At 33.6% G+C, this 144,179-nt stretch overlaps 1 protein-coding gene across 1 annotated transcript; it reads right to left on the reverse strand.

Annotated features, from left to right (window-relative positions):
* Positions 1 to 7,977: 7,977 nt before the first annotated feature.
* LOC149774011 (uncharacterized) lies at positions 7,978 to 52,996 on the reverse strand. The gene is made up of 4 exons (XM_089945894.1): positions 52,889 to 52,996; positions 48,851 to 48,942; positions 44,480 to 45,310; positions 7,978 to 8,050 (listed from the first exon to the last, which is right to left on the reverse strand). Exons 1-4 carry the CDS (start codon positions 52,994 to 52,996, stop codon positions 7,978 to 7,980), a joined length of 1,104 nt encoding a protein of 367 aa, XP_089802020.1.
* Between the last annotated feature and the right edge of the window lie 91,183 nt (positions 52,997 to 144,179).

A 144,179-nucleotide genomic window follows, 5' to 3' on the forward strand; every position in this document is an offset into this window, starting at 1 on the left:
GAAAAAAAGGACAACAATATCATTGATTTCAAATGCAATAATTATAAGTTTCTACCGCTGAATGAATGGAAATACCTGAAGTGAAAAAAGAAGATACTACTTGATCCGTACGGGAGAAGACATCATAAAAATGTACACTAAATATGTGGAGAACCTCAATGTGCTACTTGCAAAACTAAATAGAATTTTAACAGAAGACATTGTTGAATACCGCAAGAAACTTATCAGCTGTTAAATGAACTGTAAGGCAGACAGTGATAAATCTAATTCTGTATGTAGGATGGTGATATATTAATAGATACTGCAAGGTTAAATCTGAGTACAAGAATTTATATAATTTACATTGTGACTGCTTGGGTACAAAGCAAATATATTACACAGTCCAGTTCGACAGCATTTGATACTGTTAAAATATGAATAGAGATATTAAGTTTATGATAGTGGTGTTACGAAAAAGATGTAAAAATTTTACCAATTAATTACATATTTAAAAGTGAAATTAGAATATGATATTACCGTGTGGCATTAATTATGCAAATAATGGATAGTGGAGTAGGATTGGACATCAATTTGCAACAATCTAAAACTTCCAACAAGTCACTGTAGAGGACACAAAGAAGGAACCTTGACATTGAAATTGTGCAGTGAAGATGGTTTGTTATTACTAGTGTCAGGCTGGCGGAGGCTACATTGCTCCTGATTGTGCACATGAGACACATTTGTAAGTAAATGTATCATCATCAGCGAGGCCCACACGTCCGTGATTCACATCACAATGGTACATGGCAGTTGAGATACATTAGAAGAAAAAAACATATTTATTATGACATAAACAAACAATCTGTCTATGGTTTCATAATTGGTATGGGTACTCAGCACATGTTCATCATAATTTCACCCATAGTACAAATTACATGGCTATAAGTGAAGCAGGATAATAGTTATATCATGGACAAGGAAGTTAAACACACAGATGGACGAACCACTGTTGTCATGAAAGTATCAAATGAAAAGATGTTAAACAGGATACAACTCTTGAATAATGCCGTTATTCAAATGTCTGCATCTTTAAAAAAAAAAAAAAAAACACCGAAATGAATTGTAGAAGGGCTGATTAAACATACATTTAAAAATAAAATCAGGTAAGTACAAGAGTAAGATGGCTCACCTATTGGGCATGGGGTGACTCATTATGGTCATATGCAACTTAAACTACAAAATAATTGCAAGTTTTGGTTAATCTGGGTTCAGGGCATTCTCTCCTGGTTGCATTAAACTTAGAGACTGGCCATTTAATGTTTCAATGTGTGGGTGGGGTCATGAAATGTTTCAAAACCCATGATTTGAAAATTATAATATTCTTGTTCTGACTTTTCAATAAAAACTTCATATAAGTATTATAGTAATTGGAAAGGTAAATAATCTTCAGGAACAATACAATATCTAATCCAAAACAAAATTGAATATCCCCACCCCCATGTCTCTTATATATGTAAACATAGATTTAAGTTGCAACAGTACTTTTACACATATTGAAATATTTACAGTTATTGACTATAATTGGTCAGATAGAGCATTTTCTTAAACTTTGATGACATTAAACTATGAGATTTAGAAGATGTCAACATTATGTTCCTCACCTGACAGTCATTGAGACCAAGTGATAATGTAATGATACACATTTCCTGCAATTTCTAAAGCCATCATAACGAAACCTGCCTAAAATTATTCCTTGAACAAATACGGCTTTTTATTCAGACGTCAAAATAAAATTGTTCATCTAGTTGTGACAGACGATACAAATACGTAACTCCCTTAGTTCATGCAGGAAAGATGATACATGAATAATATATGATACCGTATGTGATTGTCAAGATAGGTGAGAAATGAAAAATTTATGATAATGTATGTGCCTTGTGTCACTTCCTTTAAAGCCCCTAGTTGTTGTTGTTGTTGTAGGGCTTAACGCCATTTTTCAGCACAAAATAGGCTATACATGGTGGCCAGTATTAATGGTGGAGGAAGAACCCGGAAAACACCCGGAAAGAACCACTGACCCACGAGAAGCTACTGGCAAACTTTCTCACATAACCACATTAACTGAATCCTAGACTCGAACCGACGCAGACAGAGGTGAGATGGCAGTGATCAGTAACGGTGAGCGCTTTAAACCACTCGGCCACTCGGCGCCCCAAAACCCCTAGTAGCTGGAACACTCCTTATATGCTTAGCTTATTTCAAAGATATGCTTACCGGTATGTATTGCTGGGATTGATTCATGTGTAATGGGGCCAGGATATTTCAACTTTGGGTGGGTTGGGGCATATAGGTATAGATGAACAAATGCAACCTGAATGTTGTCCTTTTCGTTATAAGTGTATAACTATTACATTTCTATTTGGTTCAGTATTAGATGATTTAGACCTATATATGATTTATTTAAATACATACAACTTTATCCACAGCAACGTTGTGGCCCATGGCATTTGCCATCTTTTGGGCACAAACTTAATTAGGCAATAATGTAAAGAGTTCTTACTACCAAGGCTTGTGTCATTGTGTAATATTTTAGAAAACCAGCATTTATGCAATGTTACCTTTAGGACACACGGTACTAATTATACGAAAGAACTGTGAACCAGTCTAGAAATGGGTGAAGAAATAATAGAGTATTTACAGGTTTGGTGGTCCATAATTGGTTAATAATGAAAATTAAAATTTTAGAAAAAATATCTTTTGAGAGCTTATCCTATATGTAATGTAAAAAAAATATTGACAAATTTCTACTGATGTAATTTTAGCATTTTTACAGGCTTGACTCAGGAGTACTCAATACTGAAAGTAGCACCTGATTCATTTGGTGCAGAATCAATAACACGTGTTTCATGCACATGTATGTAAACAAAGTGCCGCGGGTCATATGGTATTCTCCACACATAAGCTTGCACCAAGGTTAGATGTGCATGAATAATTATAGGTGTCATTATCAGCACCTATAAATTTTAAGTTATTGAATTTTGAATATGATAGTGTTTCCATATGTTTACCATTGGAGTTGAATTAGTACCGCGAGTCCTATAATGCATTAACGCAGTGTTACCCGTTAATGCTATAGCTACACATGCCTATGTCATTTAAGCAACGTTACCCCTTAATGCTATAGCTATACAGGCCTATGTCAATTAAGCAATGTTACCCGTTAATGCTATAGCTACACAGGCCTATGTCATTTAAGCAATGTTACCTGTTAATGCTATAGCTACACAGGCCTATGTCATTTAAGCAATGTTACCCGTTAATGCTATAGCTATACAGGCCTATGTCATTTAAGCAACGTTACCCCTTAATGCTATATTTACACAGGCCTATGTCATTTAAGCAATGTTACCCCTTAATGCTATATTTACACATACAAAAGGTTTATTAAAATTTCACAAGAAAGGTCACTTAAGATGCATAAACTAAAAATCACAAAACATTTTACATCAGTATCACTTGGGTTAATACAAATACTTGTGGAACAGCCCCCTCAAAGTCAACAACTTTGATTTCCGTGTTGGCACCAAAATAATAAGATGTGCCACAGATATGATTTTTATGTTGGCTCCGAACAATTTATGTGCCACAGCTTTGGTATTGATGTTGGTACCTAACAATGAGATGTGCCACAACTTTAATTTTGATGTTGGCTCAGAACAATTTATGAACCACAGCTTTGGTATTAATTTTGGTTCCTAACAATGAAATGTGCCACAACTTTAATTTTGATGTTGGCTCCCAACAAGTTATGTGCCACAGCTTTGGTATTGATGTTGGTACCTAACAATGAGATGTGCCACAACTTTAATTTTGATGTTGGCTCAGAACAATTTATGAACCACAGCTTTGGTATTAATGTTGGTACCTAACAATGAAATGTGCCACAACATTCATTTTGATGTTGGCTCCCAACAATTTATGTGCCACAGCTTTGGTATTGATGTTGGTACCTAACAATGAGATGTGACACAACTTTGATCTTGATTTTGGCACCAAATAATAAGATGTGTCACACTCTGATTTTGATGTTGGCATCAAAACAATATACTACACAACTGATTTTGATGTTGGCATCAAAACAATATACTGCACAACTGATTTTGATGTCAGCACCAAACAATGCGATTTGTCTTGGCATTAAATAACAAGAGTACCACGGCAAATTATAAAATCATCATGTCCCCTTTTTCACACCCATGACCTTTACCACAAAGATAGAAACCAATCAGTTGCATGATGAGGTGTGAGCTGGGTAAAATTTACTCAAAATATTTGAAGTGGTTAAAAGGAAAACAGGTCAATGACTTTCTTTTTGACATTACCCTTGCGGTCAAGGGGTAAACTATTAATACATGAGATTATCCTTAGTCCAGATATATAGCAGGCTCAAAATTCACTAGAATATCTTCATTAGTTCAAAATGTTTAATCTGCACATAGATAAAGGTCACTGATTTATATCTTCTCTGGCTGTGACCTTAAAATCAAAACTGAAGTCATCGTTATGGTGTATGACTCAGGCTCAGGTTATTATACATGACTGGTTCAAGTTTCATCAAAATATTGTCAGTACCGTATATATATATATATATATATATATATATATATATATATATATATATATATATATTTTTTTTTTTTTTCTCAGTACCACATATACTTTCTTAAACATTGAGTCAAACTTCAGAAGCAATGATCTTGATCAGACATAGCATAATGCATTCTTCAGACCAGGGTATGTGGTGTTTATTCTACTGATTACTCCTAACAAACTGCACAGACCCAGTATTGCTGATACATTATGCAACAACAGATCTGGGTCAGTGCAATTTGCAGTTGGACTCCATTTACAGTGGGAATTACTGTACATCAAAAATTATTCTCCATTTGTGGTGTAGCTAAGAACTGAAATCAATATCACTGTATGCAAATTTAACTGAATATCTGAATAAAGGAAAAAAGAACATAATAAATAGTACAACATAATATAGTCTTTATTTATTTATGATATCATAAGAGCAGCAATTTCTTCTCTCTTCTCTGCACATTTCTACCTTCTGAACTAACGACAATACTAAGCAAACTCAGAATGTGTTATAACTGGAAGAATGCTGAAAAACATTCATACAAATGATCTCAGAAGTTGGATCCAGAAAAATAAAATTAAATAAAAATTTTAGGAAATATCAAGGGTTAAAGTGACTTAGCTGAGTTGACATGCTAGCCTGGCAGTTTAAGCGAAGTAGACAGAAATATAAAAAGCAATTATCTGGAGAATGTTGTAATAGGCACATTTCCCTCCAGTGAAATTAAAAATTAATATTCAAAACTACAACAGAAACGAGAATGAAATTAATGGAAATAATTACACCCTTGTTTGACTTGCAAGAAAAGTTAGACAGAAATCTGAACAAGTTTCCATTTGCTGTTAAAGATAAAATTTTGCCTCTGAGTGAGTAAATGAGTATGCAATTTGAAAATGTATCCCACACATTACATAATATGCAGGATATGACTTAAAAAGTTAAAAGTAACCAATCTAGTTATATAAAAATATGAAAAGAATACTTAATGCAATAGAATCTCAAAGCAAAGTTTCAAGCACAAAGCCCAACATAATGGTGGAACAAACACCATCACTAAAATAACACCTGTTATTTTATGGAAATGTAGGTCTTGATGAATATCTCACTCAGTTTAATGTTGTGACCAATGGATGGAGTAATCATACAAACAAAACACTTTACCTGGCAAGCAGTTTGTCTAGTGTTATTTTTCACTGCCTTGAGAACATGAGAATGAACTGAGAACCAACTATGATACATTGTTTCAAGCACTCATTAACAGATTTTCTTCCATACAAAGAGCAGAGATATTTAACTCAATGTTAGAACCGAGATATAGAGAGAAAGGGGAGACAATTCCTGAACTAGCTCTGAATGTGAGAAAACTGGCCAGGTTAGCATAGCCTTCTGCAAGTAGTAATGTAATGGAAATCATAGAAATAGATCAGTTCACTGGAGTCATGTGTTACTTATATAAGTCTGAGAATTATAAAACAAGGGCCATAGTAGATTCTGTTCAAAAGAATGTAGCTAAATGGTGTCACAATATGAAACAAAACATATGGTGTCATGAACTCAAACAAAACTTGATAAAGCTCAATCATAAGTGAACTCGCTCAACAAATGAAATTCACCCAGCAAAATTTCCAAGGGCCAAGAAATCTGAACAAAGAGAGATATGATGCAAATCTGAACAAAGAGAGATATGATGCAAATCTGAACAAAGAGAGATATGATGCATAGGGACAATCTAGTGGTTTAACAATCAGCATAAACAAAGAATCAAATGAAATTACTTAATGACATAGGAGTAACTGTGTCTGTTTAAAGGAAGTGTGTCGTAGAATAATGGTAAAATCCACCAGAAATCAACATAGTAAATAGCAGATTACTAACAGTAACATTGTAAAGCAAATGTGGACATAAACTTGGGTATAAAAGATCTAAACATGAGATGTTTATTGTAGTAATTTAAAGGAGGAATCCTGGGAGTGGACTTCATAGTGGCAAACACATGTGACCTAATGATAATAATGATAAGCATTGGATGTTTAAATGTAAGTGGAGAAAACATTACCAGTTTCTTTAATGATGTAAATGGACCAGTCTGTTTTTGGGTAGCTATCTCTCAACACGATGAAATCCATATTCTTTTTTTTTCATTTCATGTGGTGACTACAATTATCTCTCTTGCTGCAAGACATTCTCAAAACAAATGATGTCCAATACAATTAATTGTTGCACTTCCTGCTTTTTCCAGAATAATCTAAATTATTGTTTTTATTCTTAAAACATTCAAAACTTTTAAGATGTGTATTATCTGATTCGTCTTGAAAATGTATCTGTGTTGGCTGCATTTTTTTTAGAAAATTATTGAACCAACAGCTTGATCATGCAGATGTTTTGTATAACAAACAATGTGCAGTTTAAAACATCTGACATAGTCCAGTAAAGTTAGTATGGTTTCCTGACCAACTCCACTGAATCTAATATGAAACCCATTTAAAGGTCTTTTATTCTATTTATTTTATCATCTATTAATGCAATGCATCTGTCATTCTAAAACCTTCCAAATCATAGTCATTAACATTGTTTTTTCTATCAATTGAATACATTTATAAAATATATTGTTCATTTTGATTACAAAATTTGTTATGGCAATGGTAAGGACATAGTTATATGGCTTCATGTCAATAATGCTAATCTTTGTGATTCTACAAAATATTATGAGGGATCACTGGTGTAATGTTCATTATTTCATCAATTTGGTTCATTTTCCTAAATTAGTTGTACCATTTTGTTGAAAACTTCCCACCTAGTAATGTAAAATCATTGTCTCTTCAATTTATTTAACAAAACTGATCCTCACTTCCAACTTAACTTCCAAGCCAAATACTGAAGTTCAGAACTGTTAAAATGGTAAGATAAAAGATTAACAGGATCAAGGGGAGATTTCAAGGTTTACTTTTCACACACTGGGTAAAAAACGTTGACATTTATATCACCCTATGACTTTCAAACTGGATATAAACATAGAACAATTCATAAGAATGCTGATGTATTATCAAGAAGACCGCTTCATTATATCCTCTGTAAATACTGTGATAAGTTTGAAGAACATTACAAAAACAGTAAAAACTTACAATAAGAGCAATGAAGTCTGCAAAGTATTCCTATTCTATCCTGTAATGTAGAAGGAAATAAAACGGATGAATTAGACTTTATTACTGATGTTTCAGAGCAAAGTAACATAGAGAAAATGTGTACAAATTAATTACACTTTTGGTATTGATGTGACTGTGCAAAGTACTATAGATAAAATGTCTACAAAGAAATTACTTTAATAAGGTGATCCTGTGTATGCTCTTACTGCTTCAGGTTGACTCAGATATGAATGCAACAATTCCTGTCCTTTTCTTTGGCTTGACTCCAAGCTTGGTAGAACACCTGTGGAAGGAACATAAAGTGACAGGAATGATTGGAAAAATCTAGTCTAAAATGTACCCCCAAAACAGAATAGCACAGCAAAATCAAAACACAGCACTGATGAATTAAAGTAAAAACAAATTCTGTAATATGTCTAAAGAGATTAGTACTGAATCATAGGAGACAAATAAGAGATTTAAACATAATAAATGTGATCATATTTATCAAATGCTAATTTTGTACAAAAATGAATCAAACGGATGTATGGAGTCTCAATAAATGATGCTGATAATTCTGAAACTAGTTAATGATACAGACATTGACCTAAGGAATTTAGATACAGAAACTTTGGACCTCAATATTCTAGCAAAGTTCCAATTACAGGATCCAATTTGGTTGAAAATATGAGTGAACCTGTTTGTGCTGCTGCTACTAAATATGGCACAGAGATTAACTACCTCTGGTAGAGGTGGAAATATATGTCTCAACAACAATGTTTTACAAAGAAAATGTGGAAAAGATATATGTAATGGGAAAGGAATCATCTTTCAGATTGTGTCACCCAAAAGCCAGAAAACATTTATATTAACTCAGATGCATAATAGCGTTAGCAATACACATCTTGCTATAACCAAAACCCTACACAGAATAAAGCAAAGATTCTTCTGGTATGCATTTTGAAGAGATGTAGGGAATTTGTGCCAGAAGTGTACAATGTGTGGCTCTAGAAAATGATAAAAAACAAAGCAAAGGTCCCCATTAACCAATTTAATCTGGAAGTACATGTGGAAAATTGTGATCATTTCTATATATCCTTTACCAAAAACAAAGCAGGGTATAAAGTGTGTAATTGTTGTTGCAGATTATTTTACAAAAATGGGCCAAAGTCATTCCTACCGGTATATCAAATATTGAAGCACAGACTGTACTAAAACATTGATTTAAAACTTCAGATCAGATTTGGGTTTATGTTGCTCATATACACTGATATGACTCTATGGTTTTAAATTGTGTAACAGAATGAAGTGAAAATCAACAAATAATTTATTTCTCTAAGTTGCAATTGAAAATTTAAAGGAAGTTACAGAACTGGGGACAAAATGCCAGATAATCCTAAAAGTCCTAGGACAAGTCCAAAAGACTCAAATGTTCTGAATGAGTTTCCAATAGTCTTGAATGTCCTGATGTATAATGCAACAGAATGTCCTGGGAAACTAATCATTTCAAGTGGAAAAATACACTAACTGCTAAAACAAGATCAATAGCATGACTAAAAGAACTACCTCTACTACAAGAACCTAATCAAACAGCATGACTAAAAGAACTGCCAATACAAGACCCTAATCAAACAGCATGACTAAAATAACTACTACTACAAGAACCTAATCGAATAGCATGACTAAAAGTACTACCACTACAAGACCCTAATCAAACAGCATGACTAAAATAACTACTACTACAAGAACCTAATCAAATAGCATGACTAAAAGAACTACCACTACAAGAACCTAATCAAACAGCATGACTAAAAGAACTAGCACTATAGGACCCTAATCAGACAGCATGACTAAAAGAACTGCCAATACAAGACCCTAATCAAATAGCATGCTTAAAAGAACTACACCTACAAGTCTGGCAGCATGGCTGAAAGAACTACCACAACAAGACCCTAATCAGACAGCATGACTGAAGGAGCTACCACTGCAATATCCTAATCAAACAGCATGACTAAAAGAACTGCCAATACAAGACCCTAATCAAACAGCATGACTAAAAGTACAAACTGCAAATATTGAATATGCTTTGAGCTTTTGTGTCTGATCCAGAGCTCTCTGATCCAGAGCTCTCTGATTCTGAATTTTCACTTATGGAGCTCAATAGTCCCTTTTCTATATATGTGAGTCCCTGGCATATATTTGGAAGCCCCTTACCTTCTAAAGGATAGTAAGGAAAATGAAAAGTACATATTTGTTATTTTAATAATATCAGGATTTAATTTCTACCCATTTATAATATTATACTATAAAGAAAACTATTTATACAAGTAAATTTGTATTGAAAAAAAATCACTGTCAACAGTTAGTTTCAATCGCAGGAATGATCACTGGGAATACTGCATACATACACGCCACCCCGAGAGATGTATCAGCATAATTTATGCCAATATAAGTGGCACAAAGTGTAATCTGAGTATTAAAAAGTGTAATCTATATACCGGTAGTACTATTACTGACATTAGTACCCCTAGTTTGTTGAGGTCATAGCTAATATGCCATAATTACAGTACAGTGTATGAAAAATGTAATTTACTTTTGCTACCAAAATGGAATTCCAGGTCAAAATACTTGGTACAAATGTGCAAATCCATGAGGATTAGAACCAGAATACCAACAAAAAACATACTGTACAATTATTTATATTCAAGACTCACTTTAACTAGTCTACATGTCTATAACTTTTGCCAAATGACTGTGAAACCAAAAGATTCTGTCCTCAGTCTGATTGCTGTATTGCACCACTCTCATATTCTTCTTTGCAAATTTCTAAAGGGTTGTTGAACTGTCCATTTTCAGACTGGAAATATTTTGAAGTTTAAAAGGACCCATCTGCTCTTAAAATTTCATCCACAAGTCAACCCGTAAAAGTCCATTTTGCTTAAAATCTGATGCCATTTTCTTTAAAAGAACAATCTGTCTCACAACCTAACTTCATTATCAATAAGATGAATCTATGAGGCAAATGAATGAATTCTGTCTGTTGTCTTGGAAATAGGTCATGCACTTGCTATAAATAGGAAACTAGAAAAGTACACACAGCTATGATGGACAAATTAGCTATACCGCTCTTCCTATGCAACAGTCTTTATTTAGAATATTCTCAATTTTGTTTGATGAGTGGAATTAAAGAGATGATAATATAAATTACAAACAAACCTTTTATTGCTTTATTTTTATTTATTTTTTTATATACCCAAAAAATATAATCCATATGCAGACACACATCAGTCATAATTCTGTGAAAAAAAATGTAATGATTATATGCCCAATGTGTAATGACTGGCATGTATGACTGTAGATTTCTCTTCATGTAAAGCAGCATCTCCATTCCCACAAAAGAAACTTACAGGAGTAAACAGCTGGCATTGCACTGTACCATACATATATATGCAAATTGCATCATTAATAAATTAAATTAAAAAAAGAGTCACAAAATATTCAAAGCAGCATATGTGCAAAAAAACAACTAATTCAGAATAAGCATGTTAATTAGTAAATAGTTTAAAATCCCTTACCAGGTGGCCCAAAGGAAACAAGGTGGGATATAATTTGGACTTGAAAGAAGATATGATTGTCACATATACTTAAATACATGTAGCTTGAGACTGCAAAAAATATGAACTCTTGTCAAGATGAATTCACACACACTTTAGGTATTCATGTTCAAATATCACAAATGAAATGGAACTTTTACCTTTTTGTTGCTTTTTGGGGGGTTCCTTTTCATCACAAATTCATTGACCCCAAAATATGAACAGATTTTGCCAAGTTTTGGAAATCAACATACTTCACTGCACTTTTTAAAAATGTTTCCACTAATACTGTTTTGCCCTGTAGAAGTTATCATGTAATTAAGTGGCAATTATTATTGTTATGGCATATCTATGATCTGGCAATACTGTCCAAATCAGAATCTGAGAACACTTTGATTCCATTCATGATTTATATTCACATCATCACCAATTTAACTAAAACACCCTTATAACAAAAAAGGGCATCATTTATTTGTGAATCAATTGCTGGTTCTAAAACAATACTCATCAGATAACGGTTTCTTTGAAATAAGTGGAGGGGACAGTCATTTACACATGATAATTGCAATGATAAGGATTCAAGGATTCAATGATAAGGATTCAATGTTCATTAGTCACACTTGCCTATTTACTTAAGTCTAGCTTTATATATTATGCTGGTTGTCCACAGCTTACCAGAATATGAAAATAAGGTGCATCCTGGAAGAAAATGACATGCATGACAGAGAAAACTGTGCACCCTTTGAGAACTTCACAAGTATTTGACCAGAAGAGTCCATGAGAGCCATCTAATCATCAAAAAGACTAGGATAAATATGCACCTTTGGTAATGATGGCCTACATGTGTTCAGTCCATAAGACTACAGGAACAAGTAGATATTTAATGTCACTGGGAAGGGAGACAACTTTGCCCATAAACATCTTCTATTGGTCACTATGAGAAATGGCAATCTGAAAATCATAAAATATAAAAAAGATCAAGCAAATGAGCTGACAATTATAATGAATGAAATTCATGAATTTTCCAGAACAAAAATACAACTTTCTGATGAAAACATAAAAGAAAGTCATAATCTGAGAATCGGTCTCAAGAAACGTGATGAAGATGTATGGTGTTTTGATCTCAAAAGATTAAGCAGGTTGAATTCAATATTACAAAGACCCTGGAATGGTCCATTTAAAATCATTTTAAAACTTAGTGATGTGCTATTCAGAACACAAGAACGTCTTAGGAACAAGCCTAAGTTTATACATCATGACAAACTTAAATCACTTCACGGTGAAGTTACTTCCCCTTGGATCAATATTAATAATTACTGTAAAAGCTAAGGTGCATTCAGGCCTACAGTTTCGGAGCTGACAAGGGCAGTTTAAGCTGCTTGTGTTAGATAACGAATTCTTAATTAAAACAAAAATGCTTAATGAAATTTATGGAAGAGAAATTATTTTCTAATTGAATGAATGGAAATTTAGTATTTTGAAGACTGCAGAATTGAGAAATTAGTTGAAATTGGTGAAATGGTTGAATTTGGTTTGAGAAATTGTAAAAGAGTTAACTACACTGACTATGGGACTTGAAAAAGTCTACAGAATATCATACAGAAAAATCTATTCAAATACTCATTAGCAAATGAAAAGAAAAATAAATAAATGATTTTACTGTACATCCTAAACTTTATAAATAAATGTAACTGTAAATTTCAATTATTAATAACTGCATATTTAATGTACAAGAATATTATAAGTTCTTGTTTTTCTAAGGTAACTTTGCTTTCCCATGATTTTTAAAAGTTGTGTAATCCTTGTAAAATAAAATGTACTTAGGATATGTGTGTAATCCCTGTAAACTACAATGATTGTTCAACATATACATACTTTAACAAGGGGCGAATAAAATGGCGAATAAAATGAGTATAGATTTTTGAGTGTGCATACAGGCAAAATTTAAAAGGATACAACTTTATTGTCCATATATATATGCCTTTACAAATATGTGATTTTGTGCTAAGTTGCATTTTGGGTAAGGTAGGAGGCAAATCATTTGGAATTGTGTAAAGGTCAAAAGTCAAGGTCACTGACTGCAACAAGAATAATTTTTTCTCACAATCTTAGTTTCACTTTACAGATCTGGCCCAAACATTGCAGGTGGTTTGCATTTGGGGGAGGAGGAAAACAATCTTGAATTTGTGGTAGAAGGGACAAGGTCACTCAGACTGAAGAAAGGAAAATAGTTTCTTCATATACATTTCAGTTATCAACTTAGACAATAATTAAATATAGACTTGTGTAGAATGTCTCATTTATGATATTCTTTGTAGTTTCCAAATGTCTCTTTTTTTCTTGAATTTTTTATTTCTAAATGTAACTTTTCACATGTAGATGGACCTGGTCTACAAATTTTTGATGTATTTAAGTTCATTGTTGCAATTAATTTTGGGGCCCCGAGTGGCCAAGTGGTCTAAAGCACTCTCCATTACTGATCACTGCCATCTCACCTCTGTCTGAGTGGGTTCGTGTCTCGGATTCAGCCAATGTGGTTATGTGGCTTGCCAGTAGCTTCTCGAGGGTTGGTGGTTCTTTCCGGGGATTTCCCGGGTTCTTCCTCCACCATTAATACTGGCCACTATGTATAGCCTATTGTGTGCTGAAAAATGGTGTTAAACCCTACAACAACAACAACAACAGCAACAATTAATTTTAAACTTATTTTTGTATGATCTGTAAACAAATTCATGTTTCTTATTTCATCTCTAATCTTTCTTTGATGTGATCTTCTCACAGGATCCATCATGAAATGTATGAGTGTGTTCATTTTTTGTCTCACAGAATCTAACACTTATATGTTGTTCTGTGCTTTTTAAATACCTAAATTTCTACTCCAGGCACAACTCTGTTACAGGATAGTTATTGGAATGAATAGGTTACCTCCCCTAGACCATCTGTCTGTAGTTAAAATCAACATGGTACATGTTTGAACCTGGTCTTAATTTAACAAGTTTGAACTTTTTCCCAAAAGTTATTTCATTTGTATTTGAGTATTTTGTCACTTGTTACATACTTGTTATGAGAAACTTTCCTTGCTTAAAATGAAAGTTTATCTTATTAAAGTATGTTATATTTACATACCATTATCCTGCTATTATTACCATACATCCCACTATCCTGCTATTATTACCATACATACCAGTATCCTGCTATTATTACCATGCATACTAGTATCCTGCTATTATTACCATACATACCAGTATCCTGCTATTATTACCATACATACCAGTATCATGCTATTATTACCATACGTACCAGTATCCTGCTATTATTACCATGCATACCAGTATCCTGCTATTATTACCATGCATACCAATATCCTGCTATTATTACCATGCATACCAATATCCTGCTATTATTACCATGCATACCAGTATCCTGTTATTATTACCATAATATCAGTATCCTGTTATTATTACCATACATACCAGTATCCTGCTATTATTATCATACATACCAGTATCCGGCTATTAATATCATACATACTAGTATCTTGCTATCAATTCTGTACATCTCAGTATATTGATATCATATTCATACATCCCAGTGTCCTGCTATTAATTCCATAATCCCAGTATATTGATATTATTACCATACATACCAGTATCCTGCTATTATTACCATGCATAACAGTATCCTGCTATTATTACCATACATATCAGTATCCTGTTATTATTACCATACATACCAGTATCCTGCTATTAATATCATACATACCAGTATCCTGCTATTAATATCATACATACCAGTATCTTGCTATCAATTCTGTACATCCCAGTATATTGATATTATATTCATACATCCCAGAATCCTGCTATTAATTCCATACACACCAGTATATTGATATTATTACCATACATACCAGTATCCTGGTATTAATACCATACGTACCAGTTTCCTGCTATTAATTCCATACATCCCAGTATATGGATATTATTACTATACATACCAGTATCCTGCTATTGTTACCATACATCCCAGTATATTGATATTATTACCATACATTCCACTATCCTGTTATTATTACCATACATACCAGTATCCTGCTATTGTTACCATACATCCCAGTATATTGATATTATTACCATACATACCAGTATCCTGCTATTGTTACCATACATACCAGTATCCTGCTATTAATTCCATACATCCCATTTTATTATTAGTATTACCATATATCCCAGTATACTTCTATTATTACCATACATTCCACTATCATGTTATTATTACCATAATTCCCATTAAAGAGACAGTTAACAAGATGAAGCCATTCAACTCTGCACAGCACTGGAAAAAGTCTCCAGCTTACAAAAAAAAAAAATAAAGCTATATTCAAATCTTTAATCTACATTTAATTCTGTCTGAAAGCAATTATGATTATATTTTCAAATTGCTTTCACAGAATGTAATTGTTGCTAAACCTAATTTGAATAAAAAGTTTTATTGATGTAAAGATAGATGGCCTTTACATGTGGTACACTGTGAAGGGTATTTGAACCACTTTTCCATAGTTTCAAGTGTGCTAAGGTGTCAACAGTCTTGTTGTATCACAATAATATGATACAAAATGTTCTTGAACAATTCACAACAATTCTAAAATATTGTTTTATTTGCAAATTAATGAGCACTTTTTAATTCCAATGAATAATTTAAATAAATAATTCCTCTCAATTACAATAATATTGATTCCTTAACAGACTGATGTTAAAATAGAATGAGTAATTCTAATATAATCAACCTTAATATAAAAACCTAGGGCATAATAACAGAACCATGATGAGGTGATCATTTTTCCCATCAATTTCATAAACGAGATCCCTTCTAGAAATTTCCATGGTCAAAAGGCCACATAAACATGTTACCTCCAAATAATAATGATTTTAATATATGATATAAAATCATAGATAAAAAATAGTGATATAATATGTTGTTTATAAAAAAGACATTATTCAGGTAGGCCCAACTCCAACCCTTAGTTATGAATTAAGATCAATTTCACAATTCAAATTAAATATACCAACAACAGACATAACACTTACATGATGGCATTAAGTCTGACAAACTGATATTAAATTTGACTACCTGGTAAAACATTTTACAACCTGATATTATATTGTACAAAATGGTATTAAACATGACATACTAGTAATATCCCAAATATTACAGAAATAAGATGGCTGCCTGATCACATTGGTGAATGTACAGAAGGGATGGTGCAGCAGCCAAGGCTTCTTTGCAGTCATCAGCATCTGAATATAGGTTTTCTACGGAGACTTCAAATATATTAATTCATATTACATGTCTACTTGGTAAATATGTGGAACAAAAACTGTACAGATAATCTTTAGAATATTAAATCAACATTGGCAAAGGTGACATCCTTCATATGGAACAAATTATATAGATGAGAAGGTATGGTGTCATTTACATATTGGAAACATATGCCTGACCCATGCATGCCTCCTGAAGGGTGAAACTTGACCACAGTGCATATTATCATTCTGTTGTCCACTAACAGTGGAAGACATTTTTGTAAGTGTATCGACTTAGACTCTGTGAGAAATAAATGTTTAGTGAGAACATAAATGTTTCAATTAAGAATGTTTTAAATCTGAAAAAAAAACAGAGAAAATTTTTGACAGTTTTAAAGACTGCAATCTCTATAAAAACAACTTTGATCCATATACTGTAAAACTATATTTAATACCTTTCTTTTTACTTATATACTTTTCAAGGAATCTGATTATCTTTATCTTCTCTGTTAGATTTAGGACCACATGTTTATTTTTATTTGGAAGGGTTTATCTTCCTGAAGACCTTTTCAGGTTTTACCATTTACATTATTATGTCCCTACTGCAATAGCAGAAAGCGGTATACCACTTTACTGCTTTCTGACTATATGTCCACAAAACTCCACAAATAAGCTTTGGAACATTAAGTCGGCATTGGGGAAGTGGCATCCCACATACAGAATAAACTGTAACAATGATGTGGTATTGTGCTGCTCACATATAGGACACACATACCTGGTCTGAAGCAGTATGACACACATTTCTAGCCCATAGCAGTAGGACATATATGTAGTCCATATCAGTAGATCACACATACCTAGTCCATAGCAGTAGGTCATACATACCTGGTCCATAGCAGTAGGTCATACATACCTGGTCCATAGCAGTAGGACACACATAGCTGGTCCAACACAGGAGGACACACATACCTGTTCCATATCAGTAGGAAACAAATACCTGGTCTATAGCAGTAGGACAGATATGCATGGTCCATAGCAGTAGGTCACACATACATGGTCCATAGCAGTAGGACACGTATATAGTCCATATCAGTAGGACACATATATCTAGTCCATAGCAGTATGACATATATTCCTGGTCAAGAGCAGGAGTACACATATACCTGGTCCATATCAGTAGGAAAGAAATACCTGGACCATATCAGTAGGACACACATACCTGGTCCATAACAGCAGGACACATATACCTAGTCCATAAAAGCAGAACAGACATATCTAGTCCATAGCAGTATGACACACATATCTAGTTCATAACAGTAAGACACACATATCTAGTCCATAACAGTAAGACACACATACCTGGTTCATAGCTGTAGAACACACATATCTAGTCCATAGTAGTAGAACACACATATCTAGTCCATAACAGTATGACACACATATCTAGTCCATAACAGTATGACACACATATCTAGTCCATAACAGTATGACACACATATCTAGTCCATAACAGTAAGACACACATACCTGGTCCATAGTGATAGGGCACACAAAACATAGTTTCTGCACAAAGACCCACTTTCTCCACAATCGGCAGTTATTAAATTTTGCGAGTGGATTGCATAGTGGCCTCAAGAAGAATTCTGTTAATTTTGGCATCAACCATCAACGCCACTGTCACTGAACAATGAAAATGGTTTCAGAAACATAACTTGAATATTCCACCATCTATGGTTACTAGACTTTTTAGGTGGTTTGAAAGGAAGAAGTCGTGGTCAAAAGGTCAATAGTCAAGGCCACTTGCTTAAACACTGAAATAGGTTCAACACAATAGTATGAGTTTTCTACCATGTACAGTCATGAAGCTTTGAGAATGGCTTGTACTTGGCATAAGGAAGATTATTTATTAAGATTAGTATTATTTGTAGGTAAAAAGATTTCTTTGATTTTAGTTTTAATATGGGAGGATTTATTTATTTAAAGGATTCATTGGAATTGCAAAGTATTCAATAATTCTTTCAGACTCAGTCACTATTTTTGGATTATTATGAATTCATTTAGAGATGTTTTGGACTATATAATTGTGATTCATCAAGACTATTAGAAAATCAACACTATTTCAGGCTATTTTATCTTCACTTTCAAGATTAGAAATCATTTGGAACACAACTGGGATTTGTTCAGAATAATCTACACTTTTGAAGCTGTAATAGAACATTTAGGATTATTTGTGATTTAATTCACAATACAGTAAGATCCTTTTAAAGTTTCACATTGTATTTTAGGGAAATCATTTTTAAAAAAAGTTTTCTAGATGTGTTGTTTTTGCTCTTTTTTACTTAGTTTAAGATCAAAGAGTTGTAGCAAAATTACCAGGCCTTTGGTATGGCTTGCACTTATTGTCAGGAATAATCAAAAGGCCCTAGGTCATGGTCACTGACTCCAAGAAGGAAAATGGCTTTAACACAATGACTTGAGTTGTCTGCCATGTTTAGTTATAAAACTTTGTGTATGGTTTGTAATTGAAGTAAAGAAGAACCCAAAATAAGCTTAGTTTGTGAATGTTGTTATGGGGTATAATGCCATTTTTCAGAACAAGATAGGCTATGGATAAGTGGCCAGCCAAACTCATGGTGGTAGAACCAGGGATAACAACAGGAAGAACCATCGACCCATGGGAAGTTACTGGCAAGCTTTCTCATGTGCCCATATTAAATGAGCCCGAGACTCAAACCCACAGACAGAGGCAAGATATCAGTGATCCATAATGGTAAGCACTTTAGACCATTTGGCCACTCAGGGCCCCCTAAGACTGAGGTATATGTTTGATAAATTTAGTAAAACTAGTTTGTGGAAAGCATTTGTTGAATGTTGGCCTCTAATTATTGCTGTCATTGTTTTTTTCACTGAGATTGAGTGAAGAAGATGATGCCATTGGTAGCTGAGCCATTTTTGACAGCTCAGTTTTAGAGATTTTTTTAGGCCTTTGACTAAAAAGTGTGAGAGAGACCGTATTGGACAAAATCCTTGTTTTGTATAAGCCTGTGGTGTTACACATGAAGCCAGCTTTCAGCATTGTGAACTATGAATTTCTTTAACAGTTATTTATGAGAATATATTTTACAGTGTTATGTAACAGTGAAATAATTGTTAATTTCTTTAACAGTGAAATGTGTCAATTTCTTTAACAGTGAATCATTGGTATTTGCATAAAAGTGTTGCAGATGAATTTCTTTAAATGTGAGATATGTTAATTTCTTTAACAGTAATATATGCAAGTTTTATTAACAGAGATACATGTGAAAAACAGTGACACATGTGAATTTCTTTAACAGTGATGCATATAAATTTCTTTAACAGTGACATACCTACATAAATTTCTTTAAAAGTGAGATATGTGAATTTCTTTAACAGTAAGATATGCGAGTTTCTTTCACTGTGGTATATGTGAATTTTATTAACAGTTAGATGCTAGCTTAAGTTTAGGCATTGTGCACATATCATATTTCAGCAGCACAGGTTTTTATCACAGAGCTCACTTAACATCACTCTTAACCAGGATGAGTGTGGTGTTGTCCATCCGCTTTGTGTGTATACATTGGGGTACTTCACAGCATACTTTGTGTATATACCATGCGTACTTCATGGCATACTTTGTGTATAAACAGGTACTAATCGGGGCATACATTGTATGTATACCATTGGTACTTCATGGCATGCATTGTATATACACAGGTACTTCAAGGCATAAATTATGCATATACAGTGGGGTACTTCAGGGCAATTACTTTGTGTCTATTAGAACCATGAAATTTGGTGAGATGATACATCCTGATGAGTGCTGCAACCCAATCACAAAGGTTGGTCTTGTTGACCCATATCTAATGTATCTCTGTTATGTCTTTTATGTTTCAAGACTTATAACAAAAGGTCACTGTGACCTACATTTAATATTATGTTGTGATAAATTAAGCTTATATATATATATGCAAATTTAAAGACAAAAAGAAGAAGAATACTTAAAATCCTCTGGTATGTGTCTGTGTATATAATAAAAGAGGGATGCAACACATACCAGATGAGGACAGCATAAACATTCTAGATGAGGCAAACATGTACATTCTGGATGAGGGAAGCAAGCACATACCTGAGGAGGGAAACATACATCCACTACTGAGCGTAGCAACACATGATAGAAATATGCATATACTACAGGGGGAAAACATACACATACTGGATTTTGGGAATATCCACATACTAGATTAGGAAACATGTACATACTGGTTTAGGGGAATATCCACATACTAGATGAGGAAACTTGCACATACTTGATGATGACAGGATGTACATTCTAGATAATAGGCAAACATTCTAGATGAGGGAAACAGGCAAATACCAGATGAGTGAAAAACACATTCTTGATGAGGGGAAAATGTACATACCAGATGAGGAAATATGCATATACTAGATGTGGGAGGCATCACATACCAGACGAGGAAATAAGCACATATTAGATGTGGGAAACATGCACATACCAGATTAGGGAATTATGCGCATACTAGATGAGGGGCTATTGTACATGTATATTGTAAATGAGAGAAATATGCACATTCTAGATGATGAAAACATACACTTACAAAATAGGGAAACATGCACCTTCTAGATGATGGAAACATACACATATTAGATGAGACACTAGATGAAGTAATATGCACATACTTGTCGAGTGAAGCATGCATATACTATATCCAGTATAGAATCTTGGATCTTGGTACACTTCATATTTAGCTGGTACTAAATAAAATGGTGTCCATCTCATATCAAGTATGGCCACTTATGACTGCACTCTTGGAAATCTTGTCATTTCTATGTCTTCTAGATGGACATGTTAACTTGGGGTATTAACCTATAATGTGTATAGTTTCTACTAACTGAATATAGTGCTGATCTGACCTCAGATATGGCAGCCATGGTACTGTTATTTCTACTCGTTCTGGATGGATGGTTATATCACCATGGGGTTTTCACCAAAAGACTTGTGCAACTTGTGCTTTTTAGTTAGTCCTTAACAAAAATGGTTTTGATTAGACATCCATTATAATTTCCAAAGAAGGTGAAATTTTGTAGAATCTTCTAATTGCAACACCTTGTGAGTAACTGGTCATATTGATATGGGGTGTTCACTAACAGGGTTTTTATGATATCAGGTAGATCTATCATAACATTGTGCCAGTTTTACATTCAATATGGCCATTATGGTGTTGAGCTTACAAAAGCAGTCATCCTTAATGCATTTTTTTTTTCATATCACGGAATATACATTTGCTAATTAAAAGAAAAGAATAATCAAATTAAATATGAGACTTATCATTTGTTAACCAGTAGAGTATATTCCCTTCCTGGGACTCTTGTTTGTTTGATATCAAGGTATAGGTATCTGCAAATTTAAAGACAAAACAAAGAAAAAGAATAGCAATAAAGATATCACTTATTAAATGTTAACTACCATAAAGCATTTCTCTCATTTTCTTACAGGGTGTAACAGAAATTCTTTTAGAGAAGAAACAAAACCAAAACAGCTGAAAGATGAGGTTTGCTCTCTAGGAGGCATCACAGTCACTGAGCCATGCGTGTTTTTGAGGTTGTATTCAAGAAGCATTGAAAGATGCAGTAGAAACAGCCACTTCAAAGGTAAGAGACCCAGGATTAAAAGAGTTTAATTTTCCATGAATATTGCTGCAAATGTGAAACATTTTTCTCTCCAGTTACCTGACTAGGATCATCTGTTATGTATGAAAAATGGAACACTTGCATAATATTGAAAAGACCAAATATATATTGCATATTTATTCAATTCATGGGTAGACATATTAAGTATAAGATATTTTTCTGCAACAGTTTTTTCTATCTAAAAATAATTTTTCATATCCACTGAAAAAATGTAACCATGTTACCTGCTGCCTTGTTCATTTTGCATGAATGCTAATATTGACATTAAATCAAGGGAGACAGCTGCAAATATTTAGCAAAATCATTTGGATTTTTAGTTGTAATCAAACAACCAAATTGATAGAGTTCCTGCACTTGCATAATATTGAAAGGACCAAATATATATTGCATGTTTATTTCTTCAGTTCATGGGAAGACCATAAGAATGAGGAATGAGATATTTTTCTATAACACTTTTTCTATTTTAAAATGATCTGTCATATCCATCGAAGAAATGTAACCATGATACCTGCTATCTTGTATATTTAGCATGAGTGCTAATATTGACAAATCAAGGGAGACAACTGCAAGTACTTATCAACATCAATTGGAATTTTATTTGTGATTGAACAGCAAAATGTATAGGGTTCCTGCATTTTGCTTGAAAACCACAAACAATTGGACTCTTGAACTTTGATAGCTCTGCTATTTTAATATGTAAAATAAAATATGAGGTTTTATAATAGATCTTTTATACGAGTACTATTGTAAACTTCCATTTAAACCTATTCTCGTCTGTTGTTTTGAATGCATGTGTATGTACATGCGTCAGTGATTTTGTATGTAAACTGGTTCATTCATTGTGAGTATAGGAAAGTATTTGTGTATATAACATTGATGTATGGGGAATGTTTGAGTACAGAGAGGTATTTGTGCACATATATAACTATGGTGTATGGGGACTGTTTTAGTTTTAGTATGAGGAGGTATTTGTGTGCATTGTGACTGTTTGAGAATAGAGAGATATATATGGTATTATAATATTGTCGATGGGGACTGTTTTAGAATAGGGAGGTATTTGTGGTGTATATAACATCGGTGTATGGGAACTGTTTCTTTTTCTACTACTGAAATGGTTGTTACTCTCTTGAGTCAAGCTAAGTGTTTGGTTTGTTTTCATATTATCTGGTAGACACTATGAGTGTGTGTAAACCAATTATTGTACCAGTTAATGATTACGTACAAAATAATACATGTAGAGGAATGGGCACAAAACTTTGATTTGGAATCTCTCTGATTTTTACATACCTGCCAAAACTAAGGCAGGGCATATATTGTCAATACATCCATCTGTCACCTATTTGATATCGTCACAACAGTTTCAGATGTCTTAAATCTACAGTTATCATTCTTTGTGTATGGCTTTCACTTGAGGCAAGGAAAAGCATTTTTTTAATGGAGGATGAAAAGGTCAAAGGTCAAGGTCCTTAGCTGTAACAGAAACTTGGTTCCTGCATAATAAGTTGAGTTGTTGCCATGGTATCTCACTTGTATGGATATCAGGCTCATAATCCAAGAGTAGCAAGTTTGATACCTGGCCATTCCATCCCAGCTTGGCAGCCTCAGAGTGACTGTCAGACAGGCATTAGGTTAGTATAATCTTAAAGCATCACTAAAAGCAGCAACAGAAAGGATCCGTAATTGCTTACCACACTTTATGGCTCACTTTTGTTTGGTGTAAGGAACAAACCCATTGATTTTAGAGTCAAAAGGTAAAGGTCAATGTCACTTCTCTGAATGAAAGAAAAATGATTTCCACATATTAACATTATTTCAGTCACTTATTGTGAATGTTTTGCACTAGGGATAAAGAAAAAGGCTTTCGGGTTATGGGCCTAAATGTTACGTTCACTGACCGCAACAAAAATATTTTCTGTAGAATGACAGTAGTTTTATATCTCAAGCTTAGGAAAGGGCTTGCACATAGGATGAGAATAAAGTGTGTTGATTTGGGGGACTGCTGTTCATAGATCAAAGTCACTCTAAAAAGAAAGATTATTTCTGCATGGAGTGTGTGTGTGTGATTTGGATTTTTAACGTAGCTTTAACAATTCTTCAGTCATATCGCTATGATGTCTGCAGTTTGGCAGTTTATAGTGATGTCTAGTACTGGGGCATCATGCAACAGCTATGTAGAATGATGTCTCACCCAGTCACATTATCCTGACACCAGACTGACCAGTCCTAACACTAACCTCTTAAAGCTAAGTGCCTAGCAAGGCAGCTGTTAGTACCATTTTTATAAGTCTTTGGTATAATTTGGCTAGGGTTTGAACTCACAACCTCCCACATCCAAGATGAATAGTCTAACCACTAGGCTACCAGAGCAGTCATATTTCTGGAGGGAAATTTCAGTGATCACTATAGATCATTATTACACATGGGGCAGGTGTATAGTATTGATTTTATACTAGTTTGTACTTTTCAAATGTTATTTTCAAATTTTTATTTTCAAATGTAGTTTTTCATTGTAGATAGAGCTAATCTAGAAATTTATAATACATTTAAATCATTATCAATGTACTTTATGTCATATCTTGATTTGATTAATAAATTTTAAATCAGTTATGAAATTTATGTTAGGTCTTGTATGTAAATGAATGATCCAACTTGTCCAATTTTGACTTTCACATACAGTTAATACATTTTGATGCAGATTATTTAGGACATTTCCTTTATATAGTTTTTAAATTAGCATTGATTGTTAGCTACATGGAAACCAGAGTTTCTAAAATTTAAAAGGAAGATTGTGTTTAAATTAAAAGAGGGAAAATTAGGCTTTGCTTATGTCAAAGTTAGATGCGTTACAGCTAGGTAGACCATTGCATTGCATAGATGATTACATTACATTTTGTTGGTTAATTACACTTATCAAAGATACATATTTTATTCATAAATGATTTTGTTGAATACAGCAAAAAATCAGATTTTCATATATCTGACAGATTATCAGTTTTGCTTATGCTATGAAAGAAAAGTAATTTATCCACAAAAAACACAGTAAAATAAAAAATAACTGTGCTCAGCTTTAAATGTAATTTATCTATTTTACCCTTTGGTCATAGCCGGTATGTGCAAGTCAAGCTTCAAATGGAGAAGGCATTAATTCTGCCGCTAGCTAAGCGTGAATAATTATCGTTTTATATTTATGAGTAAGAGAAAATTTCACTTTGAGGGACTCTTGATTATTTGATATTAATTAATATCTGCACTGAGAAGACAAGAAGAAGAATATGAGCACTTATTAGTTGTTAGCTAGTAGAGCATCATACCCTTCTAGGGACTCTTGTTCATTTAATATTGAGGAAAAGGTGTCTGCTAATAAAAGACAAGAGGAAGAATCAGAAGAATCACAATAAATATAGTACTGATTAACCGTCAAACAGTTGAATGTCATTCCCAGCAAGGGACTCTTGTTTATTTTATATTGATCATAAGTACGTGTATCTGTTATTTAAATGACATGAAGAAAATTCACAATAAATAAGACAACATTTAATTCATAACTGTTATAAAACGTTTGTTTTCTCTTTTTTTCATACAGGATGCAGTGAAATGGGTTTTAGAGACAAAAAGAATATCTAGGCCATCTGAAGGATATGTGTGCTCTTCAGAGGCACCCACTGTCATGCATGTTCTGAACAAGAGGAAGGGGCTAAGAGCAGCCACTTTAAAAACAAGTGTACTGGAATCACAGAATTAAATTTCTCAGGGAATATGATAAAAAAAATCAGAAATTATGAGACATTTTTATATCTTCTTAACTGATTATGACCATCTATTGTATATGCAAAATTGGGCACAAGCATATTTTTGAATTGACCAAATTTATATTGGATATTGAATTATTCAGTTCATGAGGAGATAATATAAACATGTATAAAGATACATCTCAGAGAACTTTTTTCTTATCCAGCTACAGCAATCAGTCATATCCATTGGGATAATGGAACTTTTAGGCCTGTAACCTACTGTCTTGTAATGTTTGAATGAATAAGTGTTATGCCTGTTTAGAAGATTCTTTTTATCTACATTACAGTCTACATGAGACATCATTGTCAGGGAAGTCTTCATTACATCAGACATCATTCTCACAAACTTTATATTACAGTCCATATCTGGCACTATATTGACTGATCAAGGGAGACAACAGCAAACATTTAACAGCATCAAACAAACTTTATTATTCAACCAAGGGATATAACTGCTTTAGAAAACCCGTAATTGTTCAACTTTAAGATGAATAGTCTTGATATAGAGGTTTAGTTCCAAACGAAATCATTCTATTCAAACTCTGCTACCATAATATGTATATAAATATGTTAAATATTTTATATTAGTTATTTTTAAATAAGAGGTAATATGATTATAAAATTCCCATTAAAATCTATCCATTTCTGTTATTTTAAATAACTTTATTATTGTATATATTTTTGGACATATAACAAAATTAATTTTTCTACATTTCTTTGTCAGTGCTGACCATTCCACTGTGTGACAATCAATACAAATCATATGTTAATAGAAAATACCTTCAAAGATGACTTCACCATCAAGTTCTTGGGAAAGGTTGACCTACATTTTTTGGAGATGCTGGACTGTAAACAGAGTAGAATGTAAACAGAACACAGATTTAACTTCTGGATCATCATCAAGGCCTTATTACTCACTGTGCACTGTCACCAAACTACACATGGAAAACAACACCCTGAGCTCATATTCTCAAGAATAAACAATTACCTTTAAATCCCTACCCAAAATACATAAATCTAACTCTTCTATCACAACCAAAATGAGAGAGGAACAAATGTTCTAAAAATAGACTAGAACTACATTCGTGGGTACTGAACTGGAAGTACTAATTGTGACCCAATTCCATTTGTGCATTCTGAGTGATTTTAGGGGCTGTTTGTGTTTGTGTGTGATATGTATAATATTGGTATATGTGGATTTTTTTAACAAATGAAATCATGGATATTCTCTTGAGTGTAACTAGCATTGTATTTTTGACAAATAAAATTGTGTAGTTTCTTTTAAGATTTTCTGTTAGATATCTGACAAAGCATATGCCTCCTCCACACCTTCCTTCTATTACCATCTCTTTGTGTGTCTGTGTGTGTGTTTTAAACAGTATGTGTAATGTCAGACTATCAAGGTCAAGTCCAAAACATGATTATGCATAAAATATAATCATGAAGAGCTACAAACATATATATATTTTGGACCTCTGCTTGGGGAATGGAGAGGGATCAAAAGTGAAATATAAAAATAGGAATTACTGTTCCCAAACTGAACACTTGCATGTGGCAATAGGCACATCATCTAATTGAGATTGTTGTCTTTCACTGTTGGGTCATCATTCATAAGAGGAAGGGGATATTAACAGTGATGGGGAAATGTCTTTAATCCCATGGGTATTTGCTACAGGATTCCATAACATTTTCTTATTGTACCATTTCTGTTATAGTCATTCATCCCTAATTATCCTTGAGCATGCATTTGGGTAGTTTACCTGTATTTAATGAGATTAATGGGGGCCACTATAAAATGTGATGTTTTATTTCTTGGATAAATATAAATATATTACAATTACAGAGACATTTGTAATATCTTTTGACCAAACTTTGTTCATAACTTCCTAAGGGAAGGACACATGATAATGTAAATAATGTGTTTTGGGTTAAGGCCCTTGGGTCATATTCCAGTTGGGGTTGAGAGGTCAAGCATGTGGGTTAAGGCCCTTGGGTCATATTCCAGTTGGTGTGGAGAGGTCAAGCATGTGGGTTAAGGCCTTTGGGTCATATTCCAGTTGGGGTTGAGAGGTCAAGCATGTGGGTTAAGGCCCTTGGGTCATATTCCAGTTGGGGTTGAGAGGTCAAGCATGTGGGTTAAGGCCCTTGCGTCATATTCCAGTTGGGGTGGAGAGGTCAAGCATGTAATACCAATATGGAGATTTCTTATTGTGAGTCATGAAAATACATTATTGCTGCTCCTGTTGTGTTCAAAAGCAGAACTCATTACAATAATTTAATAAATTGGGTATTTTGTAAGCATAGGTAAACATAGCACTTGAGTTAATGAACTGCTTATGGGAAGAGCAATACCATGGCAACTTTCACTGAAATGCTGCAATGCTAAAAATTAATTTGTTTTGCATCATCTATTACATGAAGCACTACCAGTATTAATCAAATTTTTGCATAAATTATATGAATCTGTTAATTAGCTAGGGCTCAGGTGGTTGGTGGTATCCCCTGTCCCTAAAATATCCTCTGTGCTTACAAAGCCTTGGTTTGGTAATGTGTTAGCTTGCTGTTTAAGACAGGATATATGTTACCTATGCTTACAAAGCCTTGATTAGGTAATGCTTTAGATTGCTGTTTAAGAGAGGATCTAACAAAGCCTTGGTTTGTTTATGCTTTAGCTTGCTGGTTAAGAGAGGACCTAACAAAGCCTTGATTTGGTTATGCTTTAGCTTGTTGGTTAAGAGAGGGCCTATATTATCTATGCTTACAAATCCTAGACTTGGTGATGATTTAGCTTGCTGGTGAAGAGAGGATCTAGGTTACCTATATTTGTGTAAATAAATGTATGCTGTGCATCAGAATCTTTATTTATACACAAGATGAATGTGAAGTGTTGGCTATGTTACCTCTGCAGTTCTTTCTTCAGTGCCTGGAATAATAGTATAGTTAGTGAATTCTGAATGGATGTACATAATATCATAAAATTGTCTAAAATGCTGTTGGTTTCATTCCTTAGCTATACACATCATGAATTTGAGATGTTCACATGTTACTTCTGCAGTCCTTTGTTCAATACCCAAAGAGTATTTATAGTTTCTTACATAGTTTACTGGTTAATTCAGTCTGCTTGTACAGGACTTCACAACACTCCAGTATAATTCTAATTAATTCAGTCTATATGTACAGGACTTAACAGCACTCCAGTAAAATTCTAATTAATTCAGTCTATAGACCGCTCTGGTGGCCCAGTGGTTAGAGCATCCGCCTCGGATGCAGGAGGTCGTTGGTTCGATCCCAGGCCGAGTCATACCAAAGACTTTAAAAAACGGTACTAACGGCTGCCTCGCTTGGCACTCAGCATTAAGCGGTTAGTGTTAGGACTGGTCGGCCAGGTGTCAGGATAATGTGACTGGGTGGGACATCATGCTAAATGTCTGTGGCATGATGCCCCAGTGCTAGACATCACTATAAGCTGCCACATTGCAGACATCGTAGCGATATGACTGAAAAATTGTTAAAGCTACGTTAAAATCCAAATCACACTCACACACACACACACACACAATTCAGCCTATACATGCAGAACTTAACAGCACTCCAGTACAATTCTAATTAATTCAGTCTGTATGTACAGGACTTAACAGCACTCAAGTACAATTCTAATTAATTCAGTCTGTACATGCAGGACCTAACAGCACTCGAGTACCATTCTAATTAATTCAATCTGTATGTCCAGGACTTAACAGCACTCCAGTACCATTCTAATTAATTCAGCCTGTGTGTCCAGGACTTAACAGCACTCCAGTATAATTCTAATTAATTCAATCTGTATGTCCAGGACTTAACAGCACTCCAGTATAATTCTAATTAATTCAGTCTGTATGTCCAGGACTTAACAGCACTCCAGTATAATTCTAATTAATTCAATCTGTATGTCCAGGACTTAACAGCACTCCAGTGCCATTCTAATTAATTCAGTCTGTGTGTACAGGACTTAACAGCACTCAAGTACAATTCTAATTAATTCAGTCTGTATGTACAGGACTTAACAGCACTCCAGTATAATTCGAATTACTTCAGTCTGTATGTACAGGACTTAGCAGCACTTCAGTACCATTCTAATTAATTCAGTCTGTATGTACAGGACTTAGCAGCACTCCAGTACCATTCTAATTAATTCAGTCTGTGTGTACAGGACTAAACAGCACTCAAGTACAATTCTAATTAATTCAGTCTGTATGTACAGGACTTAACAGCACTCCAGTATAATTCTAATTACTTCAGTCTGTACGTACAGGACTTAACAGCACTCCAGTGCCATTCTAGTTAATTCAATCTGTGTGTACAGGACTTAACAGCACTCAATTACAATTATAATTAATTCAGTCTGTATGTACAGGACTTAACAGCACTCCAGTACCATTCTTATTAATTCAGTCTGTATGTACAGGACTTAACAGCACTCAAGTACAATTCTAATTAACAGCACTCCAGTGCCATTCTAATTAATTCAGTCTGTGTGTACAGGACTTAGCAGCACTTCAGTACCATTCTAATTAATTCAGTCTATATGTTCAGAACTTAACAACACTCAAGAACAATTCTAATTAATTCAGTCTGTAATAGTGTATAGGACTGAACAGCACTCCAGTACCATTCTAATTAATTCAGTCTGTATGTGGAGGACCTAACAGCACTCCAGTACCATTCTAATTAATTCAGTCTGTATGTACAGGACTTAACAGCACTCCAGTAAAATTCTAATTAATTCAGTCTGTATGTACAGGACCTAACAGCACTCCAGTAACATTCTAATTAATTCAGTCTGTAATAGTGTATAGGACCTAACAGCATTCCAGTACCATTCTAATTAATTCAGTCTGTAATAGTGTATAGGACTTAACAGCACTCCAGTACCATTCTAATTAATTCAGTCTGTATGTACGGGACCTAACAACACTCCAGTACCATTCTAATTAATTCAGTCTGTAATAGTGTATAGGACCTAACAGCATTCCAGTACCATTCTAATTAATTCAGTCTGTAATAGTGTATAGGACTTAACAGCACTCCAGTACCATTCTAATTAATTCAGTCTGTATGTACAGGACCTAACAGCACTCCAGTACCATTCTAATTAATTCAGTCTGTAATAGTGTATAGGACCTAACAGCATTCCAGTACCATTCTAATTAATTCAGTCTGTAATAGTGTATAGAACTTAACAGCACTCCAGTACCATTCTAATTAATTCAGTCTGTATGTACAGGACCTAACAACACTCCAGTACCGTTCTAATTAATTCAGTCTGTATGTACATGACCTAACAGCACTCCAGTACCATTCTAATTAATTCAGTCTATATGTTCAGAACTTAACAACACTCAAGAACAATTCTATTTAATTCAGTCTGTAATAGTGTAGGACTGAACAGCACTCCAGTACCATTCTAATTAATTCAGTCTGTATGTGGAGGACCTAACAGCACTCCAGTACCATTCTAATTAATTCAGTCTGTACGTACAGGACTTAACAGCACTCCAGTAAAATTCTAATTAATTCAGTCTGTATGTACAGGACCTAACAGCACTCCAGTACCATTCTAATTAATTCAGTCTGTAATAGTGTATAGGACTTAACAGCACTCCAGTACCATTCTAATTAATTCAGTCTGTAATAGTGTATAGGACTTAACAGCACTCCAGTACCATTCTAATTAATTCAGTCTGTAATAGTGTACACGACTTAACAGCACTCCAGTACCATTCTAATTAATTCAGTCTGTATGTGGAGGACTTAACAGCACTCCAGTACCATTCTAATTAATTCAGTCTGTATGTGGAGGACTTAACAGCACTCCAGTACCATTCTAATTAATTCAGTCTGTAATAGTGTATAGGACTTAACAGCACTCCAGTACCATTCTAATTAATTCAGTCTGTAATAGTGTATAGGACTTAACAGCACTCCAGTACCATTCTAATTAATTCAGTCTGTAATAGTGTACAGGACTTAACAGTACTCCAGTACCATTCTAATTAATTCAGTCTGTAATAGTGTATAGGACTTAACAACACTCCAGAACCATTCTAATTAATTCAGTCTGTATGTGCACTCAGTTTAACAGCACTTCAGTACAATCCTTGTTATATAGCACTGATTCATTTTAATGTTCCAAATATATAAACTTTGTAAAAGATGCATAACTTGAAGAAGAAATGATAACCATGACAACAAGATTAAAACATTGAATATGAAAATTATTAATTGGGTTGTGAAATGCTGACAGTTTTTGTAAATGGAAGAATCACAAATACTTAGACTGTTAATGAAATATAAAACTGTTTCAATCTTTAATTACAGTTATGATTGACAAAGTTAGGGTCTGACAAATTTATAAAGGTTTGATCCATGGCCATGAATTTTGATATATATTATCAGATTATGGTCATGTATATATCATCAGATCACTTTGCTTCTGGAATTTGTATCTTAACCTGCAAGATGGAATAGATATTGACTGGATTGCAGAGCAATTCCTGCTTATGGACAGCATGAACTCTACAATAAGATCATTTCTTAAGACAGTATTGCTCTTAGTCTCACAATTATTGGTTTGTAGATGTGTTAATGCAAGTTTCTGAAAGATCAGTGTCAATGAATAAAAATAAATGAAATGCATTTGTTGTGTGTAATCCAGCCATACCAGCATTGGTGGTGTAATCAATAGTTTCTTATTTTGTAATATGCATTTCTTATTTAAAATATCTTGTATGATGACTTAAAATATGACATAAAGTCACATTCCATTTATCAGTCTGTCATTTGCATATGTCCGTTATCTGTCCATTTTTGCATATGCCAGTTATCAGTCTGTCTTTTGCATATGCCAGTTATCAGTCTGTTTTTTGCATATGTCAGTTATCAGTCTGTTTTTTGCATATGTCAGTTATCAGTCTGTCTTTTGCATATGCCAGTTATCAGTCTGTTTTTTGCATATGTCAGTTATCAGTCTGTCTTTTGCATATGCCAGTTATCAGTCTGTCTTTTGCATATGTCAGTTATCAGTCTGTCTTTTGCATATGCCAGTTATCAGTCTGTTTTTTGCATATGTCAGTTATCAGTCTGTCTTTTGCATATGCCAGTTATCAGTCTGTCTTTTGCATATGCCAGTTATCAGTCTGTCTTTTGCATATGGCAGTTATCAGTCTGTCTTTTACACATGTCAATTAACAATCCCTCTTTTACATATGTCAAATAAATTAAGTCTGGTGTTTACACATGTAAAATTCAGTCTCTTTGTCATAATGTCAGTTGTTAGTCTTAGGCTTTGCGATAGAGTATTCACTGTAATAGATGATTTCTGAGATTAAAGTTTCATGAAAATAGTTTTATCTGGTACAGCTACAGTCAGAAGACATATTGTTCAAAGTCATAACTGGGTCTTTTTATTATCCACCATCACAGGAAGGAGAATATAGTGATGTCCTTGTCTCATAGAGTGTTAAGAGATACACCCATAATGTACTGATATTGCATATGAGTGATTGAGTTTCCTAGCACTTTGGAAAATACATTTCTAGTCCAGTTTGGAATATATACTTTTTTGTCATGAAGATCTCAGCTGGGTTTCATAATGAGTGAGATCCAAGCATGTTGATGAGACAATATTGCATTTTATTACCTGTGCATACTAATGCATCTGGCCGTTAGTCAGTTTATGTTATTTTTCTGCTGTTTGTTACCCATCCATTGACTGTCCCATTTGGTGCACTAGGTGGACAAGACATCTATGTTGCTCACCCTTACTGATCACTCACTTATATTGGCATAAGTCGTCTTTAAGCTAATGTGGATATGTAAGAAAGCTTGCTAGTAGCTTTCTGTGGGTTAGTGGTTACGGTTCTTTCCAAGGCCTTCCCCGGTTCTTCTGCCATCAAATATACCAGCTGCCATGTGTAGGCTATGATGTGCTGAAAAATGGCATTAAACTCCCCCAAAACATCAACACTTGCTTATTACCACTATGGTGGCCATGTCTTTTAATCAGATTTAATTATATTGGAATATAGATTAATTTGTATTATTAGTATCTCAGAAGATTACAAATATGAGTGAGATCTATGTAGGAACCACTGACTGAGTTTATTACCAGTCTGGCTTTAAATTTTCTTATCAGATTTTTTACCAGTCATGGAAGATATACCTACATCATCACTTTGGTATTGAGCAAGATCCATGAGTGAGATGCATGCATATGAATTAGATGATCTTGCATCCAATCAGTTGAACTTAATACATGTAGATTCTGGAAGCGATACAGTTTAGTCAATTCGATTTAGATCAAAGTTGGAATATAGGCTGAAATCATCATGATCTGAGCAAGATCTGTGACAATAATGTTATAATGCATTTAAATGACCAGCTTATCAATTTGGAGGCCATATTTCTTATTTTAGTTTGATTAAGCTTGGAATATATTATCCTGATGTTGAACATTGGTAATCATGCTAGTGAAATGGGTCAATTGTTAAGTTGTGTTAGCAGTTAAATGATATCAGGCCCACTTGAGTTTTTTATTATCACTATAGAAGCCACATTTTTTTATGAGTTTGATCAGTGTTGGAATTAATCTTACATATGATAATTAGAAGCATGACACACACACAGTGAGGTAATATTTTATCACGATGTAACAGTGGATTAGTGGTAAGCATGCCAGACTCATGACATAAAGGATGCAGGTTCAAATCCTACTATCAGATCAGTCTGGGTCAGCAAGATACTCTACTCTAGTGCCTTCACACTAAAAAATCTGTCCTGTGGACCACCAAAAATAATCGGTACCACTGACCACCAAAAAACATCTGTACCATGGACCACCAATAAACATCTATACCACGGACCACCAAAAATAATCTGTACCATGGACCACCAAAAAACAACTGTACCATGGACTGCCAAAAATAATCTGTACCATTGACCACAAAAAATAATATGCACCACGAAACAACAAAAACAGTATGTACCATGGACCACCAAACATAATCTTTACTAACGACATCTTACTCATTATGTGGCTGCTGCATTAGCCATCTTGAAAATCCTATCACTCAAATATATCAGAGATGGTGACAACACTCTTGAGTGAAAAAGAAGACATGGTCTTATTTTATATTTCTAAAAAGTCTTAATGGCCAGTAGAGTATCAGAGATTTTTGTTAAGCATTTCAACATGTAGCTATTCTTCCTATCATTGTCTTCAACATTTCAACATGTAGCTATTCTTCCTATCATTGTCTTCAACATTTCAACATGTAGCTATTCTTCCTATCATTGTCTTCAACATTTCAACATGTAGCTATTCTTCCTATCATTGTCTTCAACATTTCAACATGTAGCTATTCTTCTTATCATTGTCTTCAACATTTCAACATGTAGCTATTCTTCCTATCATTGTCTTCAACATTTCAACATGTAGCTATTCTTCCTATCATTGTATTCAACATTTCAACATGTAGCTATTCTTCCTATCATTGTCTTCAACATTTCAACATGTAGCTATTCTTCCTATCATTGTCTTCAACATTTCAACATGTAGCTATTCTTCCTATCATTGTCTTCAACATTTCAACATGTAGCTATTCTTCCTATCATTGTCTTCAACATTTCAACATGTAGCTATTCTTCCTATCATTGTCTTCACCATTTCAACATGTAGCTATTCTTCCTATCATTGTCTTCAACATTTCAACTTGTAGCTATTCTTCCTATCATTGTGTTAAGCATTTCAACATGTACCTATTCTTCCTATCATTGTCTTCAACATTTCAACATGTAGCTATTCTTCCTATCATTGTGTTCACCATTTCAACATGTAGCTATTCTTCCTATCATTGTGTTAAGCATTTCAACATGTACCTATTCTTCCTATCATTGTCTTCAACATTTCAACATGTAGCTATTCTTCCTATCATTGTGTTCAACATTTCAACATGTAGCTATTCTTCCTATCATTGTGTTCAACATTTCAACATGTAGCTATTCTTCCTTTCATTGTTTTTAACATGTCAACATGTAGCTATTCTTCCTATCATTGTCTTCAACATTTCAACATGTAGCTATTCTTCCTATCATTGTCTTCACCATTTCAACATGTAGCTATTCTTCCTATCATTGTCTTCAACATTTCAACTTGTAGCTATTCTTCCTATCATTGTGTTAAGCATTTCAACATGTACCTATTCTTCCTATCATTGTCTTCAACATTTCAACATGTAGCTATTCTTCCTATCATTGTGTTCACCATTTCAACATGTAGCTATTCTTCCTATCATTGTGTTAAGCATTTCAACATGTACCTATTCTTCCTATCATTGTCTTCAACATTTCAACATGTAGCTATTCTTCCTATCATTGTGTTCAACATTTCAACATGTAGCTATTCTTCCTATCATTGTGTTCAACATTTCAACATGTAGCTATTCTTCCTTTCATTGTTTTTAACATTTCAACATGTAGCTATTCTTCCTATCATTGTCTTCAACATTTCAACATGTAGCTATTCTTCCTATCATTGTCTTCAACATTTCAACATGTAGCTATTCTTCCTATCATTGTCTTCAACATTTCAACATGTAGCTATTCTTCCTATCATTGTCTTCAACATTTCAACATGTAGCTATTCTTCCTATCATTGTCTTCAACATTTCAACATGTAGCTATTCTTCCTATCATTGTCTTCAACATTTCAACATGTAGCTATTCTTCCTATCATTGTCTTCAACATTTCAACATGTAGCTATTCTTCCTATCATTGTCTTCAACATTTCAACATGTAGCCATTCTTCCTATCATTGTCTTCAACATTTCAACATGTAGCTATTCTTCCTATCATTGTCTTCAACATTTCAACATGTAGCTATTCTTCCTATCATTGTCTTCAACATTTCAACATGTAGCTATTCTTCCTATCATTGTCTTCAACATTTCAACATGTAGCTATTCTTCCTATCATTGTGTTTAACATTTCAACATGTAGCTATTCTTCCTATCATTGTGTTTAACATTTCAACATGTAGCTATTCTTCCTATCATTGTGTTTAACATTTCAACATGTAGCTATTCTTCCTATCATTGTCTTCAATATTTCAACATGTAGCTATTCTTCCTATCATTGTCTTCAACATTTCAACATGTAGCTATTCTTCCTATCATTGTCTTCAACATTTCAACATGTAGCTATTCTTCCTATCATTGTCTTCAACATTTCAACATGTAGCTATTCTTCCTATCATTGTGTTTAACATTTCAACTTGTAGCTATTCTTCCTATCATTGTCTTCAACATTTCAACATGTAGCTATTCTTCCTATCATAATACAGATGACATTTGTATTGCTTCCTTTACAGAGAAATCCAAGAACGTGTCAGTACAATAGTGTCCAGCAATATTGTGTCTTAACAGTTGGTCTCTTTAGTGCAAACTTTGATTTATTTGGGAATTTGATCTTATTTTTTATACTATCAAAATCATTACTGAGAGGTAACCTGGAAAAGTAAGATAGTGTTGTTACACATTTATGGTGGAAAGATACTTTTGTGAATGCAAGTAAATGTTTGCATTCTCATATACTATTCTTATTAAGAAAAGAAGTTTATGCCAGTAAAGAAAGAAACACTATATGATGGATGTATGGTTTTCTTGCTAATTATATTGCCACTAAAATGAGCTGGGGTATATATAAGTCACTTTTTCCGCATTAGTGAACTAATCATTGCTTAATTTGCATTGACGTCCATGTGCCTGTATGTCCATCCATTAAGAATCTAGGTTAAGAGAAATGTTTTTCAGATACAAGTCAAAGTCCTAACCAATATTACATTTTTATAACTTTGTCAACACAGTGAAATGTATATATAATTAAACAGTCTGCCAGAGACTGGCTGTAGCTCCTATGTAAATATACATATTTACATTAAGCCTACACCATGGCTGTGTCTGGGATCATGGGTTGTTGCACTGCTAAACTTTAACAGTGTGACCTAATTCCAAGGAGAGTTTGTGAGCAGTTTTGATATAGCTTTTGTGTGTGTATGTGTGTGATTTTGATTTTTTGTGTAGCTATAACAATTTGAGTCATATAGCTTTGATGTCTGCAGTGTGACAGTTTATAGTGATGTCTAGCACTGGGGCAACATACATTTTTAAGATTAATTGTTGCTTTACAGGTAATACAGCTGTGCATTAATAAACACCTGAGACTGTCCAATATGGATGGTAACACTTCATCATTACAAATGAACTGTGCAAACATTACATATCATCATGTTTTATTCAATCTATATCACGTCTAAAGACTAAAGTCATTAATAAAAGCAGGGGCCAATTAGTAGTTAGGATCTGGACAAGATTATGGTAACAAATAATAATAAAGATAATAATCTGAATGTATAATTATTAAGCATGTGAATGTTTCATTACAGGTGGTGCTCCAATTTCGATGGAGAGCATACTCCCCAGAACAACTTTTGTCGATATGTTATCTGCAGTATGTGAAAAGAATTAAATGCCACCCCCACCCCCCTGCTGCTATGCTTCCAAAGCAACACTATGTAAACCAGGAATTATGAAATTTGTTTTTGCTAGACACTGCTTGGGTTACTGATAATATTGCTTCCCAAATCACCTTAAAAATAATCACTCTCCAACACTCTTCAAACTAAAATAATCATGCTTTGCATTTTATATAGGGAGTAACATCTGAATTCAAAGGAACATTGCCACAAATTTTCACAAACTCGCCAAAAGTTTTAATACAGATGGCTTAAACAGCCTCATTCAAGTAGTAGTGTGTAATAACTTTTGTTCGTCAACTCATATCACACACAGATGTTTTTCTAAAGCATATAATTTGACAGTTAGGACATCCTTCAGTATTGTAGCATACACAAGTGGTATATTATGTAAATAACCAATACTTAGAAAATCCCCATAAAATTAGTTTGAGAACACTTGATAATATAAGGAAAATAACAGAAAGTTTCCTTAAATGTCTGCATACATACATGAATGAATGAAATGACTGGTAAATGCAGTGTGTATTCATGTATTCATGTATTCACTTTGTCTATTTTTTTAAAAATAAAATGTGTGGTTAAGCTTCATGCCAGCAAGCACTCAGCATGAATTTGATAGTGAACACATTTGTAAGAGTTATTTCCCTTTATGGTTATGTGTCAGTAGTATAGCAGGAAGGACAGCTAAAGTGAGGAGAGAGATAATTGAATTATAGAATAAAACTGCAAGCTGAGGATGTATAGAAATAGGAATTACCAGTAAGGATGCAGAAACAACATACTCCATTATTGTTGTTGTAGGACGATTAAGATGTTGTTGTTGTAGGGTTTAGCGCCATTTTTCAACACACAATAGGCTATACATGGCAGCCAGTATTAATGGTGGAGGAAGAACCTGGGAAATCCCCAGGAAGAACCACTGACCCTCAAGAAACTACTGGCCAGCTTTCTCACATACCCACATTGGCCGAATCCGACACTCAAACCTATGCAGACAAAGGTGAGATGGCAGTGATCGTAATGGAGAGCACTTTAGACCACTCGGCCACCCGGATGATTTAAGTGATTTTCAATAATAATTGGATACAGATATATATATAAAACATAATTCGCTATGCATGCAATGCACAGTAAAGTTACTGCTATTATAGCTTCTCTATGAACACTTCAGTATACATTCTTTAGCATAACATGCTTTTTAATGAAGTTAAAGTGCTTGAAATCTTGGGCTCAGACACGTAAGAAGATGTTTTCTCGATATCCTCCATTTTACATTACAACCTGTAATATCCCAAAGATTATAGAATATCAAACCAAGAAGCACTTTGTCACATTGGTAATGACATAGTAATCTGTAAAATAAAATCCTTGTATTATTACCTAACAGCCCACTATCCTGCTTATCATTACCAGAATCCCAGTATCCTGATATTACCATATATCCCACTATCCAGCTATTATTATCAGAATCCCAGTATCCTGATATTATTACTATACATGCCACAATCCTGTTATTATTACCATAATTGCTGTATCTTGATATTATTACTATACATCCCACTATCCTATTATTACCAGAATCGCAGTATCCTGATATTATTACCATATATCCCAGTATCCTGCTATCATTACCAGAATCCCAGTATCCTGATATTACCATACATCCCACAATCCTGCTATTATTACCATAATCGCAGGATCCTGATATTATTACCTTACATCCCAATATCCTGCTTATATTACCAGAATTACAGTATCCTGCTATTATTACCATACATCCCAGTATACTGCTATTATTACCATACATCCCACTATCCGCTTATAATTACCATACATCCCAGTATACTGATAGTATTACCATACATCCCACTATCATGTTATTATTACCATACATTCCGGGGCCCCGAGTGGCCTAGCGGTCTAAAGCGCTCTCCGTTACGGATCACTGCCATCTCACCTCTGTCTGCATGGGTTCGAGTCTCGGATTCGGCCAATGTGGGTATGTGAGAAAGCTTGCCAGTTGCTTCTCGTGGGTCACTGGTTCTTTCTGGGTTTTTTCCGGGTTCTTCCTCCACCATTAATACTGGCCGCCATGTATAACCTATTGTGTGCTGAAAAATGGCGTTAAACCCTACAACAACAACAACATTACCATACATTCCAGCATCCTGCTATTATTACATACATAACACTATCCTGATATTATTACCATACATTCCAGTATACTGATATTATTACCATACATCCCAGTATCCTGCTATTATTACCACACAGCCCTCTATCCTGATATTATTACCATACGTCCCAGTATATTGCTATTATTAACATACATTCCACTATAAAGAAAGCTATAATACAAGGATGCAGATGCCCTTGAACATTCACATCACTAGAAAAAGCAACCGGTTCAAATCAAACCTCACTAAGGTGCATTGAAAGCTCAGAGAGCAAATTTCAGATTCCCTTCACACAATAAATGCCTTGATAGAACTAATGTAATGAAAATAAGTTTTACTGACATAACGATAGATGACACATGCATGTGACACATTAAATATTGGAAGAGTATTTCAACCACTTTTCAATAAAACAAAAACAGTTGGCAGTTCTAAATAATTATTTTGTTTCACACTAAGACAAAAGTAAAAGCTAAGGAATGAAAGAGTGAATAGGAAAGAAAAGGAAGTGCTTATCACATAGCTACTGTGGTACATTAGCATAACCATATCGTAACTGATATACATTTAACACATGTAATAACATGGAAAGGCATAATGACTGATATATCTGATGTATTGCAAACTCATTCCACTATTTTGGGCTTTGGTTAAATAAGAAAGTCAACAAATTTAAATCTTTTCCTCGCAAAAATAAAAAGTAATTGACTTCTTTCATAAATGTTAGTTTCCATATGAGAACTCATTCCTGAATAGAGTTCATAAATTATTAACTTTTCATCCATTGTACAGTCGCATAATAAACAAATCTTTGTTTTTTGACAGTCTTCACAAAATGCAATACTGTCTCTGCATTTACACCAAACAAGAACAGAGCTTGTTTGAAAAGTTCTGACTCTCTTAAAAAATATATTCGTAGCCAAATTCTGTCTAATATTTTCAGGTACAATCAGTCTTGGATATTTGGACATTTTGTGCACTTGTTAAAGTCTATAAAATCGGAACAAAAATTGCTCCCTGTCTTTGTCTTCTGAATCACCCAAATCAAAATTCTATTTCCTGCTAGAAGTTAGAATTTCAAGTCAGTTTTTCATTAGTATCTCTACTTCATTTTTTGACAGTTTAATAGTATTTATAAAATAATGTTGTAAATTAGAGTCATAACTGAATTTATCTTTTAAATAAATTAGCATTAGAGAAGAATATGTCTTAAAAACTATCAAAACTTATCAAGCAACAATCCTGATTAAAATATATAATGCCTTTTTGAAACTGATCCACACAAATGATCCATCTATTGTATTATAATGATTTTAATTGTATGTATTTGTAATTACCATATTGCAATCAAGAATGAGCAGTTAGAATTAATTGCAATGTAAAGTTTGTGCTGTGCTTATTTGAAGTCATCTTGTCAAATACATGGTTTAATGATAAAAGTGGTATCATATTTTTGACTTTCTTAAATTTCTTGACGTGTTAGAAGCTAAAGAAAAAAACCCAGAAAAACAGAACACTTGCTCAATAACAGTGATTTTATTAAATATTTTTTGACTTCATTGCAATGTAAAGTTTTTTTTTTAATCTTGACTGTGCTGGTGTACCAGCAGCCTGGACTAGTATTGAAGTGCTAACATTCTTGATGCAGTACAATAACAGAACTAGTGAGTTCAAAACAGTGACTTAGTCTGAAAGTATTATTGAGCACTTTGTAATTTCAGTAAATAATTTAAACAAATAAATACTATCAAATTAAAACCTGAATACAACCAAAACACTGATTCCATATAAGATATTAAGATAAGAATACAGAATTTGTTTATGCCTCCTTTATATAAAAACCTAAGTCACAAATTAACTATGTCATATTTTATTCAAGAAAAAGACATTAGTCAAGAAAGACTAAACTCTTACCCTCAATTATGGACAAAGATCATTCACAAAATACAAATTAAATATACACAAAATATAATGATGGACAAAAACCAACACACAAGACAAATTAAATATACACAACATACAATGATGGACAAAAACCAACACACAAGACAAATTAAATATACACAGCATATAATGATGGACAAAAACCAACACACAATACAAATTAAATATACACAACATATAATGATGGACAAAAACCAACACACAATACAAATTAAATATACACAACATATAATGATTGATAAAAACCAACACACAATACAAATTAGATATACACAACATATAATGATGGACAAAAACCAACACACAATACAAATTAAATATACATATAATGATGGACAAAAACCAACACACAATACAAATTAAATATACACAACATATAATGACTGATTAAAACCAACACACAATACAAATTAGATATACACAACATATAATGATGGATGAAAACCAACACACAATACAAATTATATATACATATAATGATGGACAAAAACCAACACACAATACAAATTAAATGTACATAACATATAATGATGGACGAAAACCAACACACAATACAAATTATATATACATATAATGATGGACAAAAACCAACACACGATACAAATTAAATATACACAACATATAATGATGGACGAAAACCAACACACAATACAAATTAAATATACACATAATGATGGACAAAAACCAATACACAAGACAAATTAAATATACACAACATATAATGATGGACAAAAACCAATACACAGTACAAATTAAATATACATATAATGATGGACAAAAACCAACACATAATACAAATTCAATATACACAACATACAATGATGGACAAAAACCAACACACAATACAAATTAAATATACACAACATATAATGATGGACAAAAACCAACACACAATACAAATTAAATATACACAACATATAATGATGGACGAAAACCAACACACAATACAAATTATATATACATATAATGATGGACAAAAACCAACACACAATACAAATTAAATATACACAACATATAATGATGGATGAAAACCAACACACAATACAAATTATATATACACATAATGATGGACAAAAACCAACACACAATATAAATTAAATATACACAACATATAATGATGGACGAAAACCAACACACAATACAAATTATATATATATATATATATATATATATATATATATATATATATATATATATATATATATATATATAATGATGGACAAAAACCAACACACAAGACAAATTAAATATACACAACATATAATGATGGACAAAAACCAATACACAATACAAATTAAATATACATATAATGATGGACAAAAACCAACACATAATACAAATTCAATATACACAACATACAATGATGGACAAAAACTAACACACAATACAAATTAAATATACATATAATGATGGACAAAAACCAACACATAATACAAATTAAACAAGCTTACTTACCATTACATAAATGTGGTAATAAAATGACATTCAATTAAATTTTATTTCAGTTGATGCACATATAGTTTTGTTCTATTTGAAGCATTCGTGATGATTAACACATCCTTACTCTTGTGAATGCAAACTGCCCATTGAAATGTCGGCACTCCTGAAGTTATGACCTGTATAACAGACCCATCTGGTGACAGCTGATGAATGTTTTGAGACGTCCATCCAAGAACATAGATGTTGTCATATCTGTCCACAGCTACTCCAATGGGGCCGCTAAGATTGTCAGGACTGTAGGTAAACTGCTTCTTACCATCCATGTCAAAACAGAGAAGTGAATTCATATTACGCACACTAACATACACTCGTGTTTTCATGTTATTCACAGCTATGTAGTTATAGAGATGGTATGGAGAGTCATAAGGATGAGTACACTTTACATCTCCTCTCGTGTTAATCAGACTCCAGTAACTCGTCTTATTATCACCCCGAACATTCACAGCCATCTCCCCCTTTCTAGCAGCTGCTATTCCATTACATTTATATTTGGTTGGTATCGTTCTGACTGGCCTGATGACATGACCAATCACTGACAGGATCTGGATTTTATTCTGATCATACAGTGACACTGCCACCTCCTGGTCATCCAGTACACAGATGTTCCATGGTTGACCTTTCAATGTATGACTTGTGATGAACTGGTAGGAAGAGCTTAGTAAGATGCATTGTTTACAGCTGTTATCAACCAGCATCACCCTGTCTCCGGGTAGAAATGTGAAACCAGTATACCATGGTGTATCAACAGTAGGACATTTAAGATCAATTACATCAAGTTTCTGAACCTGACAGTCTTTTGCTAGCGACTGAAAACATGCCAGGGGTAGAGTGTTGGAGATCGAGGTAGTTGCAACTTTTCCCAATTCAGACAAAGAGAGGGACAACATGGATTGTATCGGAGGAGCGAATTCTACCTCCAATGTTGTTGTGTTAGGTTTCTCATACTTTTCTCCAACCAGACTGAAATAGGAATATAATTACGTCCTCATCTTTTCCAGCATCAAAAATTTTTGCAAATTGCTCCCATATTTATCTACCATTTCAAAGAGATAGTGAGAATTTCTCACAGCATGAATTAGTGACAAACAATGATGATTCTCTTCCTGTATCCTGGTAACTTCTTCTTTGTAGATTCTGTTTCCCTCTTGTTTCACTCTTTTTTCTAATTCATCAAGAGATGAATTAATTTTCTGTTTAACTTCTCTGATTTGGTCGGTCAGTCTGTTAACTTGGGGCTCAAGATTCTTAACACTGGATTCATTAATCTCTATAAACCTCTTTAAATGAATTTCAATTGTCTTCATATTTGCAATTATTTCATTTGGTTTGCTGTCATGTAGCAAAGCTGGGAGTTCTTTGTTTAAGTCTATAACTTTGGAACACATTTTACCTTTAGTACGCCACTGCTTGCATGCAAAGTTAGAATGTATTTATACTTTAAAATAAACATTGCTCTTGTGGCAATGACAATTTGTTACTTTTGACATGACTTATTATTGTTATTATTATTATTATTATTATTGATATTTTTGATCCAGTTTGGAATATATATGCTTACAACATGCAGACGTTGAATGAATTCACTGAGAAGCAAAATCCAATGCATTGCTAAAGCGATCTTGCATCTGATTACATGTGCTTCCTAGTTTATCTGGCTGGAAATGAAATTATTTTATGCTCATGTGTCCGTCAGTTTGGAATATATATGCTTACAGCTACAATAATTCCTGCTTAGTGAGATATAGTCAACTATCAAGTGATGTAAGCTATGTGAATGCTATCAGGCCCACATGGGCCTCATGCTGCTACTTAGGATGACATTTGTTTTATCCAGCCTTAATTAAACTTGGAATTTAGGGTTATGTATAATTCAGATCACAAACAAGTTTAATGACAGGCAAGATATATACACATAATAATGAGGTAATCTTGCATCTGATTGGCTGAGTATGTTACCACTAAAAAGGTTATTATTCTGATCTGACTTTCATCAGACTTAAAATGATCTTGGCTGGTCTGATAAAGATCAATGCATTTCAATGAGGTAATCTTGCATCTGACTGGCTGAGTATGTTACCACTAAACAGGTTATTTTTTCTGATCTGACTTTCATCAGACTTAGATTATATGGTTATATTATCATGATCTTGCCTGGTCTGATAAAGATCAATGCATGTTAATGATGAGGTGATAATTGGTTGTTATTGTAACCTAACCTGGCAGCTATATTCATGATCCAGTTTTGATCAGACATGTACTAGAGACTTATTTGATCAAGATCTCACTTGAGTTTAGTATTTACCAAAACCCACACATTAATGAATTGATTTTGCATCACATTGTGTCAACTTGTTTTAAGTCTAGATATGGTATTTGTGATAAGATTTATAGCAAAGTCAGTAAAACGATTGAAATAATCAGGATCTAAGATGAGTACAGTCTTGTGCAGGATTAGCACATATTGATGAGGTGATAATGGATCTGATTGGCTGAGGTTGTAAGCACTTTGGTGATTATTTATAATTAGATTTGTATCAAACTTAGTAAATAGGTTTGTATCATCAGGATATCCAATGAGCAACCTGCCAATCAAGTGAATTCAGCATACACTGTATCTAGAATTCAGTTTATTCTGCATAATAATTTGCTTCCTATATTAAATGAATTTTTTATGTCACTAAGGAAAGAAAGGGAAGAAACCCTTGTATATTGCAAATTACAGGCTTATTTACAGTTCTTCCCCTTGCAAGCCATTCATTAAAAGTAGAAGATGAATATCAACATGCTTTTCTCCTGAACACTTCCTTCATTTACCAAGAGTCACATGACTCTTTAGGCTACTAATTAAATCTATGTCTCTCTTTGGAAAACAGTTGGTATCAGACTATAGTAAAAATGGAAAATTAACATACTACAAAAGTCAACTGTTAAGTTTGTTAAGCCAGGTGAATGATATGAGGTTCACTTGGGCCTCTTATCTAACAAATATGCTCATCATATTTTTCCTTATTATTCATTTTATTTGCATTCATTCTGCATTATGCTGCATTCTTTCTTTATTTGCCCTACATTCAAGATATTTCCATGAGGCCTAAGTTTTTCTCTGTGTACATTTTTAATATTTATGTAGATAGTATCGAGCGAATAGTGAGCAGTGAAACTTTTCACAGAGTTTGCCTTAAAACATGTTTACTTCATGTTTGCTTGATTCTTTTTCCAGCTGCATTACACTGAGATATGTCCCATGCTAACTTATTTCACCTTTAATTGTTATCAGATTGTTGGGACTATCCACGTCTTGAGGAGACATTTATTGTCCTGTGTTGGCTTATTTAGCTATGTGCGTAAGATTGTAAGTACCGTAAGTGCAACAATGATGACAGAAAATGATTTGTAGGTGTATAAATGTATGAATATTTACAGCTGAGTGCATGATATCAGTGACTTAATGCATTATAAAATATAAATATTTTTGTTGTTTTTTTGTCAGGTTTTGCAGCCATTGAGTCCTAATTAGACATCTGTATCAGGATGGGACTTTCATGAGATTTGATCATTAAAATCGCTGCCTTGACAATGCTGGTATGTATCAGGGTATGGAGCATAATGTAAATAGCTGTCAGTTACTGGACGATAATAACGTAAATAGCTGTCACTTTCCTGGATGTGGATTTTTATTCTCCACCATGACATTAATAGGATCATGCAGTGTTACCCTTGTCCAGCTATCCAGCTATTACACTTTGGCTGGGTTTTGTATCTAGGTTACTTTTTATACATTATGATGGAACATCCATGTTTTGTGAGCACATTTGTTTCCTTCTTAAGCCCACACTAAAGGAATAGTATATAAAGACATATCAGTCACTTTTCCAAAAGGGTAGTTATGATCAAAGGTTAAATTAAAATCCTTTTATCAATATGGAGTTTATATAACAAGTTCTTGCCATATATTTTTATAATTTTGTATTTTTCTTTTTAACTTATTCTTTGTTTTTATTTACTTGCAAGAAGTTTGGCATTTTATAGTGATGTCTTGCATGGGGTCATCATATCACAGACATTTAGCATCATGTCCCACCCAGATACACTGTCATGACACTAGGCCAACCAGTAATAATACTAACCTCTAAATGGCTCGTAAGGCAGCTCTTAAGTGCCATTTTTATATGTCTTTGGTATGACTCATCTGAGGATCAAACCACATCTTCCTTCATCCAAGGTAAGTGCTCTAACCACTTAGGCCACTGCAGTGGTCATCCATGATGTAGACAAGAGGGCAATGTGTGTTCTTTGTGTTCAAAAGCTCGAAGATCAAGACCACTGAATGAATTATATTTTTCTGCACAATAACACCAGTTTTCCTATGTTTGCCAGCCTTTATACATGGATTGCCTTTGGTGTATGGAAGAACCCATTTGAATTTAGAGTAAAAATGAATGTCAAAGGTTAAGATCACTGACTGAAAGAAGAGGAAAACTTTAGTTCTGCTTGACATACCTCCACCAAACATTGTGGATTGCTTGCATTTTGTGTAAGGTAGGAGGCAAATCATTTGGAATTGTGTAAAGGTCAAAAGTCAAGGTCACTGACTGCAACAAGAATAATTTTTTCTCACAATCTTAGTTTCACTTTACAGACCTGGCCCAAACTTTGCAGATGGTTTGCATTTGGGGGAGGAGGAAAAAAATCTTCCTGAATTTGTGGTAGAAGGGTCAAGGTCTCTCAGACTGAAGAAAGGAAAATAGTTTCTTCATATACATTTCATTTATCAACTCAGACAATTATTAGATATAGACTTGTGTATAATGTCTCATTTATGATACTCTTTGTAGTTTCCAAATGTCTCTTTTTTTTCTTAATTTTTTATTTCTAAATGTAACTTTTCACGTGTAGATGGACCTGGTCTACAAATTTTTAATGTATTTAAGTTCATTGTTGCAATTAATTTTGGGGGCCCGAGTGGCCGAGTGGTCTAAAGCGCTCTCCATTACTGATCACTGCCATCTCACGTCTGTCTGCGTGGGTTCGAGTCTTGGATTCAGCCAATGTGGTTATTTGAGAAAGCTTGCCAGTAGCTTCTCGAGGGTTGGTGGTTCTTTACGGGGATTTCCCGGGTTCTTCCTCCACCATTAATACTGGCCACCATGTATAGCCTATCGTGTGCTGAAAAATGGCGTTAAACCCTACAACAACAACAACAATTAATTTTAAACTTATTTTTGTATGATCTGTAAACAAATTCATGTTTCTTATTTCATCTCTAATCTTTCTTTGATGTGATCTTCTCACAGGATCCATCATGAAATGTAAGAGTGTGTTCATTTTTTGTCTCACAGAATCTAACACTTATATGTTGTTCTGTGCTTTTTAGATACCTAAATTTCTACTCCAGGCACAACTCTGTTACAGGATATTTATTGGAATGAATAGGTTACCTCCCCTAGACCGTCTGTCTGTAGTTAACATCAGCATGGTACATGTTTCAACCTGGTCTTAATTTAACAAGTTTGAACTTTTTCCCAAAAGTTATTTGATTTGTATTTGTGTATTTTGTCACTTGTTACATACTTGTTATGAGAAACTTTCCTGGCTTAAAATGAAAGTTTATCTTATTAAAGTATGTTATATTTACATACCATTATCCTGCTATTAATTCCATACATCCCACTATCCTGCTATTATTACCATACATACCAGTATCCTGCTATTATTACCATACATACCAGTATCCTGCTATTATTACCATACGTACCAGTATCCTGCTATTAATACCAGTATCCTGCTATTATTACCATACATACCAATATCCTGCTATTATTACCATATGTACCAGTATCCTGCTATTAATATCATACATATCAGTATCTTGCTATCAATTCCATACATCCCAGTATATTGATATTATATTCATATATCCCAGTATCCTGCTAATAATTCCATACATCCCAGTAAATAGATATTATTACCATACATACCAGTATCCTGCTATTGTTACCATACATACCAGTATCCTGCTATTAATTCCATACATCCCATTATATTGATATTATTACCATGTATCCCAGTATACTTCTATTATTACCATACATTCCACTATCCTGTTATTATTACTATAATTCCCATTAAAGAGACAGTTAACAAGATGAAGCCATTCAACTCTTCACAGCACTGGATTAAGTCTTCAGCTTACAAAAAAAAATTAAAGCTATATTTAAATCTTTAATCTACATTTAATTCTGTCCAAAAGCAAATATGATTAGATCTTCAAATTGCTTTCACAGAATGTAATTGTTGCTAAACCTAATTTGAATAAAAAGTTTTATTGATGTAAAGATAGATGGCCTTTACATGTGGTACACTGTGGAGGGTATTTGAACCATGTTTCCATAGTTTCAAGTGTGATAAGGTGTCAACAGTCTTGTTGTATCACAATAATATGATACAAAATTTACTTGAACAATTCACAACAATTCTAAAATATTGTTTTATTTGCAAATTAATGAGCACTTTTTAATTCCAATGAATAATTTAAATAAATAATTCCTCTCAATTATTAAATGAAATACAATAATATTGATTCCTTTAAAGACTGATGTTAAAATAGAATGAGTAATTCTAATATAATCAACCTTAATATAAAAACCTAGGGCATAATAACAGAACCATGATGAGGTGATCATTTTTCCCATCAATTGCATAAACAAGATCCCTTCTAGAAATTTCCATGGTCAAAAGGCCACATAAATATGTTACCTCCAAATAATAATGATATTAATATATGATATAAAATCATAGACAAAAAATAGTGATATAATATGTTGTTTATAAAAAAGACATTATTCAGGTAGGCCCAACTCCAACCCTTAGTTATGAATTAAGATCAATTTCACAATTCAAATTAAATATACCAGCAACAGTTATACATAACACTTACATGATGGCATTAAGTCTGACAAACTGATATTAAATTTGACTAACTGATAAAACATTTTACAACCTGACATTATACTGGACAAAATGGTATTAAACGTGACATACTAGTAATATCCCAAATATTACAGAAACAAGATGGCTGCCTGATCACATTGATAAATGTAAAGAAGGGCTGATATAGCAGCCAAGGCTTCTGTGCAGTCATCAGCATCTGAATATAGATTTTCTACAGAGGCTTCAAATATTATATTAATTCATATTACATGTCTACTTGGCAAATATGTGGAACAAAAACTGTACAGATAATCTTTAGAACATTAAATCAACATTTGCGAAGGTGGAATCCTTCATATGGAACAAATTATACAGATGAGAAGGTGTGGTGCCACTTACATTGTATTGGAAACATATGCTTGACCAATGCCTGCCTCCTGAAGGGTGAAACTCGACCACAGTGCATATCATTATATTGTCCACTAACAGTGGAAGACATTTTTGTAAGTGTATCGACTTGGACTCTGTGATAAATAAATGTTTAGTGAGAACATAAGTGTTTAGTGAGAACATAAGTGTTGCAGTTAGGAAGGTTTTAAATCTGAAGAAAGAAAAAGATCAGAGAAAATTTTGGACAGTTTTAAAGACTGCAATCTCTATAATAAACTTTGATCCATATGTTGTAAGACTATATTTTATACCTTTCTCTTTATTTATATACGCTTCAAAGAATCTGAATATCTTTATCTTCTCTGTTATATATAGGACTACATGTCTAATTTTATTTGGAAGGGTTTATCTTCCTGAATATCTTTTCAGTTTTTACCGTTTACATTTTTATGTCCATACTGCAATAGCAGAAAGAGGTATACCACTTCATTGCTTTCTGACCGTATGTCCACAAAACTCCACAAATAAGCTTTGGAACATTAAGTCAGCATTGGGGAAGTGGCATCCCACATACAGAATAAACTGTAACGATGATGTGGTATTGTGCTGCTCACATATATGACACACATACCTGGTCCAAAGCAGTAGGACACACATTTCTAGCCTATAGCAGTAAGACACACCTATCTAGTCCATTATGAGCAGTAGGTCACACATACCTGGTCCATAGCAGTAGGTCACACATATCTAGTCTATAGTAGTAGGTCACACATACCTGGTCCATAGCAGTAGGACATACATACCTGGTCCATATCAGTAGGACACACATACCTGGTCCATAGGAGTAGGTCAGACATATGTAGTTCATAACAGTAGGACACACACACCTGGTCCAAAGCAGTAGGACACAATTTCTAGTCCATAGCAGTAAGACACACATATCTAGTCTATAGTAGTAGGTCACACATACCTGGTCCATAGCAGTAGGATACACATAGCTAGTCTAGCACAGGATCACATACCTGGTCCATAGCAGTAGGACACACATACCTGGTCCATAGCAGTAGGACACACATAGCTGGTCCAGCATGGGAGGACACACATACCTGGTCCATATCAGTAGGAAACAAATACCTGGTCCATAGCAGTAGGACACACATAGCTGGTCCAGCATGGGAGGACACACATACCTGGTCCATATCAGTAGGAAAGAAATACCTGGTCCATAGCAGTAGGAAACAAATACTTGGTATATAGCATTAGGACACATATAAGTGGTCCATAGCAGTAGGACACATATAGCTGGTCCAGAGCAGTAGGACACATATCTAGTCCATAGCTGTAGGACACACATATCTAGTCTATAGCAGTAGGATACACATGTCTAATCCATAGCAGTAGGACACACATATCTGGTCCAGAGCAGTAGGCCACACATATCTAGTCCACAGCAGTAAGACACACATACCTGGTCCATGGCAGTAGGCCACACATACATGGTCTATAGCAGTAGGAAACATATCTAGTTCATAGCAGTAGGACACACATAGCTGGTCTATAGCAGTAGGCCACACATATCTGGCCCATAGCAGTAGGCCACACATAGCTGGTCCAGAACAGTAGGACACACATACCTGGTCCATAGCCGTAGGAAACACAAACCTGGTCCATAGCAGTAGGACACACATACCTGGTCCATAGCAGCAGGACACACATACCTGGTCCATAGCAGTAGGACACACATACCTAGTCCATACCAGTAGGAAACACATACCTGGTCCATAGCAGTAGAACACACATATCTAGTCCATATTAGAAGGACACACATATCTAGTACATAACAGTAGGACCCACATATCTAGTCTATAACAACAGTAGGACATGCATACCTGGTCCATAGCAATAGGACACACAAAGCAGATAGTTTCTGCACAAAGACCCAGCTTCTCTGCAATCTGCAGTTATTAAATTTTGAGAGTAGATTGCATATGGCCTAAATTAGATTTCTGTTCATTTTGGGATCAACCATCAAGGTCACTGTCACTGAACAATGAAAATGGTTTCTGAAATATAACTTGAATGTTCCACCATCTATGGTTACTAGACTTTGTGGGTGGTTTGAAAGGAAGAAGTCTATTGATTTGTGGTCAAGAGGTCAATGGTCAAGGCCACTGGCTCAAACACTGAAATGGGTTCAACACAATAGCATGAGCTTTCTACCATGTACAGTCATGAAGCTTTGAGAATGGCTTGTACTTGGCATAAGGAAGATTATTTAGTAAGATTATTATTATTTGTAGGTAAAAAGTTTTCTTTGATTTCAGTTTTAATGTGAGAGGATTTATTTATTTAAAGGATTCACCGGAATTACAAAGTATTCAATAATTCTTTCAGACTCAATCACTAGTTTAGGATTATTATGAATTAATTTAGAGATGTTTTGGACTATATCATTGTGATTCATCAAGACTATTAGAAAATCAACACTATTTCAGGCTATTTCATCTTCACTTTCAAGATTGGAAATCGTTTGAACACATCTGGGATTCGTTCAGAATAATCTACAGTTTTGAAGATGTAAATTGAACATTCAGGATTATTTGTGATTTAATTCACAGTACAGTAAGATACTTTTAAAGTTTCACATTGTATTTTAGGAAATCAATTTCTTTTTAAATTTTTCTAAATGTGTTGTTTTTGCTCTTTTTTGTTACTTAGTTTAAGATCAAAGAGTTGTAGCAAAATTACGAGGCCTTTGGTATGGCTTGCACTTAGTGTCAGGAAGAATCAAATGGCCCTAGGTCATGGTCACTGACTCCAAGAAGGATAATGGCCTTAACACAATGACTTGAGTTGTCTGCCATGTATAGTTATAAAACTTTGTGTATGGTTTGTAATTGAAGTAAAGAAGAACCCAAAATAAGCTTAGTTTGTGAATGTTGTTATGGGGTATAGTGCCATTTTTCAGAACAAGATAGGCTATGGATAAGTGGCCAGCCTAACTGGTGGTGGTAGAACCAGGGATAACCACTGGAAGATTCCCATCGACCCATGGGAAGTTACTGGCAAGATTTCTCATGTGCCCATATTAACTGAGCCTGAGACTCAAACCCACAGACAGAGGTATTAGATATCAGTGATTCATAATGGTGAGCACTTTAGACCATTTGGCCACTCAGGGCCCCCTAAGACTGAGGAATATGTTTGATCAATTTAGTAAAACTAGTTTTAGGAAAGCATTTGTTGAATGTTGGTTTCTAATTATTGCTGTCATTGTTTTTTTCACTGAGATTGAGTGAAGAAGATGATGCCATTGGTAGCTGAGCCATTTTTGACAGCTCACTTTTAGAGAGTTTGTAGGCTTTGACTAAAAAGTGTGAGAGAGACATTATTGGACAAAATCATTGTTTGTATAAGCCTGTGGTGTTACACATTAAGCCAGCTTTCAGCAGTGGGAACTATGAATTTCTTGAACAGTTATTTATGAGAATTTGATTTACAGTGTTCTATAACAGTGAAATAATTGTTAATTTCTTTAACATTGATACGTGTCAATTTCTTTAATGGTGAGATATGTGATTTTCTTTAACAGTGATGCATGGAGAGTGTTTAACAGTGATGCATATGAATTTCTTTAACAGTGACAAACATGAATTTCTTTAAATGTGAGATATGTGAATTTCTTTAACAGTAATATTTGTAAATTTCTTTAACAGTAATATATGTAAATTTCATTAACAATGATATATGTGAAAAACAGTGACACATGTGAATTTCTTTAACAGTGATATATGTGGGTGTCCTTAACAGTGATGCATATAAATTTCTTTAACAGTGACATACATGAATTTCTTTATAAGTGAGATAATTTTATGTGAATTTCTTTAAAAGTGAGATATGTGAATTTCTTTCACAGTGGTTTATTTCAATTTTATTATCAGTTAGATGTTAGCTTAAGTTTAGGCATTGTTATTGCAGCACAGATCATATTTCAGTAACAAATGTTTTTATCACTGAGCTACACTCAAAATAACTCTTAACCAGGAGGAGTGTGGTGTTGTCCAATCCACTTTGTGTATACATTGGGGTACTTCACATCATACTTTGTGTATATACCATGGGTACTTCATGGCATGCTTTGTGTATACACAGGTACTTCAGGGCATAAATTATGCATATACAGTGGGGTACTTCAGGACATACTTTGTGTATATACCATGGGTACTTCTGGCATGCCTTGTGTATACACAGGTACTTCAGGGCATACATTGTGTATATACCATGGGTACTTCATGGCATGCCTTGTGTATAAATAGGTACTTCAGGGCATACATTGTGCATATACTGTGGGGTACTTCAGGGCATACTTTGTGTGCATATCATGGGTACTTCATGGTATGCTTTGTGTATACAAAGTCAGGTACCTCATATCATAATTTGTGTATATACAGTAGGGTACTTCAGGGCTTTCTTTGTGTGTATACTGAGGGTACTTCATGATATGCTTTGTGCATACATAGTGAGGTACTAAAGGGTATACATTGTACATATACAGTGGGGTAATTCAGGGCATACTTTGTGTGCATATCATGGGTACCTCATGGCATGCTTTGTGCATACACAGTGAAGTACTAAAGGGTGTACATTGTACATATACAGTGGGGTAATTCAGGGCATACTTTGGGTGCATATCATGGGTACTTCACGACATGCTTTGTGTCTACAGAGTGAGATACTTCAGGGCATACATTGTGTATATACAGTGGAGTACTTCAAGGCATACTTTGAGTGTATTCAGTGAAGTACTTCAGGGCATACATTATGCATATTCAGTGGGGTACTTCAGGGTATACTTTGTATGGATAACATGGATACTTCATGGCATGCTATGTGTATACATATGTACTTCAGGGCATACATTGTGTATTTACAGTGGTGTACTTCAAGGCATACTTTGTGTGTATTCAGTGAAGTGCTTCATGGCATACATTGTGTATGTACAGTGGGGTATTTCAAGGCATACTTTGTATGGATAACATGGATACTTCATGGCATGCTATGTGTATACATATGTACTTCAGGGCATACATTGTGTATATACAGTGGGGTACTTCAGGGCATATATTGTGCATATACAGTGGGGTACTTCAAGGCATACTTTGTGTGTATTCAGTGAAGTACTTCATGGCATACATTGTGTATATACAGTGGGGTACTTCGAGGCATACTTTGTGTGTATACTTCAGGGCATACATTATTTACATACAGTGGGGTACTTCAAGGCATACTTTGTATTCAGTGAAGTACTTCAGGACATACATTGTGTATATACAGTGGGGTACTTCAAGGTATACTTTGTGTGTATTCATTTAAGTACTGCATGGCATACATTTGTATATACACAGTGGGGTACTTCAGGGCATACATTTGTGTATACACGTTGAGGTACTTCATGGCATAATTTGTGTATATACATTGGGGTACTTCAAGGCATACTTTGTAATGGACACAGTATTTTGTCACAGTTTTTCACAGTGATTCTCCCACTGTTGAATATTCAGAATAAAACAAAACATTAAGATTCTTTCATCTTTGTCTCGCCTGCTTTAGTTTGGTACTTATGCAAATGGTGCCATCATCATTGGTTAATGTCTTCATTTTTCTATAAGATAACATGTTGCAAGCCATGGAGGGATATATAGCTTTCATATTTAGACTGTAGAATCAGGAAAAAATGCCATGTCATATCCATGTACCACAACATTCTTTTTGACCTCAATGCATCATCAGAGATGTTGCCAGAGCATGTGAATGCAGGATGCATCAAAATTTATATCAATTAGCAGACATCGAGAGCAGTGTTGCATGAGAGCTCCTGCAAATTAGTTTAAATTAATTCAAATTAGTTTAAGCTGCACAAATATATAAAAAAAATTATGCACAGGATACAATTTTTATTATATAGGAAGAAAGAGAGATGGATATTGAAGGACTCACGGTATTAATTCAGTTTCCAAACTTCAGTTCCCATAGTAAACCTATGCAAACACCATATATTAAAAACTCAATACCTTTGAATTTCTGAGTGTCCATGATGAAATTTATATTTATTAGCATAGATGTTTCCTGGATGACAACTCTGTGTAAAGAAATTATATGATCTGAGGCGTTTTCTAGACTTGCATTTGTTTGAAACATGTGCTTTCAATTCTGCACCAAAGAGTCAGGTGATAATTTCAGTAATGAGTGTTACAAACTCAAGACTGTTAAAGGATTGAAATTCCATCAATAAAACAATATCTCTATATTTTTCCAGTTACAACTAGCATGAGCACTCAAAAATACTTTTTACTAAAATTTATCTGTCATTATCAACCATTCCTGACTAGACAAACCCATATATACTCTTTTATCTCCAGACAAACCCATATATACTCTTTTATCTTCACCCATTTCCAGACTGGTTCCCATTTTTCCATACAATTAGTAACATGAATCCTGAAGTGTTATGTAAATATTGTATGATGGCTGTTTCATCCCATCTCCTTTTTTTCCACTACCCCCTTCCTTCTTTCTTTTTTGGACAAGGGGGAGCTACCCACTTTAGATGAAATCTTTGCATCATTAAGCAAAAACCACATGAAGCAGCCAAATTTAATTTCATTGATTTGTTTGCATATATTGATGACTTGAATAAATTTTCAAGTGATTTCAAATTCAAAAGTTAATGTCACTCTGAGAACAAAGCTAGATTTTGCATTAACATTATTTATTCATCATAGACATAAACCAGTCCTTGTGGATGGCTTGCATTTGGGGTAAAGATGAAGCTTTCACTCTTGGAGTCCACTCTACCAGTTCACTGTTATACTGAGACAATTTATAATGATAGACTGCATTATACTGAGACAATTTATAATGATAGACTGTGTTATACTGAGACAATTTATAATGATAGACTGTGTTATACATAGACACTTTATAGTGAGAGAATGTTATAATTAGAGATCATTACACTGAGATACCTTATCATGAGAGACTATTAATTTAGTAAGACACTTTTATTATGTATTTTATATTGTGTGTTTGACCTCTGGCAGTAATTGAGGGTAGAGGTTAGGCCTACCTGGCTTTGGTCTTGTTTTTTATGATATTTACTAAAACTTGAGTTCAAAGCCTAATTTTGTTTATGAATATATGTTCTGGAAGTAAATGTATTAACAATAATTTGGAATTTTCCATTAGTTTTAGAAAATGCTATTGCATCATATATATATATATATATATATATATATATATATATATATATATATATATATATATATATATAATGAGGTATTGGTAATCAGTGTCTTCAGTCCTGTCTTAAGTTCAGTCTGTGGAATCAATTACTGTTGCATTCAAATATAATTCAAAGGGGATTATTTATTGAAATTACTCATTGGAACTTCAAAGTGCTTTTGATGTTTTGGACAAAAACACTACTTTGCAGTTAGGAATAACTCATTCAAAGACATTTTGAATTGTCATTGTGGTACATCAGGACATTCAAGACTTTTAGTTCAAGGCTTAAAGACTCCTGGTACATCAGTACATTTGTGGCTATTGTAATTCATTCATAACATTCTATATTTTGGACTTGGGATAGGAAGATTTAGGATTATTTGGGATTTAATTGTTCCTCTTAAACTTTAACTTTGTAACTTAGAGAAATAAATTGTTTGTTAATTTTACTTAAATTGTTGATTTCACTTGTCTCTGTTATATAGATTAAGACCTCAGTATATTTGTAACAATTTATGGAGAGAGACTTTTATGCTGAGACACTTTATAGTGAGAGACACTTATACTGTTGCATTCTAAAGTGAGAGACTGTTATGCTGAGACAATTTATAGTGAGAGACTTATACTGAGACACTTTATACTGACAGACTCTTATATTGAGCGGAACATAATAGTGAGAGACTTATACTGATACATTTTATAGTGAGATACTGTTATAAAGAGACTATAGTGAGAGACTGTTATAATGATACACTTTGTACTGAGAGAGACTTATACTGAGACACTTCATAGTGAGAGACTGAAATACTGAAACACTTATGGTGAGAGACTGTTGCACTAATACTTCATAGTGAGAGACTGTTATACTTTCTTAGTGAGAGACTATTATACTGAGACATTTTAGTGAGAAACTGTTATACTGAGACACTTTATAGTGAGAGACTGTTATAGTGAGATACTGTTATAGTGATACACTTTATAGTGAGAGACTGTTATACTGTGACACTTTATAGTGAGAGACTGAGACTATATTGGTCAAATTCAGGCAATTGTTGCACATAACACAGCTAGTACTCAATTCATTTATTTCAACTGACCTGAATAAGACCCACAGGGTGAGTTGCTAGATTATTAAAAATGACACCATCTTATAGGCCTAATAGTGGGTTATAATCCAGGATGTCATAGCAGGTTATAATCCAGGGTGCATGCTTCCATGAATCACAAAAGAAACTGACTACAGTGGAGTACTTGCCTGTAATAACCTGTGACAATTGGATGTTGAACACTGTGTATTATGTAGCTTGGTGTCATCTACACCAGCTCAAGAGAAAGATGGTCAGTACACTTTGCACACTTTATGTTCATTTGAAACTGTATATTGTAGAAGCCAGTTCATGATTGTTTCCCCAGCATGATCAGTGATGCAGACTAGGTTGAAGCTTCCTCTTGGATGTGATGAGTGGCAATGAATGGAGGCAGAATAGGCCCAAAGCGCCCTCTTGAATGTCACAAGAGGCAGTTAACAGAGGCAGAATAGGCCCAAAGGACCCTCTTGAATGTCATTTAATGGAAGCAGGAATAGATGTGGCTCAGTAGTTGGAGTGCTGGATATGTCATGAAAAAGGTGCAGGTACAGAGCGATCTATAAGATCAGCCTGTGTTGGATACCATAATATACATATAGGCAAGGCACTTTATTTCAGTTGCATCAGCCCTAAATGACTAACTGGCGGTGTCATGAAACACAGAAACAAACCAAACCATGATTGCATGAACCTGATTTTAATGGATGAATGCTATGGACTGTCATTAATCAATAAAATGACAATTTATTTGACTGAAAGTCAGGAACATCAGTTTGGATATATTCTATTTTTTTTTTCATGATCATTTATGTTCCTCAATAAAATAATTTTATTTTAATGACAATGATAAAGTCCATCATCAGCATAATTTAGCAAGATGTGTATTAGGTTCCAGAGAGAGAGAGAGAGAGAGAGAGAAAGAAAGAGATGTTAATAAATGGTAAGATTATTGAGAAAAATGAATATAATTTATTTACAACTTCATAGCAGTTCTGGGAAATGGACATACTAAAATGCCATTTGCACAAATACAGACTGAATTATCTGCCATAAAAAGGAAATACAATAAAAAATGATCTAGATAATGCAGTGAATTTTATCAGATCTTGCATTGATATATTTTCTGAAGACTGAAAAGAAAACATTTAAAAAAGTTCCAAGCAACAATCTTGACTACAATACTATCTTTATTGGCATCGGCATTTACAATGATTAAGGCATTTACATACGTACAGTTCATTGCATCTCTTTCTTTTCCCAAGGTCCTTGTCAACAGTTGGAATGCATTTAATGGCACCAGCCCACTGGGGGTTGGGCTGTATAATTTTATATGTACATTAGTTATACAGTCTATGTAAGTTTTTTGTTTAGCTCAAGCTAGTTTGCATGCTGCATACATACTGTTATACATAGAACCATGAAACTTGGTGAGAAGTCTTGCATCTTGATGAGTGCTACAACCTAATTACAAAGTGTGATCATATTGACCCATACTGAACATTTCTCTATTATGTTTTTTATGTTTCAAGACTTATAACAAAAGAAGGTCATTGTGACCTACATTTAGTATTTTGTTGGCATACATTAAACTTATATTTTGCATTATATATATATATATATATATATATATGCACACACATACACACATATGGTATTTTACCTTGAATTAATCGTGGAACTTAATGATTGGTGAATATTGATGAATAGTACACATTTGCAGCGGAAATAAGGTCATTGTGACCAATATTTCATACTTCTTTGATTTTGGTTCAATTTTCTGTTTTGATTGTTCATGCTAGAATCAATAAACTAGATGACTGTATGCATTTCTATTAGTACCACATGGGTAATCAAAGTCACATTGAATGCATCTCTATTAGTACCACATGGGTAAGCAAAGTCATATTGAATGCATCTCTATTAGTACCACATGCAAAAGCAAAGTCATATTGAATGCATCTCTATTAGTACCACATGCAAAAGCAAAGTCATATTGAATGCATCTCTATTAGTACTACATAGGTATGCAAAGGCATATTGTATGCATCTCTGTTAGTAAAACATAGGTACGCAAAGGCATATTGTATGCATCTCTATTAGTACATGACATGGGTATGCAAAGGCATATTGTATGCATCTCTATTAGTAAAACATAGGTACGCAAAGGCATATTGTATGCATCTCTATTAGTACATGACATGGGTATGCAAAGGCATATTGTATGCATCTCTGTTAGTAAAACATAGGTACGCAAAGGCATATTGTATGCATCTCTATTAGTACATGACATGGGTATGCAAAGGAATATTGTATGCATCTCTATTACTACATGGGTAAGCAATGGCATTGTGCCCCACATTTCCTATTTTACTGGCTTAGCTGGCTTTACATTCACACTGTGATTAAACAGCTTATTTGCATGCTATTTATATGCAAAATCATATTAAAATCATGCAACTTGGTGAAGGTAGCATCAACGTTCTACATGAGGGAGCATACACATACTATATGAGGGAAATATACATATACTAGATGAGGGGAATATTATGCATACTAAATGTGGGAAACATGCCCATACTAAATGAAGGAAATATGCACTTACTAGATGAGGGAAGCAGCACATATTATTACTAGATGAGAAAAACACATACTAGATGAGGAGAATATCTGCATACTTGTTAAGCAAACATGCATATGCTAGATGAGGACAGCATGTGCATTCTAGATGAGGGAAACAGACACATGCCAGATGAGGGAAACTTGCACCTTCTTGATGAGGGAAACATATACATATTAGATGAGGGAGAACTTACCAGATGAGGGAAATATGCACACACTAGATTAGGGAAATATCCAGACACTAGATGAGGAAACATGCACATATTAGATGAGGGAAACAATCACACACCAGATGAGGGAAAAATACACATACAAGATGAGGGAAACAATTATGTTCTATATGAGAAAAACATGTACATTCTAGATGATGGAAACATAAACATACCAGGTGAGGGAATTATATATATATATATATATATATATATATATATATATATATATATATATATATATATATATACTAGACAAGGGAAGCTACACATACCAGATGAGGGAAATTACCCAAACCAGATGAAGAAGAAAACAATTACATTATATATGAGGAAAACATGCACATTCTACATGAGGGAATCATGCACACACTAGATGAGGAAAACATATCTACTGTATGAGGGAAGCACCACATACCAGATGAGGAAAACATGCACAAGTCATATTGATTGTGGGAAAGATGCACATACTATATAATGTGTGTGTGTGTGTGAGATTTGGATTTTTAATCTAGCTTTAACAATTTTTCAGTCATATCACTGTGATGTCTGCATTGTGACACTTTATAGTGATGTCTAGCACTGGTGTATCATGGCACAGACATGTAGCATGTTGTCCCACCCAGTCACATTATCCTGACACCAGGCCGACCAGTCCTAATACTAACCTGTTAATGCAGAGTGCCAAGCAAGGCAGTTGTTAATACCATTTTATAAGTTTTTGGTATGACTTGGCCAGTAATCAAACCTATGATATCCCACATCTGAGGTGGACACTCCAACCACTAGGCCAAAAGAGTGGTCCCACTATATGATGGCAATATCCTGATACCTGATGAGGAAACATGCATATACAAGATGAGGACAGCATGAACATACTAGATGAGGCACACATACCAGATGAGGTATACATGGGCATTCTAGATGAGGTAAACATGCACATTCTAGATGAGGTAAACATGCATGTTCTAGATGAGGTAAACATGCATATTCTAGATGAGGTAAACATGCATATTATAGATGAGGGAAACATACGCATACCAGATGATGGAAACTTGCACCTTCTAAATGATGGAAACACACACATATTAGATGAGGAAAGGAGTGCATACCAGATGAGGGAAACATGCACATAGTCTAGATGAGGGGAATATCCAGACACTAGATGAGGAACCATGCACTTATTACATGAGGATGGCATAAACATTTTAGATGAGGCAAACATGTACATTCTAGATGAGGGAAACATGTACATTCTAGATTAGAGAAACAGGCACATACCATATGTGGGAAACATGCACATACTAGATGAGGGAAACATAGATACACCAGATGAGGAAAGCAACATATGATAGATGAGGGAAACATACACATACTTGATAAGGGATAGCAATACATGCCAGATGAGGGAAACATGCATATACTACATGTGGAAAACATGCACATACTTGATGATGACATGATGCACATTCTAGATAATAGGCAAACATGCACATTCTAGATGATGGAAACAGGCACATACCAGATGAGTGAAGTGGCACATACTAGATAAGGGACACATGCACATACCAGATGAGGGAAACATGCACATTCTGCATGAGGGAAACATGCACAGACAATATGAAGGAAACATACATATACTAGATGAGGGAAGCAGAACATACCAGATGAGGAAAACACGCACATTGAAGATGCGGGAAACATATACATTCTAGATGAGGGAAGCAGCACATACAAGATGAGAGAAATATGAATATCCTAATTGAGGGAAACATGCACATACTAGAAGAGGGAAATATACATGTACTAGATGCTGAAAGCAATACATTCCAGATGAGGAAAACATGCACATATTAGATTAGGGAATCATTCACATACTAGATAAGGGAATATGCACATTCAAAATGAGGGAAACATGCACATTCTAGAAGAGGGAAACAACACATAAAAGATGAGGGATATAAGCACCTTCTAGATAATGGACACATACACATATTAGATGAGGGAAGGAGTACATACCAGATGAAGGAAACATGCACATGCTGGATGTGGGGGAATACCCAATACCCAGACACAAGATGAAGAAATATGAACATGCTAGATGAGGGAGGCATCACATACCAGATGTGGGAAGCATGCATATACTATATTTTATATAGAATCTTGGATCTTGGTATACTTGATATTTAGCTGGTACTAAATAAAATGGTGCCCATTTCATATCCAGTATGGCCACCATGAATACCCTCTTGGAAATTTTGTCATTTCTATGTCCTCTAGATGGAAATCCATATTACCATGATATCTTCACCAGAAGACTAAAAATGAAATGTTGTTGATCTCCATGGAGGCCAAATAAAAACTTATGTGGTTTTGGTTACTCTATGAACATTTGGTTTTCTTGATGAATCTACATGGGGGGGGGAGTTGGTAAAAAGAAATAAATTAAGGAGAAAATAAATAATAAAAGTATGTAACTGCAATCAAACTTAAATTCAAGGTATGAACGATGCTTATTTTTTAGGTTATTCTTTATTTAAATTTATGGGGTGTTCACTAACAGGGTTTTTATATCAGGTTTTACATCCAATATGGCCATTATGGTGTTGATTTTACAAAAGCAGGCATTTTTAATGCAGATGAATTTTTCTTTCATGTAAAGGAATATGAATCTGCTAATTAAAGGAAAAGGAAAAAATCACAGTAAATATGGCAATTAATAATTGTTAAACAGTGGAGTGTCAGTGCCTTCCTGGGACTCTTGTTTATTTGATATAAAGGTATAAGAATTGTGATAAAAAAACAACACAAATGCCGAAAATTCTGTGCAACTAGTTTCACATTTAATGTTTGCTTTTGAAAGTAACGGATGATGTCTTTTATTTTAAAACAACAATTATGTCTTTACGTAACGTCATAAATGATATGCATCATTATAACAATTTTATAACAATTCTATATGACAGGATCTAAAAGATACACAAGTCTCTAATGAAACTTGAATTAGTAAAATAATAAAAGAAACTAGAGACAAACAGTCATACATATAATTATATTGTTATAAAGGATATACAATATATCAATGTAAATTATACAATTTTATATAGTGCATTAGCATTAAGTCCATTAGGATACAGAGTAGGATCATCTGTTATGTATAAAAAATGGAACACTTGCATAATATTGAAAGGACCTAATATATACTGCATATTTATTCACTTCATGGGGAGACATATTAAGAATCAGATATTTTTCTGCAGCACTTTTTCTATCTTAAAATAATTTTTCATATCCACTGAAAAAATGTAACCATGCTACCTACTGCCTTGTTCATTTTGCATGAATGCTAATATTGACAAATCAAGGGAGACAGCTGCAAATATTTAGCAACATCATCTGGATTTTTAGTTGCAATCAAACAACAGATTTGATAGAGTTCCTGCACTTGCATAATATTGAAAGGACCAAATATATATTGCATGTTTATTTCTTCAGTTCATGGGAAGACCATATAGAATGAGGAATGAGATATTTTTCTATAACACTTTTCTATTCTAAAATGATCTGTCATATCCATTGAAGAAATGTAACCATGCTACCTGTTGTCTTGTATATTTAGCATGAGTGCTAATATTGACAAATCAAGGGAGACAACTGCAAGTACTTATCAACATCATTTGGAATTTTAGTTGTGATTGAACAAAAAATGTATAGGGTTCCTGCACTTTGCTTGAAAACCACAAACAACTGGACTCTTGAACATTGATAGCTCTGCAATTTTAATATGCAAAATAAAATATGAGTTTTTATAATAGATCTTTTATATGAGTAATATTGTAAAATTCCATTTAAACCTATTCTCATCTGTTGTTTTGAATTATGTATGTACATGCATCTGTGATTGTATATGTAAATTGGTTCATTCATTGTGAGTATAGGGAGGTATTTGTGTGTATATAACATTGTTGTTTGTGGACTATTTGAGTATAGGGAGGTACTTGTGTGCATACATAACATTGGTGTATGGGGACTGTTTGAAAATAGAGAGGTATTTGTGGTGTATACAACATTGGTGTATGGGGGCTGTTTGAGAATAGGGTCAGGTATTTGTGGTGTATGATAACATTGGTGTATATGGGGACTGTTTTTTTTTTACTACTGACATGGTGGCTTAACTCTCTCTCGAGTCGAACTTAAGTGTTTGCTTTGTTTTCAGATTATCTGGTAGACACTCAGAATGAGTATGTGTAAACCAACTATTGTACCTGTAGTTAATGATTAGCTACAATATATGGTAGAGGAATGGGCACAAAACTCTGATCTGGAATCTCTATGATTTTTAAATACATGCCAAAAGGCAGAACAATTAATATTGTCATTACATCCATCTGTCACCAATTTGATATCTACACAATAGTTTCAGTTGTCCTAAATCTATAAATCTACATTTATCATTCTGTGTGGATGGCGTTCACTTGAAGCAATGAAAAGGATTACTAATTTTGAGGATGAAAATGACCAAGGTCAAGGTCCTTAACTGTAAAAGAAACTTGGTTCCTGCATAATAAGTTGAGTTGTTGCCATGGTATCTCACTTGTATCGATATCAGGCTCATAATCCAAGAGTTAAGTGAGTTTGAAACCTGACCTTACCATCCCAGGTTGGAAGCCTCAGTGTGACCGTCAGCAAGACATTAGGCCAGTATAATGTTAAAGTGCCATTAAAACCAGAAACAAAAAATATCCGTCATCGCTTACCACACTTTATGGCTCACTTTTGTTTGGTGTAAGGAACAAACCCGTTGATTTTAGAGTCAAAAGGTAAAGGTCAATGTCATTTCTCTGAATGAACGAAAAATGATTTCCACATATTAACATTATTTCAGTCACTTATTGTGAATGTTTTGCACTAGGGATAAAGAAAAAGGCTCTTGGGTTTTGGGCCTAAAAGTTAAAGTCACTGACTGCAACAAAAATATTTTCTGTAGAATGACAATAGTTTTATATCTCAAGCTTTGGAAAGGGCTTACACATAGGGTGAAAATAAAGCCTGTTGATTTGGGGGACTGCTGTTCATAGATCAAAAACCCTAAGAAGAAAGATCATTTCTGCATGAAGTCAGAGTGTGTGATTTGGATTTTTAATGTAGCTTAATAATATTTCAGTCATATTGCTATGATGTCTGCAGTGTGGCAGTTTATAGTGATGTCTAGTGCTGAGGCATCAGGTCGCAGTCATGTAGCACGATGTCTCACCCAGACACATTATTCTGACACCAGGCCGACCTGAGTCCTAACACTAACATCTTAATGCTGACTGCCTAGCGAGGCAGCTGTTAGTACCATTTTTATAAGTCTTTGGTATGAGTTGGCTGGGGTTCAAACCCGTGACCTCCTGCATCTGAAATGGATGCTCTAACCACTAGGCCAATGGAGCAGTCATATTTCTACATGGAAATTTCAGTGATCAATATAGAAAATTATTACACATTAGGCAGGTGTATAGTATTAATGTTACACTAGTTTTTATTTTTCAAATGTTATTTTCAAGTTTTTATTTTCAATTGTAGTTTTTCATTCTAGATAAAGCTGATCTAGAAATTTATAATGCATTTAAATCATTATCATTGTACTTTTATGTCATATTTTGATTTGATTATTAACTTTAATCACTTTTGAAAATTAAGTTAGGTGACTGTATATAAATGTATAATCCACTTTTTGTTGTCAGATTATGCCTGTCACATACAGTTAATACAAAGGACATTTTGATACACATTATTAAAGACATTATATAGCTTGTAAATTAATATTGATTGCTAACTACTTGGAAACCAGAGTTTTTAAAATTTAAAAGGAAAATTTCTATGTGATCATCGTTAATTGAAAGAGAGAAATTTAGGCTTTGCTTATGTCAAAGTTGGATACATTAGAGCTGGGTAGACCATTGCATTGCATAGATAGACCATTGCATTGGATTGTGTTGGTTAATTACACTATTCAGATGTAAGTATTTTATTCATAAATGATTTTGTCACATACAGTACAAAATCTGATTTTCATATCTCTGACGTTATTAAATATCATCAGTTTTGCTTATGATGTGAAAGAAAAGGAATTTATCCACAAAAAGACATCGTAAAAACAAAAAAGTGTGCTCAGCTTTAAATGCAATTTATCTATTTTACCCTTTGGTCATAGCTAGTATGTGCCAGTCAACCAGTAACATATATTCAAATGGAGACTGCATTAATTATGTCACTATGAATTAAAAAACAATTCTATTTATGAGTAAGAGAGAAAGTCACATTGAAGGAATCTTGATTGTTTGATATCAATAGGCATCTGCACTCAGAAGACAAGAATAAAAATATGAGCACTTATTAGTTGTTAGCCAGTAGAGCATCAGACCCTTCTAGGGAGTCTTGTTCATTTGATATTAAGGAATAGGTGTCTGCTAAATAAAAGACAAGAAAAATCAGAAGAATCACAATAAATATAGTACTAATTAACCATCAAACAGTTGAGTGTCAGTCCCATCAAGGGACTCTTGTTTGTTTTATACTCATGATAAGTACATGTATCTGGTGTTTAAATAACATGAAGAATATTCACAATAAATAAGAAACTTTTAATTGATAACTGTTTTAAAACTTTTGTTTTCTCTTTTTTCATACAGGGAGCAGCGAGAATGGTTTTAGAGACAGAACAGAAATCTATGCCATCTGAAGGATATGTTTGGTCTACAAGTGGCACCACTACCACTACCACTACCATGCATGTTCAGGGGAATGGGGGGGGGGACAAAAACAGCAACTTTAAAAACAAGTGACCTGGAATCACAGAAAAAAATTCTTATCCTGCTACACTAGCAATCGGTCATATCCATTGACATATTGGAACTTTAAAGGCCTGTAACCTACTGTCTTGTAATTTCTTGATGAATAATCAGTATGCCTTATTGCAAGCCTGTCAGCACATGTCATATTTGATCAAACTTTGTAAACAGGCTTATATCATCAAGATGCATAATGTGTTTTGTTAGGAGCAAAATCTATTCATGTAATGAGGTGATCTTGTATGTGATTGGCTGAGCTTCCTACCACTTGTAAGACTGTATTTTTGACCTGAGTTTAAGTAGGCTAATATTGTATTTCTGACCCAGTTTTAATTAAACTTAGTTAGTGGGATAATATCATCAAGATGTTGGATTTTTTTTATTATGAGTATGACATCTGCACATTTATGAGGTTATCTTGCGTTTGATTGGCTGAATTTTTTTACTACTTTAGACTATTTTAAAAAAAAAAAAAAACAGATTTTGATCAAATTTGGTAATTTAACTTTTGTCATCTAGCCTTTGATAGAGTATGATGGCTGAGCTTTTCAGCAATCAGGCAGCTTTTCTCTTGATCAGATTTTGATCAGACTTGATAATTGGTCTTTACTATTAAGATATAGGATGAGATTGATTAAGAGCAGGATCTTTAGATTAATGAGATAATTTTTTAATCTAATTGGCTAATCTTGTCACAACTCAGGAGACTTAATTCCAATCAGATCTTTGATTCACCATAAGCTTTTATTAACTTTATCATTGACTGCTTCTCTAATAAGGTAGAGCTGTACATATAAATGAGATACCTTGTTTCTGATTGGCTGAGCTTGTTGCATCTCTGGATATAGAAATTATTTTTCTCATTCACATTTTATAAAACTCAATAAATGGTTTATCTTGGCTGACAGTGCATATTGCTTTTTATCTGTAGGATACATTTTTATCATTTTTTTTAAAAAAAATAGGTACAATCAACATGGTTAAAAGTATGAGAGATATTTTTTTTACATAGGATGTGTTTTTACAATATCACATAAGACTGCTTAGTCAAATGGTCAGCTTTTAGGTTATGTAAGCCTGCAATATATGGCCAACTTGGAGCCCTTGTTATGTAATGAAATTTAAGATGTCCAGTCATTACTGATTATTAAGACGACAGATTGGCCAGTTTTTGAAGCATTGAAATGTTTCTGTTGTCAGCATTCAGGACAATTTGCAGGTGAGACAATAAATGTATGGATATTTCCTTCAATTAGCCTGTGAGTACTGTCCCGGTATCAATTTGAAGGATCATTTGAATTCATTTTAATAATAAATGAAATATACATAACTGCTCCAAGAAGCAGAGGTATTTTAATAAATAATAATAATAATGATAATAATAATAACAATGTTAATTTAGTACAGCACCCATTCTTTAGAATCTCAGTTAGCATGTTGCAATATTGTATAACACAAAAATATGTATATCGATAAGATTACCAAAAGAAACAACATGAAATTACAAAACAAAAACATACTGAAAAACATTTAGGAAGTACCAGTAAACATTATTAAGTCTTAGGTCTAAAGTTAAAAATGATATGTTCAATTTTGTGTTGCTGATATGGCTAGTTATTCTGATTGAATCTGTCAGAAATACATGTTTTGGTTTGGTTTATTTCAGAGAAGGTTCATGCAGAACTGATCTATGCTGGATGTCTTCTTATGAGAGCCTTACTGACATTTGTGCAGGATGAAAACCTCATCAGCTTTGTCAAAAGGGGTCTTAAAATTAGGGAGTGCTACAAAGTGTACAAGTAAGTTATTACTAATCGGAATAGGTCTTGAATAGTGTTATTATGTTTGCAAGTAGCTGAAAATTTATATGCCATAAAAATCTCAAATACGGTAGATATTTGCAGTCTTTCTTCATCAATAAGTCAAAGCTATAATGTTTAAAATTGTCTTAGATCAGGAGGTAGGCCTATCATTGAAATATTACTTCTTACATACAAATTTGCCAAAATTATCAAAAGGTAGTGAGGGATTTATCTTCAAGCATGGAGTTATTAACTAGGGTTAATTAATAAGAAATTTATAACACTTGTGGTTGTTAAGGATGATTGCATAAGTCATGAAGTAGGTGTTAATTTTATAGATGCAAACATCCTTATGTGCGGCATAATCACCTTAAAATACCTTGGATATTCGTATCTTATAATGACAACTATCACTGAAAAAAAACTTGTACAGGTTCCATTATATTTGTGAAAATGTAACTGTTACAGTTGTAAATGCCTTGCCTTGTTAAGAAGATCACTTATAAATATATATTTTGGTTTACAGTATCAGAGCTTAACTGGAAAAGTAAACTGGGTAAAGCTTAAGGAACTCAAACATCAAAATACTCAGTTATATTACATAGCTTGCTAAGAAACAGTCAAGCACTTTATTAGGATCAAACCCCCAGATGTGGAAGCCCTACAGTAATAATGGTTTCTGTCAGTCCATCATTCTCTCTTTCCATGCATCCATTCACACTAGTTGTAAGCACTGCTCTTACACACAATTTTGTGCCATTAGATGCCATATGTACTCGCTTATAAGACAAGCCCAATGCAAACTGCACAGACCTAGGTCTGCCATCATGTAATGTGCCAGCAGATCTGGGTCTGTGGAGTTTGTAAGGAAGTCAGTATAACAAACAACTTAGACCCTGATCTGAAGGCACATTATGCTGGTCAGGATCTATGTTGTTTGCAGTTTGTCTTGACTTAAGTAAATATATGTAGTAGGTGAATGGCCTATGACGTGTTAATGTACCTTTTAAAGTTTGCATCTTTAAAGTCCAGTTTTGATTAAGTTTATTGCCCTTTTATTTATCAATGTTACCTTTCCCATACAGCAGAGCTTTGTAACCAGCAACGGTTCAGGAACCATTCAACATAATTTGATACAGAACCAGATGTGCCCATTATAGGTTTTGTCTTATCAACTCATTTCTTAGCACTGCTAGGATTCTATCAAGCGTCAATATAAAAAAATAGAGAACCACAGAGAGAATATAATTGGCCAAATATGATGGATACAGAGTCAATCAAATAAGCACTTGGTTATAAAATACTACCTTATTTAGTCAAATTATGAATAAAAAGACAATTATTCAATAAGCAAACCTGTTTGAATGAGCACCTTTATCCAGTAGTCACCAGGCCTCAACAGTAATTTTATTTTCTCCCTGGCGAAAATGTCTCTTCTAAATATAATGTGTCTATCGGTCATCAGGTTTAGACAGTCAGTATTTAACAGCCAAATATTGGTTTCTCACTGCTTTATGTGGTGAATGGCAGGGTTACCATGCTAGCAGGAAATTTGAAGAAAGGACAGGTTTGTTCTTAACCTGAAAAAGCCATTCAGTTTTGCAAATCGAAGTTGGGGGAAAGCCAGGAATTTTAATCCACCACTTGATGACAGGAAAATATGTTATTGAGTCATATCTGAATAGATTGTGAGTTAAACGTTTCAAGTTCTTATATAAGTTTTGGAGGATGGGGAACTCTTCAGTCAATTGAGTTAAAATTACTGTATGGATCATTTGCATGCTTGCCCTAAACATATTTTTATTTTCAATGCCAGTTTGCAGACAATCAGATTGGTCATGTTGAATGGTTACCCTTAGTTCACTCCATATTGACATCTTTTCTTTTCTGGATGATTGGATGATGGGGAAAAGCAATCACACTGTACCATTATATTGTCTGTGACATGTGATCTCAGTAAATATAAGCAAAAACTAATAAAGCTTTCCTTCCTCAGTTCTCCTTTTGATATGTAAATTTATTGTGATAAATCTTTTCTCATTCAGAACATAGCGTTAAGCATTATCATCAGTAGTAACGTCCTAAGTTCACCTTTGTGGTGAATTTCACTATTAGACCTAATTATGTAGAAATTTACCAGGTGTTGGGGTAATTTTCAATGCAGAATCCCATGTTCTGGGTGTTCTTGACAATGACAGCATTAAATATACTCGTTCACTGTTAGTCTATATTGAAAGTAGATGTTGGGGCACCAACCAGACATAAGCAGGGCTCAGGAAAATAACTCTTCCTCTGGCCTGAAAACATAATAACTGACTCTGCCAAAGAAAATTTTACTATCCCTGACCGCTCCGGTGGCCTAGTGGTTAGAGTGTCTGCCTCGTATGCAGGAGGTCGTGGGTTTGATTCCCAGTCGAGTCATACCAAAGACTTATAAGAATGGTACTAACAGCTGCCTCGCTTGGCACTCGGCATTAAGAGATTAGTGTTTGGGCTGGTCTGCCTGGTGTCAGGATAATGTGACTGGGTTGGACATCATGCTACATGTCTGCGGCATGATGCCCCCTTGCTAGACATCACCATAAACTTCCACACTGCAGACATCGTAGCGATATGACTGAATTTTTTTTAAAAATTACGTTAAAAATCCAAATCATACACAATGTCTACTTGTCCCTGGTTGAGTGATTGCAGATTTGCACCTTGAGAATATCTCTGTGCATTTTCTACCCATAACAAACTCTGAAGCTCAACATTGCTTAACATGTGTGTCATTATGTCAAATTTGAGAGTGAGGTTATTTTATGATCAGAGGAGAGGGTCAAAACAATTAATTTGCTGGCTGGTGAGAAAAGTAGTCACATTGTCACAACATAAATGTGAGTTGCCATTTGTGCTGATGTGACAGATATCATTTAATATCTTCATTCATTTGATTTGCCTGTGAATTAAACCTGTCTCTGATGGAAAACAGTTAATCTTTGAGAGATTTGAGTCAGATCACTTTTCATCAGGGTCACAGCTCCTTCAGTTTTTACAAAACATGTTGTAAGGCCAGGCAAAGTTTTTAGTATGGTGTTAATAATAGCCACATCAAACTTCTTTTCATTTCATATTCATCACAGGCTTCTCACCTAAGCTGACTGTCTTTTGATCTCAGCATGTTGAACATCTTGTAAATCCAGATATTGCTTTAAGTGTGAACAGTTGTTTCTAAGCCTAATTATAAAAGTTGGCTTAGCAAACAGGCACTGTTACACAGACCTTGCACACATCTCACCTTGAGAACTGACATATTCATAATGATTCTGAACTAAAGGTCAAAGGTCATTGTCAAAAGGGTCAGGTAGAAAACCTGTGAATTTGATTGTCTCCTTTATTTCCTTTATTAAATAGTGATCAAACTTTGTATTCTAGCGTAGAGGGTAAACATCTCATGAATTGAAAGGGGTGTGTCAGGGTTGGAGCAAACGATAACATTTCAGGGTCACAGACAATTTTCAGTAATGGCTTTAAAGTTTAACTAGAGTCAGGAAAATGTTTAACCATGTTGGACAATACCTCAAAGAGTCTTGGATTGTTAAAGTGTGTAAGATTTTGTATATAGTTGTATTATCTGTTATCTTTAGCAAAGATGCATCGGACTTTGCACATACAATTTAACTTGGGACACAGAGAAACATTCAAAAAGGGCAAAAAGTAAACATTGTGGAAAGTCAGCATTTTTTGCAAGTTTTATATTAAGCCAAGATTCTCATATGAGAACATGTTGGAAGAGATGAAAGTCAAAGTCATGGGGGTTGTAAAGAAACTCTTCTTTAGCAGATTTACATTGTTTATTTCCATGAAAGAAAGTTACAGTTTGTACTCTAAAAATTTAGCAGATTTTTAATGTGAAACTTGAAGTATGCAAAGTGAAATGTTCATATCTTTTGCTATGTTCACTTTACATTTTGTATTTTAGTGAATTGGTGTTGTTTATGTGGGCTTTTAATCCAGTTTTGGCCAATTGCAGCATACTGGTCCCCAAGATTTTAGAAAGTTGAGTTTGTTTCTCCAGAATGTTAAGGTTTACATATATTAGGTAATATCTGAAGAACTTTTGAAGAATTGTTACAGTGTGAAAGGCATGAGGAGCAGGTGAGACATCCTAATTTAAAAAAAAAATGTTCCATGGTAACAGTGGGAACCATTGGAGTAACTGTGGGAACCAGTGGTGGAACAGTGGGAACCAGTTGGGTTACAGTAGGAACAAATGTGTTGGAACTTTCTGATTATCTTTGGTTTGTCTAATTCTTAGAGAGTGCAGTAAAATTCTGGCCCAGAAAAAATGGCAGTCAGAGGCTCAGAGAATGCATTTTGAAAGTGGAGTCCGGATTTGTGTTGGCTCCTTTAACTTGGTAATTTGTAGAGTCAGACATTATTGATTCTTAAATATTAAATCACTATACACCAATAAACCTGCATGCTAAAGTGTTGGCAGGTTTAAAAATGCAAATCATTTTTATGTTATTTATTATTGGATTTTACCAAATTTTGTATGTGTGACAGGTTTAGGATCTGATCCATTAGTTACGGTCTTGGGTTTGGTGGTGGATGGGTGAGTAGGTGGATGGCTTTTGAGGGGAGGTAATAAATAGTACAGAGCAATTAGATTTGCCATATGGCAGGCCATGTACGAGTAGTAGCTTTATTGTGGAACCTGCCTTGGCAGAACTTCAACATAATGATCACTTTAGTATCTATGTGCATATCTGTCTTAATGTGCATTTATCAGTCTTTCCATCTGTCCACACTCTGTGCTAAAATTTATTATGTTGTCGGTTTGTCAGTTCCAGTTGGCCATAGAGTCATATTATTTGGTATATGGAAACATCTTGATGCGTACAACACTATTACATAGACCGCTCCGGTGGCCTAGTGGTTAGAGCATCCACCTCGGATGCAGGAGGTTGTGGGTTCGATCCCCGGCCGAGTCATACCAAAGACTTACAAAATGGTACTAACAGCTGCCTCGCTTGGCGCTCAGCATTAAGAGTTTAGTGTTAGGACTGGTCGGCCTGGTGTCAGAATAATGTGACTGGGTGGGACATCATGCTACATGTCTGCGGCATGATGCCCCAGTGCTAGACATCACTATAAACTGCCACATTGCAGACATCGTAGTGATATGACTGAAAAATTGTTAAAGCTACATTAAAAATCCAAATCACACACACACAACACACACACACAACACTATTACACCCAAATCTTGGTGGTTTAATGCTTGACAGGCAGTCCATAGCCAGCTTAATATTTTAATGTGTTAGAAAACTAAATTATAAAAAATTCTGCCAAAATTGCCAGCTAAAAATTACTTAAGTGTTGCTTTTCTTTTAAAGTTGTTGCTGTCAGATTTATATATGATACCCACAACATTATGCATGCATTAAATCTATCAACTTTTATTATCTTTGGTATTTTACCTTAATATTTCAACTTATCACATACAGGATATTTGCTAGAAATGAGCAAATAACATGTATTTCATCAAGTGGGTGAAAAACTGTATTTTCACAAGTGGTGAAGTCACAAGTGAAAACATTTGAATTGTACACCCACAAAGAGAAACGTTTCTATTACTCACCCAGAGCAAGCAAGTTTTATTTATATCTTATGCTTTTAAAGTTTTTGCCATCAAAGTTATTTGTGATACCGAGAACATTATTTTGATAATAAATCTATGAACTTTGCTGTTCTAGTGAAATATTTAATCTTATCAGACTGTTTCTTTTAATTATTATTATTGAACAGTAATTTTCTTGATTCATTACCTAATGTTATGGCAGTCATTAACTTTAGGAGAAAGATGGATCATCACAATTTAAAAACCCCAGATCAATGTAAACCACTCTGATGCATGCATAGGACCAAATATCGTATGTGTTGTATGTAGTTACATTCTCAGGTGGCTGTCCTATATGATAATGTTTAAAAAAAATTGTTTGGATTAAATGATATTTTGTGACATTGCATTTTTTCTCTTTTTAGCTGATTTCTCTTCTACCTGCCAAAATATCAAAGCTGTTAGAATTTGTTGGTTTCTCAGAAAATAAGGTAACAGTTTGTAGAGTTATTGGGATTATTTCAGTACACTGTTGTGATTGTGTATGTAGCTAGTGTTTCATGCATCAAGCAATAGTTCCAGTATTTCACATTCGTGTTGTTCATTGTGTCTATTGTAATTGTGTATATACCTAGTGTTTCATGCATCAAGCAATAGTTCCAGTATTTCACATTTGTGTTGTTCATTGTGATTAGGCATGCATTGACAAAACGAGATATGCTTTCATGAGAATCGATCTGAATAAATATCAAATCTGATTTTCAGTTATTTTTTCTTTTATTTTTGGTAATACTAGTGTTTGAGTGTCTAATATACATTTTTTCTGTCTATGCTTGTGTCACAACATGATGTTTTAATGCAGCGTCTAGACATTACAGCTACCAGATATCATAAGAATATTTTCTTTATAGAGTGTAACTTGTTTAGTCAATGATTATTCTCCCTTTTAATTAGAAAACATAACATACATCATACAAAATATAATAGTAATTACTATTTATGTCAACATATATGTAGTATTATGAATGTGTTTTATAGAAACACATATATATTAATGATATTTCTTCTTTAAGTCTTATATATAAACACCCACATGTGTCTTTGTGTCCGAGCTGCCAAATGAGAAGTTGTGAGTTCAAAACTCATGGCAGAATACCAAAGATATTTTTACTTCTTCTGTATTTTTATCTTCAAACTTTCTTTTAAACTTGCTCATCTGAATTTTTTATATTTTTTAAAATATTTTTTGTTGTTGTTTCTTTTATCATTCACATTCATGGATGGGCAATTTGGCTGCCAAACAAAAGGTCATCAGTTCAGAACTCATGGCAGGATCCCCAATTTATTTTCCTGTTTTTGTATATTTATTTTCAAGCTTTTGTTAAAACTCATTCTTCAAAAAGAGATTAAATTTGTTTCTATTTTTTATTTATAAAAATATTTGTATTCCCTTCCTTGGATGGGCAATTAACATAGTTCTGTAATAGTTTACATGAAGTGGAAGCTTGTTTTATAGAACTGTACCAGAGTATTGGAAGCTTTTCTTAAGCTGCTCTGTTCTTGGTTTTGTTTGATAAAGGTTTCCATATGATTTTAAACTGCCTTATGAAAGTCAATTCTTTGATATTTTGTAAACCATTTCAGTTCTGCAAACAATGCTCTTGATTAATAATCATTTGATTCACCATAAATAATGCATGCTGTCCATTTCTAAAGTTTATAAATCCTGTAAAGCTGAGAGTGGGCCTAGTTTCCTGAAACTGTTGAACAGCAATTTATTTTTGGGAGAATATATATATATATATATATATATATATATATATATATATATATATATATATATATATATATATATATATATATATATATATATATATTATGCAAATTTCTATAGGTAAATAATTCTTGATTCTACTAAGACAATTTCAGATGACACTGGTTTGCAACGCTTGTACAATGCATAATATACAATACAGTTGGTCTCAAGTAAATTAAACAATTTGTTCAAACCAACCATTTTAAGATTAAATAGGCATCCAGTAGATGCATTTACCAATTCGGTGCCATGTTCAGCCATATTACATCAAAGTTGTATAGAGGTATGCCAAAACTCTCCTTTGTACATGTTGCAATGCAAACAACATAACATTACACCTATCACTCTGTCAAAAGTACGTAATATCTGTGGAGCATTCCCATAAAGACCACATAAGTACTACATTTGTACTATCCAGTATTGCTTATATTGCTGGAACATTTAAGTTTCAAGCATGTAAACAGTCCTTATGAATACTTCTTATGCAATTCTTTCACTGAACAACTATTTTCTAGTAGGAAAGTCAATATAGTCAAAAGGTGCAGCCTCCCCGTTGACAAAACATGAGATATATCAAAAATGCACATTGAAGTTTCTCAACATAGCAACTAATGATATGATAAATGACAGGAACATGAAACTTATCACAATTATTCATGAGATGTCACTAATATGTTTTACAATCTCAAAAGGGAAAAAAAAATCAGATTTACATAGTTCAAAGGTTAACAATTTCACTAATTTTTAGCACTAGTATATAGTATATAGCTAATCTTTTCTTTCATCACTTTTACTTTATTTGTCTCCCAAAAAATGAAAAGAAACATTTTTTGAAACAATTGGCCAGTTTGTTAAGACAGTAAATGGTTTTGAGTGTGTATAAACTCCTCTTCCATTTCAAATTGTCATCCCTTGTCCCCTTGCATATTTATTGATTTGAGTGTGTATAAACTCCTCTTCTATTTAAAATTACCGCTCCGGTGGTCTAGTGGTTAGAGCGTCCGCCTCGGATGCGGGAGGTCTGGGTTCGATCCCTGGCCGAGTCATACCAGAGACTTAAAAATGGTACTAACAGCTGCCTCGCTTGGCATTCAGCATTAAGAGGTTAGTGTTAGGACTGGTCGTCCTGGTGTCAGGATAATGTGACTGGGTGGGACATCATGCTACATGTCTGTGGCATGATGCCCCAGTGCTAGACATCACTATAAACTGCCACACTGCAGACATCATAGCGATATGACTGAAAACTTGTTAAAGCTACGTTAAAAATCAAAATCATACATCACTCTATTTAAAATTGCTATCCCCTGTTTTCTTGCATATTTATTGAGATTTTTGTCTGCTTGATATTTACTGATCTTATTAATCTAGCATTTATATCTACAGTAAAGGTCTAAACGAGAATGTATGTTTGCAGTTTAAATGTATATTATGTATAGAAGGGAACAACTTTTTTTTCCATTTCCTTTGTGGATTGACTAAATTATAAAAACTAAATTCATTGTCAGTCTTAGCAGAGCTTTTAAGTACTATTTTAATAAGTTGCAATGTACTTGGAAGATAATTTATAATGATGTACTTGTAAAGCTCCATGTTGGTGCTTCACATCAGTGCACAACATACATGTAATTGCTATATCCATATTTTTGGCACCCAAAGTCTTCCTATATAATTACCATTAAAGAAAAGAAAATGATAAAAAGGAAATAAATTGCCCTTTCTACTCTTTCTAAAACAAGGTTTCACTGTACATCACAGACAAAGAACATTAGATTTACACATAATGACTATGAAATCAATACATTTTGCCACAATGTTTAGGAGGATTGTTGTGAGAGTCTTAGTCAAGGGAGGTAATGCAGTCAGTACTGTAAGACAGTATATGTCTTCCTTTAGTTCAGCTCTATTTTTCAGATCTTTGTGAGATCAAATTTTGCTGGGAAAGTAGATTTTGTTTCATATTTTGATCTACAAACAAGTTTGAAATTTGTATTTACAGATATTATCAATATTTGTCCATAACTATCAAAACCATAAAGAGTATACATATATATATATATATATATATATATATATATATATATATATATATATATATATATATATATATATATCCAGGAGCAAAGAACATCAATACATTTGACCAGAGCTTATTAAATAATTCAAAAGTAGCATTGAAACTTTAGAAAATATAGGCCTTAGGATATGGGTCAGAAAGAGATATTCAAAATAAATGAACACTGAAAAGTTGACTATAAATCTTTTCTTTTCTCCTTTTTTCCTATTAATTTGACACTGATCTAGTAATAAAATTAAATTTGTAAAGTTTATGGCACAACAACCCAGTTAGGTTATTTAGTGCCAATTGGAGTAAAGTACCTTGACCAAAGACACACAACAGTAACTGACCCAGGCTTAGTCTATATATATATATCCAGGAGCAAAGAACATCAATTAATTTGACCAGTGCTTATTAAATAGTTCAAAACTGGCATTGAAAGTTTAGAAAATATACACCTTAGGATATGGGTCAGAGAGAGATATTCAAAATAAATGAACACTGAATAGTTGACTATAAATCTTTCTTTTTTCCTTTTTTCCTAATTATTTGACACTGATCTAGTCATAAAATTAAATTTTTCAAGTTCAGTCAGAGTTTTATGGCACATCAACCCAAGTAGGTTATTTAGCATCAACTGGAGTAAAGTGCCTTGCCCAAGGAGACCCAGGCTTAGTCTATAGGACCGTTTACACATTAATTGTATCCAGCATCATTACAAGCACAGCACACCAGTACTGATTAATTTCTTTAATTTGTTGCTATTTCAATAAATCTTGACACCAGAAAACATTTTTTTTTCTTCTTTCAGAACCTTCCATTGAATGTGACTTCAGTTAGTGTATGATTGCAACCACACCTGTATAGATTTCAATTTCACATAACCACCTTAAGTATAACAACAGGTAAGTGTGTTTTATATTCTTTTATTAAATATTCATTTAACCCAAAATGGTTTATCAGACATTTGATTATTATGTTATTTTCATATCACACACCCTGGTTGGAACTAATCAATTTTATTCTGACATCTAGGCATCAGTATCAACAGATGCACTGAACCAAGTCTTTATATATAGCACACTGATTTTAGAATTTCAGCAAGGGAGGGGAAATAACTAATTTGATATGGTATATGTATTGTTGCAAGGGAGGGGAAATAACTCATTTGATAAGTTACATGTTTTGTTACAGGTGAGGGGAAATAACTCATTTGATATGGTACATGTTTGATGCATTTGGGAGAAATAACTCATCTAATATAATGTATGTACTATTACAAGGTATTTGAAATAACTTATTTGATATGTATATGTTATGGTTCAAGTGATGAGAAAGAACTCATCTGATATGGTATATAGTTTGGTTCAAGTGATGGAAAAGAGTTAATTTGATTTGGTATATATTTTGTTGCATGTGAGGGGAAACAACTCATTTGATATGGTGTATGTTTTGTTGCATGGGAGGGGAATAACTCATTTGATATTGTGTATGATTTGTTGCAATGGAGGGGAAATAACTCATTTGATATGGTATATTGTTTAGTTCAAGCGAGGAGAAAGAACTCATTTCATATGGTACAAGTTTTGTTGTTAGTGAGGGGAATGAACTCATCTGACAAGTTATATGTTTTGTTGCAAGTGACGGGAAGGAAATGATTTGATATGGTATATGAATATGTTGAGGTTTCAGGCTGAGACATATCCCTGTGTCAGATCAACATAAGTCTCACATTCATTCTGCCAAAGCATAAGAAAACCTGTAGTGCTTTGTATTTATTATTTTATTTCTGAAAACAATGGTTATTGTCAAGTTTCCTTGCCAATGAACAAATGAGTCCAAGCAATAGTTCCATTGGAAGATGTAACGGTGAACTGACATGAAAATTTAAATACAGTTTGGCACTCCTTTTTTATCCAGCTATTTCATCAGGACATTCTTCTTCAATGTATCTCTTTTGTTTAGCCTGTACTAGAATAGGGCAAGAAAATAGTGATATAGCAGTGGCAGCATGGGCATTTATAGGAAAAAGGCAATGTGAATGACAGTATAGCCTCATAGCTGGCATCATGCAGGGCAAACTTGTTGGAAACAAGGCAATATAGTTGGCAATAGGAAAATATTGATGGAAACAAGGCCATGTAGTTGACAATAAGAAAATATTAATGGAAACAAGGCCATGTAGTTGGCAATAGGAAAATATTGATGGAAATAAGGCCATATAGTTGGGCAGTAGGAAAATATTGATGGAAAAAGCAGCATTGTAGGCAATATAGCAATGTGTTTGATAACAGAGCAACATAATTTGCAGCAGGGAAACATATTATGCAGCAAAGCTATGTTGTTGACAACATGGCAACATAGTGGCATGGCTGGAAAGAGAATGGAGGAGCCATTAAGGGTACTTTTTTCAAAAGATGTAAAGTCTGAATGTGTACATGTATTTAGAATTGAACTGTGAAATTATGATGTAGACAATGCACATGTTTACATGAACCACACATCTTTTATTAAAAACCTGTTCTCAGTGTGGTGAATAAAAAACTCATTAGTTGCATATGACACTATCTATGTCATATAATTTGGTTGAGTATTGCATATAGCATAGTTATACTAATGCTGTCTTGGGGATAGTGCAATTTCAAAAGGGTGTTTTAAATACTGTATATCACTGTTTGACTGAAGATATTTATAGATTAAGCTTTGATTTTTCTAACAGTCAATGGATTACACATGTGCTGTATTAGTTATTTGGATATACCATAATGGACATATAGGATGTATAACAGTCAATGGATTACACATGTACAGTATTAGTTATTTGGACATACCATAATGGATATATAGGATGTATAATAGTCATTGGATTACACATGTACTGTATTTGTTATTTGGACATACCATAATGGATGTATAGGATATGTAAGTCTCAATAGGATAGGAGTTTCTTTTTTGTCTGGAGAAGAGACAAGGCATTTATTAGAAGGGGTCTTATATTAGAATAACTATGGTATTCATGGGAGTGTGTAGCTTCATCTTTTGTGCTAATGTCATGGTGTGTAAATCAATTCATATCATGTCCAAGTTTTAAGTCATGTAAAAGTATTCATGTTTGATTGTTGTTCTTTTCTACTATTACATTCGTTTTTCAATTTCACTGTTGCATTAGTAATTATGGTGAAGGTTTGTAGAATCTATTACATTTGTTTTTCAATTTCACTGTTGCATTAGTATTTCTGGTGAAGGTTTGTAGAATCTATTACATTTGTTTTTCAATTTCACTGTTGCATTAGTATTTCTGGTGAAGGTTTGTAGAATCTATTACATTTGTTTTTCAATTTCACTGTTGCATTAGTATTTATGGTGAAGGTTTGCAGAATCTATTACATTTGTATTTTAATTTCACTGTTGCATTAGTATTTGTGGTGAAGGTTTGTAGAATCTATTACATTTGTTTTTTAATTTCACTGTTGCATTAGTATTTGTGGTGAAGGTTTGTAGAATCTATTACATTTGTTTTTCAATTTCACTGTTGCATTAGTATTTATGGTGAAGGTTTGTAGAATCTATTACATTTGTTTTTCAATTTCACTGTTGCATTAGTATTTCTGGTGAAGGTTTGTAGAATCTATTATATTTGTTTTTCAATTTCACTGTTGCATTAGTATTTATGGTGAAGGTTTGTAGAATCTATTACATTTCATCATCATAAACATTTAAAGTGCATACATTGTGTTTTAGTATTTTCACTTAATTGATATCCATTCTGTTTCAATCGTGTTATACTGGTAGTCTATTAAAAACAAACAAACAGGGGACATGCTGCCGTATTCATACTTCCATCTATCATTCACTGCACTTATTCATTTAGTGTCCATCCATTTATTTGTCCATCTGTCTAACACACATTTTTCCCACTCTTTACTTGTCCATCTGTCTAACACAATATTTCCCCACTCTGTACTTGTAAATTCAACACACATTTTCCCCAATCTGGTCTTGTTTTTATAACACATTTTCCCCTCTTAGACTCATCCATCTGTCTGAAACATTGTTCCCTGCTCTGTACTTGTCCATCTAACACTTTGACCCCACTCTGTACTTGTTCATCTGTTTGACACACTTTCTTTCTGTATTTGTCCATCTAACACATCTTTCCCCAATCTATATGTGTCCATCTCTCTAACACATTTTTTTCCCATTCTATACTTGCAGATGTAGTCATGGTGGCTTATTTGGTAGAGTGTTACACTTGTAATTCAAAGGTGGTGTGTTTGATATATGCTCATGACTGACCAGCTTGGCTGCCTTGGTGCCCCAATCATGGAAAGGTATGACAAGAAAATTGGCTAAAAGTGTCATTAATCTAAAACATATATTCTGTACCTGCAGATACACAATTATGGACTAAGACTTTGTATGGTAACATTTAGAAATTCCCATTTTAAAAAAATGACTTTGTTTAGTTTTGAGATGTGAACTCAGTTTTAAGAAACCCTACAATGTACCCTCAGATTATTTTGGGACTTTGTAAACATTGAGGTATGTACGAAAATGCTGCCCTTTATTGTTAGGCTTTTATACAAACATTTTAAACATAAAATAATAACATACTGCTACTCATCCTGTAGGCCATCAAGTTTGCATTTATTTGGAAGAATATATTTTCCTAATTTCTTTTTTTGTCTTTTAATCACGGCATTTTTAGAACTTATAAGTGGTAATATATACCCAGTAGTGTGCTGATATGCTGTAAACCACTGTACATACTATTACATTTATTATTACACCTAGTGTAGCCAATCATAATCTTTCATTTATACCATATGTCTATTTTAATTACATTATGTACAGTTTCTTTCATTTATGCCATACAGTCGACTATTTATTGTATTACAAATTGTACAGTTTCTTTCATTTATACCATATGGTTGACTATTATGATTATATATTTAGTTTCTTTCATTTATACCATATGGTTGACTATTATAATTAGATTTTGTACAGTTTCTGAGTTTAAGTCACATGCATTGTCTATAATTGATTAAAATAATCCATATAGAGTGGTGAAAACACATGTACAGAAGGGAGGTAAATGACATTGCTTGATTCATATAATTACTTCCCTTGTTAAAGTCTATTCGCTATTACTACACTTATACCTGGCTAGGTCCAGTAAATATTTTCTTCCTTAATACTCATATTACTGGAATGAGATGGTGTTATTAGAGATGGAAGATATTCCTGAATACAAGTAACCTTGCATGAGTCAAATCATGCAGACCTGATGCTATGAAAAAGGTCAATTGTAGCAAACTAATTAATCGATCAGTGCTGTATTATTATTTGTATTATTACTATTATTATTATTATTATTAGTATTAGTAGTAGTATTAGTAGCAGTATTGTTTGTTTTAAATTATATGTGAGATCTCTAAAAATATTGGCTTGATAACCTTCTGGGATATTATTATTAGTTGAGCACTATCTCGAGCTATATGCAACCCAAAACAATGTCACTGGAACTGCCCTGGACGCCATTCCAGACCTGCCTGTCATGGAGGAGCTAGACTCACAGCCCACCCTGGAAGAGCTCGGAAAAGCCATCGATTGCCTTGCCTGTGGGAAGGCTCCCGGAAGCGACGGCATTCCGCCTGAAGTCCTCAAGAGCGGAAAACCAGCACTGCTCCAGCCCCTACACACACTCCTCTGCCTTTGCTGGGAACAGGGATACATCCCACAGGACATGCGTGATGCCAACATCGTCACTTTGTACAAAAACAAAGGAGACCGTAGCGACTGCAACAACTATCGGGGCATCTCCCTCCTCAGCATCGTCGGAAAGGCCTTCGCCCGTGTTGCCTTGGCACGCTTGCAGATCCTAGCCTCCCGCGTCTACCCAGAATCCCAGTGTGGATTTCGAGCCGGCAGGTCAACTGTAGACATGATCTTCTCACTACGTCAGCTGCAGGAGAAGTGTCACGAGCAGCGGATGCCCCTCTACGTTGCCTTCATAGACCTGACGAAGGCGTTTGACATGGTTAGTCGGAGTGGACTCTTCAGACTTCTGCAGAAGATCGGCTGCCCCCCACGTCTGCTTGCTGTCATTATGTCGTTCCACGAGAACATGCACAGCACAGTGTGCTTCAATGGCGCAACATCTGAAGCATTCCCAGTCGTTAGCGGAGTCAAACAAGGCTGTGTCCTTGCACCGACGCTCTTTGCCATCTTCTTCTCCATGCTTCTCCAGTACGCATTCAAGGACTGCAGCAAGGGAGTGTACATCCATACCAGGGCTGACGGCAAGCTGTTCAACATCGCCCGTCTCCGTGCTAAGACTAAAGTCACAGAGGTACTCATCCGTGAATTGCTCTTTGCCGACGATGCAGCCTTGACATCACACACGGAAGATGGACTTCAGCAGCTGGTATGCTGCCTCTCCCATGCATGTAAGGAATTTGGACTGACCATCAGTTTGAAGAAAACAAATGTCATGGCACAGGACACAGACTCCCCTAACTCTGTCTCCATCGATGGGTACAATTTGGAAGTTGTCGAGAACTTCACATACCTCGGGTCTAACATCTCCAGCTCACTCTCCATTGATTCTGAGACCAGTCATATCAACAGTCTCATTATTAGAATTTATTTGGAACATGAATGGAATTCAATTGGAAATGTACATTTGGGTTTGTTTTTGGGTTTTTGCTCTTTACTGCTATTTAGTCAAAGACCATAAAGTGATAACAATTACTTCAAATGAACATCATAGACCCTTACCTTCCATCACTTAATGCACCAATAGGTCAGTGGTTATTATAACTTCAAATGATTATCATAAATGATGTGCCAGCAGGTCAGTGCTGTATGATTTGGAGCTGGATGTAGTACATGACCGATCTTGCAAACTCCATAAAATCTCATTGTTTGCAGTGGACCACCATGAATACAATGTACATGTAATATTCATCATCAGACGATTCACATATTGACAAATTATGTTTGCTGTCTGAGCTATTGCCATTTAGGTCTTGCCACTCATTGATATGAATGCAATTTGTTGCAGTGTTTTGACAGATTTATGTTATGATCATCATATGAAGATGCTCATATTGTCAAATTATATTTATTTTCATAAATATTGCCATTTTTATCTTGCCACTGAATATTATGAATGCAATTTGTCTCAGTGTTTTGACAGATTGATGTTATGGTCACTATCAGGAGATGTACATACTGACATATCACATGACTTCTGTTATACTTGTACTGACATGTCAAGTGACTTCTGTTATATTTGTACTGACATATCAAATGACTTCTGTTATATTTGTAAGAATGTTTTAACTTGGTACTGTCTGTGTTGTATGATGGAATTTAATGAATGGAAAACATATATAAGTTTTCAGTGGATTTCAATAAAACTATGTGGATAGAAATGAGTAGATATCAAAATGATCAGCATATAATATGTACAATCAATTATTATATTGACACTGTTTTCAGAAGAGTTATATGTATTTTTTTACTATTGATTCATCTCAGTCATGGGGGTAGGGGTGGGAAGCAAGAGAGACAGGGGTATATTTACATGGGCAAATTGCTAACCATTCCTCTTATGTTTGAATAAAGACAATCTCTTTGGTACTTAAATAAATTTGTAAAGGGGTTAAGTGGCCCTTTTGTTTATGCAGAAGCAATATTTGGGTTGTACATTGTGATGTACATATAGTAATCACCTTTCCATCTGTCTATGTTTTAATGCAATTCATACACATTATTGGATGCCATTTGTTAGAGGAATTACCAATTACAGTCAAAGTTGTCTATAGTGACCACCCATGTTAAAGGACCAAATTGACATTTGTACACATGCAGGTCCACCTTTTGAACTTTTTAAAAATAAATACATGTACCATGCACCAACTATAAGCATTATTATTATTATTATTGTTATTATTGTTATTATTATTATTATTATTACATGTATTATTATTATTATCATTATTTCATTATTTCATTATTAACATTTTGTCAAGAAATTTGTATTAGTGCATTGTTTAATAAAATTGTAAATAAAGTATATGTTGTTATGTTACAAAAACTTCACACAATATTATTTGATCCTGTCCATTTAGTCCATCCTATAAAGTAAATCATCACCAACTGTAAAACCCTAATCCAGTGGCCTAGTGGTTAGAGCATCTGACATGGATGCAGGAGGTTGTGGGTTAGAACCCTGGCTAAGTCATACCAAAGGCATAACAATGGTACTTGCAGCTGCTTTGCCTGGTGCTCAGCATTGAAAGGTTATCATTATGACTGCTTGGCCTGGTATCAGAATAATGTGACCGGGTGGAACATTATGCTAGACGTCTGCGGCATGATGCCTCTAGACATCACTATAAACTGTCACACTGCAGACATGGCAGCGATATGACCGAAACATTGCTGATGCTATTTAAAGTTACAAAACTCAACTCTTCCAACTCAAAAACAAATCACTATTCATAGTTTGTGACCCAGGACAAAATGCTAGTTTTTATGTGACTTGACAGCCTACATATCTTTGGTTGGACAACTTCTGTAAATATGCATATCAAAGAATGTTTATGTAAACAATCTTAGCTAGCCAGTAACAATAACAGCCAATCAGCATATCAGGTCAAACTAATTAACCAAAGTAAATGGTCTTCAGAGTGGAGGGGACTGGAATTTCATATTCGCAAATAACTTGATTGTAAAACATGTTATTACTTTGATTTGTGTATGGCAATCACTAAGTATAACTAATATATTGAACAAAAAATAATCTTTTATGATGAGATGGAAGAAAGACAAAGAAAGGCAAATATAACCAGCCCTGACACCCTCTTTGAAATGCAAAAGAATTTGATGGTATTTGTCTCATTAGTAACTCATGAAGAAAAACTATCCCTGACTTTAAATATTTAACCCTAGCCACAATGGAAAACTCTGTTAGTCATTTATGTTCACAAAGATATAATTTTTCATCAATAGCTTTTATTTACTACCAATTATATAAATATTTCAAACTATACCTCACACAATGGCACTAGAAAAAAATGTGACTTGTATTTATTTTGCAACATAATGAATTTGACTTATGACCACCTTTGAGTTACATTGGAGTGACTGGATTACAGTGAGGATAAGTAAATAAGAAATAATCACATCAAAATTCCATGACATGAGTTTCTCTGAATGATACCTTCCTGGTGAAGCAAATGCTTGGTTTTCATACTACAATGACTACTTAAAGCAGCTAGAAAATATATATTCATATATGAAACACCTGGTCACTAATTACAGAATGAAGGTGACTATTTTACTCATTAATTTTATATAAGAAAAAAGAACAGGGATTAGAATTGATAGCACATTAGACACATTTGACCATACATCATGTAGATTTACTTTTTAATGTTTTCATCATTTGATGAAGTATTGATGAAGTTATTGTACTTTGTCCATCAATATTACATCTCCACATTTAGGTTCTTGTAACCGGAATAGCTCAGGAATATTCAACATCCTGATGACTATGGGTTCTGGAAGATAACTTCACAGAAGGTTGTTGACTTTCCACCAAACTTGGCATGTGGCTACATTGTTATGAGAAGATTGACAAGACCTTGAGGATGTTTGATTTGCAGCATTCCACAACATACAGATAATTTAAAAGAGTTATCACCCCTGATTGCCCATTTTCCTGACTTTGGTTTCCACATCATAACTTCAGCAGATTTTTTAAATATATTTCAGCCAGAGTTTGTATACACCTTTATATTGATGAGACATTGATTGTGTTGGATTTCCCACACTCATGTTATAATTTAAAAGAAATATGACCCCTGAATGTAGAGAGTAGGAACTTTGTCATACATGTCAGATATCTAGACCTCATCTTTTTAAGTTAAGAATTACAATCCACTTTATTTTTAACAAATCGCTGATCACACAAACCAAGTTCTTGTCCCAGCTTTGATTTTGATGTCAAAATATTATTCTATTTATCAGCATAAAAGATAAAATGATGCTTATAACCATATCTTTTATTTAAAAAGGAAAGAGATGTGGCCCAAGGATGCTGCCCTGAGGGACACCACTGGTTACAGCCGTGGGTTTGGACATCGTCTCTTTTACATTAACATTTTGGAGAATCTTCAGTAAGTATGATTTAAACCATTTAATTGATTTGTGTGTGTTATTTGGATTCTTAATGTAGGTTTCAACAACTTTGCAGTCATATCACTATGATGTCTGAAGTGTGGCAGTTTATAGTGATATCTAGCACTTGGGCATCATGATGCAGACATGTAGCATGATGTTTCACCCAGTCACATTATCCTGACACCAGACTGACTAGCCCTAACACTATGCTCTTAATGCTGAGCACCTAGCTAGGCAGTTACTAGTACAATTTTCATATGTCTTTGGTATGAATTGGCTGGGGTTTGAATCCATGGCATCTTGCATCTGAGGTGGATTCTCTTACCACTAGGCCAACGGACAGGTTTTTAATTGATTTTACTCCAACAGCAAATAATTTCTAGCACAGAGTGAACTGATCAAATGAGTCAGATACTTTAAACTTTTGTAAATATAAAAGGATCATGAAGTGTATAAAATTTAAGAAATCTCTGTTTATTTCCTGAATATAAAATATTAAAACAAGACTGAAATTAACAAACTACATTGTTTTCATCTAAGTATGTTTCCAATCAAATAATGTATTGATCAGCAAGCATGATACAAGTTACATTATTAATATTTTTGTTTAAATTGCAAACTTTTAAATTAACTAATTATTGAGCAGCCTTCAGTGATTTTTAATCTTCTCCCACCATCATCCCATTGTTTCTGCTTTTGCCATTAAGGACCATATGTTGAAAAGAAAATGTTTTCATGTTTATAATCTTTACTTTTTTCTATGCAAGCCACACAAATGGGAATGTAACTTAATCCTACAAGTAAATATATATATATATATATATATATATATATATATATATATATATATATATATATATATATATATATATATATATATATTTGTGTGTGTGCATGTTTTAAAATCTATTTCTGTGACTGAAAGAATTGATTGATTTGCATGAGAAAAGAGCTGAAATAAAGTACAATCAATCAGGTGGCAATGATAAAAGGAAGTATTCAAATAAATACATGACATATTGGATAGAGCATAAGTGCACATACAGATTGGGGCTATAGTGATGTATCACATGACCATGATATCCATGTTATAATAGAGACAGCAGTACACTAGGTAACAACCTTGGCAGTGATGTATCACATGACCATATCTATATTATAATTGTATTTTTGAAAAGTGCACTCTACACTTCCTGTGGAATGATACACCTTTTATCATCAAGCAAAATAATTTGCCATAAAGCATGTTTGTTGGAATGATGAGTACCACAGAAATAATTATACTTTCATTGTACAGCTGTATTTACAATAAGCAGTCATTATGCTACATTGTACTGACATGCTGTCTATAAATCCTAATACATTCATAATATACCTCAGCATCTTGGTAATGGAGATTCACTATGCATTGAAGGGGGTGGGGGTGGTATGTGAGCTTAGGTAACTGTTAGATGTTTCGTATGTGTGGCTTTCATGTACAAAGGTAATATAAATATAATGCCACACATCCTGCATCTCAGATCATCTTTAGATGAAACAGCAGGATTTATCTCTGTTTCAGCTGCATCTAAATAACTTGAACTATGCATTTTCATTTTACTTTTATGTTCTGATGGGCATACCACTGATTTTTGTTGCTGTTGTGGGGTTTAATACCATTGTTCAGTACATTATGGGCTATACATGGTGGCCATTATGACTAAGAAAAACTTGGAAAAACCAGGTACAAACCAGTGATCTATTGGAAAGCCCTGGCAAGTTTTCTCACATTTCCACATTGAGCTATCCTGAGATTTGAACCCATGTAGACAGAGGTGAGATGGCAGTGATCGATAAAGGCAGGCATCTTATACCACTCAGACAGTGTCTGGCCATCAGTGTACCTGGTGACATCTGTTTTTTGTTGCTGTTGCTGTTGTTGTTCAGGATTTTACATTTTATCACACGATAGGCTATCCAAGGTAGCTAGTATATTTAACTAGTGGAGGCAAAACACAAGAAATCCCAGTGACCCATGGTAAACTACTGGCAGTCTTGATCGCAGGAACACATATTAACCAGTATTAAGACTCAAATCCATGCATATAGAAGTGAGACAGCAATGATTGGTAAAGGCGAGCACATTATACCACTCAATCACCTATCTTTTTTAATGAAGTTACATAGTTCACTAGTTGGATGGGAACTAAAAGCTGGCATGTTTCAATATGAGTTCCTTGAACAAGTTGATTTACCCTAGAAATATAGATAGTAAAGAATGTAAAAAACCATTCACTTAAATACAGGCTACTGTGACCTGTTGTTCTCATTCTGGTAACTTGCATTATCTTTTGTATTAATAATATTAATCTCCAATGTAGTGGTCATTATATAGTAGTTAATTTTCTTGGGGGATGTATGCATATTCACCTTTAGGTTGATCTCGTCCAAAACTGTCCATGTATTATTTCCATTGATTTTGCCACATATTCTACTTACAACATGTAAATAATAACATTCAAAGGATGCATGGGGATTCAAATAAAGTGAATATTTACCATTTACAGGTATGTAGAATAAAATGCTTAAAAACTGACATTCCTTACTTAAATCATCCATGTTGAACGTCTAGTCATGACTCTATGACATGAACTATAGATAAGAAACAAACGTAAACATTTTCAAAACAAAGACACTATCTCTAATATAGTGGTCATTATATAGTAGTCAATTTAATTTTCTTGGGGGATGTGTGCATGTTCACCTTTAGGTTGATCTCGTCCAAAAATGTCCATGTAATTTTTCATTGATTTTAGCACATGTTCTACTTACAGCATGTAAATAATAACATTCAAAGTAACTATCTCAAAAGGCAGTTTTCATTTTAAATACTGAATTACATGCACTCAAATGTATTCTGCTAATGCATTTCTTATTTTACACTTTTGTACTTTAATACTTATTTATTTATGTATGCAACTTTACTGTTTGTTTCCTCATGACTTCTTACAATAGTGTGTTTATCATGAGGATAACATGGAAGAATAGTATAGTATATGAACTGAATTACCCTGTTCAAATAAAGTATTTATACTAATTTTATTCCTGGTACAAATATGGGATGCTCCATTGAAGTACAGGAAATAATCAAGGAAAAAACAACATACTGCTAGACTTTTTTGATAAATTCAGCATTTTCTAATAAAAGATTTTCTATTGTTACAAATATCTCTGTATTTTCTACAATGATTAATGTCAAAAATGTATACATATCTTAGAAGTTTTCAAAATCTGGTGTCACATTTAGTCAATGGATTGTTTGAAAGGTCTGATGGATAGTTTTTTTATTTTGAAACTTAATTTTTAAGGTAGAAAGCATGAACCTAATTATCACAAGCCTAGCATTTATAAATTCACACAGAATCTAATTCTGTAATGTGATAATGATTTACTTTTAGTTAAGCTTAATAATAGGTTGGCTACTTTGGTGACTGCCTGTCACAGACAAGCGCTGGAGATCAAATATGTAACTTGGGCTGCAAATGAACAGCTGACTTGGCTTACATATTTACATATGTCTGCTGCAGAGGTAAATATCTACACATTGACATGGTTAAGGGGTGATGAAATGTATGATTATTTGTTATAGTACTGTTGAACTTTATTTATGCATAAGGCACATTCTGATTATTTTAGCTGCCTTGTCACAGGAAAATATTCAACATAGTTCTTTGCTGTCAAAAATGAAAGTAAAATTGAGGGGTTGGTGGCTGTATTGGTTCAGTATAAAAGCCCCCAGTTGTATCAGGAATGAACCTGATTACTACAGTCAAAATTGCACATGCATGCTTTCTACAAAAATTATAAATTTGTTTTAATTTGTATCTTCAGTGTAAAATTATTCTCATTTTTCAACAATAGTTCCTTGTCTGATGAAAGTTCACCAGATAAACTGTTCAGTGAGACAAAAACTGTTGCTTACAGATGGCCGCCTTAAAGTGTCACAGTTGTTGGAAAGCTTACCAGTTGAAATTATGATGCTTAAAGTGTTCCAGAGATGACAAGTCCATAAACGATAACAAGTACAGGTAAACTGGGATTTCTGGATATACAATGAGATCCTTTGAGGAAAGAGAGTCCTTGTTAATTTTGGCCAGGAAAAGGTTTTAAGAAGTCCTTGCAAATATGTACCAGGAAACTAAAGGTGTTGCTTGGTCAGAACATTATACAAATATTGTATACTGCAAGCAAAAAATGGGATTCTAATTCCCACCGGTCAAACACCAGGCCGAGTATGCATAACATAAGTCATATTAAATTTTATGTATTATAACACTTGAACACATTAAAAATATATTAGTATACAATATGCTAAAGATGTTGTATTGCACACAAATAAATATTTGCATTTTTGAGGTGACCCCATAAGCAACACAGTAAATCTAAGTTTGTATTTTCTCTCATCAACTTGGCAAAGCACCCTTTATTCTTCAAGTTACTACAAAGAAATTTTTTATCTTCACCTGCCTGATGCCACATAACCAGTAGAATGCAGTCCTCAAAGTAAATGACTGGTTAGTTGATGCCCAGTTTTAAGCAATGTAATAAACATTACATGTGTTATGGACTGTTATATGTGTATTATATCTATAATAATTCCAAGGAATTCTGATTCCAGTAAATTTATAAGCACAGCCTTATCAGTTGTGTCATTAATGACTCTCATCATCTCATCTTACATTCTGATATGCTTGTAGAGTTATCTCACATCCTAACAGCCCATGGGAGATGTAGTGAATCTGCAAAAAAGAATGGCAAATTTAAAACCAAATAAAATTCCTGTAAAACTTTATTGGCCAGATACCAAATTATAAATACATATTCATCAAATTATAGTAAAAGTATTTGAAAAATAATATTATGTGATACTTTAATCATGGCAGTATATATATATATATGAAATATGCAGTGTAAACATTGATTTATTTAGAGTCTTTATTTTTGCAAGTTCAACAAAACAGTATTTCCCTTTACCCTCAGTTGTACTTCTAGGACCTCCAAAATTTAAATTTGACCCCCAGTTTTGATACCAATGTTTTTTTATTACACCAAGCGGATTTTTGACTTCCATTATTTCACCCCATAGGACACACTGAACTAAAAGTATGTACCTGCAAGTCCAAACAATATTCATCTGGTAAAGTGACTTTCCATTATTGACCAGGTAATAAACAGCCCTAATCTATGCTGCCTTGGCTTTGTACTTGTCTGCCTTGGCATGGTCCTTGTTTGTCTCATTGGCACTGTCCTCATCTTCCATCCACATTGTAATTGACTGACATGGTATGGCCCTTGTCTGCCTTGGCATGGTCCTTGTCTTCCTATGTTTTTTTCCTTAGCATAGTTATTGTCCACTGAACTTTGTACTTGCTGGTCTTTGCATTGTATTTGCCTGCCTTGGCATTGTGCTTGTCTGCCTTAGTATTGTAATTGTCTTCCTTGGCATGGTCCTTGTCTGCCTTGACATTATACCTGTCTCCTTTGGATAGTTCTTTTCTGCTTCTGCACAGTACTTGTTTACTTTAGTATGGTCCTTATCTTCCTTGGCATGTTACTTATCTGCCTTGGCATGGTCATTGTCTGCATTGGTTTTGTACTTGTTTGCCTTGACGTGGTAGTTGTCTGCTTTGCCATTGTCTTGGTCTGCCTTGGCTTGTTATGTGATGGCACTGGCACAGTACTTGTCTGCCTTGGCATGGTCCTTGCCTGCATTGGCATGTCATCTGTCTGCCTTGACATTGTCCTTTTGTCTAACTTGGAAATGTCCTTGTCTGCATTGACATGTTATTTGTCTGCCTTGGCATGGTTCTTGTCACCCTTGGCTTGGTGCTTGTCTTCCTTGTCATAGTACTTGCAAGCTTTGGCTTTGTGCTTATCTGCTTTGACATATTACTTTTCTGCCTTGGTATTCTCCATGTCTTCCTTGGCATGCTACTTGTCTGCCTTGGCATGATACTTAATGACATTGGTATGTTACGTATCTGCCTTGACATGTTACATTGTCTTCCTTGGCACTGTACTTGTATGCTTTGGCATTATAATTGTCCACCTGAGCATGTCCAGGTCAGTGCCTTCACATTATTCTTATCTGCCTTGGCATGGTCCTTGGATTGATTGGCATGGGTCTTGTCTGTTTTGGCAATGTACCTGCTTGACTTGGCATGGTCCTTGGATTGATTGGCATGGGTCTTGTCTGTTTTGGCAATGTACGTGCTTGACTTGGCATGGTCCTTGACTGTTTTTGCATGATCCCTGTCTGCCTCGGCATGTTACTTACCTGCTTTGGCATACTCCTTGTCTACCTTGGCATTGTACTTGTCTCCCTTGGCATGGTCCTTGTCAGCCTTGGCATGTTACTTGCCTGGCTCTTACTAACTTTTATTTCAAATAAAATGTTTCATCCTTCCATCCAAAACATATGCTGGATTCAGGGTTGTCTCGTTTTCAGTAAATGAAGAAAACTGCAAATTAGTACTTCATTAGCAAAAGAGTTAGTCATAGTGCACTTTGCAGACCAGGAACATAAAACTACTTATATCTCAAAAGTAATTTTCTTTCTGAGCCAAATGAATTTCTGTACCCAGTCTGGCTGACATTGCCATTGCCTTGACCTCTGACTGTCATTTACCATATCAGTTTTGTTCTTATGTTACATTTGAGACAAAAGATAATCTTTGCAAATTAAAGCTTATGAATGGCATCTTTCCACTTTGGATACTCAAAGATAATTGAAGGGAATGTTCATCTAATTAATGGGGAATATATACCACTGTCAATTTCAGCTTAATTGGTGATGATTTGTTAAGCACAAGCAACTAATTCACTTAGGCCTAATGACCACAAGTTTAATTTTTACAATATAAAACAAAACTCATTGAGCATTTTAAATCAAAGGCAAATTTACAATTCACTCAACCATGTAGACAAGAAAGACTTAAGTTAAAAGATGGCAGCATGAACAAAATATTCTATAAAGACAGTGGTAAATTATTTATTACAGTTTCAATAGGAAGCCACATAACTTTCAGTTAGGGTCTTATTTAATGCTTTTGACATGTGTCACATGATATCCTTGTATCATACAGTGCAGCACATCATTCATCTTTATTTGTTTGTGATGAATCAGTTTCTTTCCAATGATCACAAATATTTTTATTACTACCTGATCTTCTCAGCAAGCCAAATATATAAGCCATTTATATAGCTTAATCCATCCAATCAATTGGCAAAGAAAACAACATTGTGTTGTGTAAAATTTATGATGACTTTCTGTATATAATACACAGTTAATCTCAACAACCATGTATTATCAGACTTTATTTCAAATAGCTTCACTGCTGTCTAAGCAGAAATCCTTGGATGCAATTAGGAAACAGACCATTTGATTTTTAGTGGGTAGGGTAGGGAAAGGGCATTGGAATTCATTGAAAAATAGTATTTGACCACTTGGCATTGAAATTCATTGAAAAATAGTATTTGACCTCTTGACATTGAATACAAATCCACATGGAATCGAGTGTGTATCTTCACCATATAGTGTCCTTTTTATTTTTCAAATAAACAATCTCCAATTTGGAACTTTCTCGAATAGTTAACCCTTATTATTTCAATGTAATTCAAACTGGTTGAAAAAAATTGGAGTCCTATTCTGACCTTCAAATCTCAGAGAACCAATCAAATGCTAGAGTATATATGTCACTGATTTCCCATTCTTGTTTCTAAGCAACCTACAATCAATAATCACGTCATTTTGACCTTATTCAGTTGTTGATTTCACCTAGAAACCTACTAACCATTGAATTAAACAATACAAAATAAAACTGTATAGACCCAACAATATCTTATAAGACCAGGGTATGTGTTGTTTATTCTACTGATTACTTCTGACAAACTATACAGACCCAGATCTGATGTCACATTATGCATTGTCAGATCTGGGTCAGTGCAGTTTGCATATGGGCTCCACTTATTCATCTCACAATTTAATATGACATTATTATTACATGGCACCAGAAGTTCTCATGCAGTGATCATCTTGACCTTGAGAAATGACACTGAACATGCCTTGCAATGCACTCTCTGTATTCGAATACGTACACTCTTCCCAAACTCTGCAACAGCTTTAGAGCTACAGTCTGGACAACAGAAATCAAGTACCTTGATCTTCAAGATAGAATCATGAAATATGTATATGAAATACTGTCAGGTCATCCTGGATATGATTATGTTCTATTCTATAAGTTTGTTCTATCTAAATACAGGGTTTTAGTTCAAGACTTGGCAGGAGGAATATGTATATTGGTAATTGACCATAACCCAATGGCTAATTGTGAAAGTCACAAAAGAGTCAGGATGTAAACTTGTAATGTTTTTGATACTGCTCATAATGTATTTAAAGTTGCATCCAAAATCATTTTTTCAAGGAACCTTGAGATGATTGTGACCTTAACTTTACAGATAAGAACTCGATATTTGTGCAAAACAGCATTCAAAAAATATTCATTTTCTTTATTAAACATCTTCTAAAAAACAATTCAAAAATGAAAATGGCTTAGATCTTGAACTGTCAGCCATATTGACATATAACTGTGCCAGCCAAGTATTGATATATAACTGTGTCAGCCATATTGATATATAACTGTGTCAGCCATTTTGATATATAACTGTGCCAGCCATATTGGTATATAACTGTGTCAGCCATATTGATATGTAACTGACACCATTTTCATTTAAGGCCAGTTATAAAACATATGCAGTCTACTGGTGAAAACTGTATGTTCATAGCCATCTATTTAGGAGGAGTAGATAACATTATTTCAGGATAGCTATATGATGGTAGCCATGTCAAAGGTTATTTGTAATCATTTAGGACCAACTAGACACCATAAGAACGTATCAGATGCAACATCAATGTCAAAATGACTTTCTATTTAAAAGTTGTGAAAACAGTTGAACTTAAAAATGGTAAATTACTAGATGTTGGATCAGCACCGTTTTAATTTAAGACCAACACACATACATCTTTTAGCAATAACCCCATGCTGATGTAAGCATTCATTCATGAGAAGTTACATGTTAACAAGATTTTAAATCTGGCCACTGTGACAGCCATATTAGACTTCCAATTGGTGGTTGTGCATTTTCATTAGAATACAATACATGATAAGAAGTCTATGCTCCTTGTGCAAAGGCCATGCCATTATGACTTTCAATTTTATCATAGACATGTTTCAATATAAATATGACTTTCCATTTTATTACAGACGGGTTACAATGTCAAAATGACTTTCCATTTTATCACAGACATGTTCCAATGTCAATATGACTTTCCATTTTATCACAGACAGGTTCCAATGTCAATATGGCTTTCCATTTTATTACAGATGGGCTAAAATGTCAAAATGACTTTCCATTTTATCATGGACAGGTTCCAATGTGAATACATCTTTCCATTTTATCACAGACAGGTTCCAATGTCAATATGACTTTCCATTTTATCACAGATAGGTTCCAATGTCAATATGACTTTCCATTTTATCATAGATAGGTTCCAATGTCAATATGACTTTCCATTTTATCACAGATAGGTTCCAATGTCAATATGACTTTCCATTGTATCACAGACAGGTTCCAATGTCAATATGACTTTCCATTTTATCATAGGTTCCAATGTCAGAACAGATCATAGAAGTAATCTGAGTAACTAAAGACACTTGGTATGACTTATTTCCCTTTAGGCTATTGACTTTTTTCAACATTCAGATTGCATGAGTCACTTGTGATGGCATTCAGTTCAGCAATTGTGCTTATGTCTGTTTTCCATCACTAAGTTGTGAGTAACATTAAGTTATTTCTTATAAAATGATGTTTTTTTATATACTGTCTTGTTTCTGAAAGTGCATTTCTAAATATTACTGCCTCCTGGAAAGTGCTATGTTTGTAAAGACACCATTGTTCCCAACATTCTTTGTCATTGAGCATGAGGTGGTAGCATTCCCATTTATAATACCAGTGACAGTGAATCTTGGTTGTCTCCATTAAGTGTTAGTGTAACATATAAGGTACCCCAAGGATGTGGAGAGTATAAATAGGGTCCAGTCAGTTCAGATAGCAGAGAACAATTACCTCATCAGTCATCTGTTATATTTCACACCATTACTGTAAGTAAGTACTTCTGCTATCTGCTGATTTGCAATCCAAATTATGATATTATATCTACACCACTGAACTCAAAGGTAACATTTTCACGTTAAGTGGAACAAAAAAGTTCCAAACACTTGGTCCTATTACTTTCATCTTATGACTTACTAAGGACATTCTAATTATTATCTTTTCATTGTAATTTAATGTAAGTTCATTTGTCTTGTAAACAAAATGTTTTAATGTGGTTATGCAAAACATAAAAATTGCCAATACTTGTTGGAACACTTCTGTTGTCAAATACTCTGATGTTTTGGTGCATAGTTGTGCACATTGTTAAACTCTTCAGTTCTAGAGGTAAGTCTTGCATGTATCCCTCAATCCCATATAAATGCCTAAATAGATGTTGTCAACTTTGAAGAACATCAAAACATGTGAACTTTGTCATGCATTCCTCTTTAATTATAAATTGTGTATGTAAATCAAAATTTTGAATTTCAACAAAATTTAGAGCTTTACCGTCTGATAATTTGACAACTATGACAAATTTAAATCAAGTAAAATCATTATTGACCTTGTTATTTTCAAGGATATTATATTTATTTTAAATCCAGATTTTTGGTGAGCCCCAATTTTGTAATATTGTCCAGATTTTGAGTCCCCACAAATTCTTACATGGGCACAATTATTTGAAGAAATTATATATATAATTTCTTAGAATATTTTAGTTACATTTCTTTAATATCTTTTATAAATCAGCTTGACAGGAGTTTAATATTTATTATTGTACCAAATTTTACATTCCCAGATTCTTATCTGGTCTTGGAAGTTCTAAAAATCATTACACCTTGATAATATAAACAATATTATTCATTTCACAAGTTTAATTTACAAAATATAAATTTAGTGTGTATTTTGTTAACCTGTTTTTTTATCCCCTCAAAATTTATGATTATATATTATTTTAAGGACACATGAAAATGCATTTTGTTGTATGAAGATTGTGATAATGGTTAAGACTTAGAATCAATATTATTGTGAGTAAATGAAATTGCAAATATCTAAATAAGGAAAAAAAGAAATGACAATGAAAGTCTTTATTATATTTTAAAATCATAATATCATATATTTCTTCTTGCTTCCCTGTGATCCCTATTGTCATTCTGGCATTTATTATACAAAACAATATTAACACCAACACCTCTTGCATATTTCTACCCTCTTTTGAGCTCACTGCCTGGCCCATACCAGGCAAACCCTGAATGTGTTATGACTGGAACAACCTAGTCAAACAGTCATAACAAATGGTATATGATGATGGATCTTGAAGAAAAAAAAATAGAACAAAATTGTGCTAACTAAAAATGGTTAAACTTACTTAGCTGAATTTAGAATTTTTACTTGTAAACCTGATATTGGTTTTTGTGTGAATTTGTGTGTGACATTTATTCATCAACAAGCACAATTCCAATATTACCCCAACCCATTTTCTATGTTCCACTTCTGCCTTTGGCAGGGGACCATGGAATCAGAACTTTTGATGGGGGTACCTTTTTGAGAAGTATTTGTTTGCAGTTGTTTTCTTCACTTATATATCCATTATTGATTTACTTAATGAGTTCTTCTCTTTCTGTGTACAAATTTTGTCCCAGAGTTATGTCCCTCTCCCCTGGGTTAAACCATGTAGTCAAGAAGTTGGATTCTTTTTTTAATAATTATTATTATTATTATTATTATTATTATCACATGCTTTTTCATGAATGGGTGTACATATGTCTGTACTAGTGTAATGTTCTTTAGGCATCCAGCATTGTTAAAATGCTATTCTTAGTCAGTGGTAGCTGTGTGGGTGAAGATTGTGTAAAAGCTTCCAGAAGTTTCACCATTCTCCTGGATATCAAACCAGGGGATAAGAGTTATTCTAGATACATTTAAAATAATTCCATAGAAATTAGTGAGAACCCTGCCCAATAACCATACAATACTATTATTATTATTATTATTATCATTATATTTCAGTACTGCCTTTTACATTTCAGTGAATATTTGTAATACAATACAATTTGCTATAGGCACACAATAAATATGTGTTTCCAGTTGTCTGATCAACCATGTTTGTGAGTGTCGACCCTATGCATTCTGTCCATCCATGGTAAAAAACATAATGTAATTTTTTAAAATTCCCCAAACTGATTTGTTTGTGTAATTGAGCCAGGCTTTTTGCTCATACTTTGAAGCACTTAGCACATTACAATGCATGTGCTTTACAAAAATAATAAACTCTATCTGCACTAAATTTAAAACAAACGTACAATCTTTACTACTGCTCTGGTGGCCTAGTGGCTAGAGTGTCCATCTCGGATGTTGGAAGTTGCATGGTCAAACCTCGGCTGAGTCATACCAAATACTTATAAAAATGGTCCTAGCAGTTGCCTCGCTTGGTGCTCAGCATTAATAAGTTAGTGTTTGTATAGTGCATCCGTATTACATTTGTCCTTTATATGGTGTATCAGTATCACATTTATCCTTTGCATAGTGTATCAGTATTACATTTGTCCTTTATACAGTGTATCACTATTATCATTGTCCTTTATATAGTGTATCAGTATCACATTTGTCCTTTGCATAGTGCGTCAGTATTACATTTGTCATTTATATAGTGCATTAGTATTACATTTGTCCTTTATATAGTGTACCAGTGTTACATTTGTCCTTTATATAGTGTATCAATATTACATTTGTCATTTATATAGTGCATTAGTATTACATTTGTCCTTTATATAGTGTACCAGTATTACTTTTGTCCTTTATATAGTGTATCAATATTACATTTGTCCTTTATATAGTGTCTCATTATCACATTTGTCCTTTATATAGTGTACCAGTGTTAAATTTGTCCTTTATATAGTGTATCAATATTACATTTGTCATTTATATAGTGCATTAGTATTACATTTGTCCTTTATATAGTGTACCAGTATTACTTTTGTCTTTTATATAGTGTATCAATATTGCATTTGTCCTTTATATAGTGTATCAGTATCACATTTGTCCTTTATATAGTGTACCAGTGTTAAATTTGTCCTTTATATAGTGTATCAATATTACATTTGTCATTTATATAGTGCATTAGTATTACATTTGTCCTTTATATAGTGAACCAGTATTACTTTTGTCCTTTATACAGTGTATCAATATTACATTTGTCCTTTATATAGTGTATCAGTATCACATTTTTCCTTTATATAGTGTACCAGTGTTAAATTTGTCCTTTATATAGTGTATCAATATTACATTTGTCATGTATATAGTGCATTAGTATTACATTTGTCCTTTATATAGTGTACCAGTATTACTTTTGTCCTTTATATAGTGTCTCAATATTACATTTGTCCTTTATATAGTATATCAGTATCACATTTGCCCTTTATATAGTGTACCAGTGTTAAATTTGTCCTTTATATAGTGTATTAGTATTACATTTGTCATTTATATAGTGCATTAGTATTACATTTGTCCTTTATATAGTGTACCAGTATTACTTTTGTCCCTTATATAGTGTACCAGTATTACATTTGTCCTTTATATAGTGTATCAGTATCACATTTGTCCTTTATATAGTGTATCAGTATTGCATTTGTCCTTTATAAGTGTATCAGTATCAAATTTGTCCTTTATATAGTGTATCAATATTACATTTGTCATTTATATAGTGCATTAGTATTAAATTTGTCCTTTATATAGTTTATCAGTATCACATTTGTCCTTTACATAGTGTACCAGTGTTAAATTTGTCCTTTATATAGTGTATCAATATTACATTTGTCATTTATATAGTGCATTAGTATTACATTTGTCCTTTATATAGTGTATCAGTATTACATTTGTCCTTTATATAGTGTGCCAGTATTACTTTTGTCCCTTATATAGTGTACCAGTATTACATTTGTCCTTTATATAGTGTATCAATATTACATTTGCCATTTATATAGTTCATTAGTATTACATGTGTCCTTTATATAGTGTATCAGTATTACATTTGTCCTTTATATAGTGTATCAGTATCACTTTTGTGCTTTATATAGTGTATCAGTGTTACATTTGTCCTTTATATAGTGTATCAATACTACATTTGTCATTTATATAGTGCATTAGTATTACATTTGTCCTTTATATAGTGTATCAGTATTACATTTGTCCTTTATATAGTGTATCAGTATCACATTTGTCCTTTATATAGTGTATCAGCGTTAAATTTGTCCTTTATATAGTGTATCAGTATCACATTTGTCCTTTGCATAGTGTATCAGTATTACATTTGTCCTTTATATAGTGTATCAGTATTACATTTGTCCTTTATATAGTGTATCATTATCACATTTGTCCTTTGCTTAGTGCATCAGTCTTACATTTGTCCTTTATATAGTGTATCAATATTATATTTGTCCTTTATAAGTGTATCAGTATTACTTTTGTCCTTTATATAGTGTATCAGTATTTAATTTGTCCTTTATATAGTGTATCAGTATTGCATTTGTCCTTTGCATAGTGTATCAGTATTACATTTGTCCTTTATATAGTGCATTAGTATTACATTTGTCCTTTATATAGTGTACCAGTGTTAAATTTGTCCTTTATATAGTCTATCAGTATCACATTTGTCCTTTGCATAGTGTATCAGTATTACATTTGTCCTTTATATAGTGTATCATTATCACATTTGTCCTTTATATAGTGTATCATTATCACATTTGTCCTTTGCTTAGTGCATCAGTCTTACATTTGTCCTTTATATAGTGTATCAATATTACATTTGTCATTTATATAGTGCATTAGTATTACATTTGTCCTTTATATAGTGTATCAGTATTACATTTGTCCTTTGCATAGTGTATCAGTATTACATTTGTCCTTTATATAGTGCATTAGTATTACATTTGTCCTTTATATAGCATGTCAGTATCACCTTTGTCCTTTATATAGTGTATCAGTATTATATTTGTTCTTTATATAGTGCATCAGTATCACATTTGTCATTTATATAGTGCATTAGTATTACATTTGTCCTTTATATAGTGTACCAGTGTTAAATTTTTCCTTTATATAGTGTATCAATATTACATTTGTCCTTTATATAGTGTATCAGTATTACATTTGTCCTTTACAAAGTGTATCAGTATCACATTTGTCCTTTATATAGTGTATCAGTATTACATATGTCCTTTATATAGTGTATGAGTATTACATTTGTCCTTTATATAGTGTATCAGTATTACATTTGTCCTTTATATAGTGTATCATTATCAAATTTGTCCTTTGCTTAGTGCATCAGTCTTACAATTGTCCTTTATATAGTGTATCAATATTACACTTGTCCTTTATAAGTGTATCAGTATTACTTTTGTCCTTTATATAGTGTATCAGTATTAAATTTGTCCTTTATATAGTGTATCAGTATTGCATTTGTCCTTTGCATAGTGTATCAGTATTACATTTGTCCTTTATATAATGCATTAGTATTACATTTGTCCTTTATATAGTGTATCAGTATTACATTTGTCCCTTATATAGTGTATCAGTATCACATTTGTCCTTTATATAGTGTATCAGTGTTAAATTTGTCCTTTAAATAGTGTATCAGTATCCCATTTGTCCTTTGCATAGTGTATCAGTATTACATTTGTCCTTTATATAGTGTATCAGTATTACATTTGTCCTTTATATAGTGCATTAGTATTACATTTGTCCTTTATATAGTGTACCAGTGTTAAATTTGTCCTTTATATAGTGTATCAGTATCACATTTGTCCTTTGCATAGTGTATCAGTATTACATTTGTCCTTTATATAATGTATCAGCATTACATTTGTCCTTTATATAGTGTATCATTATCACATTTGTCCTTTATATAGTGTATCATTATCACATTTGTCCTTTGCTTAGTGCATCAGTCTTACATTTGTCCTTTATATAGTGTATCAATATTACATTTGTCCTTTATAAGTGTATCAGTATTACATTTGTCCTTTATATAGTGTATCAGTATCAAATTTGTCCTTTATATAGTGTATCAATATTACATTTGTCCTTTATATAGTGCATTAGTATTACATTTGTCCTTTATATAGTGTATCAGTATTACATTTGTCCTTTGCATAGTGTATCAGTATTACATTTGTCCTTTATATCGTGTATCAGTATTACATTTGTCCTTTATATAGTGCATTGGTATTACATTTGTCCTTTATATAGCATGTCAGTATCACATTTGTCCTTTATATAGTGTATCAGTATTATATCTGTCCTTTATATAGTGCATCAGTATCACATTTGTCATTTATATAGTGCATTAGTATTACATTTGTCCTTTATATAGTGTACCAGTGTTAAATTTGTCCTTTATATAGTGTATCAATGTTACATTTGTCCTTTATATAGTGTATCAGTATTACATTTGTCCTTTACAAAGTGTATCAGTATCACATTTGTCCTTTATATAGTGTATCAGTATTACATATGTCCTTTATATAGTGTATCAGTATTACATTTGTCCTTTATATAGTGTATCAGTATTACATTTGTCCTTTATATAGTGTATCATTATCACATTTGTCCTTTGCTTAGTGCATCAGTCTTACATTTGTCCTTTATATAGTGTATCAATATTACATTTGTCCTTTATAAGTGTATCAGTATTACTTTTGTCCTTTATATAGTGTATCAGTATTAAATTTGTCCTTTATATAGTGTATCAGTATTGCATTTGTCCTTTATATAGTGCATTATTATTACATTGGTCCTTTATATAGTGTACCAGTGTTAAATTTGTCCTTTATATAGTGTATCAGTATCACATTTGTCCTTTGCATAGTGTATCAGTATTACATTTGTCCTTTATATAATGTATCAGTATTACATTTGTCTTTTATATAGTGTATCATTATCACATTTGTCCTTTATATAGTGTATCATTATCACATTTGTCCTTTGCTTAGTGCATCAGTCTTACATTTGTCCTTTATATAGTGTATCAATAGTACATTTGTCCTTTATAAGTGTATCAGTATTACTTTTGTCCTTTATATAGTGTATCAGTATCAAATTTGTCCTTTATATAGTGTATCAATATTACATTTGTCATTTATATAGTGCATTAGTATTACATTTGTCCTTTGCATAGTGTATCAGTATTACATTTGTCCTTTATATAGTGTATCAGTATTACATTTGTCCTTTATATAGTGCATTAGTATTACATTTGTCCTTTATATAGCGTGTCAGTATCACATTTGTCCTTTATATAGTGTATCAGTATTACATTTGTCCTTTATATAGTGCATTAGTATTACATTTGTCCTTTATATAGCGTGTCAGTATCACATTTGTCCTTTATATAGTGTATCAGTATTACATTTGTCCTTTATATAGTGCATCAGTATCACATTTTTCATTTATATGGTGCATTAGTATTACATTTGTCCTTTATATAGTGTGCCAGTGTTAAATTTGTCCTTTATATAGTGTATCAATATTACATTTGTCCTTTATATAGTGTATCAGTATTACATTTGTCCTTTACAAAGTGTACCAGTATCACATTTGTTCTTTATATAGTGTATCAGTATTACATATGTCCTTTATATAGTGTATCAGTATTACATTTGTCCTTTATATATTATACCAGTATTAAATTCTCAGTTATATCATACCCTGACTGTAAGGCACTTCATTATTTCATTGCACCTTAATATAGAACCCATCAATATAAAGCACCTTATTAATATACTGCCCTTTGCATAGTGCCCCAGGGGCCTAGAGTGATGGAGCGGACTAAGGCGTTCACCAATAGTGATTACTGCCATCTCACCTCTGTATGCGTGGGTTTGAGTCTCAGACTCAGCCAATGTGGGTATGTGGGAAAGCTTGCTGGTAGCTTCTCATGGGTCGGTGGTTCTTTCCGGGGTTTTCCCAGTTTCTGCCTCCACCATTTATGCTGACCACCATATATAGCCTATCTTGTGCTGATAAATGGCATTCAACCCTATAACAACACCAAAAACACCATCATAGTGCCCCCACTATAAATCACACAAGTATTACATTATCCCTTATATATTTTATGTCCACACTATAAGGGATCTAAGTATTACATTATCCCTTGTATATTTTATGTCCACACTATAAGGGATCTAAGTATTACATTATCCCTTATATATTTTATGTCCACACTATAAGGGATCTAAGTATTACATTATCCCTTATATATTTTATGTCCACACTATAAGGGTTCTAAGTATTGCATTATCCCTTATATATTTTATGTCCACACTTTAAGGGATCTAAGTATTACATTATCTCTTATATATTTTATGTCCACACTATAAGGGATCTAAGTATTACATTATCCCTTATATATTTTATGTCCACACTATAAGGGATCAAAGAATTTTATTTTATCTTATACAGTAAAACCTGTCTTGAGAGACCACTGCTATGAGAGACCGCCTGTCTTGAGAGACCAGGTTCTCCATGTACAGATTTAGAGATTATATAGTGTTATAACCTGTTATGAGAGACCACCTGTCATGAGAGACCATTATGTTTTGGCAGAAGGGGTGGTCTTTCAAGACAGGTTCCACTGTATATGTAATCCACCTTATATACAGTACACTCATCATCAAAAGATAAAAAACAGTGTTTCAATTTCTCTTATGTAGTATCCCTCATTATAAAGGGTATCTTATTACCTTATGATACATACATGCCAATTCTTATGCTGTTGTTACCTATTTATGTTTTATGTTCACCTGTCTGTTGATCATGATTTTTTGGTACATTACAAAAATAAACATAAAGTAACAAAATGTTGTTTTTATCATTTGTTTACCTATTTAGTCCCACACATAATATAAATTTCAGAATAAAAGAAGTTGTCTGCATAAGAATATAACATAAGCATACATTTGCTCATCGCAGACCCACATGTAGTGTCCTTATTTTCTATTCATACAGCTGTTTGGTGGCACTCTACAGTTTTTTATTTTTCTAAGGGTTGAAATTTTAAAGCAAAAGGAATTTCCCACATTTACTTCATTAGTTATAAAAAAGACCTTGTATATGTTAGGTGCTATAAAATAACATTTAATTCCATTTTATTTGGTGTAACATTAATTGTATAATTTGGGTTGTAGATTATCCATCTTGGCCTTACCTCAGATGTGCATTGATCAAAAACTGCTAGCTCCATTTGATCATTTTCACTTTAAGGACTTAATAGGTAAATTAAAAAAAAAAATGAGCTGATAACTTTTGTTACCGTTATATATTTTGTAATTCATTCGTTACTTTTTCAGTAGCTGGCATAATTGCCTACTCAGTAAAAATATTATTTTCCCTAGCAAAATTGGAAACACAAGGTTTTCAAGAGCAGGAAATTATACCTACTGAATATAGTTGATGTTTGATTAATTTCAGGATGAATTGATTGATTGCAATTTGTTTTGAAGATAATTTGCACTGAAATACTTGTGCAGCTCCAGTGTGCTACCTCCAACCAGAACACAGCATAAATTGTAAATTTATATTTTCAGCAACCCTTCTGCCTACATAAATTTGTTCACATATTAAAGATAAATATAACAAAAGAAATGAATTGCCCATTCTTTTGATTTTACCACAGGTTGTAACTATTAAAACAAAAAGGACAATTCAATTTACTTGAAATGACTATTCATTTTACCAACATGGAAGGTTCTCTTCTTGTGGTAGTCTTATTCAAGGGAGGTAATGCAATATGTCCTGTAGGACACTGCAATTCTTTATTAGGTTTAGCCCTTCATTTCTGGACTTTGTTCAAAGCAAATGTTGCAAGGAAAGTGGAATTTTTTGTTTCACACATATTGTTCTTCAAACAAATTGTAAACTTTTATTTACAGATGTTGTCAGTATTTGAACTTTAATATTAGAACCTTAAAGTTAGTCTTTACTTTGTGAATGCAACAGGACAAGCAGAACCTTACTGAAGATTTTGAGTTATTACTAACCATTGAAATTACTCATGCACTCTTATGCCAGACTTGGAGTTATTACTCAGCACTGGAATTACTCATACACTCTTATGCCAGACTTGGAGTTATTACTCAGCACTGGAATTACTCATACACTCTTATGCCAGACTTGGAGTTATTACTCAGCACTGGAATTACTCATACACTCTTATGCCAGACTTGGAGTTATTACTCAGCACTGGAATTACTCATACACTCTTATGCCAGACTTGAAGTTATTACTCAGCACTGGAATTACTCATACACTCTTATGCCAGACTTGGAGTTATTACTCAGCACTGGAATTACTCATACACTCTTATACCAGACTTGGATTTATTAGTTGAAATTGAAACTACTTAAACTCTTACTCCATACTGGGAGGTTTCACTTAACTTTTTAGTGTTATCAATATACAGGTAGTCAAAGCAAGTGGAATGACAACATTGAGTGTTCAGTTAGAATGACAGTATTGAGTATTAAAGTGTAATGACTGTGTTAAGTATTTAAATGGAACCATAGTGTTTACTCAAGTGGAAGGATAATGTTGAGTATTCAAGTGTAATGACTGTGTTAAGTATTTAAATGGAACCATAGTGTTTACTCAAGTGGAAGGATAATGTTGAGTATTCAAGTGGAATGACGGTGTTGATTATTCAAGTGGAATGATGATGTTAAGCATTCAAGTGGAATGACAGTGTTGAATATTCAAGTGGAATAATTGTGTTGACTATTCAAGTGGAATGATTGTGTTGACTATTCAAGTGGAAAGATCGTGTTGACTATTCAATTGGAATGGCATTGTTGAATATTCAGGAACAAGGACTGTGTTGAGCATTCAAGAAGAATTAAAATGTTTAGTACTTAAGTGTAATGACAATGTTGATTATTGATATGTAATGCCATTGTTGAGTATTCAAGAATAATCATACTACAGTACACCCTCACTATAATGTTCATAAGAGGCAAGAACAGTGACCACTTTATAGGTGAAGTTGCCTTTATTTTGAGGTATTTATATATAATATTTATATTGAATAGTGAAATGGAATCCTGCATAAATATACACTATATTATATATCATATTGCTTTTAGATAATGAAATGGAATCCATTATTATTCATAATGTTTTATACAGATAATGTCATTAGATAATGAAATGAAATCCATGATTATTCATAATGGTTTATGCAGATAATTTATTAGATAATGAAATGGAATCCATGATTATTCATAATGTTTTATACAGATAATTTATTAGATAATGAAATGGAATCCATGATTATTTATAATGTTGTATACAGATAATTTATTAGATAATGAAATGGAATCAATTATTATTCATAATGTTTTATACAGATAATGTCATTAGATAATGAAATGACATCAAATGATATTCCTGTCTTACAAAGTGGTCCATTTTATTCTGAGTTGTCTTACAGTGAGGGTATACTGTATTTTGTACTGTTAAACATATTTATAATAATCACTGTGCTAATGTTCAAAAGTGACCTATATAGATAATGGCATTATTGCAATGTCAATAAAGGAAACAATCCGTTTTGTTTATATGCTGCCCTAAAACCAATAAACTCTGAAATTTCTATGTTGAGGACATGAATTAATGTAAACCTAACAAATATATACTTAAATCATACAATGTATATGCTGGCATATAAGTCTGGTACAATTATAAATGACATAGACCTTGACCTACTGTTGTATAATGCACTGGCACATCAGGGTCTATGTTTATCTTACTGATTACACCTAACAATATGCAGAGACACAGATCTACTGGCACATTATGTAATGGCAGATCTGGGTCTGTGCATCGTGCTGTTGGATTTGACATGTGAATATGTATGGTATGTTTAGGACAATTTAGTTTGACTGCTGAGGACCATTTAGTATGACTGTTTAGGGTCATTTTAGGTGAGTGTTAAGGAGCATTTATGATGACTGTTTAAGACCATTTAGGATGACTGTTTAGAACCATTTATTATGACTTTTTAGGACTATTTAGTGCTACTGTTAAGGATAATTTAGGGTGACTGTTAAAGAGCATTTATGTTGAATGTTTAGGATCATTTAGTGTGACTGTTTAGGACCATTTAGTGTGACTGTTTAGGTTCATTTAGTGTGACTGTTTAGGACCATTTAGTGTGTTTATGACCATTTAATATGATAGTTTATGGCAATTTAGGGTAACTGTTAAAAAACAATTAGGTTGGCTATATAGGATCAGTTAGGGTGACTGTTTAGAACCATTTAGTGTGACTATTTAGGCCTATTGAGTGTGACTGTATATGACAATTTAGGGTGACTTTAAAGAGCATTTAGGTTGACTGTTTAGGACCATTTAGTGTGACTGTTTATGACTATTTAGGGTGACTGTTTATGACTATTTAATGTGACTGTTTGGGGTCATTAAGTGTGACTCTTTAGGACCATTTTGTGTGCCTACTTAGGACTATTTAGGTGAATGTTTAGGGTCATTGAGGGTGGAATCATGCTTGGTTATTCATAATATATTATACAATATATTGCTTTATAACAATGAAATGGAATCCTACATGGTTAGTCATAATATATTATACAAGATATTGCTTTATAACAATGAAATGGAATCCTACATGGTTAGTCATAATATATTATACAAGATATTGCTTTATAACAATGAAATGGAATCCTACATGGTTAGTCATAATATATTATACAAGATATTGCTTTATAACAATGAAATGGAATCCTACATGGTTATTCATAATATATTATACAAGATATTGCTTTATAACAATGAAATGGAATCCTACATGGTTATTCATAATATATTATACAAGATATTGCTTTATAACAATGAAATGGAATCCTACATGGTTATTCATAATATATTATACAAGATATTGCTTTATAACAATGAAATGGAATCCTACATGGTTATTCATAATATATTATACAAGATATTGCTTTATAACAATGAAATGGAATCCTACATGGTTATTCATAATATATTATACAAGATATTGCTTTAAAACAATGAAATGGAATCCTACATGGTTAGTCATAATATATTATACAAGATATTGCTTTATAACAATGGAAATGGAATCCTACATGGTTAGTCATAATATATTATACAAGATATTGTTTTATAACAATGGAAATGGAATCCTACATGGGTAGTCATAATATATTATACAAGATATTGCTTTATAACAATGAAATGGAATCCTACATGGTTATTCATAATATATTATACAAGATATTGCTTTATAACAATGGAAATGGAATCCTACATGGTTAGTCATAATATATTATACAAGATATTGCTTTATAACAATGGAAATGGAATCCTACATGGTTAGTCATAATATATTATACAAAATATTGCTTTATAACAATGAAATGGAATCCTACATGGTTAGTCATAATATATTATACAAGATATTGCTTTATAACAATGGAAATGGAATCCTACATGGTTATTCATAATATATTATACAAGATATTGCTTTATAACAATGAAATGGAATCCTACATGGTTAGTCATAACATATTATACAATATATTGCTTTATAACAATGAAATGGAATCCTACATGGTTAGTCATAACATATTATACAAGATATTGCTTTATAACAATGGAAATGGAATCCTACATGGTTATTCATAATATTTTATACAAGATATTGCTTTATAACAATGGAAATGGAATCCTATGTGGTTAGTCATAATATATTATACAAGATATTGCTTTATAACAATGAAATGGAATCCTACATGGTTAGTCATAATATATTATACAAGATATTGCTTTATAACAATGGAAATGGAATCCTACATGGTTATTCATAATATTTTATACAAGATATTGCTTTATAACAATGGAAATGGAATCCTATGTGGTTAGTCATAATATATTATACAATATATTGCTTTATAACAATGAAATGGAATCCTACATGGTTAGTCATAATATATTATACAAGATATTGCTTTATAACAATGGAAATGGAATCCTACATGGTTATTCATAATATTTTATACAAGATATTGCTTTATAACAATGGAAATGGAATCCTATGTGGTTAGTCATAATATATTATACAAGATATTGCTTTATAACAATGGAAATGGAATCCTACATGGTTATTCATACTATTTTATACAAGATATTGCTTTATAACAATGGAAATGGAATCCTATGTGGTTAGTCATAATATATTATACAAGATATTGCTTTATAACAATGGAAATGGAATCCTACATGGTTATTCATAATATTTTATACAAGATATTGCTTTATAACAATGGAAATGGAATCCTATGTGGTTAGTCATAATATATTTTACAAGACATGTGAGTATATATGGTATATTTGGGACCATTTATGATGACTATTAATGAGAATTTAGGGTGAATGTTAAGGACCATATATGGTGACTGTTAAGGACCATTTAGGTGATTCTTAAGGAGAATTTAGGGTGACTGTTTATGACCATTTAGGGTGACTGTTTTGGACCATTTAGGGTGAATGTGAATGACCATTAATGTGTCTGTTTAAGACCAGTTAAGTGACCAAAGGCAAAATTGTGCATGGGGCAACAAAACATTTATAAAGCAAAATGATATATGACTTACTTTATTTGCCTTCTATGAATAGTATATAAGCACAAAAGAGGAACCATGTACTACATCTACCAGAATATCAACAACCTGAACAGGTAGTACTTACATGCCAGATTTTACTACCACAGTAATACATAGACCGTAATACTGTACTACTACTGGTACTACTACTACCACTTCTACTACTAGTAATAATCACTTTAATAACAATAATATTAATCACACTAATACTACTACTACTAATAATAATAATAACAATAATAATAATATATAGTAAAACATACAAATAAATATATTTATAAAAAACAATGCAATAACTTACATGACATGTGACACAGCATGCATAGGACAACCATACTACAGCCATCAAACACATGTGACACAGCATGCATGTGACAACTATAATGTACATAAAACACATATGGCATACACACACAACTATAATACAGTTATACGATACAACATCTGACACATCACACACACAACTATAATGCAGTTATCAAATACAACATGTGATGCAGCACACATACATAGAACTATAATACAGTTATATAGTACAACATGTGATGCAGCACACATATGCAGTACACACACAATTATAATACAGTCATAAAATACAATGTGTGATGCATAACACACACACACACACACACAACTATAATACAGTTATAAAGTACAACATGTGATGCAGCACACATACACACACAACTATAATACAGTTATAAAGTACAACATGTGATGCAGCACACATACACACACAACATTAATAGTTATAAAGTACAACATGTGATGCAGCACACATACACACACAAATATAATACAGTTAGAAAGTACAACATGTGATGCAGCACACACATGCACACACACAACTATAATACAGTTATAAAGTACATGTGACACGGCTCACACATGCACATGCACAACTATAATGCAGTTATAAAGTACAACATGTGACACGGCTCACACATGCACACACACCATTATAATACAGTTATAAAGTACAACATGTGATGCAGCTCACACATGCACACACACAACTATAATGCAGTTATAAAGTACAACATGTGACACAGCTCACACATGCACACACACAATTATAATACAGTAATAAAGTACAACTTGTGACACAGCACACACATGCACACACATAACTATAATACAGTTATTAAGAACAACATGTGCACAGCACACACATACACACACACACACAACTATAATACAGTTATAAAGTACAACATGTGATGCAGCACACACACACAGATATGACTACACCACAGGCAGACAAAACATGTGAAACAACTATTATACATACAGACCTAAAACACAACAGTTCACACACACACACACACACACACACATGTACACACAAGAACTATAATACAAACTACATGCCAAGCTAAAGCAGAGCATTACCTAAAACCAAAATATATGGCACCTATATCTACAGGTGACATTTATAAAGAGGTTACTGCTAATACAGGCTTGACATTTTCAGGCTATAAAAATGCAAGCACAACAGAAGTGCCCTCTACCAAAATAACAACAGCTTTGACAGAAAATAATTACTGGCCAATTGTTACCACCAAAGCTATGCCTACACCTAGACAAGGTAAGGTATGACATATTACTACTACCACCAAAGCTACACCTAGACAAGGTAAGGTATGACATCATACTACTACTATTACCACAGCAAAACCTACACAAGTACACAATGTAATGTATGTCATAATGTATGTCATATTACTACTAGTACTACTACCATAGCTACACCTAGACAATGTAATGTATGTCATATTATTACTAGTACTACTACCATAGCAGCACCTAGACAATGCAATATATGTCATATTACTACTAGTACTACTACCATAGCTACACTAGACAATGTAAGTTATGTCATATTACTAATAGTACTAATACCATAGCTACACCTAGACAATGTAATGTATGTCAAATTATTACTAGTACTACTACCATAGCTACACCAAGACAATGTAATGTATGTCATATAAATACTAGTACTACTACCATAACTACACTAGACAATGTAATGCATGTCATATTACTACTAGTACTACTACCATAGCTACACCTAGACAATGTAATGTATGTCATATTACTACTAGTACTATTACCACAGCTACACTAGACAATGTAATGTATGTCATATTACTACTAGTACTACTACCATAGCTACACAAAACAATGTAATGTATGTCATATAAATACTAGTACTACTACCATAACTACACTAGACAATGTAATGCATGTCATATTACTACTAGTACTACTACCATAGCTACACCTAGACAATGTAATGTATGTCATATTACTACTAGTACTATTACCACAGCTACACTAGACAATGTAATGTATGTCATATTACTACTAGTACTACTACCATAGCTACACAAAACAATGTAATGTATGTCATATAAATACTAGTACTACTACCATAGCTACACTAGACAATGTAATGTATGTCATATCACTGCTAGTACTACTACCATAGCTACACCTAGACAATGTAAAGTATGTCATATTACTACTAGTACTACTACCATAGCTACACCTAGACAATGTAATGTATGTCATATTACTACTAGTACTACTACCATAGCTACACCTAGACAATGTAAAGTATGTCATATTACTACTAGTACTACTACCATAGCTACACCTAGACAATGTAAAGTATGTCATATTACTACTAGTACTACTACCATAGCTACACCTAGACAATGTAATGTATGTCATATTACTACTAGTACTACTACCATAGCTACACCTAGACAATGTAAAGTATGTCATATTACTACTAGTACTACTACCATAGCTACACAAAACAATGTAATGTATGTCATATAAATACTAGTACTACTACCATAACTACACTAGACAATGTAATGCATGTCATATTACTACTAGTACTACTACCATAGCTACACCTAGACAATGTAATGTATGTCATATAAATACTAGTAATACTACCATAACTACACTAGACAATGTAATGCATGTCATATTTCTAATAGTACTACTACCATAGCTACACCTAGACAATGTAATGTATGTCATATTACTGCTAGTACTATTACCACAGCTACACTATACCATGTAATGTATGTCATATTACTACTAGTACTACTACCATAGCTACACTAGACAATGTAATGTATGTCATATTAACACTAGTACTACTACCATAACAACACTAGACAATGTAATGCATGTCATATTGCTACTAGTGCTACTACCATAGCTACACCAGACAATGTAATATATGTCATATTACTACTAGTATTACTACCTTACACCTAGACAATGTAATGTATGTCATATTACTACTCGTACTACTACCAAAGCTACACCTAGACAATGTAATGTATGTCATATTACTACTAGTACAACTACCATAGCTACACTAGACAATGTGATGTATGTCATATTACTACTAGTACTACTACCAAAGCAACACCTAGACAATGTAATGTATGTCATATTACTACTAGTACTACTACCACAGCTACACCTAGGCAATGTAATGTTTGTCATATTGTTACTAGTACAACTACCAAAGCTACACCTAGATAGTGTATTGTATATCATATTACTACTAGTACTACTACCACACTACACCTAGACAATGTAATGTATGTCATATTACTACTAGTACTACTACCATAGCTACACTAGACAATGTGATGTATGTCATATTACTACTAGTACTACTACCATAGCTACACTAGACAATGTAATGTATGTCATATTACTACTAGTACTACTACCACAGCTACACCTAGGCAATGTAATGTTTGTCATATTGTTACTAGTACAACTACCAAAGCTACACCTAGATAGTGTATTGTATATCATATTACTACTAGTACTACTACCACACTACACCTAGACAATGTAATGTATGTCATATTACTACTAGTACTACTACCATAGCTACACAAAACAATGTAATGTATGTCATATAAATACTAGTACTACTACCATAAATATACTAGACAATGTAATGCATGTCATATTACTACTAGTACTACCATAGCTACACTAGACAATGTATGGTATGTCATATTACTACTAGTACTACTACCATAGCTACACTAGACAATGTAATGTATGTCATATTATTATGTCATATTATTACTAGTACTAATACCATAGCTACACCTAGACAATGTAATGTATGTCATATAAATACTAGTAATACTACCATAACTACACTAGACAATGTAATGCATTTCATATTACTACTAGTACTACTACCATAGCTACACCTAGACAATGTAATGCATGTCATATTTCTAATAGTACTACTACCATAGCTACACCTAGACAATGTAATGTATGTCATATTACTGCTAGTACTATTACCACAGCTACACTATACCATGTAATGTATGTCATATTACTACTAGTACTACTACCATAGCTACACTAGACAATGTAATGTATGTCATATTAACACTAGTACTACTACCATAACAACACTAGACAATGTAATGCATGTCATATTGCTACTAGTGCTACTACCATAGCTACACCAGACAATGTAATATATGTCATATTACTACTAGTACTACTACCTTACACCTAGACAATGTAATGTATGTCATATTACTACTCGTACTACTACCAAAGCTACACCTAGACAATGTAATGTATGTCATATTACTACTAGTACAACTACCATAGCTACACTAGACAATGTGATGTATGTCATATTACTACTAGTACTACTACCAAAGCAACACCTAGACAATGTAATGTATGTCATATTACTACTAGTACTACTACCACAGCTACACCTAGGCAATGTAATGTTTGTCATATTGTTACTAGTACAACTACCAAAGCTACACCTAGATAGTGTATTGTATATCATATTACTACTAGTACTACTACCACACTACACCTAGACAATGTAATGTATGTCATATTACTACTAGTACTACTACCATAGCTACACAAAACAATGTAATGTATGTCATATAAATACTAGTACTACTACCATAAATATACTAGACAATGTAATGCATGTCATATTACTACTAGTACTACCATAGCTACACTAGACAATGTATGGTATGTCATATTACTACTAGTACTACTACCATAGCTACACTAGACAATGTAATGTATGTCATATTATTATGTCATATTATTACTAGTACTAATACCATAGCTACACCTAGACAATGTAATGTATGTCATATAAATACTAGTAATACTACCATAACTACACTAGACAATGTAATGCATTTCATATTACTACTAGTACTACTACCATAGCTACACCTAGACAATGTAATGCATGTCATATTTCTAATAGTACTACTACCATAGCTACACCTAGACAATGTAATGTATGTCATATTACTGCTAGTACTATTACCACAGCTACACTATACCATGTAATGTATGTTTATATTACTACTAGTACTACTACCATAGCTACACTAGACAATGTAATGTATGTCATATTAACACTAGTACTACTACCATAACAACACTAGACAATGTAATGCATGTCATATTGCTACTAGTGCTACTACCATAGCTACACCAGACAATGTAATATATGTCATATTACTACTAGTACTACTACCATACACCTAGACAATGTAATGTATGTCATATTACTACTCGTACTACTACCAAAGCTACACCTAGACAATGTAATGTATGTCATATTACTACTAGTACAACTACCATAGCTACACTAGACAATGTGATGTATGTCATATTACTACTAGTACTACTACCAAAGCTACACCTAGACAATGTAATGTATGTCATATTACTACTAGTACTACTACCACAGCTACACCTAGGCAATGTAATGTTTGTCATATTGTTACTAGTACAACTACCAAAGCTACACCTAGATAGTGTATTGTATATCATATTACTACTAGTACTACTACCACACTACACCTAGACAATGTAATGTATGTCATATTACTACTAGTACTAATACCACAATACACCTAGACAATGTAATGTATGTCATATTGCTACTAGTACTACAGCCAAAGCTACACCTAGATAATGTAATGTATATCATATTACTACTAGTACTACTACCATAGCTACACCTAGACAATGTAATGTATGTCATATTGCTACTAGTACTACTACCATAGCTACACCTAGACAAGGTATGGTATGTCAAATTACTACTAGTACTAATACCACACTACACCTAGACAATGTAATTTATGTCATATTGCTACTAGTACTACAGCCAAAGCTACACCTAGACAATGTAATGTATGTCACATTACTACTAGTACTAATATCACAGCTACACCTAGACAATGTAATGTATGTCATATTGCTACTGGTACTAATATCACACTACACATAGACAATGTAATGCATGTCATATTGCTACCAGTACTACAGCCAAAGCTACACCTAGACAATGTAATGTATGTCATATTGCTACTAGTACTACTACCACAGCTACACCTAGACAAGGTATGGTATGTCATATTACTACTAGTACTAATACCACACTACACCTAGACAATGTAATTTATGTCATATTGCTACTAGTACTACTACCACAGCTACACCTAGACAATGTAATGTATGTCATATTGCTACCAGTACTAATACCAATGCTACACCTAGATAATGTAATGTATATCATATTACTACTAGTACTACTATCAATGCTGTACCTAGACAATGCAATGTATGTCATATTACTACTAGTACTAATACCACACTACAGCTAGACAATGTAATGTATGTCATATTACTACTAGTACTACTACCATAGCAACACCTAGACAATGTAATGTACGTCATATTACTACTAGTACTACAGACAAAGCTACACCTAGATAATGTAATGTATATCATATTACTACTAGTACTAATATCACACTACACCTAGACAATGTAATGCATGTCATATTGCTACTAGTAGTACATCCAAAGCTACACCTAGACAATGTAATGTATGTCATATTACTACTAGTACTAATATCACAGCTACACATAGACAATGTAATGTATGTCATATTGCTACTAGTACTAATACCAAAGCGACACCTAGATAATGTAATGTATATCATATTACTACTAGTACTACTACCAAAGCTGTACCTAGACAATGCAATGTATGTCATATTACTACTAGTACTACTACCAAAGCTACAGCAAGACAATGTAATGCATGTCGTATTACTACTAGTACTACTAACATAGCTAGACTAGACAATGTAAGGTATGTCATATTGCTACTAGTACTACTACCAAAGCTACACCTAGACAATGTAATGTATGTCATATTGCTACTAGTATTAATACCAAAGCTACACCTAGATAATGTAATGTATATCATATTACTACTAGTACTACTACCAAAGTTGTACCTTGACAATGCAATGTATGTCATATTACTATTAGTACTACTACCAAAGCTACACCAAGACAATGTAATGCATGTCATATTACTACTAGTACTACTAACATAGCTAGACTAGACAATGTAATGTATGTCATATTGCTACTAGTAGTACTACCAAAGCTACACCAAGACAATGTAACGCATGTCGTATTACTACTAGTACTACTAACATAGCTAGACTAGACAATGTAAGGTATGTCATATTGCTACTAGTACTACTACCAAAGCTACACCTAGACAATGCAATGTATGTCATATTGCTACTAGTACTATTACCAAGGCTACACCTTGACAGTGTAATGTATGTCATATTACTACTAGTACTACTAACATAGCTAGACTAGACAATGTAATGTATGTCATATCGCTACTAGTACTACTACCATAGCTACACCTAGACAATGCAATGTATGTCTTATTGCTACTAGTACTACTACCAAAGCTACACCTATATAATGTAATGTGTATCATATATCTACTAGTACTACTACCAAAGCTGTACCTAGAGAATGCATTGTGTGTCATATTACTACTAGTACTAATATCAAAGCTACACCTAGACAATGTAATAGATGTCATATTACTACTAGTACTAATACCACAGCTACACCTAGACAATGTAATGTATGTCATATTGCTACTAGTACTAATACCAAAGCTACACCTAGACAATGTAATGTATGTCATATTAATATTAGTACTAATACAATAGCTACACCTAGACAATGTAATGTATATCATATTACTACTAGTACTACTACCAAAGCTCCACCTAGACAATTTAATGTATGTCATATTATTACTAGTATTGATACCACAGCTACACTAGACAATCTAATGTATGTCATATTACTACTAGTACTACTACCACAGCTACACTAGACAATGTAATGTATATCATATTACTACTAGTACTACTACCAAAGCTGTACCTAGAGAATGCAATGTATGTCATATTAATACTAGTGTTAATACCAAAGCTATACCTAGACAATGTAATGTATGTCATATTACTACTAGTACTACTACCACAGCTACACTAGACAATGTAATGTATATCATATTACTAGTGGTACTACTACCAAAGCTATACCTAGACAATGTAATGTATGTCATATTACTAGTAGTACTACCACAGCTACACCTAGACAATGTAAGGTATGTCATATCACTACTACTGCTACCACAGCTACACCTAGACAATGTAATGTATGTCATATTACTACTAGTACTGCTACCACAGCTAAACCTAGACAATATAAGGTAAGTCATGTTACTACTACCACCACAGCTACACCTAGACAATGTAAGGTATGTCATATCACTACTACTGCTACTACCATAGCTACACCTAGACAATGTAATGTATGTCATATTACTACTATTACTACTACCTCAGCTACACCTAGACAATGTAATGTATGTCCTATCACTATTACTACTACCACAGCTACATCTAGACAATGTAATGTATGTCATATTACTACTATTGGTACTACCACATCTACACCTGGACAATGTGAGGTATGTCAAATCACTACTACTTCTACTACTAATAATACATTTGAATAAATTATAAAGTATATATTTAATCAAAGTTTAGAAAGATATATATTAGACTAAAATTATGTCCTTTATTGGACAAAAATGTAAAAAAAAAAATGTATAATCAACTAAAATTGAAACATCTATATTACACTTAAATTTAAAGTTTAATAGTGGACTAAAACTGAAAAAGACGTATTTTACTAAAATCTCGAAAAATTAATTGACCAAAATTAAAATTTCTGTAATTGACTAAATTTAAAAACTCTGCATTATACTAACATTAAACACTCCATTTTATGCTAAAATTAAACAATCCATATTAGATTAAAATTAAACACTCCATATTGGACTAAAATTAAACACTCTATATTAGACAAAAATTAAACACTCCATATTGGACAAAAAAAACCCCACTCCATATTGGATTAAAAGTAAACACTCCATATTAGACTAAAATTAAACACTCCATATTAGATTCAAATCAAAACACTCCATATTGGACTAAAAGTAGACACTTCATATTAGACTAAACTTAAACAATCTGTATTATATTAAAATTAAACACTCCATATTAGACTAAAAGTAAATATTCCATATTAGACTAAAGTTAAACACTCAATAATAGACTAAAATTAAACACTCCATATTAGACTAAAAGTAAACACTTCATATTAGACTAAAATTAAAAACTCCATATTACATCAATATTAAATACTCCATATTAGACTAAAATTAAACATTCCATATTAGACTAAAATTAAGCACTCCATAATATAATAAAATTAACGTCAAGCTTGAAAACTATCTCTCAATTTGCTTGATTTGTTTACTGTGTAAAACCGGCTTCGTGTATAATTTTAAAAGTTCTACTGAGTGCGGCCACCACCATCACCGATTAAAATAGAATAAAGGAACAGGAAAACAGGAGCAAAGAAATAATACCAAGAAGAGGATTGATTTTGCTTGACTTGTTTACTGTTTAAAACAGACGTTATTCCTGCTTTCAAAACATTGCGCTGAGAAAACACACAGACTAATTGAAGATGGCGGACTGTTCAGATGGACGTTGCAGTGCTTATGTGCAAATCATGGATAATTCTGTTTATGAGACTCGCTCCAGGAAGAAATATACTGAACTGGAAACAGAAAATGAAGGTGATTGTACTGTACATGGGAATTGTGGTTTAAATGCTTTTTATGACGCAGATTTGGTGAGTGATGAGCCTGACAATGCAAACAAGGCAGATCTATGCTCGCAACCTCAGTACACGAGTACACAGAATGTTGATAATACATGTTTTGACAGAGATGCCCAAGATTCGAGTCACCGTTGTAACAGCCCAACATATCAAGATGTCATATCTCAGGTTCCCAATCAGGACTATATTAGAAGACTTGATCAGGAACTAGATAATCTACCCAGAGACATGTATATTGAGAAATTGCTAGAGGTTTCACATGACAGTGAAGATATTGTAACCTGGTACAGGTCAGTTTTATTTAGTAGAGCACGAGGTTTTCCTGGCTGTCCATCTGGATATTTGGTTGTTAGAAAAAACAGAAATGGTGTAAGTAGTTTAATAAAATATGCAAGGGATTGTTATTCTTTAGCTATATTTATAAAAGGGGATCCTTGCGAGATCGATTCTATTTTTAGCAAGAAGAAATCAAACCCTAATGTACAAGCTGAACATTGTGAACATGACGATGAACATAGCTCAGGGCAAGCAGAACAAGTGATTAATTCAGCAAGACTCTCGCTAGCGGAAATCAAGAGTGATTGCGGTCATCTACAACAAACTGTCGTTTCGCTCAGAGAAGAGATTATATCTCTGAAGGCAACCCAAATCACATTGGTGAATATGAATGACCTTAATGCATTCCGTGCTGATGTAAACAATAAGGTACAGGCACAATCTCAAACAATAGAACTGCTCCGTAATGAGATTACGTCACTGAAAACTACTCAAAGCGTGTTGATGAAAGAAAATGAAACTCTCCACACCATCACCGAGCAACTTAGAGTTAAGCTGATGAAATCTTTGAGTAAACCCATGTCTTATGCGGATGTCGTTCGCACGAATAGTCCAGCTGTAAGTAACCTATCATGTAGTCCCAATGGATGTGGTGATAGCTCTCCATCAGTTGCTGCTCAGAACAAGATTCATGTGTCTAACTGTTCATCTTCCGTCTTGATCGACTCTAACAAAACTGGTTGCGATACACACTGCCGCCTATCAAGTGAATCTCAGAACAGAACTGCAGTGTCCAACTGTTTGTCTCCCGTGTTGGTTGAGGCTGACGACTCTACAACAGGTACAACGGCAGTGGAGTCACGAACCGGTGTAACGGCCCAAACAACTATGGAAAAGAGTGGGGTCAGTGCTCTGCAAACTCTGGTTTCAAAAAGTTCGGATATAATTTCACAGACTTTCGTTAGAAGACATATCGCCCCCTTCGATGGAAATATCCCACAGATTTATAAAGCCAGTGTTCATCCTGATGTGACAAATGTTGTACGCACACCCATTCAGAATCAAAATAAACTGTTAACTTCGACTTCGACCAGGATAGAGAACGCTAGGCATCCGATTACTAGCAACAGTAATGTGAAAGGTATAGACTTGAAAACCCCTCCTAGCAAGATACCTACCGTTATTGGGGGTCAGGTAGAAAGACCTAGATCATTTGGTAAATCAGGTTTATAAATAGGTTCAGAGAGTATTGTTGGACATGAGGATGTTGATGACAAAAATGAGAATGTTGTATTTGAAGGTATAGTTAGACGTAGAACAAGGCGCTTTTATGTGGGTGGCATTGGCGTCAAATCTACTGCTGAAGGCCTCGGTAAATTCTTGAAAGAATACGATATAGATCCGTTATCCATAAAGTTTATCCACAGTAGACGTAATTGTCTATCGGCCAAGCTGACTGTATATAATTCAGACTGCGACACTGTTGAAAATGATGTAACATGGCCAAAAGGTGTTTATGTAAGAAGGTGGTATGGGAATCAATCTTGGCGAGACAGGTTTAGCAATCGCGATCAGGAGGCAAATGAAGGTGCAGGATGCGATATTCTGTGACTAGGGTGACAGTTAATTGTTCATAAATTTGCCATTATGTTCTGTCGTAAGTTAATGTGTTTTGTCATCTTTGTCATTTTAGTCCTGCTTTCACGATGCATAAGTATTAATATGCCTATATTGCAAGTTAATATGAATCTTAATATACTGACCTGGAATGTTAGAGGAATTATGTCCTCTGCTCTTAGCTTTAGTGCAATGCTGGATAAATATAATGTTGACGTAGCTTGCGTAACTGAACATAAACTATTACAGCACATACTTCCATTTTGCGATACTATTCGTTCTGATTATAAATGCACTGCTAAGGCAGAGGATATTTCCTCTAATTGTATGTTAATAAAATGTGGTAAAGGAGGAGTTGCAATCTTCTGCAAAACTTCTCTCATGAGATATGCTAACTTTATAGATGAAGTTAATAATGACAGAGTTGTTGGCATAGAATTCAAATTTCCTGATATGCAAAATGTATATATTTTTTGTGTATATATGCCGACCCTATTATATGGCATAGATTGTTACAAAGCGCAAATTGAGTTGATTTAAAATCTCTATGATCAGTACTCACAGCTGGGGGACGTATATTTTACTGGTGATTTCAATGCAGTAGCTGAACCAGCCACTTTCAGAGATTACAAAGTTAGAGTATTTCATGAGTTCTTGCGATATAATAATCTAGTGAGTGCTGGACATTTAATAATATGCACTGGTTCCCGCTATACGTTCACCCCAGCAAGAACGATGATTGATCATTTTGTACTGTCGGATCAATGCATAGGTAGATTACGAAGTGTGCACATTGTTTCAGATCACGAAGAGCACGCGATATCTGACCACCTCCCTATCCTTACTTCCCTTCGTACAGTGACCTGTGGGAGAGACTTCAAACAGTCTATGAAGAGAAACAACATAGCCTGGAATAAATTAAACGCTGATATCTTGAAAAACTATCAATCTGAGCTGGACCTTCGCCTGAAAACTTTAGATATAGATACTGTTTCGGACAATGTTGATAGCTTTTACCAGCACATTGTTAATGCAATACAGCAGTCAAGCGACATCGCGCTTCCAAAGTCTAAATTCAATTATCATGCCAAACCATATTGGTCAAATGAACTCAAAGAAGCACATACACTTCAAAGACATGCTAGGTATACTTGGATAAATGAGGGAAGACCGAGGGGTAGTCAATTTAATTCTTACAGAGAATATAAAGATAAGAAGAGAGACTTTAGAAACGTTCAAAAACTGGCTGTGGAAAAATATATGGGGGAGGTGTATGAAGAAATTGAAAAAGCACATGAATGCGATGTAAGACACTTTTGGAAAATGATCAACATTAAGAGAGGGAACAATACAAATTTTTGTCAGGAACTATCAACTGATGGAGTTTGTGTCCGTGATGATGATTCCATCGCAAATGGCTTTGCTAGATACTATGAGGACATTCACACGCCGAATTTAAACCATAGTTTTGACGGAAACTTTTATGAATTTATAGAGAGAGAATTAAATCGGGGTCTACAGGACGAAGTAAGCCATATCGAGGCCTTACAGACCAGTATCAGTTTAAATGAAGTAAGAGAAATCATTAAAGGTCTAAAGAAATCAAAAGCATCGGGCCATGATCAAATTTGCAATGAACATTTGATCTATGGCAGCGACTACCTCATCGAGTGTATGACAATTTTATTTACTCGGATGATTGATCAATCTTACATACCTGTAGATTGCAAAAAAGGGTTAGTAATACCACTGTACAAAGGTAACAGAAAATCAAAGAACTCCCTCGAAAGTTACAGGCCTGTTACTTTACTGCCTGTTATCTACAAAACCTTTGAGAAAATTATTCATGAACGTTTGGTAACTTGGCTCAAAGATACTAATTCTAGTATACCCAGTTCACAACAACATGGTTACCAAAAAGGTTTAGGCTGCACAACAGCGAGTTTTGTGCTGTTGCAATCAGTACAATATAATGTAAACATGGGTTCACGGGTTTTTGCTGCTTTTCTTGATACAAAAAAGGCATTTGATACCGTGTGGCACGAAGGACTGCTTTTTAAATTATTCACGTTGGGAATTACGGGTAAATCCCTTTTGATATTTTTTAACATGTATACAAATTTACAGAGTAAAGTTCTTGTAAATGGGCAATTTTCAGATTGGTTCTCAATTGGCCAAGGAGTGAGACAAGGGGGTGTTTTGTCAACCTTGATGTACACAATATTTATAAATGACTTGCTGCTACAGTTAGAAAATAGTGGATTTGGAGCAAAGATTGGATCCTTAGCTGTGGGAAATCCAACCCTAGCTGATGATATTTCACTTTTGGCTATATATCCTAGCAATCTACAAAAGCTGTTAGATATAGCATACGACTACAGTAATAAGTGGCGATTCGAGCTTAGTGTTACAAAGTCATACATTATCATTTTCGGACCCCAATACAAGAATTTTATCAATATGAAATGGTATCTTGGCCCGTCATGTTTGCCGGTCACCGATTCGGCAACACACCTGGGTCACCGGATTAACTCAAAGCTGACGTCGCATGACGCAATACTCGATGCATGCAAGAAAGGGAAAAAATCTTTTCACGGTCTGTTTGGTATTGGCATTAAACCGAATGGTTTAAATCCTTTGGTTGCTGCAAATGTAATTAAAAAGGTAATTTTCCCTTCAATGTTTTATGGAAGTGAATTATGGTGTAACATTTCAAAAAGTGACCTCGCTTTATTGGATAAAACTCTGAGGTATTTTGCCAAACATTTACAAGGTTTTCCAATACATACAAGATCAGACATTGCCCTGGGAATGCTAGGATGGACATCAGCGCAGTCCGAAATTGATAGAAGAAAATTGATGTTTTTACACAGATTGTGTTTGATGCCTAACAATGTACATACTAAACGTGTGTTTAACGTTGCGTTATTTCACTTCATTCTGAGCGGATGCATGTCAAGCTGCGGGTTAATTTCAAATTTATATTATACCTCAAAGAAGTTTGACTTGCTCGGGTATCTAACTGATTATTTACATTATTCTGAAATTCCAGATAAACATAATTGGAAAGAAATTGTAAGGTCAAAAATTGTTGGTCTTGAAAATAGCCTCTGGAGAGTTCGTATGTCTAATCAAGCAGATTTTGATAGATTCTCTTCGATACACGAATACTTACGACCTGCCTCAGTGTGGCAGTCGGCTAAAACTAGACAACACACTAAGGTATTTACATATGTAGCTAAACTATGGGCTGCTGTTCCACAAACACAGCTTGATATGTGTATTAGATGTGGGAATGTTTATACAGACTTGATACTTCATTGTTGTGTTAGTTGTCCTTATATGTCGAACTTTCGAAATTCTTTCTGGGATTTCCTTACTGATAAATTTCCCCTGAGCCTGCACATTACGTTATTTAATGCAGAAGATGAGCTGCAACTACAATATCTTTTAGGTAAAAGGTTACCATCAGGAGTAATCGACAAAGAAAACTCCAAGCTATTCGTCCTGTATGCAGCATACTTTGTCATGCAGTGTGCAGCTATCTTCTGTAAATAAGGTACTGAAACTTGCAACTTATGAGTTGACGAACACTTTGTTGATTGATATTGTGTAAGAATTTGTATTCCAATATAGAATATTTTTTTTTTTTTTTTTTTTTTTTTTAATTGATTGTATTCAGATGATTTATTCTTATATCATGTAATCTTCCATGGAAGGAAATAAAGATGATGATGACTAAAAGTAAACACTTCATATTAGACTAAAATTAAAAACTCCATATTACATCAATATTAAATACTCCATATTAGACTAAAATTAAACATTCCATATTAGACTAAAATTAAGCACTCCATAATATAATAAAATTAAACACTCCATATTAGACTAAAATTAAACACTCTTTATTAGAATAAAATTAAATAATCCATATTAGACAAAAATTAAACACTCCATATTAGACTAAAATTAAACAATTTATATTAGACTAAAATTAAACACCCATATTAGATTAAAATTAAACACTCCATATTAGACTAAAAGAGAATATTCCTTATTAGACTAAAGTTAAACACTCAATAATAGACTAAAATTAAAAACTTCATATTAGACTTAAAGTAAACACTCGATATAAGACTAAAATTAAAAACTCCATATTACACTAATATTAAACACTCCATAATAGACTAAAATTAAACATTCCATATTAGACTAAAATTAAACACTCCATAACAGAATAAAATCAAACACTCCATATTAGACTAAAATGAAACACTCTATATTAGACTAAAATTAAACACTCCATATTAGATTAAAATTAAACACTCCATATTAGACTAAAATTAAATATTCCTTATTAGACTAAAGTTAAACACTCAATAATAGACTAAAATTAAAAACTCCATAATAGACTAAAATTAAACAGTTCATATTAGACTAAAATTATACACTCCATATTAGACTAAAAGTAAAGACTCCATATTAGACAGAAAGTAAACACTCCATATGATAATAAAATTAAACACTCCAATTTATGCTAAAATTAAACACTCCATATTAGACTAAAAGTAAACACTCCAGATTAGACTCAACTTAAACAATCTGCATTAGACAAAAATTAAAAACTCCATATTGGACTAAAAGTAAACACTCTATATTGGACTAAAAGAAAACACTCCATATCAGACTAAAATTAAACAATCCATATTAGATTAAAATTAAACACTCCATATTAGATTCAAATCAAACACTCCATATTGGACTAAAATTAAACTCTCCATATGGAACTAAAAGTAAACACTTTATATTGGACTAAAAGTAAACACTCCATATTAGATTAAAATTAAACACTCCATATTGGACTAAAAGTAAACACACCACATTAGACTGAAATTAAACACTCCATATTAAACTAAAATTAAACACTCCATATTAGACTAAAAGTAAACATTCCATATTAGATTAAAATTAAACACTCCATATTAGACTAAAAGTAAATATTCCATATTATACTAAAGTTAAATACTCAATAATAGACTAAAATTAAACACTCCATACTAGATTAAAAGTAAACACTCCATATTAGACTAAAATTAAAAACTCCATATTACACTAATATTAAATACTCCATATTAGACTAAAATTGAACACTCCATAATAGACTAAAGTGAAACATTCCATATTAGACTAAAATTAAACACTCCAAAATATAATAAAATCAGACACTCCATATTAGACTAAAATTAAACACTCCATATTAGACTAAAATTAAACACTCCTTATTAGACTAAAATGAAACACTCAATATTAGACTAAAAGTAAAAACTCCATATTAGACAGAAAGTAAACACTCCATATTATAATAAAATTAAACACTATATATCAAACTGACATTATACACTAAATATTAAACTAAAACTAAACACTCCATTTTATGCTGAAATTAAACATACATATTAAACTTAAATTAAACACTCCATAATAGACTAAACTTAAACACCCACATTAGACTAAAATTAAACACTCCATATCAGATTAAAATTAAACACTCCATATTAGACTAAAAGAAAACACTCCATATTAGACTAAACTTAAACAATCTGTATTAAACTAAAATTAAACACTCCATTTTCAACTAAAATTAAACACTCCATTTTATGCTAAAATTAAACATACGTATTAAACATAAATTAAACACGCCATATTAGACTAAACTTAAACACTCCACATTAGACTAAAATTAAACATCCATATCAGATTAAAATTAAACACTCCATATTAGATTAAAATTAAACACTCCATATTTGATTAAAATTAAACACTCCATATTAGACTAAAGTCAAACACTCCATAATAGACTAAACTTAAACACTCCATATTAGGCTAAAAGTAAACAATCCATAATAGAATAAAATTAAAAACTCCATATTACACTCAAATTAAACACTCCATAATGGACTAAAATTAAACACTCCATATTTGATTAAAATTAAACACTCCATATTAGACTAAAGTCAAACACTCCATAATAGACTAAACTTAAACACTCCATATTAGGCTAAAAGTAAACAATCCAAAATAGAATAAAATTAAAAACTCCATATTACAATAAAATTAAACACTCCATAATGGACTAAAATTAAACACTCCATATTAGATTAAATTAAACACCACATAATAGACTAAAATCAAACATTCCATATTAGTGTAAAAGTACACACTTTATATTGGATTAAATTTAAATACTCCATATTAGACTATAGTTAAACACTCTATATTAGACTAAAATGAAACACTCCATATTAGAATAAAATTAAACACTCTATATTAGACTAAAATTAAAAACTCCATATTAGACTAAAATTAAAGACTCCATATTAGACTAAAAGTAAAAACTCCATATTAGACCGAAAATAAACACTCCATATTATAATAAAATTAAACACTCTATACTAAACTAAAACTAAACACTCCATATCAAACTAAAATTAAACACTCCATTTTATGCTAAAGTTAAATATCCATATTAAACTTAAATTAAACACTTTATATTAGACTAAACTTAAACACTCCACATTAGACTAAAATTAAACACTCCATATCAGATTAAAATTAAACACTCCATATTGGACTGAAGGTAAACACTCCATATTAGACTAAAATTAAACACTCTATATTAGACTAAAGTTAAACCACTCCATATCAGATTAAAATGAAACACTCGATATTGGAATAAAAGTAAACATTCCATATTAGTCTAAAATTAAACACTCCATAATAGACTAAAATTAAACACTCCATATTAGATTAAAATTAAACACTCTATATTAGACTAAAATTAGGAACTACACATTAACTAAAATTAAACACACCATATTAGACTTAAATTAAACACTCCATAATAGACAAAAATGAAACATTCCATATTAGAATAAAAGTAAACACTCCACATTAGACTGAAAGTAAAAACTCCATATTATAATAAAATTAATCACTCTATACTAAGCTAAAGTTAAGCACTCCATATCAGACTAAAATTAAACACTCCATATTAGACTAAAAGTAAAAAATCCATATTAGACTGAATGTAAACACTCCATATTATAATAAAATTGAACACTCTATATTAAACCAAAATTAAACACTCCATATTAAACTAAAATTTAACACTCCACATTATGCTAAATTTAAACATCCATATTAAATTAAACACTCCATATTCGACTAAAGTTAAACACTCCACATTAGACTAGAATTAATCACTCCATATCAGATTAAAATTAAACACTCCATATTGGACTAGAAGTAAACAATCCATATTAGACTAAAATTAAACACTCCATAATAGACTAAAATTAAACATTCTATATTAGACTAAAGTTAATCACTGCATATCAGATTAAAATGAAATACTCCATATTGGAATAAAAGTAAACTTTCCATATTAGTCTAAAATAAAACACTCCATATTAGACTAAAATTAAACACACCATAATAGACTAAAATTAAACAGACCATATTAGAGTAAAAGAAAACACTCCATATTAGACTATTAGACTAAATTAGACACTCTATATTAGACTAAAATTAAAAACTCGATATTAACTAAAATTAAACACTCCATATTAGACTTAAATTAAACACTCCATAATAGACTAAAATGAAACACTCATTATTAGACTAAAAGTAAACACTCCACATTAGACTGAAGGTAAACACTCCATATTATAATAAAATTAATCACTCTATACTAAACTAAAATTAAACACTCCATATCAGACTAAAATTAAACACTCCATATTAGACTAAAAGTAAAAACTCCATATTAGACTGAATGTAAACACTGCATATTATAATAAAATTAAACACTGTATATTAAACTAAAGTTAAACACTCCATATTAAACTAAAATTAAACACTCCATTTTATGCTAAAATTAGACATCCATATTAAACTTAAATTAAATATCTCCATATTAGACTAAACTTAAACACTCCACATTAGACTAGAATTAATCACTCCATATCAGATTAAAATTAAACACTCCATATTAGACTAAAATTAAACACTCCCTATTAGACTAAAATTAAACACTCCATATTAGACTAAAGTTAAACACTCCATATCAGATTAAAATGGAACACTCCATATTGGACTAAAAGTAAACATTCCATATTAGTCTTAAATTAAACACTCCATATTAGAATGACATTAAACACTCCATAATAGACTAAAATTAAACACTCCATTTTAGACTAAAAGTAAACACTCCATATTAGACTAAAATTAAACACTCCATATTAGACTTAAATTAAACACTCCATAATAGACTAACATTATACACTCCATATTAGACTAAAAGTCAACACTCCATATTATAATAAAATTAAACACTCTATATTAAACTAAAATTAAACACTCCATATTAGACTAAAATGAAACACTCCATATTGGACTAAAGTAAACATTCCATATTAGCCTAAAATTAAACACTCCATATTAGACTAACATTAAACAATCCATAATAGACTAAAATTAAACACTCCATATTAGAATAAAATTAAACACTTCATATTTGAGTAAAATTAAACACTCCATAATAGACTAAAATTAAACACTCTATCTTAGACTAAAATTGAACATTCCATATTAGACTAAAATTAAACACTCCATAATAGACTAAAATTAAACATTCCATATTAGTCTAAAATTAAACACTCCATATTAGACTCAAATTAAACACTCCATATTAGACTCAAATTAAACACTCCATATTAGACTAAAATTAAACACTCCATATTAGACTTAAACACTCCATATTGGACTGAAAGTAAACACTCCATATTATAATAAAATTAAACACTCTATATTAAACTAAAATGAAACACTCCATATTAGACTAAAATTAAACACTCCATATTAGACTAAAATTAAACACTCCATATTATACTAAAATTAAAAACTCCAAATAGACTAAAAATGAACACTATATATTAGACTAAAGTTAAACACGCCATATTAGACTAAAATTAAAAAATTTATATTAGGCTAAAATTAAGCACTCTGTTTTATGCTAAAACTGGACACTCCATATTACAGCAGCAGGGAAGTTCTACAGACCAGACGTTCCAGACCAAATAAAGCTTCCTACGAGAACTTTCTCCGTAGAAGCCTCAGATTTCAAAAATAAGCCTTCCTACGAAAATTAATTTGCGTAAATTCAACCCCGACTGCAATTTTTTGTGTGCAAATTCAATGATTCTAGACAGAAATTTTAGGGGGGGGGGAAATTTATTCTGGTGTCGATGAAGTTTGCAAAGTTTGGCTGCGAGTTTCATGAATAAATTTGATCAAGACCGATTCGATATCTACTACGCGGATCATGAAGATTAATCGTGATGAAACCATGCGGTGTTGCCTGGGCGCGGCTGAAGAAAATTTTGAATTTGTTTATATCCATATCGCCGTTGCACCAAGTCTGATGAATATTTCTCAGCGTGTGAGTATCGACGCCATTGAAAACCGACAAAATATTACAATTGTCCCTAATTACCTTTGGAATTTGCGTATATCGCTGCGTCACGTAAATCACATCGGTGTTCTTGTGTCGGCCACGCGAGAATATCCTAGCCGGATTAGTTTGCTTTTCCAGCATAACATCATCGAATACGACAAGATTATTAACATCGCCATCTAAATTTTCCACTGATGGAGTTTCATTGATGTCTGTGATAAATTCGATTGTGCCTTCGTCGGTATTGTCGCTAAATTCCTTTAGCACTTGATAGCAACGCTGATCATCAACGGACGGTGCAACCAAATACAATTTGTCCCATTTTAGCCATCGCATTATCAAATTTAGCAACAATTGCGTCTTTCCAGAACCAGACGGGCCAATAATTATCATCCTTATCGAATTTGGTAACACCGCGTTGTGTTTCACCTGCTCGCGTCGCTTCGTGGCGGAAAAATCAATTACATTCATGTTACTAGAATATTATGGATCTATATTGTGTTAAGTGTCGCACGCGCACAGCTACGATAAATCCAACCGAAATCGTCACACGCAATAACAGGAACGCAATTGCAGGAGAATGCGAAGTTTGTAAGACACGCAAGTTCAGATTTGTAAAAAAAAAAAATAGAAGAACCGGAGGAGACATTACCGCCTCCATGAAAAATCTACCTGGGCTGCCTTGGGCGAAATATCCCGGAGAAAAGCATTTGCCAGGATACAATTACTGCGGACCTGGTACGAGGCTCGATATAAGACTCAACGATAAAAATCAACCAAATCCCGGCGAATATCCAGTAAACGCCATCGATAACGCGTGTTACTATCACGATCTTGCGTATCGCAGCGGCGATTTACAACAAAGGCATCTCGCTGATATTAGGCTAATTCATGCAATAGACGCAATTCCTGACAAAAGTTTCAAAGAAAAATTGGCAACTTGGTTGATAAAAGGCGCGATGAAAGGTAAATTAGTATTCGGTGCTGGTAAATAATAATGGAGCAAATATATTATTCTCCGCGAGGTTTTTGGCGAGGAAAATCAGCAATAGCCAAACTCGCCAAGGCCGCTAAAGTAAAACAATCCGTTGCTAAATCGTGGCTATCGAAACAGGCAGTCTGGCAAATATATCTTCCTCCGCCTAAGAAAATACCGTACGCGAGTTTCTCTGTCAGCGTCCCTAATGAAGTTCATCAGGCTGATTTAATGTTTCTTCCTTACGATACCGTCGACGGAGTCACATATAAATACGTGTTAACGGTTGTTGATATTGCTAGCAGATACAAGGAAGCGGAACCGTTATCGAATAAAACAGCAACAGAGATTGCTAAGGCGTTTAGCGAAATTTATTCACGATCTCCATTAATCTGGCCGAAGCTTCTCCAGGTTGATCCAGGTCGAGAATTTCTTGGCGCGGTTACTTCATTGATGAAAAAGAATAATGTTAAAATCCGTCGCGGTATTGTAGGTGTTCATCACAATCAGGCTATCGTCGAAAGATTCAATAAAACTCTTGCAGAACGATTATTCGGATATCAGTACGCGCGCGAATTTATTCAAGATAATCGATCTCATGATTGGGTATCAAGATTGCCTCATGTGATTAACGCACTAAATAACGAGACAACGAGAACAATAGCAATGAAGCCTGCAATTGCGATTACAAAAATGAAAATACCCCTAAAGCGAGATTCTACTATTCCGCCTGTGCTAGGTAGCGTCACGGTCAGGTATTTATATAAAGAAGGCGAGGCTGAAGGAGGAAGAAAAAGAGCAACTGATCCAAACTGGAGCGTTACAACACATAAAATATCAGCCGTAACAAGATCGTCAGGAAGACCAGCAATTTATTTTCTAGATTCACTAGCGCCACAGCGCGGATTTACCAAGGAGGAATTACAAATAATACCGAAAGATACTCAACTACCGCCAGCGTCATTAATGTGAAACCGAATTCTACCTAACTGAGATAATTTTCTTACTCGAGACACGGCTAAATAAACTAAATTTGACCAGGAAATTCTATCATCGACGATCCAAACTTGGCCATCCACGGTTAATCCCTGCGACGAGTGTATCGTTGTTGCATATCCAAGTTTCCATGGCGATCTTTCTGCGTTTATCGCATCATTAACAAGATTAATATCAACAAGAATAATATCGTTCAGTACCAGGATCTTTTCCTCTCCGCAGGGTAAAGTAACACTGATATTTTGTTTCCTGGTATCAGCTGGCCTGTAACATAACGGCACCTGTAATGTTGGAAATTTCTCGCAATGAAGCTTGAATAATTTTTCCTGAATAACATCGCGAACAATTTTCCTACTAGCAACAATCAAATGATCGGGAAGCCACAAATTAAGAAAAATATCCATCGGAGTCTCGTCGATTATTCTTCTCATCACATCGCATTGAATTTTATTCGGTTGTAATCGAATTATTTTCTTAAATTCAGTCAGTAAAATATCATCGGATCTATAATCAGCGTCGATTTCCTCATAATAGTCAACGAAATTCCTGAGCCATTCGTGAGGAGATTCACCATCAATCGGATCAGGCTGGCCATGATCTCCGCACATTATCACGGCTGTATTTTTCTCCTCCAGCCAGGTCAGGAACGATTGTAATACAACTAAATTTACTGTGCAAATTTCATCAAATATTATAATTTTGTTGATATATTTATTTCCCATGCGAGCCGAATCCCATAATCCACCGCTGTATTTGAAATAACTATGATACGTACCAGAATCAACGCCGCGTTGCCTTATTTCTCGCGCTAATCTGTGAGTTGGAGTCAACACGATCATATCAGATTTCGCAAATAAATTTATCGCTCGCGTTGTTTTACCGCTACCACCAGGACCATTTAGGTAAACGAATTTACTACGTGAAATCGGGTCAAATGCGGATGCAGCCGTCGATATTTCCTCGCATTTATCTCGATGAAATTTATCGCAATCTTCGACATCGGCGTCCTCACAGTAATCTAGGATATCCTCGTTTTTTATCCTCCAAGTTCCCCAAGAACCATCGGAGATTAAATTATCCAGCCTATACTGATATTTCTTATCGATATAAAACGAATCCGTTGCGACCCTTACCGCGATATCAGAAAATTTATTTATCATCGACAGTAAATTTATACTCACATAAGCGAGCATCGATGATCTCAAATGCGTATACTGCGCTGATTCTCCATCGAGATAGCTAATTACGGTACCCAACTTTACTCCATCAATAATAATATTCTCTCTGTTACAGAATATCCCTCGCGATACCGTATCGGCAATAATAAAGTCCATTTCGGCATCGTTGATAAATAACCTAGTGTGTCGGTGTTTATGATCAACGGATCCTCCTTGAGTAAATTTGCCAATTATTTTTCTTCCGATATCTTTCGCGTTTTCACAATCCGTCGGCAACCACACTTCAGTTTGTTTCCTGTATGATATAATCGCCTCACTAACCGTCAACGATACTAACATTGACGAATCCAGCATATATCTCAACAACACTATAGGGACCCATCTGCGTTGAGATAAATGCCGACCAAACCAAATATAACAAATTTTATGTAAATTTTCAGCAAGCTCGAATGAAGTTACATAAGCGAATCCGGTCATGACAAAATCAGGTAACGGTCCGTTAATCGCTACTCTCGTCATCTCGCTGGTGGGATGGCCAAATTTAGCAAAATAATCCGCACAATCGCCGTATCCGAGGAAACTTCCAGGATAGCACGCGCTCATATCAACGGATATCATGTCTTCGAAATAATACTTGGTATTCCACAATCCGCCATGGCCGTATTCGATACAACTAAGTTGAATATCAGTGAGAAATTCATTCCTTGTAGGTTTCCACGAATTTCTTTCTCTGGCAGCGTGAGCGGCAACAGACGGAACAGTAAAGCAGTTCGTTAATAACTGATCAGGATTTGACGAATATTTCACCGCGATATTTTTCATAGATTCATGTAATTTTTCATCTCGGTAAATATCTCCTCGTGGCAATATAAACTGATCATATTTTTCTTCACTCGAGAATAACCAAACCGATATCGGATCAGATGCGGCTAATATTTTGATATATCGGAACATGGCATCGGAATTATCCTTTGCATCATCAACAGGATAAAAATTAACAGCGCGATCTCGCGGGAATATCATTACCGATTGCGACCACGCATGTGAATTATGATCAATAATTTCGATTGGAACCCCTCGAGATTTATACGGCGAAGAATATAATATTTAACCCGATAAAGTTTTCACGGTAATAGGAAATTTAAGTTTCTTGCTCAACACAGCAACATCGTCAATCGATTCGCCATCAACAACTGTCTTCGCCCACGCGTTAATTTTATTCAATCTCAACTGAGTCAGACCAGATCCACGACGAGCGTTTTTCATATGCTCGATAACGCGCTCAGCCACGCAGTTTATCATCGGTGATTCTTTCATCGCAGGTAGATTTTTCATGTCGGGATTATTATTTAGCCGATAAATTCCATAAACAACAGCGCTAGATGGATACGCCCTAGCATAATAAGGACCATCGATTCCCAATAATAATCCTGGCTTCGAATTTTTATCAAGAATAACGTTTTTCTTACTGCCACGTATTGGATCTCGTTTATCGCGAATAATCCAAGTGTCGTCAGGCATTTGTGCAATAAATTTTATTCCGAAGATAAATCGTTCTTCCTTGTGTTCGAATTTTATATGCTCGATTATCTTCTTGGCCCGTTCCAGATTCATCGTAGCATCAACAGAGTTCGTTTTCCATGTCGACCAAGTGTGAATCGCTCCATCATCGAAAAATTCTTTTTTGGCACGATCTACCTCAGGTATAATATATTCTGCCTCATCAAGATCAAATGCATCCATTATTATATTTTAGACAAATATTTAAATTATAATATGCAGTGCAAATGGATACCAATCGGATCAACAAAATCATGCGACAAATCCTGCAGAGGCGATTATTGTGGCGCTCATATATATGCAATTCGACGAGGCAGTAAAGGACCACAACGGTGTTTAGTTTGCCAAGTTGGCACGCGAGGAAAGACTCGATTGTGTTTATCCTGTGGAGGAAAGAATTATCGGGAATTGCTCAGATATTACAAAAAGAAATCTTCCTCGGTGATAACCTGCGAAGAGGATTATATTAATCGATTCAAGGCAAATTATGATTTAAACAAACAGAATATTGTATATGGAAATGAAATCAACGATTCCTGTAATGACAATCACGCACGAGTTTAGATCACACCCAACCATCGAGGGTTACGAGGCATCATCGGATGGTATTGTCAGAAATGCTAAAACGAAGAATCAAGTCGGTAATGTTAATAATTCGGGTTATCTGTTATTTACTTTCGGTCCAGCAAAGAGAAGAATTGCGTATTACAATCATAAGTTTGTATTCGAATGTCACAAAGGACCTATCAAGATAGGTCTTGTTATCGACCACATTGACGGAAATAAACTTAACAACAAAATATCTAACCTTCGCGCAGTGACGCAGAGCGAAAACTGTAGATCCGGTAATTCTGGTGGCGGACGGCGACCAGCTAAGGCGGTTAAATCAGTAAATAGAGAAACAAATGAAGAAATTGTATTTACATCGATGAATGCCGCTGCAAAATATTTCATTATTAACCCACGATCGGTGCAATGTGCGGCAGAAAAAATAACTAGCGCAGCATTTTCCTACAAATTTGGCGAGTGGATCGAATTTTACTATATTCCGATAATATCCGAAGAAAATTAATTAAATATTACAAAATTAATATAACATGGATGAACAAACCATAAGCAATATTATCGAAGCCATCGATGACCTGAAGAAAAAAATAAATCTTCCATCAGAGTTGGACACGAGTAAAATCCGATCCGAATTCGAGACGATTGTTCAAGGGAAACTCGAATACAAATACACGCTGCCGTCAGAATATAAATTAATAAAGAAAATCCAGATTGCGATGTATCAATCACTTGCGACTGTCAGCGATGATCAAATTGAGGATTTTGTTAAATTATCTACGCTGGTAGAAAAAGCTAGATTGATTTTATCAGAAGCATACGAATCAAAAAAATTTACAAGCTCGCTTGTCAGGCAGTTGAAAAGACTTGTCGATGAGAGCAAGGCCAAGGAAATTCCTGAATCTTCCTTATCAAAAAAAAAAAAAAAAAACAAAAATTAAAAAAATCTTCCAATTTTAAAATTTTCCCTGGATTTTATTTATTTTTTTGGCCCATTTTTCCATGGCAGATAGATTCGAAGAATCTCACGATTTCACCAGCAGATTGATACTTATCGTTTCTCCGCGTATATCAAGCAAATTTCCTTTCTGGTCCGTCAGTTTGAAATTTATCCTTGACAACAATCGATTATGACATCGCAGATAAAACGGATTCACCGGCTCCTTTATTATCAAATAACCCGGAGAGGCGCTAGGTGAAAACGAATACAATATAAATCCCTGCTGTGCTTGATTTGACTCTGACGAATCAACATTGTAGCTGCCCTCGAC

Source organism: Sinohyriopsis cumingii, unplaced genomic scaffold, assembly GCF_028554795.1.
Source record: "Sinohyriopsis cumingii isolate HCF-2022 unplaced genomic scaffold, ASM2855479v2 utg000452l, whole genome shotgun sequence".
NCBI classification, from domain to species: Eukaryota; Metazoa; Mollusca; class Bivalvia; order Unionida; family Unionidae; genus Sinohyriopsis; species Sinohyriopsis cumingii.

What these genes read in the sequence shown, in the direction of transcription:
- LOC149774011 (XM_089945894.1), bottom strand. Translation starts at nt 52,996, where the DNA reads ATGTGTCCTACTGCTCTGGACCAGCTATATGTGTCCTACTGCTATGGA. An exon ending in ATCCACAATGTTTGGTGGAG is followed by an intron (nt 45,311 to 48,850) that starts GTATGTCAAGCA and finishes TTCCTATTTCAG; the next exon opens with TCTGGTTGGAGAAAAGTATG. An exon ending in CATCAGCTGTCACCAGATGG is followed by an intron (nt 8,051 to 44,479) that starts GTCTGTTATACA and finishes TTCCTTCCACAG; the next exon opens with GTGTTCTACCAAGCTTGGAG.